Source organism: Polyodon spathula, chromosome 19 (assembly GCF_017654505.1).
Source record: "Polyodon spathula isolate WHYD16114869_AA chromosome 19, ASM1765450v1, whole genome shotgun sequence".
Taxonomy (NCBI): domain Eukaryota; kingdom Metazoa; phylum Chordata; class Actinopteri; order Acipenseriformes; family Polyodontidae; genus Polyodon; species Polyodon spathula.
In genome coordinates, this window is record NC_054552.1 from 16,107,153 (window position 1) to 16,251,331 (window position 144,179).

The 144,179-nt window shown below is 41.9% G+C and overlaps 1 protein-coding gene across 1 annotated transcript; it reads right to left on the reverse strand.

Moving 5' to 3' along the window:
• Positions 1-5,977: 5,977 nt before the first annotated feature.
• On the reverse strand, positions 5,978-108,961 carry LOC121294292 (synaptotagmin-9-like). Its single transcript, XM_041217866.1, has 5 exons — positions 108,838-108,961; positions 56,584-57,737; positions 54,961-55,129; positions 31,956-32,122; positions 5,978-7,966 (listed from the first exon to the last, which is right to left on the reverse strand). The coding sequence occupies exons 1-5, from the start codon at positions 108,857-108,859 to the stop codon at positions 7,817-7,819; spliced, it is 1,662 nt and encodes a 553-aa protein (XP_041073800.1). The 5' UTR covers positions 108,860-108,961; the 3' UTR covers positions 5,978-7,816.
• Between the last annotated feature and the right edge of the window lie 35,218 nt (positions 108,962-144,179).

Genomic DNA, 144,179 nt, shown 5'->3' on the forward strand with positions numbered 1-144,179 from the left:
GCATGTAGTGTCTGTGAGACCCTTCAGCCCCGACTTAAGGAGGCCTGGTTAGAGAGAGCCAGAAGGGCCAGCGCAGTGTCCTCCACGGCCAGACAATCAGCTGTTCAGGCCGCCCCAGGCAACCTGTCCCAGGGACTTCTGTCGGACATTCCCAATGTGCAAGCCACTGCAGTCACACCCCATCTCCGCAAGCGACACGGGTGAAGCGTTCTAAGCAGGCAAAGGACATTATGGACCTCAAGGCCCAGATGGCCAAGGTCCTGGAGCTCTTGACTAAACAGGTGCCACAGGCCCCTGTCCAGGTCCTGCAGCCCCAATAACCATACCCTCCCCTCACCCAAGGGAGTGCAGGAGGGTGGGCAGGGTCATCTCAGCTGGTATAGGAGGACACGTCCATAGCAGCCTCTGGTGATGGGGCTTCTTTCTCCTCAAAGATGCAAGTGTGTGAGACCCTTGTCAAAGAAGAGCCTGGTTCTGAGAGTGTCTCAGAAGCCAGTACCACCTGGCTGTCCAGCTCCATTTCTGAACTCATGGGACGTGCTGCAGCTTTCCTGCAGGTCCCTTGAATGCCAGCGGCAGAACCACACTGGTCTGTTTATCGGACACAGGTGCTGGCTCCCCGTCCCCAGAGGTTTCCCGGGATTTTTTGGACGAGGTACGTTCCTCCTGGGTCCACCTGGCCTCGGGACCCAGTGTGCTGAAGCAGGCCTTGCTCACCTCCTTGGAGGGCATGCATAAGCTTGACCTGGCGGGGTTTCCCCCGGTAGACTCCACCTTCGTGGCCCTGGTTAACGCCTCGCCGGTGGGTGGTCTTATTAAAGGCCCGGCATGCCCGAAACCTCAATGCAGGGTGATAGAGACACATTTGAAGCGATCCTAAGCAGCAGAAGTACAGGGAACTTGCTCGGCTAATACAGCGAGTGTGCTGACTGCGTATTTGGATGGTGTACTGAGCGAGGCCGCGCTCCCCAAGCCTGTGGCAACGGAACTGTGCCTCTTGTCCAGCACACTGCTGCAAGTCTCCGGTCTCCAAGGGCAAGCCCTTGACCGGAGCCTGGCTAGCTTGGTGGAGGCTCATAGGCAGTCGCAAGCCAGCCAAGCCTATGGCTGTCGAAAGCCAGGGTCCCTGATACAGATAAGGCCACTCTGCTTGACGCGCCCATATCCCCAGGTAATAATGTTGAGCCAGCTGTGGAGGAGATATTGCAAAGATCCCACTGGGAACGTGAGGCGTCCCGTCAGGTGGATGCATTGCTCCCTCCCAATGCCTCTGTATGGGGTAGGTTGAGCCGCTGGCAAGGACATCAGACTTCAGACTGCAATGAGAACAGTCCCAGTCCCCACAGCTGGTTGATCTGTTCCCAGTTGTGAGAGGAGCACTGGCCAACACAACGGTTGTGACGGCGCATCTGGTCAGGCTGGGCCTCACCATAAATGATGCAAAGAATCGGCTTACACCAGTGCAGTGCACCACGTACCTGGGGCTGCGGCTGGACTCCACTATGATGCATGCATGCCTGTCGAACAACAGGGTTTCAGATATAGAAGGGTGCCTCTCCCTGTTTCGATAGGGATCGCAGGTCACCCTCAGATTGTGCCAAAAACTACTGGGTCTGATGGCCACAGCTATCTCAGCCATTCAGCTGGGTCTGCTTCGCACGCGCCTGCTGCAAGCATGGCTCAATGCATTTCACCTCAATGCCAAACGTGACAGACACCGTCAGCTGACTGTGTCTTACGCGTGCTCAGCAGCCCTACGCTGGTGGAGGGTTCCCTCTCACCTGCGCAAAGGTGTGCAAATGGGAATAGTACTGAACCACCAAGTGGTGATGACAGACGCCTCCAATCTGGGTTGGGGAGAGGTCTGGGAAGACAATGGAGTCTGCAGATCCTGGTTGGACCGCTAGTCATCCCTGCACATAAACATGCTGTAGTTGCAAGCAGTGTTCCTTGCTCTCCATCACTTCCTCCCAGTGCCTAGCAGTACACATATGCTTATCTGGACGGACAGCACAACAGTGGTAGGGTATGTCAACCACCGGGGAGGCCTACATTCCTGGAGCGGTAAACTGGTCAGTGGACCTCCAGGAGTGGCCCGCAAATGTCGGAGTGGCGACTCCACCCTCAGATGGAGGAGTGAATTTGGGAAAGGTTCGGGAAGGCGCAGGTCGATCTCTTTGCTTCGGTAGAGACGTCACATTGGCTCTTGTGGTACTCCCTCCACCGCTTAGATGGTCCACTCAGCATAGATGCCCTGGCGCATGAATATCCCAAAGCATTTTTGTACCCTTTCCCGCCTATACCGCTGCTCCCGGCTTTTCTCGAGAAAGTCCGGTTAGAGAAAGAGTCATTTCTTCTAATGGCTCCCAAGTGACCCAGGAGAATATGGTTCTCGACCCTGTGCCAGCTGTTACACTGCCAGCCCTGGGAGATTCCACTTCGTTTGGATCTCCTCAATCAGGCGAAAGGCTCTCTTTGGCACCTGGCACCGGGCAGGTTCCAGCTATAGTTCTGGCCCCTGAAAGGGACCACTGGCTAGCCCTAGGGCTATCAGATGCGGTTGTGGGAACGATGCAGAGCGCTAGGGCAGACTCCACCAGCTCTTTGTATACCTATAAGTGGAAGTATTTTCAAGCTTGGTGTCTGGCTGGGAATCATGACCACATTACTTGCCCTATGCCAGTCATTTAGCAGTTTCTGCAAGAATTGCTCGATGCTGGAAGATCGCCTTCTGACCTGAAGGTGTATTTAGTGGCTATTTCTGCTTGCCATGCCCCCGTAGATTCTATCTCCGGGCACGCATTTTTTGGCTACCCATTTCCTTAAAGGCACATGGCGATTACACCCTCCTAGGAGGACTGTTCTCCCCGAATGGAGCCTTAATATTGTACTAAAGGCTCTCATGAAGGCCCCGTTTGAGCCCTTATGCTCCATAGAGCTGAAGTACTTGTCTATGAAGACAGCCTTCCTCTTGGCAATCACCTCCGCTAAGTGGATCAGTGAGCTGCAGGCACTGTCTGTGCACAGCTCCTGCATTTGTTTTTGGGAGGATAGCAGCAGGGTGTCTCTGCACACCATCCTCGCTTTCCTCCCCAAGGTGAGTACAGCCTTCCACATCAATCAATCTGCAGAACTGGAGTCTTTTCATCTGCCTCTGTTTGCTTCAGTGGAGGATGAGAGATTTAATTTCCTCTGCCCAGTGCAGGCATTGAGATGCTACATGCATAGGACAAGAGCTCTGCGTCAATCTGACCAGCTCTTTGTCTGTCACGGACACGGACCCTAGGACAGCCCCTCTCTAAGCAACGTCTGTCACACTGGATTGTGGACAGTCTCGACTGAGTATTTAGCAGCTATCCCCACCTGGTAGGGTAGCCACACACTCCACTAGAGGGTTTATTACATTTTGGGCCCTTTTCAAAGGTGCCTTGATGTCTGACATTTGTGCTGCGGCTGGCTGGACTACGTCGGATACTTTCTCCTGGTTCTACCATATTAATGTGGTAGACCCTGCCTTGCCTTCTGTACGCACAAAGGTCCTTGAGGGGTGTAAGTTTTCACCGCTAACCTCTGGGTTAGCGTCCTTCATATGCTGCCATTCCTTCTCCATGCGATGGCTTACCAATGTAAATGGTGGTCGTCTTCTCTTTTAGGGAACCAGGGTTACGGTAAGTAACCTCACGTTAACATCAATGAAAAGGAATGGATGGCTAAGGTAAGTAAACTGTCTGGGTTTGGTGGGCGATGGAGGGGAGTGCTATTTTTAGATTTGCAGCTCCATCTATCCAAATGCAGACAGTTTATGATGCAGAAGCTAGCCACACCTAGGACTCACGCACTTCCAATACAGTAAAATGGCTTATACTGTGATCAATACAAGCACCATGTTCAACGTGAATAGTTACAGAACCATCACTTGACAAGGAGAGCAACATGTTTTGCCAAGTTTGTTTTTCTGGAAAAAAAAATCAAAAACATTCACATCAGGTGTCAAAACTACAGGACATCTACCTTAGAACAAATGAAGCTGATACCAAACTGACATATTGAAAATGTATCTGTTTGTTAGACCAAAATGAAGTTGTGCCTGTCTGATTAGTTATGCCTTAACTGTCAAGTGGCGATCGATTAATTTTGAACTGGAGAGTGAGAGAAGAAGAAGAACAGGATAGAGACGGAGTGACAGAGCGAGAGAATGTGAGAAATGTGTACTGTATTTGTTGTTTAGTTTGAAGTGTATACTTACCATTAAAGTGCAGTAAAAGTCATGTGACAAAAGAAACAGCAGCCAGGACAGGAGCTGTGATCTATCCCCCTTCAGCCAGGATGGGACCTTCCTGGCTCGACAGGTGAGCATTCTGGACAGAGACAAGCTTAAGGCTTCTCCACACTCCTGGAGTACTCCAGTCAGCTCCCGTTCCCCAACCCCCCTCGATCTGGAGACCCCTCCCCAGTAGAGTAGCACCCACAGCCTCCTCAGCCCTGTTGCCAGGATGCTCCTTAGCAAGAAGACCCCTGAGCTCTCACCCTTGTCCCCTCTGAACTCTGCAGGGTCCCAGGAGTCCCTCCCTAAAAAACAACCAGCAGCTTCTCTCGACCTGTCGCTAAGGGTACCAGGCAGCAGCAAACACTTTCAAGTTTCCAGAACAACTATTGTGTTTTAGACCATTCGGTTACTTCATATACTGGGATTCTCTATACTGTACATTAAAGTACCTAGATGGAAAGACTAGTTCTGCTTGATTTAGCTTTAAGAGATTTGTGTGAATATTTGTTCTGGAGAATGATTTGTCTGAAGTGCCCTTGTCTATAATGTATTGTGTGTGTGCGTGTGTGTGGAAATATCAAAGTGTTTGGGGTGGAGTGATGAAATTGTGTATGTGTGAGTTCATATGACAATGTTGCTGCACAATCAGTATTTTCTATGGTATACCTAATTTGAATAATAATATACTATTTTAAATAAAAGTATTACTGTGATAAATCTGCTGCTAAACCTGTGTCTGTGTAATTTAGACAAACATTTTGAAAAGCTAGGGACTGCTCATCTAAATGTTTTTCTAATTTTAGGATGGAAATAACAATAAGCAGCTTCACTCAGTCCAGGTTTTATTACAAGCTTGATCAGCCACAGTGTACCAATAGGTAAAAAGCTCAGCTGTGTCTTACTAAACTCATAGTAAAACCAGGAATGGCTCTAACCCCAATGGAATGGGAGCCTTATTTCCATCCCTGAATTTATGTGACTTGTTCTGATGCCAGCTCTTCTAAGAGTGTCTTCTCGAGAACTCTTTGCAGTCTGCAGCCAAAGCAAGTCCCAGCATGGGCGATCTCCACTTGTCCTCTTCAGCCCCCTGGCCAGCACAGAGCTCAGGTTTCCTCCCTAACCGAGAGAGTGCAAAGGCAATGCAACACTCCTTGAGACCACCCAACCAAGATAGGCAACTCTGTGCTACTAAGATTGGAATCAGACAGCTCGTGAATTTCACATTGTAAGTCTGTGGGACCCTGCTCCTGTTATCATTGAGCAATTAAACAGTTAATTTCAAATACATATTCTTCATTAAAAGGCTCAGAAGAGACAGCAATTGTCTCACTCTATTCATGTCAAGAGCTCCCCCCCATAGATCCTTTGCCCCCCTATGTAGTCTTGTCTAGCGCTTGGACAAAAATGATTATGTTCCTCTCCATTCATGTCATTAATAACTGCATCAATAAAGTTTCTGCCTTTTCTTTAATAGGTCGTTTGATACTGGGTTTATGTTACGCTGGAGAGTTTTTTTTTTATTACTGTAACATTATATGAAGTATACTATTTTTTCCAGTTAATTCAAAGAATATTCGTTTACATTTTGAAAGAATTCTCGAATGTGAAAAGCTTTGTCCCTGAACTTTTTATCTGGAGAGACGGATTCCTAACAAGCTGCAGGTAGCTGGCTCCCAAATCAAACAGTGTGACGTCTGTTTTCAGCTTGGGAACAGCACAACATTGATCTTTATTAACAGGTGATACATTAAATCACACATCCACTCTTACAGCAATACAATATGCACACACACACAATAAGCAGTATAAGTTTGTGCAGAGATAAGCAGTAATAATAACACCAGTCATGTAAATCCACATTCCTTGTCCCTCTCAGTGCTGCAACTACAGAATAACCCCAAGTCTCTCACGTTGGGTTATAGGTACTTTTTAATCACATCTTCAAAGGTCTTTGCATAATATTTTGTATGTGTTTTAATGTACACCTTACAGTAACCTACAGGTTCATATATTCTATGAGTACAAGACACAGCACAGGTGCTTTCCTCAATGATTATTCAATAATGAAGGACTAAATAGATAAAAAGGTGTGCCTCAAAATGATACACTGCTGTCTTGAATGGAGGAAAAAAGATCTAGATGGTTGAGTTTAAATTATGACACTTTTTTTAGGACAGAATTTCAACATCAATTCAAGTTTATCTAGGATGTAATTCTTTGATATTTTAATTCTACAATTCATCTTGCTGAAATCAAGTCAGCTGCAATGCAACTACTATAACCAGTCTGGTCAACATTGATACTGCAGTGCAAAGTTCTACTATAGCCAGACTGGTCAGCATTGATACTGCAGTAAAAAACTCTATTATAACCAGCCTGGTTAGCATTGATACTGCAGTAAAAAGCTCTACTATAGCCAGCTTGGTCAACATTGATTCTGCAGTGCAAAGCTCTACTATAGCCAGCCTGGTCAACATTGATTCTGCAGTGCAAAGCTCTACTATAACCAGCCTGGTCAACATTGATACTGCAGTTCAAAGCTCTACTAAAACCAGCCTGATTAGCATTGATTCTCTTGTGTTGTTCGCAGTCTCTCTGAATGGTTTTCATTGCAATTACTGAGACTTGCTTTATTGGAGTATTCTTGTTTTGATATTAAACTGTTTAAGGTGCTTTATTGGATTATTCTGGTTTTAATATTAGACTGTTTAAGGTGCTTTATTGGAGTATTCTTGTTTTGATAGAAGACTGTGTTTACAGTGCTTTGCCTATGAGCTTTTCTCTTCAGTTCTAGTTGTCTGCCATTGCCCTAGCTGCTCTATCACCAGATGGTGCTGATCTAGCCTGTGTTACCTATAATAGATATATGCGGGCACATTTTCATTCCTCCAGGAGTGAGCTGCCACATACAGTACTGTCTGATTCACAAAATGCACCTTCAGTACATGACTTCACTGTGTCTGTTATTCACAGCAATACACAGTCATTGTATGTTGGGCGTCTCAGTATGCAGGCGTAATGGGTGAAACGGGTCAGCCATGCAGACAAACATGCCTATTTAGATATGCATACTGCATCATAAAGTAGGTGGACTCTGTTTAGCTTTTCAAGTTCAATACAGATGTAACAGGGGGATGAGATTGCAATTGCTTTTTAAACTCCAGATCTCCACCCTGCAATTTTTATTAAAGGACAATAAAACCATCCATGTTTGAAAACTGGTGGCAAACAAGCCGTGCATACTCCTTAGAATTAAGCCATGTAATGTTTTCTCTAAAAAATAACTAAATAAAATAACTAAATAAAATAATATTTAGCATATTACAAATTCCAACTTGCAGTACCTCCTCACATCAAATACTATGTACAACAAGGTCATTTCATAGCACTTCTTATCTCATTTCTATGGCCTGTCCACCTGTCTGCTGCTCTTCAGAAGATATCCACAGCCTTGAAATCCAGTGGAGAGTTGCAATGGGATTTTGGACGAGGTTTACAGTTGAGATTCTCGGGACTCCCTGATAGTTCGTTGCCCCTCTGGCCTGGACTCTACAATGAATCCGGTTGGATGGTGTGCCACCTGGCTGTCTCCACCTGCCCCCGGCTGCACATGTCCTTCCAGTGCGCTTGCCCCTCCTCCAGAGCATCACAGCCAATCAACACGTGGCCCAGGACCCTGGTCCTCGTGTAAATGTGCCCCTGCCAATCAAACACACAGTATTAAAAAAATAATAATTTGAAGCAATAACCAGCAAGGAGGAATCTTTGGTAAACCCAATAATACAGAGATGTCATCACACATAACTAAATAGCTTTATCTTTTCTCTATGTTTTTTCCAAATTGCTTTAATCTCTCTCTTTTTTTTCTTAAATATTTTCCTTTGGTGATCAGGGTTGGCGTCAGGGGGGGCGCAAGGGATGAGACTGTACCCGGGCCCAACCTCTGCTGAGGCCCTTACCAAAGATATTGTATAATATCTTTGCCCATACCAATTTTTTTTATTTTTTTCGAAGTCCATTATTGAAAAACAAAATAAAAAAACTGTTCTCCCAATGGTTCAAAAATAAAGTGTGGCAAAGTTGTACTGTCAGTCAAAACACACACTGAGTTTTTCGAGACTTACGATTATACTGTATTTACAGTATAAATGTAAATCTCGAAAAACTACTCACTTCTAAATCTGTTGTAGTCATTTTTGTATTACTTTAGTATAAATACATGTTAATTTGGATTCATATGTTGTTTTTTTCTGACTTTATGTGAACGAAAAGACACAAATTCGCCCGTTTTCTCATTGGAAATAGTGATATTTTGAAATTTACCTGTCCTGGTCACAAAAGCCAAGTTTGTGGGGAATAATAGCCATTTTCTATACTTTTGAGGCATAAGCAATTAGGAAATAACACTTACTACCAAGGAACAAAAATTGTGTTACATAGTGTTATCAATTCAGAGCTACGTAGGCGGGACTCAACGTGAATCTTCACAATAGGTCAGCGTCGATTAAAAAACAACAGACTGTTCCATTTACAGTGGGGGGGGGGGGGGGGGGGGGGGGGGTTGCATTTCTTTCACAGCTGATGTTTATAAAGATTACAACAGACAGTCAACTAACAAGGTATATAATCACAAATACTGAAAAAAAAAAAAAAAAAGAAAACATAGGCCTATCAGCCAACTTTAATTCTCTGTACCAACTACTACATCACACCTCAATTTTCCATAATAGACTTGCCCAGTAAAAAATAAAACATCCAAAAACGCTTGGTGAAAGTAAGAACAGTTGTGTTAATAAGTAATAACGTAAAAATGTATCAAGTATGCCATCAAAACACAAGTCGTGTTTTTCAAAGTGAAAAGAGCAGAAATGACAGCTAGAAATTTCCAAAAAAGCAGAAGAAAATGCTAAAAAAAAAAAAAAAAAAGTGTACAGTAAATGGTTTAAAAGTGGGCTGACAACAGCAGCTGGAATTATAGTGCGGCAGCGGAACTGCCAACCTCCTCGCATGAAAAATAAACAGTTGAGCCAGAGGAAAGACGTGAATCATCGGATTGGAAATGTACAACAACAACAAATACAAGATACTGAATCATGTATTGTAAACCCGGTACCCAGTCAGGCTACTTGGCCTGACATTTGTACCAAAAAGCTAAGAGTTGAAATCATGAAACATAAACCTATGCAGCTAAATAAATTGATGTTGAATTCCCCAGAAATCACACATGAATTTTGTAACAAAACTTCAATTAGATTAATTTTTTTTTTTTTTTTTTTTTTTTTTTTTTTTTAGGGGTCTACTTCACACTCTTGCACCAGGGCCCATTGAATCCTAGCACCGGCCCTGTTGGTGATGGAGTATAACAACATTGGCAACAGTGCTGCTTAAAACTGGTATCCTTTTAAATCTCTTATTGCAATTTTAGTTTGATAATTATTTGGATTTTGCTAGGGTGTTTGATAAACAACACATCATGTGTAACGTGTTATGAAAGGCTTTATGAGTTTTCCCGAAAATCTTGGGTTCATGTGCATGACCATGTTTACACTGCCACACGTTACAAGTGTGCATGTGTAGCAGGTGTATGATTTCGCCAGATTATCAATAGATGCACCCGATCTATTCTCAGTTAGTTATATAATGTAAAGGGAAGGGATCTCTGTTGTGTTCTCTTTGAGGTACTTAAAATAGGATTTTTGTGGGATAGGATAAATGTGGGTATTGTCACCATGGATCCACTGGCAAAATATTTAAATATGGGTAAAATGGTTTAGTCCAGGAGTAACACAAATATTGCGTCTGTCATTGCCCCTTCCCAGTCTGTAAACAGTGTGAATAAGGTAGGTCTCCTGCCCCTCACTGTCGACTTTTTATGTAAAAATTGTACTTTGAAAATATTGCTGATTAAAATAGTTTAATATTGGTAGATGACAAGCTATTGTATTGGTTGGAATGTCATAAAAAGTCAAGCACTCACCAGGTATCTGCTGTTAAGCTTATATATATTTATTATTATAACATCATTATGAAAAAACAATGAAGCGAATTCATGCAGATGCATGGCGGCCACTGGCCTTCGTCAGTGCAGTAACAAATTATATTATTGTTTGAGCCTATAGCACACCGTCAATACAAGAACATTGCTCTTTTAGCGTGCTCCAATTTTTCCTATTTGTATTGGTTGGGAAATGTTTATTTTAATTTCTGATAACTTCATTTAATGTAGCTCATATTACGAGATAGCAGAATAGCAATTCTGACAGGAAAAATTATAAATAATAAATTATATCAGTTCAAATATAGGGAAGAGCAATTGGGAATGTAATTGGGATATATGTTGGGCACTTGTGTGAATAATGCATTTTGTTTTTGTTTTCTGTGCGGCCCTGATAGTATGTGTAAGCCTGGCTAATGTAATTATATGCAGGGCTGTGCAGATTCGCTACACTGACTGCGTGGTGGTGCCTTTATTTATTTTTGTTCGTATATTTTAACTATAACAAAAACATTGTCAATGTAATAAAACAAGTTAAAAAAACAGCCATTTAAAGGGGTGATGTCAAACACAAAAGCCCAAGTTAGAAGAAGCAACTGGGGCAACCCCAATAAGGTAACCTCCTTGTTATAGAGATGTTAAGAACATAAGAACATAAGAAAGTTTACAAACGAGAGGAGGCTATTCGGCCCATCTTCGTCGTTTGGTTGTTAGTAGCTTATTGATCCCAGAATCTCATCAAGCAGCTTCTTGAAGGATCCCAGTGTGTCAGCTTCAACAACATTACTGGGGAGTTGATTCCAGACCCTCACAATTCTCTGTGTAAAAAAGTGCCTCCTATTTTCTGTTCTGAATGCCCCTTTGTCTAATCTCCATTTGTGACCCCTGGTCCTTGTTTCTTTTTTCAGGCTGAAAAAGTCCGTTGGGTCGACATTGTCAATACCTTTTAAAATTTTGAATGCTTGAATTAGGTCGCCGCGTAGTCTTTTTTGTTCAAGACTGAACAGATTCAATTCTTTTAGCCTGTCTGCATATGACATGCCTTTTAAGCCCGGAACAATTCTGGTCGCTCTTCTTTGCACCCTTTCTACAGCAGCAGTATCTTTTTTATAGCGAGGTGACCAGAACTGAACACAATATTCAAGTTGAGGTCTTACTAGTGCATTGTACAGTTTTAACATTACTTCCCTTGATTTAAATTCAACACTTTTCATAATGTATCCGAGCATCTTGTTAGTCTTTTTTATAGCTTCCCCACATTGTCTAGATGAAGACATTTCTGAGTCAACAAAAACTCCTAGGTCTTTTTCATAGATTCCTTCTCCAATTTCAATATCTCCCATATGATATTTATAATGTACATTTTTATTTCCTGCGTGCAGTACCTTACACTTTTCTCTATTAAATGTCATTTGCCATGTGTCTGCCAAGTTCTTAATCTTGTCTAGATCATTTTGAATGACCTTTGCTGCTGCAACAGTGTTTGCCACTCCTATTTTGTGTCATCTGCAAATTTAACAAGTTTGCTTACTATACCACAATCTAAATCATTAATGTAGATTAGGAATAGCAGAGGACCTAATACTGATCCCTGTGGTACACCACTGGTTACCACACTCCATTCTGAGGTTTTTCCTCTAATCAGTACTTTCTGTTTTCTACATGTTAACCGCTCCCTAATCCATGTACATGTGTTTCCTTGAATCCCAACTGCGTTCAGTTTGAGAATTAATCTTTTGTGCGGGACTTTGTCAAAAGCTTTCTGGAAATCTAAATAAACCATGTCATATGCTTTGCAATTATCCATTATCGATGTTGCATCCTCAAAAAATCAAGCAAGTTAGTGTTATGAACTTAGGCCAATGTAAGGCATTTATAACGCATTCAATCTCTTTATAAAATGCCATATCTATGTCCTTTCTTGGTCATGGTTTGACTTCAATGAGTGCATCATTTGCATGCATCCATTTTCCAGTAGCACCCACAGCAAGAAGAGACACACACACAAAGAACACGCTGTCCAGTGGCAACACCCCCCTGCTCATGCCACAGTTCTGACTGAGGTCTCAGCTGTCAGTCTCACGTGCAGGAACACCCAGAGTGTGAGCGGAGCAGAGCAAGCCAATTGTATAAGAAGCGGAGAAGTGGAGCGGTGTACTTCCTTGAGCGGATGTTTCCGGCCCGCTCCTTTACAGCACTGAGAAGAGCTAAGCACAATTTTATTTTTCATAAACATATGTATGGCCATGAATTTTGGACAAAAGAGTTATGCAAAAGGTGACAAATACAAATGCAGTCACTTTACAGTATTTTCCATCATGCTTGTGCATGGTAACCATTCATTTTCTAGTTTCAAACCACAACTGGGCACTTTTATGTTTTGCAGACTTGAAAATTGCATTTTTTTAAACAAAGCTTTTATTTTTCTTTTCTATTCAATGTGATTGACGTGGCACTTTATTATGATTATTATATATGATTGATGTATCTACTATAGATACTAATGAGAACAAAACAAATACAAAAGAAAAACAAGGAAACCGCAGATCTTTTCAAGAAAGCTGGGAGACTTTGTATAAATGGATTTTATATATTTAAACGCTGCAATAACAGTTCTGCTTGTGAAGCATCCACACTATAATTTGACAGAACAGGTGACTTATTTGCCTGTGCAGAACATTAGTTTATTACCATAACCCTGGTTCCCTGAAAAAGAATGACAACCATTACCGAATGGGAAGAGCCCTCTCTGACTGTCAATCACTGAGCATGTATAAAAAACGACGAAGACGAAGTCCCTCCCACCTCCTGCTGAAGAGGGTCATCCTCACAGTAGCATATCGCCATTTTCTTTCGAAATCGGAGGTCAGCTGGGGACATGACCTCAAAGGGTAATGGTTGTCATTCTTTTTCAGGGAACAAGAGTTATGGTAATAACCTAACGTTCCCTTTCAATGGAATGAAACCATTACCGAATGGGAAGCTGCACCAAAGCTGTTGTGGCTCCAGGTTACCGACAGTACAGCCTCACAGTGATAGCCTCAGAGCCCACATGACGCCTAAGGGCATGCCGCCTGCAACACCCTAGAGCCCAGAGAGGGTCTCACTCGGTTTGCAACATCAAGGTGGTAGAAACGTGTAAATGTCTGACTACCTGTCCATGTACAGCATTACAGAGTTCATCCAAGGCGGCGCCATTAAGGAAAGCCCACGAAGTTGCCTGGTCCCTGGTAGAATGGGCCGTAATGTCCCCTGGTAAGGGGGAGTCCGTCTGTCATACGACAAGCGAATAACATCTGCCACCCAGTGAGCTAGACATTGCTTCGATAGGGCCTGACCTCTAGAGCGGGACCCATAGCAGAGCTGGTTGGACTGTCTCCAGGAGGCCATCCTATCCAAATAACAGTGCATAGCCCGAACTGGGCAAAGTGTGTGCTGTCTACGGTCCTCCTCTTACTCGTGCAGGGGAGATCTGAAAGTTTACAAAACCACTGGTTGGTTAATATGGAATGAAGACACCACCTTTGTCAAAAGGCTGGATTTGTTCTTAATGTTACCCACGAGTCATTTCCAGTGCAAGCCATACATGTGTCATCGATGGACAGCGCATGAACCTCACTTACTCGTCTGGCAGACGTAATAGCTATTAAAAACGCCATCTTCAAGGAAACAGGGCGCAGTTCTGCTGACACCATGGGCTCAGATGGGGGACCTGTAATGATCAGCAGTACCAATTCTAGATCCAACTTGGGGACCATACTTTTCATGGGAGGACGAAGCCTCCGAGCCCCTTTAAGAAATTGCACTGCCAGGAAGTGTGCAGTCTCCCTCAGGGGTAGTCTCTCTTGGGCTTGGGAGGGGGCGGGTCTTTCTTAGGCCCCAGCCTCGGTCTCCAGCCAGAGAACCAGTTACCTCTTCCTCTGCCTGCTTGTCTGTTAAGGGGTGGAGGGTGTCATTCAGGCCCCGTTGCTCCTGCAAACTGTGAAGGCCACCTTGGGCGCTGGCCGTAAGCCGGAGGGCGCGAGAATTTGGAGACAAACTCCCTGGTCTTGTGGTACCTCTCAAGACTCACATCAAAGTTTGGCCTAATCGTCTGCCCTGGTGTAATCGGGGCATCAACTAATGCCACCTTCTTGGTCTCCACGACCTTGGTTTGCATCATCCACATGTGCCAGCAAGCGGCCACCATCGCCGCCAGCGATCTTCCTGATGTCTGACCCAACTCTCCCATTAGGTCAGTCATCAACTTTGCTACCGCCTGAAGCTCCCGTGTGTCCGCTTCTGTCACCCTTTCCTGCAGCCTGTCTGCTAACTGGGTCTGATAGAACACAAGTATAGCCATGGCGTTGTAATCGATATGCACGAGAATTAATTCAACTTCCCATTCAGAACGAAATCCAACATTCCAGTACCTAATTTAGCAAATAAGTTTTACCGTGTTAACTTAGTTTAGACGTGATGTACCAAACTAATAATATGTTATCAAACTCAGTTGATTATATATTCAAATTAACTCAGAAAGGGGGCAATGATGAAATTCTCTGCATTTACGAGGCAACTCCTTTTGAGTTGCACATTTCAAACAAACATAATACATTTCTTACACACTCTAAAACAGGAAGTTATATTCTATTCCTAGAACAGTTTATCCACTTAACTTGATAGCATTTGCTTCAGTTACTTTCTCGAGTCATAAAGTATTTAATATTAGATATGTTGAATACTTATCGATTTCCATATACAGAAGTCAATCTGTGTTGATGAATACTGCAGCTCTCCAGATCCACAGTTCCAATGTAGACGGCACTTTGCTGTACGCATTGTATTGCATAGGCTCGCAATAAACAAATAGTTCTTTTCAAATGGAGATCAGCTTGTTGATCTCCAAGTCTTGCAACATTATCTTTGTTGTTGGCAGTTTTCCCACTGGAAATAGTTCCGTTGATCAGACGTAACTCAGTTCAGCTAATGCGTTGCAATTGAAAAGTTATATAGTTTGTATAAGTGCTCTTATGGCGATTCTCTCAGAATCTGCTAAAAACATAACTGACGGTTACACTTCAATTCGTTTCATGCAGATACATGGAAACAAAGACCTACTTTCCGATTAATGCAGTATCCTGTTTACTGATCTAGTCTCTCATAAGACAGATGGCAGGGCCCTTCCTCAGAGGATGATTCTAGCCATTATTCAGAACATTGGTTCTTCCTTGCCTTCTGTGAATTCGAGTATGTGTGCTCCCATGACCAGAAACTTTCTTCAGAGCAGTGTAGCATCCATTTCATTCCTCCGAACTCCCAGCCACCTCTAACGGATGGATGCTCCTTGTGCACACCTGTTTACGACTCTTTTTAAAAGCATTCTTATTCAGTGGGGGAGTTGGAGACCAGAAACCAAGAAGACACAGAGAATGGTTTAATACCCCCCCTGTATATTCCAATTATGTTACGTTACTTTCATGCACAGGAATGATATGATGCCCCCCTCTCTGACGCTACACAGCTCTGCTGACACATAAGCCTTCTTCAGCTGGGTTGCTCCAGGAGGAGCGCATAAATTCCAGGAAATCCTGGCACAAGGGGAGGGTTGTAGCTGCAAGCTGCATGAGTCCCCAGAACTCTTCCCTTTGTGACACATGTGGTAGGGGCAGTAAGGAGCCCCCCCACTGTGGCTTGCCCGATGGATGAGGTTGGGTCAGACATGTCTGACATTGATGCTGTAAAGGGCTAGGAGGTCTAGGTGCTGGGGATGTGATCTGAGATCATGTGACAGATCATGTGACATTTAGATTGCACACAGGTGGACTTTATTTAACTAATTATGTGACTTCTGAAGGTAATTGGTTGCACCAGATCTTATTTAGAGGCTTAATAGCAAAGGGGGTGAATACATATGCATGCACCACTTTGCTGTTATTTATTTTTTAGAATTTTTTTAAACAAGTTATTCTTTTCATTTCACTTCAACAATTTGGACTATTTTGTGTATGTCCATTACATGAAATCCAAATAAAAATCCATTTTAATTCCAGGTTGTAAGGCAACAAAATAGGAAATATGCCAAGGGGCGTCAATACTTTCGCAAGCCACTGTATAGGCTCAAACAGGGCCTGCATGAGAGCCTCCAGTACAATCTCGAGGCTCCATTCGGGGAGAGTGGCTCTCCTAGGAGGGCACAATCGCCGAGTGCCTCGGAGAATCGGGTAGCCTAAAAATGCGTGCCCGGGGACACAGAGTCAACGGGGGTATGACAAGCAAAATTAGCCGCTAGGTAAACATTCAGTGTGGAAGGTGATCTACCAGCCTAAGCAGATCTTGCAGAAACTGCAAGATGGAGGGCATGGGACAGGAGATTGGATCATGATCGATAGAAAGGCACCAATCTTGAAACCATTTCCACTTACAGGCATACACTGACCTAGTGGAATGCGCCCTAGCATTCTGCAACGTACCTATGACCGCGTCAAAGCCCTAAGGCTGACCAGCTTTCAATTGGTGGCACAGGGATGAAAACCAGATTCTCCTGGGCCACCTGGGGGCCACGAGGAGAACTGACTCTTTCTCTGACCGGAGCTTCCCGAGAAAGGCCAGGAGCAATGGCAGAGGTGGGAACCTGTAAAGGAGTGCTCTGGGCCATACGTGGGCTAGGGCGTCGACGCCGAGTGGACCTCCACAGCGGTGGAGGGAATAACATAGGGGGCAGTGTGTCACCTCCGCCGATGTGAAGAGATCGACCTGCGCCTTCCCGAAATGTTCCCAAATGCGCTCCACCACCTGAAGGTGGAGCCGCCACTCCGAGGGGTGCGGGCCCTCCCTCGAGAGGAGGTCCGCAGCTCGATTCCCCACGCCTGGAACATGCATCGCCCGAAGGGACAGCAAGTTCTGTTGGGCCTAAATCAGTAGCCTGAAGGCTAGGCGGTGCATCCCCAGGGACCGAAGGCCACCCTGGTTGTTGACATATGCCACCACTGATGTATTGTCTGTGCAGATCAGCACATGTCTGTTCCGCTCCATGGGTAGGAAGTACTGGAGGGCAAGGAACACTGCTTGCAGCTCCAACATGTTGTTATGCAGGGACGTCCTGCGGCCTGACCAGGGTCCACTGACTCCTCTGCCTTCACAGACCACGTCCCAACCCGAGTTGGAGGCGTTCGTCGTCACTACCCTGCAGGTGTAAACTGCCCCCATTCAGACTCCTTGGTGCAGGTGAGAGGGAATTCTCCACCAGCGCAGGGCCACCGTACATGCAAAACACACTGTCAGCTGACGGTGCCTGTCACGTTTGGGATGCAACCTGAATGCATTGAGCCATGCCTGCAGCGGGCACATGTGCAGTAAACCCATCCTGATGCTGATATTCCTACGGCACGAGACAAGGGGCACCCTCGATCCATGTCGAAACAGGGAGGTGCTGGAGAGCTGCTACTTTGTCGTCCGACAGGTGAGCTTACTATTAATCGGCTCTAGCATCGTTAAGGGGAGACCCAGTCTCAACCAGATACTTCATCACAAATAGCTGGGTAGGCAACTGCTCCTTCCTGTGACTGGGCAATCCATCACCCTGATCACTTGTCGCCGCAAGGGAGGCACCCATGCAACACGTGGGGGTAAGGAGCCAATGGCCTGGAGAGCCACCATACGGCTCAGCCATGTATTGAAGCACTTAGGCCCCAAAGGTGCAGACACACCGAGGGCACTCAGTGAGGTAGAATACACTACTGGTGCACAGAGCATCGGGGAGACAGAGTGTTATCAACAAGCTGTAGCGCAAAGCACCGAGGCATATGAAGTCAACACAACCCGGGGTAGCGCATAGCCGACACCGGGGTGGATACATAGCTCGAGTGACTGCAGTATGCAATCAGGAGAGCAGTACAGGGGAGAGCATTTTGTTGCACCATGGTGCAAGGTGGCAATAACCTGGTCCTGGGCCATGTGCAATCACACCATGTGGCAAGGCATAGCATATGCCAGAGTGGAGCACAGGCTCAAGGAGCTGCGGCATGTTATGCAGGAACAAAGTCATGCATTCCCCATGCTAGCGGGTGACCAAGCATGCCAGTGGGCGGACTAGAATAAACCTGCTGATTCAACTCAACAGCGAGACCCTGCAGAGCTGGGTCTCGGTAGAGGAATCACGCTGCTATTACTTTTTCTTTTCAAACTGAAGGCAGTAAAGAAAAAGAAATACACACACATCCAATAGCAATTGTGAGGGTAAAATAAGTCACCACGGTAGTGCACCGAGTGGGCAGGCTTGAACAAGCTGGCGGATTCAACTCAACAACAGGAGGAGGTTGAACTCTACCCGGTAGAGGAGTCACACTGCTACTTTTCTTTTCAACTGCATGGCAGTAAAGAAAAACACATATACACAATAACAAATGTGGATATAAAATAACAGGTCATCATGGCAGTGCGTGTGACTGTTCTGTTTGTTCTGTAAACAGCTCTCCGAATGGCGGGCTGAAAAAGCTGGCGGATTCAACTTGATAGTGGGAACACAGCAGAGATGATCCCGGTAGAGAAGTCACGTCGCTACCTTTTTTTTTTAACTGCATGGCAGTAAGAAACAAATACACATACATACAGATGGGCTGACCAAGCAGCAGCACAACAATGGGTGCAGCAGAGCTGGATCCTGGTAGAAACCATACGACATTTTCTCTTTAAACTGCAAAGCAGTAACGAAAACACATATATACACACCCAATTAAAACGGTGCACTGAGTAGGCAGCTGAGGCAGTCCATCAGAGTCAACTCTACAACGGAGCACCGTCTACAGGTAGAGGCAACGAGGCACTGTTGTGCTTTGTCTGAAGGAGTGGCCAAGCACTGTGTGCACTGTGTGCAACATGTACCGTGCAGCATTGCATTACCATACTAGCGTCAGATACCATGAGCACCGCGTGCACCGAGCACCAGGTATAATACGCACTGCTTATACCGAGCACTGGGCTACCGCTTGCACCGAGTACTGCGTGCACAGAAGCACAGAGTACCGAGCGCACCGAGTAACACGTGCACCGCATACCATGCAGCACAAGTGCGCTAGCCTGTATCGGTACAACTAGACAATGGGCACCATGGTACTGAAGTAGCATGGGCAGAGTCTTATGCACCGCGGTATTAAAAAACACCTGGGCAGCTGTGCACGGTGCCTACCCTCACCGCATGGTCACATGCATGAGCAATGCATAGCGTACAACAGGGGGACAGTGCCGAAGCCGCAGCGGGTTCATAGTCAATAAGCACTGCGCACACCATGGTACTGAAGTAGCACGGGCAGAGTCTTACGCACAGCAGTATAAAAAAACACCAGGGCAGCTGTGCGCAGTGCCTTACCTGACCGCGTAGTCACACGCTTGAGCAGCGTGCAGCATACAATACGGGGACAGAGTCGAAGCCACAGCGGGCGATTGACTTACACACACAGTAATAAAAACAGTTTTTTTGTAAATACAGTATAATCGTAAATCTCGAAAAACTACTCACTTCTAAATCTTTTGTAGTCATTTTTGTATTACTTTAGTATAAATATGTTAATTTGTTTTTTTCTGACTTTATGTGAACGAAAAGACACACATTTGCCCGTTTTCCCATTGGAAATAGTGATATTTTGAAATATCACTGTCCTGGTCACAAAAGCAAAGTTTGTGGGGAATAATAGCCATTTTCTATACTTTTGAGGCATAAGCACTTAAGAAATAACATTTACTACCCAGAAACAAAACTTGTGTTACATAGTGTTATTCTTCCCCTGCATGATGGTTAAGTACCCTTGGGAGGCAGGACCGAGGACGTCACTGGGGCAGCTTTGACATATGAGCTCAATGACACCTACCAGTAGGCAGGAGTGTATCCCATAATTATGTTTGGTGGTCATCTTCGAATTGAAAGGGAACACCATTAAGTGGAGTTGGCATTGCAAGGGAGATGAAGGGAGGTTTCACAGTTCCGATCGAGTGACAGTTTTCTAAGCATTATTTGCGAATGCTTATTCACCATTGCTACACCCTATTAGAAAATTGACTTTGTTGCATTTTTAAAAAATTATTCATCATTTAATCATAAAATAACAATTTACAAGATAACATATGCTACTATACCTCCTGGGCGCTGCCAGTAGGGTCATACGACTGCAATACTGCACACCGATTGGCTCAGTGGATAATTCGGATTTTGCTAAATTAATAGCCTGCACATAGCACGTTATGGAAAGAAACAATCATTTGAGTTGTATTTAACATGGTGTATATCGTGTTTTGTGGACAAAGGACATTGAACATCAGAAAGTAGGCATTGTGAGATGGATGACCCTGCTTTTAGCTCAGTTTTGGTGTGAATGGCGTATATCGCGTTGCATCTCTTTATATATATATATATATATTCCTGAATGTGGAGCTGCATTTGTGCCATATAAGAATGTGAGAGACGTCATCTGTGTGTGTGTCCATCTGTCTGCGATTATTGTTATTATACAGTTCTAGGGTTATGTACCATACCGCGCTGTGAACACGGTTTATATTTTCTGCACTTTTAAGGATAGTTCATACACTAGTACAGCCAGGGTGGTCAGGTCCGTTAGCCCTATTGACTCATTCATATATGTTTGTGGGTTGCTTTGAGCTCCTTATGAGATATTTGGATACAAATATGCCCTGTATAAAGCTAATTTAATATGAATCATACGCAAAGTTTGAAATGTACGCATTTTTTCAGTACAAACAATAATAACGAGAAAACGTCTTTGAATTCAATTAGATAACTTCTGTGCAGAGATGTAGTCTCGAGGCCGATCTCAAGGCCACATTTTAAGATCTTGGTCTCGGCACGTCGGGTCTTGGTCTTGATAGCAGGCAGCACGCAGATTGGTCTCATTCATAAACATTCTCAAGATTATTTTATTTCCTTGATTATCATATATCCTTTTTTATCCTTCAAAATTCACTCACTTTCATATATTGACAGCTATTAAATACAAAATAATGTAGCCATTATACTCAAGTCTAGAGAGCAACATTCAAAATTACTAGATTTAACACATCAGACTTCATGCTTCACAGCATCTCTCAGCCTTTCCGATGAAGCAATCTTTCCTCGTGCCACCAAATAAATGTCCTGTAATATATTAGTTACTTTAACAAAATTGTGTCAGCAACACAATGCCTATAAATTATATTATCTGTACATATCTGTCCAGTCTTGATCAGGGCCCTCCCGTTTTCAAGACCAATCTCCCGTCTGGGACCCGTTTAATCTAGGAATTTCCTGGTTTGTATATTAGGCTATTATTTTTCTCTTTTTTAGTTAAAAACATATAACAACCAAAAACGCATCTTGATTTATTGGCATGCTTAGGTTTTATAATTTCGGAATGTGCCACTGTTTTTGTCGAACCAAAAAAAAAAATGTTTGTGTACCTGCATTTTACACTTTGCTACGTTTTTTGCTACCGTGTTTAAAACTGTACAGCGCTTTGAGATGCTTTGCATTTAGGAGCCATATAAAGTAACAGTTATTTATTATTATTATTATTATTATTATTATTATTATTATTATTATTATTATCACCCCCATCCCCCACTGGAATGATGTAAGAAGTTACAGGTATATTTTAAATGACTAAGCTGACCGCTGGTGCATTCACAGAATAGTGTACTTGCTTGGTCTTATTTCCATGTGATTTTGTGTGAGTGTATGCTTGGTATTGGTCTTGGTACGTTTGGTCTTGGTCTCGGTACGTTTGGTCTTGGTCTCTGGTCTCAGTACGTTTGGTCTCGGTCTTGGTCTCGGTACATTTGGTCTCGGTCTCAGTATGTTAGGTCTCGGTCTTGGTCTCGGTATGTTTGGTCTCGGTCTTGGTCTTGGTACATTTGGTCTTGACTACATCATTGCTTCTCTGAGCACTTTATGGCGGCAATTTTCTTTGCTGGTCATAGGTGTATGACGTGCCATGTATTAAAAAGGTGTTAATGGTCTTTTTTTCCAGATTTAGCTTGAATCTTGTATTTTTTTTCCAGATTTAACTTAAATCTTGTATTTTTTCTACAGATTTATAAATGTTGTGAAAATATATATATATTTTTTAAATGTGTACATTCAGAAATAATTTATAAATCTATTTGCAAGATTTAACATTTAGCTAAATATATAATTAAATCTTAAATCTCTTATCCAGATTTAACATTTAGCTAAATATTTAACTGGCTTGCTAAATCTGGAGTTTATATACAATTGCGCTCCAACTTTTTTGTGCTTTCACATGATTTAATTGAGTCTTGTAATGCTAATCTTGGAATATGTACAATATTTAAACTAAATCTGGATAAAAAGACGCTAAAAGAAAATATTAATGCTTTTTTATTAACCCCATATTGGTGGGATTTTTTATTTATTTATTTTAAGAACATAAGAACATAAGAAAGTTTACAAACGAGAGGAGGCCATTCGGCCCATCTTGTTAGTAGCTTATTGATCCCAGAATCTCATCAAGCAACTTCTTGAAGGATCCCAGGGTGTCAGCTTCAATAACATTACTGGGGAGTTGATTCCAGACCCTCACAATTCTCTGTGTAAAAAAGTGCCTCCTATTTTCTGTTCTGAATGCCCCTTTGTCTAATCTCCATTTGTGACCCCTGGTCCATGTTTCTTTTTTCAGGTCGAAAAAGTCCCTTGGGTCGACATTGTCAATACCTTTTAGAATTCTGAATGCTTGAATTAGGTCGCCACGTAGTCTTCTTTGTTCAAGACTGAACAGATTCAATTCTTTTTGTCTGTCTGCATATGACATGCCTTTTAAGCCCGGAATAATTCTGGTTGCTCTTCTTTGCACTCTTTCCAGAGCAGCAATATCTTTTTTATAGCGAAGTGACCAGAACTGAACACAATATTCAAGATGAGGTCTTACTAGTGCATTGTACAGTTTTAACATTACTTCCCTTGATTTAAATTCAACACTTTTCACAATGTATCCGAGCGTCTTGTTGGCCTTTTTTATAGCTGAGTCAACAAAAACTCCTAGGTCTTTTTCATAGATTCCTTCTCCAATTTCAGTATCTCCCATATGATATTTATAATGTACATTTTTATTTCCTGCGTGCAGTACCTTGAGTCAAGGTATGCAGTTTACTTATAGTTGTACAGCTAGTTATTTACTTATTTACTTATTTATATATATATATATATATATATATATATATATATATATATACCATTTTGTCTGGAGCAGGAGAGCGGAGTGGAATGAAAGAAAGAGCAGAGCGGAGGATATTTTGAGCGGTGAACGGAATTATCACCGCTTCGCTGCGCTCACATTCTCTGAACTCAACACAGGCGCTTGCCATGAGAATACATTAACACAGGATTTACACATCACAAGGGAGTAGAAGTGAATAAACTCTGTAGCCCTTATATGAGAAGTGGGTAAACAATATATTGCCCAAATTCAAAGTGGGTAAAAGTCATTTACCTCGACTACACCACTGAGTAAAACTCCAAAGAAAAGTTTGAAGTACCTGGTATTGCCAGGCAGTCTCCCATCTAAGTACCAACCAGCCCTGAAAATTATTATTGTATTTCGTAGCATACACCCTTATCCAGGCCAATTTACAATTGTGACATTGTTTGTTTGTGTTTTTTTTTTTTTTATCTTGCATATATCTCATTCATACAGTTTTGTACTGGACCAATCTAGGCAAATCAATAATGTGTCCCCTACCTGGGATGGAACTCATAACCTTCCAGTCAAAGGTATAGTGCTCTAACCACTACTCCACATATGCTGCAAGCAAAACATCATTAATGTCTTGTTGTATAGCAATTTTTCTTTTTTTTTTAATTAACGAAAAATGTACTTTTTGTATATAGGTACACAAATGTTAATTGCTGTGGATAAAAGCCAAATCAATTAATATTAAATCAGCCAAATCAATTAATATGACATATTTTTTCTGGATTACTATTTAATAATGTATTTATTTATTTATACATTTGTAATATAAACATTCATTTCTACATTTATTTATTTAAACATATTTATTTCTAAATATAATTATACCTTTATGCATTTTTTAAATGAAACAAGTTAGACAAGAAAGCTACATGCTACTCTGGTGTAAAATTCCATTCTATGGTATCCAAACAGGAAACTAGATATTTTCAAACAGGAAATACAGCATTTCTAGAATCGAGCAGAACCTTCAAGTTTTCAGCAAAAGCTGGTCAGGCATGGATGTAATCTTAAAAATTTAACACATCTCAACAACAGTGGCACAGCGGTCTAAGGCTGTGTGCTCTTCAAGGACATCATGTAGCAAGTTCAAACCACCATTTTTTTTTTTCTGCGATATGTTCTGTTTTAAAAGATATAAATGCTGTGGATATCAAACTGCTTGCGATCCCTTGTTTATTTTGATGTTGACCAACATGTGGAATCACATGATTGATAAATGTCCAGTCATTTAGCTTTTCTGTTTGAAAAGTTGCTACACACTATTAAAAAAAAAGTAAACAGAAGGAGAAGAACAATTTTACCTTGGTTTGACGAGTTATATCTTTTTGTGTATGAGAAGCATTTCTGTTTTTTTTTTCACATTTAATGTAAGAAAGTTTCAGACATTTTGTTCTGGTACAGATGGTAATTCTAAGTGATTTAGTTTTGTTGCAAAAACAACAAAACTCTTGGAGCTGTATAGAGACTCAGTTTCAAACACGTTTTTCTAACTTGTACGAGGAACTACCATTCCTCTCAATCTCAGCAGTTTCAAACAAGTTTTTATAACTTGTACAAGAAATTACCTTTCCTCTCAATTTGTATAGAAGGTGATCAGTTTTCTCTCTGGTTGTATAGGTGGCTGTACTGTGGGAGGCGACTGATTATTTATTTTCTTTGCACGTGTTTTTTTTTTTATCAAAGGTAAACTATTATTTTTATATGTTGTTGTCTTAAATATGTTTCATAATGTAATGTTTGTATAGTACCAGTCAAAAGTTTGAGTACTTTTGCTGGAAAGTAGGTTTTTTTCATAATGACAATGTTTTACGTCGTATACGTTTCTGTAAATACTTGGAAATGAAAGCACATGTTACAATATACAAAACAAAACATAAGGAGTATCAAAGCAATGTCAAAGAAAATTGAAAATTGTCTCTAAATCTTGGATTCCTCAAAATAGCCACCCTTTGCCTTAATAACAGCCTCATAAACACGAGGCATTCTGTTAACAAGTTTCAGCAGGAAATCACCCGAAATGTCTTCCCAGCTCTTCTGCAGCAATTCCCAGAGATGTAGGGCACTTGTGGGTAGCTTTGCTTTGACTCTTCTGTCCAGTTCCTCTCATACAAGTTCTATGGGTGTGAGGTCTGGAGACTGAGCAGGCCAGGTCATTAGACTGAGTTGTCCTTCACTTTCCTTCTTCGCCAGATAGTTCTTGCGGAGTGTGTTTCGGGTCATTATCTTGCTGAAGAATGAAGTACTGCCCAACTAGTCGTAATCCTGATGGAATGACATGCCTCTGAAGTATGCTATGATAGCCATGCTGGTTGAGCTCACCATGGACTTGGTAAAGATCACCAACTCTGTCACCAGCAAAGCAACCCCAGACCATGACACTGCCTCCTCCATGCTTGACAGTGAGAACGACACATGCAGAACTCATGCGCTCACCCTCTCTGCTTCTTACAAATACTCGGCGGTTGGACCCAAACATTTCAAATTTTGGCTCATTGGTCCATAAGACTGACTTCCACTCCTCAAACATCCAGTTTCTGTATTTTTTGGCCCAGGCAAATCTCTTCCTCTTATTCTACACTCTTAACAATGGGTTCTTTGCAGCAATTCTTCCAGTTAGGCCAGCTTCACGCAATCTCCTCTGAACAGTTGATGTATAAACATTTGTACTTCTAGTAGCATTTAGCTGAGCTTGTATTTCAGGGGCAGTTAATCGCCGGTTTCGCAGACTTGTGACTCGAATGAACTTGTTCTCTGATCCTGAAGTCACCCTTGGCCTGCCTGACCTTGTTTGGTCCTCAGGAGTGCCAGTTTCTTCAAATCGTTTGATGGTCTTGGCCACAGCAGTTACAGACAATTAATTTCATTTGATTAATTTCAAACACACTGGGATCATCAAATAGTAAAGAGATATGGTAATTTCAAACACACTGGGGTCCTCAAATACTATGAGATACAGTACGCTCATTTCAAACACACTGGGGTCCTCAAAGATTGTGAAATATGTTAATTTTAAATACACTGGGGTCCACAAGACTAAGAGATATGTTCATTTCAAACACACTGGTGTCCTCAAATAGTGAAGAGATACTGTAAGTTCATATCAAACACACAGGAGTCCTCAAAGACTATGAAATATGTTCATTTTCAACATACTGGGGTCCTCAAAGACAATGAGATATATTCATTTCAAACACATTGGGATCATCAAAGAGTGAAGAAATATGTTCAATTTAAACACACTGGGGTATTCAAAGACTATGAGATATGTTCAATTCAAATACTGGGGTCCTCAAAAACTATGAGATATATTCATTTTAAACACACTGGGGTCCTCAAAAAACAAAGAGTTATGTTCATTTCAAACACACTGGGGTCCTCACAGGCCATCAGTTATGTTCTTTTCAAATACACTGTGGTCCTCAAAGACTATGAGACATGTTCATTTCTAACACCTTGGGGCCCTCAAACAGTGAAGAGATATGTTCATTTTAAACAAACTGTTGTCCTCAAAGACTATGAGACATGTTCATTTCAAACACACTGGGGTACTCAAAGACTATGAGATATGTTCATTTCAAATACTGGAGTCCTCAAAACTATGATATATGTTCATTTTAAACACACTGGGGTCCTCAAAAAATAAAGAGTTATGTTCATTTCAAACACACTGGGGTCCTCAAAGGCCATGAGATATGCTATTTTCAAACACACTGTGGTCCTCAAAGACTATGAGACATGATCATTTCAAACTCATCTGGGTCCTCAAAGAGTGGAGAGATATGTTCATTCCAAACACACTGGGGTCCATTTATGGATGTATTCACTGCAGTTTTAAGCCAATGACTTGTTTGATATGTAATGATGACATCACCGCAATATGATGTATGCAATACCATGAAGCAATCCCAGCCTACAGGTTTTTAAGTTAACTACCGTATCAGAGTTCTGGATACACTGAAGTAAGACAAGGTAGACATTGCAGTAGGATACATTTCTTTGTGTGGGGTTGTGTTCTTAACAACTAATCTTCTCTCTTCCTTTTCTTTGTAGTCTTGGCTTTCCTATGTTTAAGCTCTCGTTTTCACTTGAATTTGATCTAGTTTTTTCCTTGTAAGGTAAAGAGGAAAATTTCTATTTGTTTAGCTCTGTGGAAACTGGGAAAATAGTTTTTAATCTCCATGTTTCCAGGCTGGTTCTTAGAAAGGATTTAGATTAGCGCTTTGTAAATGAAGACAGGTTTGCTTGTGGAATTCCATTGTAATCTAATCTCAATACCTGTTCCTTAAAGAATGGATTTCAAGTTTGGTACATTTTGTTTCATTACTCATGGTATTTATACTGAAAGTCCAAAACGGACCATTTCTTCAAGGCTATGTTGACAAGCACAGTCGGAAGCAACATTCAGCAATACAGGCTTAACTGGGGCAATCTTATGACACAATAATCATGTGAATGATTGATAAACATGTAATAATGCAGAAACATTAAATGAAATTCAAATAAAAAGATCAAGGACAAAGAAAGCTGTTTCAATAAATAAACTGATTTAGTTTAAAATAACTGACATTTTCTTAATTTGGTGTTTGCTTAATAAATGAAATGTGTTTGACCTCAGTTTTTGATAGCTGTGCATAATTATTCATTTGAAACTCTGTCTATAACCTTATCTACCCCTACAGCATCTCACACATTTGCCATTTAAAAGGCATTGTGTTGCTAATAAATCCAGTGATGTCCCCTTCAGCGTTAATCTCTGAAAACAAACCCACAGGTCTATTTTAATGTATGTTTAAAGGTAGTGATGTGCAGTTCGTGAATGGATCGTTCTTTTTGAACAACTCATTATAGGGAATCCTAGGAATCGGTTCAGAATTCTGTTTGAATCGATTCATTTAATTTATCGAATTAAACACAGCCCAACAACTCATGAAATGAATCAGAAATGACTCTCGAATCTACAGATCATTCGCAAATTTCCAACTCTAGATTACACAGAGCCCACATAAATAAATAGAACTTTCGTTATAATTATTATACACGAGTACCAATATACAGTGGCTCTCAAAAGTATTCACCCCCCTTGGACTTTTCCATATTTTATTGTGTTACAACATGGAATCAAAATTGATTTAATTAGAAGTTTTTGCCACTGATCAACACAAAAAAAGTCCATATTGTCAAAGTGAAAAATAAGATCTACAAATTGTTCTAAATTAATTACAAATATAAAAGTGAAAATAATTGATTGCATAAGTATTCAGCTCCTTTGCTATGACACATCTAAATAAGCTCTGGTGTAACCAATTGTCTTTAGAAGTCACATAATTAGTTGAATGGAGTCCACCTGTGTACAATTAAGGTATTTCACATGATTTCAGGTTAAATACACCTGTCTCTGGGAGGTCCCACAGTTGGTTAGTACATTTCCTAACAAAAACTACATTATGAAGACAAAGGAACATTCAAAGCACCGGAATAAGGTTCTTCAAAAGCACCAATCAGGGGTAGGATATAAAAACATTTCTGAGGAATTGAATATCCACCAGAGCACAGTAAAGTCCATTATTAAGAAATGGAGAGAATATGGCACAACCATGAAGCTGTCTGGAACAGGCTGTCCTTAAAAACTGAGTATCCGGGTGAGAAGGGCACTAGTCAGGGAGGCCACCAAGAGGCCTATGGCAACTCTAAAGGAGTTACAGTCTTCCACAGTTGACCTGGGAGACATTGTGCATACGGCAACAATAGGCTGGTGCTTCGCAAAACTGGCCTTTACGGGAGAGTGGCAAAAAGAAAGGCATTGTTGAAAAAAACTCAAATCAAATCACGACTAAAGTTTGCCACAAGTCACGTGGGAGACTCTGAGACGAAGTGGAAGAAGATTCTATGTTCTGATGAGACCAAAATGAAGCTTTTTGGTCTCAATGCTAAGCGATATGTTTGGCGCAAGCCAACACCGCACATCATCCTAAGAACACCATCCCTATCATGAAGCGTGGTGATGGCAGCATCATGTTATGGGGATGCTTCTCTGTGTCAGGGCCTGGAAAGATTGTGAAGATAGAGGGCAAAATGGATGCAGCAAAGTACAGAGAAATCCTGGAGGAAAACCTGCTGAAGTCTGCAAGAGACCTGGGACTTGGGAGAAGATTCACCTTCCGGCAGGACAATGACCCCAAACATACAACCAAAGCCACACTGGAGTGGCTTAAAAACAAAAAGATCAATGTCCTGCAGTGGCCCAGTCAAAGCCCGGACCTCAATCCAATTGAGAATATGAGGAAAAAGTTGAAAATTGCTGTTCATCAAAGGTCCCCATCCTACTTGACGGAGCTTGAGCAATTTTGCAAAGAAGAATGGCAAAAATTGCAGTGTCCAGATGTGCAAAGCTGGCAGAGACTTATCCAAATAGACTCATTGCTGTAATTGCTGCCAAAGGTGCCTCTAGCAAATATTAACTTAAGGGGGTGAATACTTATGCAATCAATTATTTTCTGTTTTGTATTAGTAATTAATTTAGAACAATTTGTAGATTTTAGTTTTCACACAGTAAAATGTGGAAAAGTCCAAGGGGGGTGAATACTTTTGAGAGCCACTGTACTTACCTCTTATCACCAGACAAATGTTTTGGTTTTCCCAGATTTAACGCACATGTCTAATATTGTACTTTGTGTTGTTCTGTATTTTTTAGTATTATAGAAGCTGAGGGCATTAGCTGCATTAATTCATGCATGTCATCTAGGTAACTAAAAATCCAAGCTGTATTTATTCAATGTACATGTTTACTGTTTGTCAGATTGTATTATTTTGAAGTGCGTGTAGTGTATGCTAAGTGCTGCTAATTTCATAGTCAGAGTTGCCTTTCCTTTTGCTGTTCTGGTCTCTGATTCATTGTAACCGGGCAACCAGGTGGGTTTAGATCATATTGCTGAGAAAGTTATTAAACTTAATCCTGAATCTGCCATGTTGACTCCAAATGCTTTATAGTTTAGTACATGTTGCAGACCCTATGTTGGAGTCACAATGGTGTCGGCTTCATAATCTCAACAACTAAAAAATAAAAGTTAGAAAGGAAGTTTAAAATGTATCGAAACCCCAGAGGTCTTGTTAGCTCTGTGAAAGACACATGAACTGTCAGAATAAATAACACACATTATTGCTACACTTATATGTTGGCCCACTCTGTACAATCCTGTATAAAAGAGAAGACATTGACTATTCTTCATTTAATTTACACTATATCTTTTACTTTTTCATTTTTTAAAAAAAAAATCATGTTATTAAATAGGTTGCAGTTCAAGCCAAATGACATACTTTAAAATAAACAGTTAATACTTAAGTTTAAGGATTTTTTTTTTTTTTGTACTAAAACATCCCTATTGTGAAGCGTGGTGATGGCAGCATCATGTTTGGGGGATGCTTCTCTGTGTCAGGGCCTTGAAAGATTGTGAAGATAGAGGGCAAAATGGATGCAGTAAATTACAGAGAAATCCTGGAGGAAAACTTTTTGATGTCTGCAAGAGACCTGGGACTTGGAGAAGATTCATCTTCCAGCAGGACAAATACCCAAAACATACAACCAAAGCCACACTGGAGTGGCTTAAAACAAAAAGGTCAATGTCCTGGAGTAGCCCAATCAAAATGCTGGACTTCAAACCAATTGAGAATATGTGGAAAGATTTGAAAATTGCTATTCACCAAAGGTCCACATCCAACTTGACTGAGCTTGGCAGTTTATACGTAAGAAGCCAGGGATTTTTTTTTGGAAAGATTTGAAAATTGCTGTTTTTTTGCCAAGAAGAATTGGCAAATATTGAACGATCCAGATGTGCAAACCTGGTAGAAACTTACTTCAAAAGACTCATCTGTAAGATTGCTGCCAAAGGTGCCTCTACCAAGTATTGATTCAAGGGGGTGAATACTTATGTTCAGTTATTTTCTGTTTTGTTTTTGTAAAATTTATAATACAATTTCATGTGTAAACACAACTACTCAGACAATCAAGGATCCTTTCTGGGCATTTTTCAGTTCAAATAACCCAGTGATTCAGCCAAGACGTAACTGTTTTGTGTCAGTGAATAAGTGAATCAAACAAACTAATCTTTTGAACTGACTTACCAAACTGAACTGACTCAAACAAATCGAGTCAGTAAAAAGAATCGAACTGCATATGTTCGGTGGCTACCTCTAATCACATGGCTACCATTAAATCTAAACCAAAAAAAACAACAAAAAGCTGATACTAATGCATAAAATCTGCTTGTGCAGATTCTGTTTTGGTTACATGTTTAGAATTATCAGCCATTGTCATTCTGTGTGAAAGATGCAAAGTGTAGTGGCTGCTAGCTTCCAACGGGACGTGACTTAAAAATGCCCTTAAATTTAGAAACCTTATTGTCCGCAAACCTTATTTCACAGTATTTGTATTTCCACTAAAGCCCCCTTGCAGTTTTCCTACCTGCATGATGATGAACTCCAGAGAGAGGGGCAGCTCGTGGATCTCCCCGGGGGGCATGTCGAAGAGGAAGGGGGCGTTCCACACCGCGTTGTAGCCACTGGCCGCCTTCGTCTCCTTGCTTACAATCACACTGCCCCCATGCCGCAGGGTAATCACCACGTAGTGATCTGGAACACAGACAGTGTATCACAATGACAAAGTGCCTTCAAACTCCAATCACACTGCCCCCTGCTGCAGGGTAATCACCACGTAGTGATCTGGTATCACAATGACAAAGTGCCTTCAAACTCAATTTATTTCTGAGTGGTCCTTATTGCACATACACAAATATTGTTTTAATTTTTAATTTTTTTTTTGGTATATTTTGAGTAGTGGTAAACTAGGAGAACAGAAGAGCAGCCCCTGGACTCATCAAAGCACCTTAACAAACAGGTTGAATTAAAATTATAAAAACCAATTTGACTGATTACAAAAATCATAAAATGGAGGGGGTAGTGACAATGCAATTTGAAGTTTTAACATAGCCTCCCTAAAATGTATAAAGCTACTGTTATTTAACAAACTATACAAACAGAGCTATTATAGATATTGTCTTAAATACAATTATAAACTAGCAAGCTTTTCTTGTAGACTGAACTGGATAGTGATTGCAGCCAGTGGTGTAGTGGTAAATAAAAAAAAAACGTAGTGTGTAAACGCCAGTTTGTTGGAGTTGAACAAATAGATTGAATCGATAAACATGACTAGATAAAGCAGAGCCCCATTATTCTGTGCAGATTGGAAACGATTTTGAGCCCGAATTAATGATAAACATGGATTAGCGGAAATTGGGTTTGCTGTTTGGGAAATCCAAACAGCATTAACTGAAAACTAGAAAAATGCAATAATACAGATAAAATACAACGTCCCAGCAATGGTCAAAATATATACTGTAACATTTCACAGGACGCAGAAAACAGAGAGATGCTGGTTCCTTTTTTAAATCCTTTCTCTTTATTTATTTCTCTGGATGCTCTCAGCACCCAGACCAGATCCCACAGTTCTGTCAGCAACACAGGATTCATACAGCACAGATGCAGGAACACATCAACCATGGCAACCAGAACCAGAACGCCACCAACAACAACACTGAACGGCATTGCAGCGTCTTCTTATAGGGTTAAGGGCCGTTCACACCGGACACGGTGCACATGCCACTTCCTTGCGTGTCACTCTGAAGTCGCTGCAGACCAACGTTCATACTGAACACGGCACGGGAAAGTCAGTGGGCGGGGGAAAGTCAGTGGTCGTCAGTGTTGTTATGTCACGGCTGCATGGTCAAGTTTACGGTCGCCCTTCCTTTTTTTTAAATACAAAAAATTTATGTATGAGCAAAACTATATATATATATATATATATATATATATATATATATATATATATATATTTTAACTCCCCACACACACACCATCAGAATCCCCCACAATTACCCAAAATATCAAGCAATTGTGTTGTTTAAAATAAAATAAAAACATGTTGCTTTTAAAAATTGAGATATTTTGTTTCTTGTCAGAACCAGCATTTTTTTTTAAATAAAAGTCTCTCCATTCTGTCACTCTCATATAAGGGTTGTAAGAGACAGTAAAAGCAGCAGCAAGAAGGTACATTAATAAATTGCTTGTCATTCATTATCCATTTAATGATTAGTATTCATTTTAATAATGTTATAATATATTAATATTACCAAGGTCTAACTACTTTATACCAGGTAATTATTTTGAAAAACTTTCTCCTGTAAACTTTATACTGTATAAATTACTGTAACCGATCAATGCAAAAACAAGACAATACATGATCATGGGTTATATTAACAAAGACCAGGACTTTCACTTCAACACCAGGTCAATTATTATTTATTCATTGATTTTGCTCTGTAGGAAGGAGATGAAGGAGAGGCTACTTCTGAAATAAGAATCATTGGGAATCACTGCCTTAAACAATGTAATAATATTCTTTTGTACAGTACAACTAATGTGCAATACAGCTCAAAGCGCTTTACAAGCAGAATACAGCAGAGTAAAATACAGAAAGAAAAAGTATAATTATTAATAGCAGCCCAAAGCACTTTGCAAGCAGATTACAGAATAAAATACAGAAATAGAAAAAAAGTACTATTATTAAATTATATATATATATATATATATATATATATATATATATATATATATATATATATATATATATATATATATATACACACATATAGCTCTGGAAATAATTAAGAGACCATTGCAAATTTTTCTTAATCAGCATCTCTACATGTATGGCAGCCATTCCATTCCAGTGCCTGTTGAATTCCAACACAGGCACACCTCATTCTACTGAATGATGCACTGATTAGGGGATCACCTGAACTAAATCTTACTTAACGAGGAAAAGTATAAAAACCACTCCTATGGTCATCACTATCCTCTTGCAATAGGAACAGCTGGATGGCAAAACAGTGCTAGTAGTACCTCAAAAGTAATTGGAATCAAAAAATAACTATTGACCATGCCCAAAGAGTTGAAAAGGAAAGTTTTGAGTGAGGAAAAGAAGGGTTCAATTCAGTTGGTTAGTACATTTCCTAACAAAAACTACATCATGAAGACGAAGGAACATTGAAAGCAAGTCCGGAATAAGGTCCTTCAAAAGCACTAATCGGGTAGGATGTAAGAACATTTCGGAGGCATTGAATATCCCCTGGAGCACAGCAAAGTCCATTATTAAGAAATGGAGAGAATAAAGCACAACTGTGAATCTGTCTAGAACAGGCTGTCCTCAAAAACTGAGTATCCGGGCGAGCAGGGCACTAGTCAGGGAGGCCACCAAGAGGCCTATGGCAACTCTAAAGGAGTTACAGTCTTCCACGGCTGAGCTGGGAGACACTGTGCATACAACAATAATAGTCCAGGTGCTTTCCAAAACTGGCCTTTATGGGAGAGTGGCAAAAAGAAAGCCATTGTTGAAAAAATCTCACCTCAAATCTCGGCTAGTTTGCCAGGAGGCATGTGGGAGATTCTGAGACCAAGTGGAAGAAGATTCTTTGGTCTGATGAGACCAAAATAGAGCTTTTTGGCCTCAATGCTAAGCGCTATATTTGGCACAAGCCTAACATCGCACATCATCCTGAGAACACCATCCCTACCGTGAAGCATGGTGGTGGCAGCATCATGCTATGAGGATGCTTCTCTGCGTCAGGGCCTGGAAAGCTTGTGAAGATAGAGGACAAAATGGATGCAGCAAAGTACAGAGAAATCCTGGAGGAAAACCTGCTGAAGTCTACAAAAGACCTGGAACTTGAAAGAAGATTCACCTTCCAGCAGGACAATGACCCAAAACATATAGCCAAAGCCACACTGGAGTGGCTTAAAAACAAAAAGGTCAATGTCCTGGAGTGGCCCAGTCAAAGCCTGGACCTCAATTCAGTTGAGAATGTGTGGAAAGAGTTAAAAATTGCTCTTGACCAAAGGTCCCCATCCTACTTGACGGAGCTTGAGCAATTTTGCAAAGAAGAATGCAAAAATTGCAGTGTCCAGATATGCAAAGCTGGTAGAGACTTATTCAAATAGGTAATTGTAATTGCTGCCAAAGGTGCCTCTACCAAATATTAACTCAAGGGGGTGAATGCTTATGCAATCAATTATTTTCTGTTTTGTATTAGTAATTAATTTAGAACATTTTGTAGATTTTATTTTTCACTTTGACATTATGGACTTTTTTGTGTTGATCAGTGGCACAAAGTCTTAATTAATGCATTTTGATTCCATGTTGTAACACAGTAAAAAGTGGAAAAGTCTAAGGGGGGTGAATTTAAGAGCCACTGTAGACAATGTGGAGAAGCTATAACAAAGGCCAACAGGATGCTCAGATAAAAGTGTTGAATTTAAATCAAGGGAGGTAATGTTAAAACTGTACAATGCATTAGTAATACCTCACCTTGAATATTTTGTTCAGTTCTGTTCACCTCGCTACAAAAAGGACATCAAGCATTCAAAATTCTAAAAGGTATTGACAATGTTGACCCAAGGGACTTTTTTGACCTGAAAAAGGAAAACAAGGACCAGGGGTCACAAATGGAGATTAGATAAAGGGGCATTCAAAATAGGAGGCACTTTTTTACACAGAGAATTGTGAGGGTCAGGAATCAACTCCCCAGTAATGTTGTTGAAGCTGACACCCTGGGATCCTTCAAGAAGCTGCTTGATGAGATTCTGGGATCAATAAGCTACTAACAACCAAACGAGCAAGATGGACTGAATGGCCTCCTCTCGTTTGTAAGCTTTCTTAGGTTCTAACTGTCCAAGCATATTATTTCATGTTGGGGTTAGCAAACTACCCCCTTAAGGCTGGTTCACACTGGACATACAATTCAGACTAAGGCTACGAACGGACGCAGGCTGAGCGATCTTTTCCCCGCATTAGTTCTTTTTGATTGATTTAAAAAGGACAATAAAAATAAAACTTTATTATTGTGTGATTGGCAGCAAATGCCACCATTCAGTTTCATGGTAAAATCTCTGACATTCTCTGAGACTTTGTTGAGCTGACCCGCTCAATTTAACCACCCCGCTTTCAGTAAACACTGGTTGCATTAAGTAACTGAGCTGCTCAGAGCGCTATTGAGCATTTTGTATCGGTGATCAGAGTGAGTGGACAAAGATGGCTACCTGCGGGAAACAAGTAGAGTTGACCGATGGACTTCAACAATGAAGAAATTGATCAACTTAATGAAGCTATGTATTAATAAAATATCGAAAATTTTGACATTTATGGTGTATTTTAAAAAAAAATAATGAAACCGTTTCAAACCGTTGGTTGCTATAATGCCCTTACTAAGATACAGAAAACACGTTCTAATTTGTTTTCTAAAGTCTAATTTAAGTATATTTTAGTGTGTATAAATGTAGCATTGATGTGTTATAGTTATTATTTTTATTCGTGTTAGTATCATTGTAATTTTTAATTTTCAGATCAACCTTATGTCGCAGTCAAAACCGAGCACCAGCAATGGACCTGTCAGCGAGGTGTCTGTACTGAGGGACAGTACCTTAACACAAGGCAAGTTACTTTTTATTTATCTGTTTATACATGTGGTTTTGGGTGATGTAAAATGTAGCACTTGCCTTGTTAAAATTTGTTGGTCAGGGAGCCAGCGAGAGGCCAAACGGCAGCATGCAGAATCGGAAACCGCCATCCCTCTTGGGCACCAGGAAGTACCTGGAGTAGAAGCCACTGAGGGCATCGCTTGGGTTTACCTAGCGCACAGCGTGCTTCTGTTGAATATTGGCAATCTCCTGTTGAAGGAGAATTGCGCACGCTGATTCGGCGGTGGTAAGGAGCACACCCTTGAATGGTGGCGGGCCTAAGCGAAATTGTAGAGCGTAACTGTCACTCTACAGTCAATTGCACCCAGGAGTCCTGGGTGCAGCCTCACCATAGGTCGTGACCAGTGGTCAGTCTGGTTTTGAGGGGGGAAGGTGGCAGCTGGAGCCCCTCAGGGACGGTCTCCCATGGGCTTGGGAGGGGGCACATCTTTCTTAGGCCCCGGCCTCAGTCTCCAGCCGGAGAACCAGTTACGCCTGGCCGGCATTGGTCCCTTACCGCTGGCTCTTCTTCTGCCTGCTTGCTTGGTCGGGTCTGGGGTGGGAGGGCCAGACCCCACCTCCCAGTTGCCCCTGTCAGGCTGGAAGGCCACTTAGGGCACTGGTGGTTCCCGTGAGGCATGAGAATTTTGAAGCGACAAAACTTGGCCTTGTGGGACCGGAACACACTGCGAGTTCGTGTAGTTACGTCGAGCCCCGGTGTTATACGGGCCACAACAGCCCAACCTTGTCGTTTGGAAGAGCCAAAGGTGCTGTTAGACAATCGGTTTCACAGTAACATTGAGTGGCCGGTTGTGCTACCAGCGCCGCTAGAGACCTGCCTGATGCCTGACCTAACTCCCCCATCAGGTCAGTCATCACCCCCGTCACCGCCTGAAGCTCCCCAGCGTCCATCTCTGTTGCCAGTTCCTGCAGCCTCGCCTCTAGCTGCGACTGGTAGAGCACCAGTATAGACATTGCGTTTGCCGCTCGTACTGACAACGCTGCTGATGCATATGCTTTTTTGAGCATGGTGTCAGTAGTCCTGCATGCTTGGACAGGCAAATAGGGTCATTGTCCCCCCTGGTGAAGGTGGATCCTTGCACCAGTACCATGACCGTGTCCCCGATAGGAGTGAACGTGCCTAGGCCAGCTTCTTGTGCTCCTGGGGTGTGTAGCAGGGACTCTGCTGTTCTGGAGCCTGAGGGAGCAGACGTCGAGTTGCCTCAAGATGAGCAAACCAGCTCTAAGAAGTCCTGGCACAGAGGGAGTGCTTGTTGTGGGTGCCCTTTCTGCTTTAGAAAGCGGTTCCCCTTCCCCTCCTGTTCTGCCAGACAGGGAACGTCTGTGGCAGCAGTTGCGCACTGCATCACGGCCCGGAACTCCTTCCTCTGAGACATATGCGGAAGGGGCGGTATGGAGTCCCTCAGTGTGGCCTGCCCAACTGAAGTGGCGGGGTCGGATACGTCCGACATCGATGCTGTATAAGTCTGGGTTTGGAGGTCTAGGTGGGGCCAGGGATGGAGAGCAGGAATGGGGAAGCTGGGACTGCCCGGTGGTAGGGGTCAGTCTACCCTGAGACTTTAGCAGGGTCGCCAGCATTGTTTGGTGAGCCCTCACCATCTGTGCAAGCTCTTTCTGGTGACTCAGAGGGAGACCGCCTGTGTCTTAATGGGGAAGGAGAGCGGTACCTCTTCGATGACCGCTGACTACTCCTGGTGAACGCCCTCTTGAGTGGTGCCGAGCAGTCAGTTCCGAGTCAATTGGCGCCGAGGTTGGTTCTGACCAGTACCGAGTTTAATATGCGTCTGGGTGCGCCAAAGATGTTCAACCAGTGCCGAGTCAATTGGAGTCGGGGTTGGCTGCAAGGAGAGTGTTTAAGCCGATGCTTAGTTAAGTCGGCGTTACGGTCGGCGCCGAGGAGAGCACAGTTGCAGTTGTTGCCGGGCTGATATAGCAGATTCAATCGTCTTTTTCATAGATTCCTTCTCCAATTTCAGTATCTCCCATATGATATTTATAATGTACATTTTTATTTCCTGCGTGCAGTACCTTACACTTTTCTCTACTAAGTTTCATTTGCCATGTGTCTGCCCAGTTTTGAATCTTGTCTAAATCATTTTGAATGACCTTTGCTGCTGCAACAGTGTTTGCCACTCCTTCTATTTTTGTGTCGTCTGCAAATTTAACAAGTTTGCTTACTATACCAGAATCTAAATCATTAATGTAGATTAGGAATAGCAGAGGACCTAATACTGATCACTGTGGTACACCACTGGTTACCACACTCCATTCTGAGGTTTTTCCTCTAATCAGTACTTTCTGTTTTCTACATGTTAACCACTCCCTAATCCATGTACATGCGTTTCCTTGAATCCCAATGACATGGTTTATTTTGATTTCCAGAAAGCTTTTGACAAAGTCCTGCATAAAAGATTAATTCTCAAACTGAACGCAGTTGAGATTCAAGGAAACACCAGTGCCCTGTTTCCCTCAAAGTGGCATTTTTATTAGCCAAAATCTGCCAGAAGTGTAAGTGAGCTTCATGCGCTGTCCAACGACGACACATATATGGCTTTCACTGGTAATGACTCGCAGGTAACATTAAGAACGAACCCAGCCTTTTTGCCAAAGGTGGTCTCTTCATCATTCCATATTAACCAACCAGTGGTTTTGGAAGCTTTCAGACCTCCCCCACATGAGTCAGAGGAGGACCATATACAGCACACGCTCTGAGCTGTTACCTGGATAGGACAGCATCCTGGAGACTGTCCAACCAGCTGTTTGTCTGCTATGGTTCCCGCTCTAGAGGTCAAGCCCTGTCGAAGCAATGTCTAGCGCACTGGGTGGCAAATGCCATATGCTTGGCTTATGAACAAATGGACTTCCCCATGCCAGGAGGCTTTATGGCTCATTCTACCAGGGGCCAAGTGACTTCGTGGGCTCTCTTTCATGGCGCCTCCTTGGATGAGCTTTGCAATGCTGCTACATGGACAGGTAGTCAGACATTTGCACGTTTTTTACTTCCTTGATGTTGCAAACCTCCCTGGGCACTAGGGTGTTGCAGGCGGAATGCCCTTAGGCATCATGAGGGCCCTGAGGCTATTGCCGTGGGGCTGTACTGTTGGTAATCTGGAGCCATGACAGCTTTGGTACAGCGTCCCATTCGGTAATGGTTGTCATTCCACTTGAAAGGGAACGTTAGGTTATTACCATAACCCTGGTTCCCTGAAAAGAATAACATTCATTACCCTTCGAGGTCATGTCCCCAGCTGATCTTTGATTTCGAAAATGGTGATATGTTACTGTGAGGACGTCCTTCTTCGGCAGGAGGTGGGAGGGACTTCTCCCTCACAGCTGGGCCCTGATAGGGCAGCTTTTTTTATATATATGTTCAGTGATTGATGGGTCAGAGATGCTCTTCCATTCGATAACAGTTGTCATTCTTTTTCATGGAACCAGGGTTATGGTAATAACCTAACGTTTTCAAGGACAAAGAAACATTCAACAACATTTTACAAAGAGCTAATTTTTTTAACCCTTTTGATCAAGTCAGTTTGTAAACTGGGGTTTATAATACTGTATTGTTTTGCAAACTTCAATTTTCAATACATGTTTCAAGGCTTACATGACAAAAAAGAGTCTGCAAATAGAGATTATAGAATCCATGTAAAAAAGGTTCTTAGAAGCACCTAAAAAGGTCTCCCCACAGTGCAAGGCAAGGTTCTAATGAGAGCCTTTACTTCTAGAGTGTAGGCATTATTATAAGAATGGTGGAGGAGATTAAGAAAAGATGGAACGATATTCCGAGGTTCACTAAAGAAAAAGTCTCATATGCAATGAGGGCTCATCATCCACCGTTATTTGAGTAATGCCTACAGAATTTATGTTTTGTAATATGGTGTTCTGGTATTTAACAATACTGGTTCAGGCAGTATTGTTAAATTCGAGTTTGAAAGAAAACGGTAAAAAAGACAGCGGGACAGCAGTACAGCTGTAATAATGTAGCTATATTAATATAGACCATACAGATCTGCTTTAAAATCATACAGAGTCAGAAATACAGACATACATAAGAAATAGGAGAGTTGCAACTGCATAAGAGTTTAAAAAGATATAAGTTGTAGTAAAACTGAAGACTGTTCGTATCAAGCTGTATAGAATTATTGCTGTTGAACATATTGCTGTATAATGGAAGAATTATCCAACCATTTGACTGCCATGGATGTAAGTAAATAAAACTTATTGTTTCCCAAGTTTTAAAAGTCTATACACCTGGAATTATTCTATACAAAATAGGAAGATGAACTAATATGCAAAGCAACCTAGACTACAAACTCTGAAGTGGAGCATTTGTTTATTAAGAAGCCACCACACATTCCATATTTTATTCCTTTGTCCTGGTGATGTATTTCAAGCTTATAACACATCTTCATGTGTTCCAAGTACTGCTTGTACCAAAATATCAACTTCCATACTGGTAAATTTCAGTTCCCTTTCAATTCGAAGATGGCCACCAAAACATTGTTATGGGATACACTCCTGCCTATTGGTAGCTGTCATTGAGCTCTTTCTAACAAAACTGCCGTTAGCCCCTCTATCCTCGGTGACCCCCTCAGTCCCATCTCCCAAGGATACTTAACTGTCACACAGGGGAGGTTCATTCTCTTTCGCTTCTGATGATTGGTACGGTAAGAACTCTTTGTGTTGCATTGAGCCCTTTTTTCTTCTAAAAATTGTTGCATAAGCTACTGCTAGGCCCTGCGCTGGTGGAGGATTCCCTCTCACCTGCGCCAAGGAGTCTGAATGGGAGTGGTTTACAACTGCAGAGTGGTGATGACGGACGCCTCCAACTCGGGTTGGGGCGCAGTCTGCAAAGGCAGGGGAGTCAGTGGACCCTGGTCGGGCCATTTGACATCCCTGCCTCTCAACATGCTGGAGCTGCAGGCAGTGTTCCTTGGCCTCCAGCAGTTCTTGCCCATGGTGCGGAACAGACATGTGTTGATCCACGCAGACAATACATCAGTGGTGGAGTATGTCAACCATCAGAGTAGCCTTCGGTCCCTGGGGTTGCATCGTCTAGCCTTCAGGCTTCTGATTTGGGCTCAATAGAACCTACTGTCCCTTCGGGCTATGCATGTTCCAGGCATGGAGAATTGGGCAGTGGATCTACTCTCGAGGGAGGGCCCATATCCATCAGAGTGGCAGCTCCACCCTCAGGTGGTGGAGCACATTTGGGAACGTTTCCGGAAGGCGCATGTCGATCTCTTCACCTCGGTGAAGACGACACACTGCCCCCTATGGTAATCCCTCCACCGCTGCGGCGGTCCACTCAGCGTTGACGCCCTAGCCCACGTATGGCCCAGTGTGATCCTTTACACGTTCCTGCCTCTGCCATTGCTCCCAGCCTCTCTTGAGAAGTCGTCAGTTCTCCAAGTTGCCCCCAGATGGCCTAGGAGAATCTGTTTTTCATCTCTGTGCCAGCTATTGAACGGCCTGCCCTGGGAAATCCCACTTCGCTGGGATCTTCTCAGTCAGACGAGAGGTGCACTTTGGCAGCTATGGGTCTGGCCCGTGAAAGGAACCGCTGGTCAGGGCTGTAAGATGCCATCATGGGTACGCTGTAGAATGCTAGGGCTCATTCCTCTAGGTCACTGTATGCCTATAAGTGGTGGAAATGTTTTCAAGATAATCTCCTGTCCCATGCCTGCCATCTTGCAGTTTCTGCAAGATCTGCTTGAGGCTGGTAGATCACCTTCCACACTGAAGGTTTACCTTGCGGCTATTTCTGCTTGCCATGCCCCCGCTGACTCAATGTCCTCGGGCGTGCATTTTTTGGCTACCCGGTTTCTCTGAGGTGCTCGGCGATTGCACCCTCCTAGGAGGGATACTCTCCCCGAACGGAGCCTTGAAATTGTGCTGGAGGCTCTCACGCAGGCCCCGTTTGAGCCTATATACTCCATCGAGTTGAAGCACCTGTCCATGAAGACAGCCTTCCTCTTGGCTATCATCTCCGCAAATGAGCTGCAGGCACTCTCTGTGCATAGCTCATGTATGTGTATTTGGGATGATGGTAGCAGAGTGTCACAGCTTGCAAAACCATGCTTTTCTCTCCAAGGTGGTTACAGCCTTCTAGGTGAGTCAGTCTGTGGAACTGGAGTCCTTTCATCCTCCAACGTTTGCTGCTGTTCTTTCCTCCCTCGCAACAGCTCTGGTACACTTTTCTCATAACGACGTTTTGAAAGGGAACATTAGTTGACCTACCGTAGACCTGGTTCCCTGAAAGAGAAGATGGCCACCAATGGCGAGGTCGCTTCGGTCGACATCATGGTTTCGTCCAAAAGAGAATGAATCTCCCCTGCGCGATGGTTAAGTACCCTCGGGAGGTGGGACCGAGGGGGTCACAGAGGGGAGAGGGCCTATTGGCAGCTCTGATAGAAAGAGCCCAGTGACACCTACCAATAGGCAGGAGTGTGTCCCTGTGACGAATTGCCTGCCCCTGTGTGTATTTTCTGTTATATGTTGCGTGTGGTGTGTTAAATGTTGGTGTATAGTCATTGGTACACAGGATATAAACGGGTCTGTGTAACACGAGTGTTTAAAATGTATATTTGTATTTAGGCACAAGGATTGCACAGCACTTCACGTGCAAGTAAAATGTAATAATATGTGAGCACGGGGAATTGCACTTTATTAATTCACGTGCAGTTGTACCGCGACTCCAGTTGAATTATTGATTAGATGTCGAGTCTCGGTACAGCTGCATAAAAGCAGCATGTTTTCACATACTCGGGGTTGTGTGTTCGGTGAGTGGAGAAAGGGATTGGAGACAGAGGTAAAGAGAATAATAATAATAATAAAATAATAATAATAATAATAATAATAATAATAATAATAATAATAATCGTTAAAAGAAGCTCACCGTGTTTTGTCTGTTTGGTCAGTTTTGTTTGTCTGTTTATTTTGGCTACCAGTGCCGTGTCCTGTGTTTTTTGTTTAATACAACCATTTATTTTCTGTCTGTTCTGTTCACTCATTAAATGCTGAGCGAAACCATTCGCTCAGCTCCACCAAACTCCACCTCTCTCTGTTTGTTTATTTTCCTGTTTCTGGTCGGACGTCCCCCACTCTTGCCTTCTTTGTGACACGTGGTGTCATCATGGGACTACCAGCGCCACCTAGACGCCGACCAGAGCAGGAACCGCAATTTGTTGTTTAAAAAAAAAACAACAAAAAAAAAAACAAACAACAACAACAACAAAAAAAAAAAACAGTGGTCTTGTGTGGTCTTGAGGACCAAGGCTGGTGCCTTGCCTGTGGGGAGTTTGGGCACCTGGTGGTGCGCTGCCCCTACCAAGAGGGAGAGGAGGAACTGGCCCAGGAGTGGAAGGTGAGGAGGAAGTGAGGGAGAGCCGCACCAGTCCCCTGCAAGTGAGGGAGAGCCGCACCAGTCCCCTGTAATAAGGGTAGACTACACGCCGCTCCCACCTCCGCCGCCAGGAGACTACATGCCTCCACCACCTCCATCAGCAGGAGCAGAGCAGCAGGAGCTGCCTCTGCCTCCGCCACCTGCACCGGCAGGAGACTACACGCCTCCGCCACCTCCACCGCCAGGAGCAGAGCAGTGGGAGCTGCCTCTGCCTCCTCCACCAGCAGAGGGTGAATGCCTGCTGGGTCCCTGTCCACCAGCAGAGGGTGAATGCCTGCTGGGTCCCTGTCCACCAGCAGAGGGTGAATGCCTGCTGGGTTCCCGTCCACCAGCAGAGGGTGAATGCCTGCTGGTATCACTTCCCCCACCAGCAGAGGATGAATGCCTGCTGGTATCACTTCCCCCACCATCATGAGGAGAGGAGCTGGAGCTGCCTCTCCCTTCACCAGAAGGACCAGGACTAGATGCTGGCGGTCCTCAGCAGCTCTTGCATAGGCTGCTGAGGGAAGCACGGGGAAGAACCGCCCGGCCGCAGTGGCCGAGAAGAGGGCCAACACCCGCACCCCAGCTTGTCCTGACTCCCTGCCTCGCTTTGCCCAAGGATGCCTTCCTCACTTTGCCCAAGGATGCCTGCCACGGTTCGCCCAAGGATGCCTGCCTGGCATCGCCTGGGGTTGCCTGTCGCTCCACATCGCCTGGGGTTGCTAGCCACTCCGCATCGCCTGGGGTCGCTGGAACTGCTTCTCCAGGAGTTGCAGTCAGCTCTGCTTGGCCGCAGGGGTCAGTGTGGCCGGAGCCCCACCAGAGGGAGCTGCCAGCTATGAAAAAGGGGGGAGAGGTCAGGAGACCACCCTTCCCCCGCAGCAATTTCGCTGCAGGAGTTCTGGGGGCTGGAGTCCCCCCCCAGAGGGAGCTGCCAGCTAATAAAGGGGGGGGGGAGACCACCAACCCCAGCAGCTTTTCCGCTGCTGGACTTTCCCCGGCTGAAGGAGTCAGTCTGGGAGCTGTCAGCACGTCTGCTGACAGCCGCACCATTGGCAGCATTTCCGCTGCCAGTGGTACAGCGGGAGGAGAGATTTGCCCCACTGTCAGCATGTCTGCTGACAGCATGGCCAGTAGCAGCCTGGCTACTGGCAACATTGCCGCCCATCAACCCCTTAAAGTCCCTGTTCTTGGCCTAGGACTTTGAACGAGACTTTTGGGATTTTAAGGGGAGAGGTGGCCATTGAGGCCATGTGTGCTTTGCACAAGGGGGGGTATATGTGACAAAGTGCCCGCCCCTGTGTGTATTTTCTGTTATATGTTGCGTGGGGTGTGTTAAATGTTGGTGTATAGTCATTGGTATAAACGGGTCTGTGTAACACGAGTGTTTAAAATGTATATTTGTATTTAGGCACAAGGATTGCACAGCACTTCAAGTGCAAGTAAAATGTAATAATATGTGAGCACGGGGAATTGCACTTTATTAATTCACTTGCAGTTGTACCGCGACTCCAATTGAATGATTGATTAGAGGTCGAGTCTCGGTACAGCTGCATAAAAGCAACATGTTTTCACATACTCGGGGTTGTGTGTTCAGTGAGTGGAGAATGGATTGGAAGATGGAGGTAAAGAGAATAATAATAATAATAATAATAATAATAATAATAATAATAAAGAATAATTATTATAATAATATATATATTAATAATACACCGTGTTACAACATTGTTAAACAACAAAAACAAGGTTCCATCATCATATGTATATAAATAGTAGTATAAATACAGGGGCCTTAAGCCCACCAGTTCAGTTTAGTTCCAGCTGCCTAAGTGGATACATATCTGCATTTTTCTGAGATGGCATCAAGAGGCTGCAATGGTGGCATTCCTGATGGGTCTCCAAGGCGGTTTTACCAAGTTTCCCTGCTATCTTTGCCTTTGGGACAGCAGGGACACCAAGGCGCACTACCACAGGTGGGACTGGCCACAGCGGACCGAGTTCTCTGTGGGGAGGAACAACGTCAAGTGGGAGCCACTGGTGGACCCCCGGAAGGTGCTGATGCCACCACTGCACATCAAATTGGGCCTTATGAAACAATTTGTCAGAGCTCTAGATAAGGAGTCGGCAGCCTTCAAGTACCTTCAAGACTTCTTCCCTAAGCTGTCTGAGGCAAAGGTCAAAGCCGGTGTCTTCATTGGACCACAGATAAAGAAGATCCTGGAGTGCAATGAATTCCCCAAGAAGCTCACTAGTAAGGAGAAAGCGGCTTGGAACAGCTTTGTCGCAGTGTTTGGGGCTTCCTGGGCAATCACAAGGCCGAAAACTATGTGGAGCTGGTTGAGACTCTGGTGAAGAACTACGGCACAATGGGCTGTAGGATGTCCCTCAAAGTCCATATCCTTGATGCTCATCTTGATAAATTCAAGGAGAACATGGGAGCGTACTCGGAGGAGCAAGGTGAGCGCTTCCACCAGGATATACTGGACTTTGAACGCCGCTACCAAGGACAGTATAACGAGAACATGATGGGAGACTACATTTGGGGGCTGATTCGTGAAAGTGATTTACAGTATAATCGTAAATCTCGAAAAACTACTCACTTCTAAATCTTTTGTAGTCATTTTTGTATTACTTTAGTATAAATACATGTTAATTTGGATTCATATTTTTTTTTTTTTCTGACTTTATGTGAACAAAAAGACACAAATTTGCCCGTTTTCTCATTGGAAATAGGTATATTTCAAAATATCACTGTTCTGGTCACAAAAGCAAAGTTTGTGTGGAATAATAGCCATTTTCTATACTTTTGAGGCATAAGCAATTAGGAAATAACACTTACTACCCAGGAACAAAAATTGTGTTACATAGTGCAATCGTTAAAAAGAAGTTCACCGTGTTCTGTCTGTTTTGGTCCGTTTTTTTTTCAAGTGGCACAAGACAGCAAACCAGGCAAAACAAACCTAAAATTTTTGATCACGGTACAGGACACAAAAACAAATTATGTTGGTAAATAAAAGACAGACAAGACAAGTGAGTCATTTACGACAAACTTCGGTACGCGAGTCGGTTTTATTTTCCTGTTTCTAGAAACAATGTCCCCCAAAGGACCGTCTTTGTGACAGGGGGAGGCCGGCAGAAACACTGTCAGGGTATTGCTACAAAACCACCGGTAGAAAGAGAAACCCTTTGTCCAAATGTCATCCATTTGATAACTAACTCCAAGAAAGGTCTTTGTGTAAACCATTCATTTTTCTTTTGGAATGTGTTCCTACACAAGCAGTGTTTGGCGATAAATAACACCCCCATTTTAAGAGTGACGGGGGTGTGTATCTCTCACTGCTCGTATTGCAGTGAGGAGCATTAATTTGTTTGATTGCGGAATCACCAGCTTCATGTAATTAGTCTTATAAAACAGGTTGTTGTTTTGACGATAAGTGTGATGCCGTACTGAAAAACACCTACATTACATGACTTTTTATTTGGATCGTTTTACTCCTTTATAAATTTGAGCCTGACTTTTTTAATTCTTGACTGTTCTTCTCTTCGACTTCAGACTGCCAGGCGAGCAAAGAGAGACTGAAGTCTGCTTTCTGCTCGTTTGTCGTCTGGTTTCAGTAACTATAATACAGTACTGTCCGTTGGCTTGCACACTGTACTCAGTTTAATTGAATTAAATTTAATGACTATTGTCCACTTCCACAGAGATACTCTGATTTCAGCTATACCCGCTTCCACATAGATAATTTCTGCACTAATACATTTTTGATAATGTAACTGTATTACACCACATGGATTATCAAAACACAAATTATTGAAACACGGATTAACGAAGGCCTACTGTACATCCTTATTGACTGTAACCAACCAGAGCTCCCACAGAGTTATTTCCCCACTCAGGTGTTGTTAAATGTGTGAACAGTCCACATCTGTACACACTTTTCAGTGTAGAACAGTTTTCAAAGTGCTTCCTTTCATGGGCGAGGAAGTGAAGCTCCTACTAGCATTGTTCGTAACACGTCCAGTGTGCACACGGATCCTTAAATTGAACATAAACAACCAACACAGAACACACACACACACAGAAACCGAACAAGCTTGTTCCAGTGGACACACCCCCCCTGCTCACACCACAGTGTCTGACTGAGTGCTCTCAGTGGACTGTCAGTCTCACGGCGAGTGTTGTGCAACACAACACAGAGTGCTCAATTTTTAAAACAAATTGCGTCCTACGTATAAGGATTTGCATATCACAGGAGAGAAAACTGAGATATAGGTAATATCCTCTATATCCCTTTATAGATAAGTGGGTTAAATGCTATTGCGTCCATTAAACGCAGGTAAAAATGTTTACCTGCGGAACCTGATGTGACTACTAACTGTTGCAGCAAAATTTAAAATCAACTATAACACTATGTAACACAATTTTTGTTCCTGGGTAGTAAGTGTTATTTCCTAATTGCTTATGCCTCAAAAGTATAGATGATGATGATGTTATCCGGTCAGTCGGATCCGACTCTCGGCGATTCTATAGGCCATCTCTCGCCACGCTTTCCGGTCTTGGACTTTCCCTTTCAGCTGTTCTATGCCTAAGCCAGTGTCCGTTTATGGCGTCGAGCCACCGCGTTCTTTGGCGGCCTCGTCTTCTTGTTCCACTGACCATTCCAAGCATCATTGCTTTCTCCAATGAATCTGATCGCATCATGTGACCAAAATAAGTGAGCCGGAGTCTGGTGATCTTTCCCTCAAGCGAAATTTCTGGCTTGATGCGCTCCAGAACCTCTTTATTGGTGACCCTTGCTGTCCATGGTATCCATAACAGTCTTCTCCAGCACCATAGCTCGAGAGCATCAATCCTCTTTCGGTCAGCTTTTTTCAGGGTCCAGCTTTCACACCCATACATTGATATGGGGAACACAATAGCATGGACCATTTTGCATTTGGTTGTGAGGCTGATGTCTTTGCTCTTCCAGATTTGGTGCATGCTCAGCATCGCACTACGGCCTAACGCAATTCGTCGCCTGATTTCAGGGCCGCAGTCTCCAGTTCGGTCGATCATGGATCCCAGGAAGCAGAAATCCTTGACGTATTCGATCTCTTCACTATTGATGGTTAGTTTTGACTGGAAAAGTCAGAGCAGTTTCGAAGCTGAAAGGAGAAATTGCATCTTGAATTGCTTTAATCAGAAAACAGAGGACATTGGGGAAACACAGCCGCGTGTGTTTTTCTGATAACAAACAAGCTGAAACTCGGAGCAGCTGATTCAAATTCAGCGCCGTTTTGAGACACGGGCGAGGGGAGGAGCCGACAGCACAGCAGAACAACGCAGTTAAACGAGGCAGTCTTCCCAGCGACAGCGAGTGGAAGCGACAGCGAGTGGGAGAAGTACAGCGTGGAAAAGTACAGAGCAGTTTCGAAGCAGTTTGAAAGCAGGTTGACGGCTGCAGAAGAAACTAAAAAAAAAAAAAAAAACCTCAACATGGTCTTCAAGCCAGTAATCTGTGACACCTGCTTGATGTGGGAAATCCGAGAAAACCCAGCGGAGCTAAACCAAGTGTGCGTAAAGTGCCGCGCGATCCAGGATTTGCATAAACTAGTAAGTCCCTAGTGCTAGAAATGGAGCTGGAAGAAGTGAGACAGCAACAAGATCTTGAGGAACTGGCACACCCACAATTCATGGAAGTCTGCATCACCCCTAACAGACTGAAAGCCACCAGGGAGATAGAAGGTCAGAACAGCTGGGTTCAGGTAGGCAGAAGCAGGGAAAAAAAGAAACTTCGTCAAACACAACCACCAGAAATCAAAACAACCAACAGATTTGAGTCACTTCAGAATTGTGATGAGCAGAACCAACAACAAGAGAATGAAAGGAACAACATCCAGGACCCCATTGACAGTGGTGACCAGACAGCAAAAAGAAGGGAGGTCATGATTGTTGGGGACTCCATATTGAGAAACACAGCAAGTTCAATTCGCAGTTTGGACCCCCTTACTACAACAGTGTGCTGCCTTCCGGGAGCCTCGGTCAAGCACATCACTGAAAACGTGGACAGGCTCCTAGAACGAACAGGAGACGACCCGGTAGTAGTCGTCCACATCGGTACAAACAACATTGGAAGAGACAGACCAAAATCCCTGCAAAACAAATTCAGAGAGCTAGGAAGGAAATTAAAAGAGAAAACCAAAACTGTGGTATTTTCTGGTATACTACCCGCACCTTGCAAAGGACCATATGGACAGCTGGAAATAATAAATCAAAACCAATGGTTGAAGACGTGGTGCACACGGGAAGGCTTCACCTATCTTGATCATTGGACCACATTCTACAACGAGGACTATCTGTATAGACGGGATGGACTGCATTTAAATAACAAGGGAACTAGTCTACTGGAGAAAAGATCCTCGAGCAGGTTCGGAAGCATTTAAACTAGAAAGGAAGGGGGGAGAAATCAACAAAAAAACAGAAGGGAGACCGCATCAAAACAAGAACAACAACTCAGGTAAGACAACCATTAAATGTGTTTATCTAAATGCTAGAAGTATCAGAAACAAAATTCTAGAACTTGAAGCTACTGCACTAACAGGTAACTATGATGTGATAGGTGTTACAGAAACGTGGTTATCTGAGAGTGATGGGGACGAATATAATATTTGTGGGTATACACTGTATAGGAAAGACAGGCAGGACAGAAGAGGAGGAGGGGTAGCGCTATACATAAGAAACAGTCTTGAAGCCCAGGTGTTAAACCTGGACAAAGAAAATAAAACCGAATCAATATGGGTCAGAATAACAGACAAAAATTCAAAAGGCATAATAATAGGAGCATGCTATAGACCGCCAGATTCAGACGGTGAGCACAATAATCTGTTATACAATGACATTAGAAATGTGTGTAGCAAAGGAGAAGCCATACTAATGGGGGATTTCAACTTCCCCCAAATAAAATGGGAAAACCCGGTGGGTAGCGCGAAGGATGAAATAGAAATGGTGGAAATGACAAATGACTGCTTCCTAACACAATTTGTGAAGGCACTGACTAGAGGGGAGGCATGCCTTGATTTAGTCTTTTCAAATAACGAAGATAGAATAACTAAAACAGAGGTCAGAGAACCACTGGCAAACTCAGACCACAACATGGTCTCATTTGAAGTGTTTTTTAAATCCTCAAAAGTAAAGACTAAAGCTAAGGTTTACAATTTTAGAAAAGCAAACTATGAAGGAAATGAAACAGAGACTAACAGAAGTAGATTGGAGTAAAATAGAGAAAACACCCACAGAAGAAGGATGGTTGTTCTTCAAAAATGTAGTACTAGAGGCGCAAAACAATTATATCCCTAAAGTAGACAAATCTAAATGTAAAACTAAATTGCCAAAATGGTTTAATAGATCAATTAAAAAAAATATTCAGCGAAAAAAGGCACTTTACAGAGCATTAAAAAAGGACCAAAAAGAAAGTACACAGAAAGAGTACACAGAACTGCAAATGCAAGTCAAAAAGGAAGTTAGAAAGGCCAAGAGAGAAATAGAAATGAACATTGCTAAGGGAGCTAAAACCAATTCCAAAATGTTTTTCCAATATTACAACAGCAAGAGAACATTCAAAGAGGAGATTAAATGTTTAAGAGATACAAATGGCAAAATCGTAGAGGAAGAAAAAAAAACAAGCAAATATATTTACAGTATAATTGTAAATCTCGAAAAACTACTCACTTCTAAATCTTTTGTAGTCATTTTTGTATTACTTTAGTATAAATACATGTTAATTTGGATTCATATGTTTTTTTTTTTCTGACTTTATGTGAATGAAAAGACACAAAAGCGCCCGTTTTCTCATTGGAAATAGTGATATTTTGAAATATCACTGTCCTGGTCACAAAAGCAAAGTTTGTGGGGAATAATAGCCATTTTCTATACTTTTGAGGCATAAGCAATTAGGAAATAACACTTACTACCCAGGAACAAAAAAAAAAAAAAATTGTTACACAGTGTAATTAAAGCATTTTCAGTAAAAGGGGAGAATGTGCCTCTCACGTTGAATCTGTACTCCAGTGTAGTTCCAGTATATAGGGGAGAATGTGCCATGTCAATTAAACCTGTACTCCGTCAGTGCAGTTCAAACCGATCAACTTAAGGTTTGGACTCTAATGTTGAATGATGACCACTTGAAATTTATTCTTTTTACTCCAAGTTTCTTTGCTTTTACAGAAAGTTTTCATTTGTTAGACGGATTTGTCTAACAGTATTTATGGTCAATGGTAATTACCTCATAAATACCATATACCATCTCCTCACATCGTAGCACAAGGCACTCTTAGATCTCATGTGTGAGCATTCTCACATTTAAAGGATGAAGTTGTGTGTGTGAATCAACATTGGGATTGTGAGCATGAGAGACTGAAATATGATCACGAGTTGAACGTGAAGCAATGATGGTCGTCACTGCATCGCCATCATCTAGTAGTAGTGGGGGTATAGTGCTCAGTATGTCACACAGCAGTGGGGGTATAGTGGAGCTCTGTATGTCACACAGCAGTGGGGGTATAGTGGAGCTCTATATGTCACAGCAGTGGGGATATAGTGGAGCTCTGTATGTCACAGCAGTGGGGGTATAGTGGAGCTCTATATGTCACAGCAGTGGGGATATAGTGGAGCTCTGTATGTCACACAGCAGTGGGGGTATAGTGGAGCTCTGTATGTCACACAGCAGTGGGGATATAGTGGAGCTCTGAATGTCACACAGCAGTGGGGGTATAGTGGAGCTCTGTATGTCACACAGCAGTGGGGGTATAGTGGAGCTCTGTATGTCACACAGCAGTGGGGGTATAGTGGAGCTCTGTATGTCACACAGCAGTGGGGGTATAGTGGAGCTCTGTATGTCACACAGCAGTGGGGGTATAGTGGAGCTCTGTATGTCACACAGCAGTGGGGGTATAGTGGAGCTCTGTATGTCACACAGCAGTGGGGGTATAGTGGAGCTCTATGTCACACAGCAGTGGGGATATAGTGGAGCTCTGTATGTCACACAGCAGTGGGGGTATAGTGGAGCTCTATATGTCACAGCAGTGGGGGTATAGTGGAGCTCTATATGTCACACAGCAGTGGGGGTATAGTGACGCTCTATGTCACACAGCAGTGGGGGTATAGTGCTCTGTATGTCACACAGCAGTAGGGGTATAGTGGAGCTCTGTATGTCACACAGCAGTGGGGGTATAGTGAAGCTCTATGTCACACAGCAGTGGGGGTATAGTGCTCTGTATGTCACACAGCAATAGGGGTATAGTGGAGCTCTGTATGTCACACAGCAGTGGGGGTATAGTGGAGCTCTGTATGTCACACAGCAGTGGGGGTATAGTGGAGCTCTGTATGTCACACAGCAGTGGGGGTATAGTGGAGCTCTGTATGTCACACAGCAGTGGGGGTATAGTGGAGCTCTGTATGTCACACAGCAGTGGGGGTATAGTGGAGCTCTGTATGTCACAGCAGTGGGGGTATAGTGCTCTGTATGTCACACAGCAGTGGGGGTATAGTGGAGCTCTGTATGTCAAACCAATGTATGGCACGCTCACACTTTTATATGTATCCACATAAACACTTATCTAATTCTAAGGAAACTTGGTAACATTCTTCCCTGTACTATATAAACAAATTTATATTCCATAGTGTTCCAAACTGCAACATCTCATTTAAATTGTGATGTTTATTATTTTAATTATACTTATCATTGAAATATTCTTCATGCATGATTTCAAAAACATTCCATTATTCAAACAAGGTGAAATAGAGAAACAATTTGGCTAGTATATCAATATCTAACCCTAACCCTCAGGTAAGATACTGATGAAGACACAAAACATTCATCTACTTTCTTAATAGTTTTACCTTAAAACGCAATCCCTTCCACACTGCAGCCGAGGATTCACAGCATATACACTGCATAGCAATGTTCCACATTTAAACCCAGTCAGGTAAGTCCTAGGCTAATCAACTGCTTAATTACAAGGGTGTTTCCAAGTGCTGTACAGTGAAAGGAGGGAGAGGAGAGAAAGAACAGGAGAAAGCAGAGAGCAGGGAGAAAAGAGAGGAGAGAGCAGGGAGAGGAGAGGGGAAAGCTGAGAGCAGGGAGGGAAGAGAGCAGGGAGAGGAGGGGAAAGTGGAGAGCAGGGAGAGGAGAGAGGCGAGAGCCGGGAAGGGAGAGAGAAGAGAGCAGGGAAGGGAGGGAGAGGAGAGAGCAGGGAGAGGAGGGAGAGGAGGAGAAAGAGAGCAGGAAGGGGAGAGTAGAGAGGGGAAAGAGCAGGGAGATGAGAGAGGAGAGAGCAGGGAAGGGAGAGACGAGAGGAGGAAGGGAGAGCAGAGAGAGGAGGGAGAGGAGAGGAGAAAGCAGAGAGCAGGGAGAGGAGAGAGGAGCAAGCAGGGAGAGGAGGAAGAGGAGAGGAGAAAGCGGAGAGCAGGGAGAGGAGAGAGAGGAGAAAAAGCAGAGGAGGGAGAGAACAGTACCTGGTGTCCCGGGTATGCGGTTCAGTTTGCCAAGGTTTTCTGCCTTTCGGACCATCACCTTAATCCTGTGGGCCAGTGTCTGGTATTGCAGGAGGATGAAGAGCTGGCCCAGGGCCTTGGGGATTGAAATGGAGCTGCTGTGGCTCTCCACATCCTGGGTGCTTTGACTCTGAAAAGGAGCAGGAGGTCGTCAGGAGACTGCAAGGGTGGGGAAGGTAAGCCTGGCCCGTGACCTACAAACACTGACCCATCACAAACAGCACTTTAAAACATTTCTCCTTCTGAACTTCTGGTAACGGGTTGTGTGTACTGGGATGGGGTAGGGTGTGTACTGGGATGGGTTGGAGTGTGTGTACTGGGATGGGGTAGGGTGTTTACTTGGATGGGTTGGAGTGTGTGTACTGGGATGGGGTGGGGTGTGTTTACTCTGATGGGTTGTGACGGGATGTGTTTACTGGGATGGGGTGGGGTGTGTACTCTGATGGGGTGTGACGGGGTGTGTGTACTGGGATTTGGTGGCATGTGTGTACTGGGATTGGGTGTGGCGGGGTGTGTACTGGGATGGGGTGGAGTGTGTACTGGGATGGGGTGTGGTGTGTATACTGGTATGGGGTGTGACGAGGTGTGTGTACTGGGATGGGGCAGGATGTGTACTGGGATGGGTTGGAGTGTGTGTACTGGGATTGGGTGTGGCGAAGTGTGTGTACTGGAATGGGGTGGGATGTGTACTCTGATGGGGTGTGACGGGGTGTGTGTACTGAGATGGGGTGGGGTGTGTCTACTCCGATGGGGTGTGACGGGGTGTGTTTACTGGCATGGGGTTGGGTGTAAGTACTCTGATGGGGTGTGACGGGGTGTGTGTACTGGGATGGGGTGGAGTGTGTGTACTGGGATTGGGTGTGGCGGGGTGTGTACTGGGATGGGGTGGAGTGTGTACTGGAACGGGGTGGAGTGTGCGCACTGGGATTGGGTGGGGTGGAGTGTGTGTACTGGGATGGGGTGGAGTGTGTACTGGAACGGGGTGGAGTGTGCGCACTGGGATTGGGTGGGGTGGAGTGTGTGTACTGGGATTGGGTGTGGCGGGGTGTGTACTGGGATGAGGTGGGGTGTGTACTGGGATAGGGTGGAGTGTGTACACTGGGATTGGATGTGGCGGGGTGTGTGTACTGGGATTGGATGTCGCTGGGTGTGTGTGCTGGGATGTGGTGGGGTGTGTGTACTCTGATGGGGTGTCACTGGGTGTGTGTACTGAGATGAGTGTGTGTACTGGGATTGAGTGTGGCAGGGTGTGTGTACTGCAATGGGGTGGGGTGTGTATTCTGTTGGGGTGGGACGTGTGTACCGGGATGGGGTGTGTACATTGGAATGGGGTGGGTGTGTGTACTGGGATGAGGTGTGGTGGGGTGTGTACTGGGTGGGGTGTATGTACTGGGATGGGGTGGGGTGTTTATTCCGGGATGGGTTGTGATGGGGTCTGTGTACAGATATGGGGTGTGATACGGTGTGTTCTGGGATGGGGTGTGTATACTGGGATGTGCAGTGTGTGCTGTGACAGGGTGTGTGTGCTGGGATATGGTGTGTGTACTGGGATGGGGTGTGTGTACTGGGATGGGGTGTATGTACCTTTTTGAGTTTGGTCTTGGTGGAGCTCAGCTCCCGACTGTAGCTGGTGGCTCGGCCAGTCCCCCACTCCACCTGCCCACAAGGGAGCAGCATCTTCCCCAGGCAGGATGCTCTCAGGCTTGGAAAGTCCTTGGAGAAGACGGCCATGCACAATGTGCAGACTCTCAGATACTCCACAGCCCCCACCTCGAAACGGAAATCCTCCCTGAACTCGGGGTTCAGACTCCGGGGCCGCACAGACGTCTGCAGGGTCTCCAGGCAGCAGGGCAGCAGACTCAGCTGCACATAGCACCCCCCGGACACCCCGATCTTTCGCGGCACATTGGCCAGGCTGAGCACAGACACGGTCAGAGACCCATCTTTGGGGGAGAAGAAGAGCCTGAACTGGATTCTTGGGGGAACTTTGTCACTGATTTCTGAGATCTCTCCCGGGAGAGTGTGGGATTGCCTCACTCTTGAGTTCAGCAGCCTGGTTTTTTTGCTGTGCTCACTGGCTCCCAGGCTGTTTATTTTGCTGTGCTTGCTGGCTCCCAAGCTGTTCAGTTTGCTGTGCTCACTGGCTCCCAGGCTGTTCAGTTTGTTGTGCTCACTGGCTCCCAGGCTGTTCGGTTTGCTGTGCTCACTGGCTCCCGGGCTGTTCAGTTTGCTGTGCTTGTAGATAAAGGTAGCTCCCGTTACGGTGAAGCGCCTCTCTAAGGCTTGCTTGGTTTTGGAGACAAGGTTGAGTTTGGGGATTGTGGGTAGGGATGCCCTGCCGTGGCAGCCTGGTTTGAAAGGAGGGCTTTTCTCGTAAGACGACAGGTTGCTCTGTCTCTGCAACTGGTAGCTGGTTTTGTAGTTGGCGTCAAGTTCCGAAGTGCTCCTCGGTCTGAATTTGTGTTCTGGAGATGGGTAGGAGCAGCTGCATGGGGGCTGGACCGGGTATTCTAGTACATCCCCTTCAAGCTCCTGGTACTGCTGTTTGATGGATATTGGGCTGGTTGGGCTGATCTTGGGGGAGAAGGCGGGGCCCAGGTCCAGCGCCACATGATCCGAGGACAAGGACTTGTCTTGGCAGGGCTGGGACCTCCTTCGACGCCAGCACAGGATGCAACCAAGGATCAGGCAGAAGCACAGCACAGCCAGGCCTACCCCAAGCAGGGTCTGCAAGTGCACTGCAAGAAAACACAGACATCTCAGCCATACCGCCATGCAACCACAGCTCTCTGCTTCAACCCTCCTCACACTCACAGCTGTATCTGACCACGGCATTTCACAAGGACAACAACACAGGCATCTTAATCAATACATCATCCACAGCTCTCTGCTTCAACCCCCCTCACTCACACAGCTGTATCTGACCAGAGCATTTCACATGGACAAAAACAGCCAAGTAATAGCAAAGTAATACAAGTGATACAGTGCTTTGCTCAGACAGGACTATTCTTTGTTGTTATTGTGAATATTTTGCATTGCAAGTTTTACTGTGCTTGATGTATTTGGTCAATTCTTGTCAGAAGCGGCATTTCAAATTTGGCCCTCATTACTCACTATTGATGTTATGGTTTAAGAATTTTTCGTTTCAGCTCTGTGCTCCACCCAGAAAGTTTATTTACAGCAGAAGACAATATCAGTTTCTGCTGAGTCACTGAACATGGCAAGACAATCTCGGTAAGTCTAAAAATGTTATGGTACACTGTAGAAATTTTTCATGGGGATTAATTAAATGTGTCTAAAACATGTCTAAGAATATAATATGATTTTTAAAAAAAAAAAAAAAATTATCAATTTATATTCTATTTCTATTATTCTATTATATTCACGCTAGGTTTAGGAAGGTTCAAAAACCATCGAATAGTTTTTTTTTTATGTTTGTACTGCTTATCTCCATTTCCACAACCTTCACGGTGCAGGAGGTCCTTGATCTTCTGGACACTGCAGAGGAGGATATATAAGAAATCCATATAAAACCTCCTGGGCCAGCAGTTCCATCTGATGAGGACGAGGGAGGCTTGGTTGACAACTTTAGTGGGAGGCAGCTGAGGTCAGGAGCACTTGTTGTCCTTGCTAGTGGGGAGCACCTGGGAGATCAGAGCCTCAAAGAAACACAGGAGCCAAAAAAGTCCAAGAAAAAGAATAGGAAGGTCATCTGGATTTAAGATGTTCTCAAAACCATAAACACATTCTTTGCTGCAGCAGATTACTCCGGTCTCCTTTTTAAACTGTGCAGATCCCAAGATCAGCAATTTTGAAATGAAAATTTTCATTGCAATCCTTATTCTTTGCGGCTATAACTAACTGCCTGGCAAGCGCCTTTGCTGGGAATGTGGCAGTGATATGTGAAATCAGCTTGTTTACACAGCCATGAGGATGGAGCTTTTTGTACAAATCATGAGGTTCATCCACTGTGCAGACAATACCAAGATGGACCCCAAGGGCAGGATGTGGAGCTGAGACCCCTTATGGAAATTATGGAGATTTCTTTCTCACAACAGCTGGACTTCGAAGTGGATTGTGGCCTACTATGGTCACCATGGTTGCAAACAGTTTCTGCTTTGGTTACAAAGTGTGGTGTCTCAATACAAGTTGGGGGATAATTGTTATACTTCGATGTATACCAAGGGAAGAATCCAAATGCAAACACAGAATATGAAGAGAAATTTGGAAAGGTTGTCTCACCACTGGCCGTAATGATCAAAGAAATACTGACTGAATTTAGACACGTTCCATTTAACTTTTGACTTTAACTTATTCACAGGATTCAACTTGCTCAGCCACCTCAAGGCGTCAAGCTATGCTGGAACAGGAACAATTCCTGAAAATCGCATCCCAAAAGGATGTCCTCTCACCTCCAGCAAGGAGATGAAGTGTACAGAGTAAAGAGGAAGGCATCATCACTGCATGCTGGGTTGACAATGCCGCTGTTACCACTGCCTCAAGGGGGCATGGTGTGTCTCCTCTCGACCTTGCCGCAATATTCTGAGTCAGCAAAGAAGAACATCCATGTGCAATGTCCCCTACTCTTTGGACAATACAACATGTATATGGGAGGAACTGACAGAATAGATGAGAACGTTGTGAAGTACAGGATTGGAATCAGAGGCAAGAAATGGTGGTGGCCCTTCTTCTCTTGGCTCATTGATGTTACCTTACATAATGTTTGGATCTTGGCCTGGACTGCAGGATTGGAAATACCACAGCTTGACTTCGGGAGGAAGATCATCAAAATCTACCTCACGAGGTACAAGATACTGCCCAGAGGAGCTGGGAGACCACTAATTGTACATGCAAGTACTACAAACAGTTGGCGCTGTGCTGGAGAAGGCTGCAAAGCTGTGGGGCACACAGAGTGCCAAAAGTGTAGAATTGGACTGTACTTAGACTGCTTTGGGACTTTCCACACCCAGTATGGTCACGCACTGATTTAACCCTTTGCGGTACTAAGTGGAACCAAGTCCGACATTACAATTTTCCCTTTCCAGTCATCAAAATCACGTAAAGCACTGGTCTCTAGTCATTTTTTTCTCCGGAAAAAGCCAAGAAAACCTTTTAATGACCGAGCGAGACCGACAGGAGCCGAATGAAACCGGAAAAAAAAAATGCCCAATGAACTACAGCGATAACACGGACATATCTTTCGGGTGAGATGTTGTTGTAAGTGACTGCAGCTGATGTATAATTCACACACACCTTAGTCTCGTATTTTGTAAAGCACTTTGTGATGGTGGTCCACTATGAAAGATTATTATTATTATTATTATTATTATAACAAAGGAGGTAGCTGCTTCTGCATCCAGCGCTCAAAGACATTTGCAGAGCTTTTTGAGATGTTATAGTAATAAAATAATGGCTTGGATCGTATTTGGTGATAAAACGAGTGATCAGGAGAGGATTTATCAGTATGCACGTCTATAAAGAGGTATGTGAAAAATACAGCGAACAAGGGCTGGGGCTTGGCTGTAGATACAGTACTGAGTGTCCTTTTGTGATTCAATGCATTTTAAACCTGTTTTACTCTGAAAAAAAAAAAAAAATTAAACAGCGCGTGTAAAATAAAAAGCGAGTGTGAAAATAAATTGGACCTGACACGTCTGACAAGCGCTGAATGAATGGACTGCAAAGAGTTAAGAATTCAATTTTTTTTTCAAAATTTGCCAAATTTGCAATGTGTTACAGTGTGTATATATGACCATTTGAAACAAAACAATAAAGACATTTTGATGAAAAATTTATTTGGGTTGATATGGGTTAAATAATTAATTAAGGCTCCAGCCACAGGTGTATAAATAATGTGCTCCTGGGTTTTAGCGTGTTTAGTGTGTCAGAGGTAATGTTGGTGTTAGAGGCATGTGATGAAGTATTTTTCGTATGTTGTGCCGTTCGTCCAGTGTTATTTACGTCTGTGAGTGTTTTGTATAGTCCTTTTGTTTTGGCTCTTGTGCCTTTTATTTTGACCAGTGTATTAGTGTTTGTAGCGTTTTTTTTTGTTAAATTTGATTGATTGAAAAGCGCAATAGTGCATTTAAACTTAATCTTCTCTGCCTCCAAGTATCTTCCTAATATTTAATAGCCTGGGCTGTGACTTCACCCTGTCACAACTACTGAATGCTTTTTTTTCCTTAAATCAGACACATGTTGTTAATTTGCCAGAATGGATATAAAACTTAAATAAATATTTGGCATGTGTATTATAATATTCTATTGGACATAGAGGACCTTATTTGGCAACGTTCGCAAACCCCTAAGGCAATCGCAAAACACTTTTGCGGACAGTTAGCGCAAGTGTGGGCAAACAAACTTTGTCCACCTATGTTCAGTGAAAAAAAACACTTTACAGAGCACTTAAAAGGGACCAAAAACAAAGTACACGGAAAGAGTACATGGAACTGCAAAAAGGAAGTTAGAAAGGCCAAGAGAGAGGTAGAAATGCAGTTTTTCCAATATTACAACAGCAAGAGAACATTCAAAGAGGAGGCGTGGCAATTATGCCCCGCCCCTGTGTATTTCTGTGTTGAATGTTGCGTGTGGTGTGTTAATGTTGGGGTATAGTCATTGGTACATGGGATATAATATGGGTTATGTGCACAAGTGTTTAAAATGTGTATTTGTATTTAGGCACGAGGATTGCACAGCACTTCACATGCAGGTATAATGTAATAATATGTGAGCACGGGGAATTTCACTTTATTAATTCACATGAGGTTTTACCGAGACTCCATTTGAATGATTGATTAGCAATCAAGTCTCAGTACAGCTGAGTACACTCCTGGTTGTTTGTTCGGTGAGTGGAGAATGGAATTGGAGAAGGAGGTAATAATAGTGATAGTAAATAATAATATCAGCTCACCGTGTTTGTCTGTGTAGTCCGTTTAGTTTGTCTCTTTATTTTGGCTAAAATGCCGTGTCCTGTGTTTTGTTTGTCTTACAACCTTTATTTTCTGTCTGTGCATTTATTAAATGCTGAGCAAAAACACTTGCTCAGCTTCACCAAACTCCACCTCTCTGTTAATTTGTTGCTTCCTGGTTCTGGTCTGACATCACCCACTACAGCCGTCTTTGTGACAGGAGGTTAAATGTCTAAGAGATACAAATGGCAAAATCATAGATGAAGAAAAAAATAGCAAACATAATAAATTATTACTTTTCCCAAGTTTTTACAAAGGAGGATACAAACAACATGCCCCACATGTCGACCTGTTCCTATCCTTTAGTATAACCGAAGCAGAAGTGTTAAAGGAACTAGGCGCTCTTAAAATAAACATATTCCCTGGGTTGAATTAAATCCTCACAATAGTACTCAAAGAAATGAAAGAAGTTATTTACAAACTGCTAACCAAGATCATGCAACAGTCTCTTGACACAGGAGTTGTATCGACAGACTGGAAAATTGCAAACGTAATACCGATCCACAAAAATGGAAACAAAACTGAACCAGGTAGCTACAGACCAATAAGCTTGACTTCTAATATATGCAAACTTATGGAAACTATAATAAGATCCAAAATGGAAAATGAACTATATGGTAACAGTATCCTGGGAGACAGTCAACATGGTTTTAGGAAAGGGAGTGTCTAACTAACCTGATTGATTTTTTTGAGGATGCAACATTGATAATGGATAATTGCAAAGCATATGATGTGGTTTATTTAAATTTCCAGAAAGCTTTTGACAAATTCCCGCATAAAAGATTAATTCTCAAACTGAACGCATTAGGGATTAGGGAGTGGTTAACATGCAGAAAATAGAAAGTAAGGATTAGAGGAGAAACCTCAGAATGGAGTGAGGTAACCAGTGGAGTACCACAGAGATCAGTATTAGGTCCTCTGCTATTCCTAATCTACATTAATGATTTAGATTCTGATATAGTAAGCAAACTTGTTAAATTTGCAGACGACACAAAAATAGGAGGAGTGGCAAACACTGTTGCAGCAGCAAAGGTCATTCAAAATGATCTAGACAAGATTCAGAATTGGGCAGACACATGGCAAATGACATTTAATAGAGAAAAGTGTACTGTACTGCATGCAGGCAATAACAATGTGCATTATAAATATCATATGGGAGACACTGAAATTGAAGAAGGAATCTATGAGTTGAAAAAGACCAAGGAGTTTTTGTTGACTCAGAAATGTCTTCATCTAGACAATGTGGGGAAGCTATAAAAAAGGCTAACAAGATGCACGGATACATTGTGAAAAGTGTTGAATTTAAATCAAGGGAAGTAATGTTAAAATTGTACAATGCACTAGTAAGACCTCATCTTGAATATTGTGTTTAGTTCTGGTCACTTCACTATAAAAAAGATATTGCTGTTCTAGAAAGAGTGCAAAGAAGAGCGATCAGAATTATTCCGGGCTTAAAAGGCATGTCATATGCAGACAGGCTAAAAGAATTGAATCTGTTCAGTCTTGAACAAAGAAGACTACGTGGCGACCTAATTTAAGCATGCAAAATTCTAAAAGGTATTGACAATGTCGACCCAAGGGACTTTTTCGACCTGAAAAAAGAAACGAGGACCAGGGGTCAGAAATGGAGATTAGACAAAGGGGCATTCAGAACAGAAAATAGGAGGCACTTTTTTACACAGAGAATCATGAGGGTCTGGAACCAACTCCCCAGTAATGTTGTTGAAGCTGACACCCTGGGACCCTTCAAGAAGCTGCTTGATGAGATTCGGGGATCAATAAGCTACTAACAACCAAACGAGCAAGATGGGCCGAATGGCCTCCTCTCGTTTGTAAACTTTCTTATGTTCTTACTTCTTAATACCTTTTAGAATTTTCAATGCTTGAATCATGTTGCAGCGTAGTCTTCTTTGTTCAAGACTGAATAGATTCAATTCTTTTAGCCTGTCTGCATATGACATGCCTTTCAAATTCTGGTCGCTCTTCTTTGCACTCTTTCTAGAGGAGCAATATCCTTTTTGTAAAGACGTGACCAGAACTGAACACAATATTCAGGATTAAGTCTTACTAATGCATTGTACAGTTTTAACATTACTTCCCTTAATTTAAATTCAACACTTTTCACAATGTATCCGAGCATCTGTTGACCTTTTTTATAGCTTCCCCACATTGTCTAGATGAAGACATTTCTGAGTCAACAAAAACTCCTAGGTCTTTTTCATAGATTCCTTCTCCAATTTCAATATCTCCCATATGATATTTATAATGTACATTTTTATTTCCTGCATGCAGTACCTTACACTTTTCTCTATTAAATGTCATTTGCCATGTGTCTGCCCAGTTCTGAATCTTGCCTAGATCATTTTGAATGACCTTTGCTGCTGCAAGCTGACACCCTGAGATCCTTCAAGAAGCTGCTTGATGACATTCTGGGATCAATAAGCTACTAATAACCAAACGAGTAAGATAGGCCGAATGACCTCCTCTTGTTTGTAAACTTTATGTTCTTATGCTTTTATGTGATTTAGCAACTGTGTTTTAGTGCCCACTCGGCAAGTCAGCATTAGAGCTGGACATGGGCTAAACTTTAGAGGAGTGTCCTCATTTACATACAGATGCAGCGATATAACAAACCATCAACGGTATTAGAGTTTGCGTTTCAATTGACATGTGAAAACCAGGTCTAAACTGTGCGCAAATTACATTGCCGACTATAAATACTGCTGAAACTACCAGGGAAGCAGGTACATAAAAGAGAGAAAAAGAGAAATAAAAGATACATGGAGTGCACACTGGATTTCTACATGGCCAGACAAAGAGCAAGGAGGAGGAGGAGACGTCCCCAAATATTTAGCAGTCATCTGTCTTTTCTGAGCCTCTAACAAACAATGGATGCCACAGTTTTGCCTCAACACACAAACAATCACTGACATCTGCCAACTGCTTCAGGCTGACCTGGAAGGGCACATGCAGAGAGCACAATGTTTTTCTGTAGCACTACGTGTACCTGCTTGTCACAGAGACAGTCGAAGTGTGCGGTGTCAGAACCAGGAAAAGGAAAGAACACAAAGACAGATGATGTGAAATGATGGGGACGCTTGCTTGCGCCAGTTTATTATAAATAAAAGGTTTAACAAATACGAAAACACAGGACATGGCACTGGTAGCCAAAATAAACAGACAAACACAATGGCCTAATGCTAAACAAAAAATACGGTGAGCAGATATATTTTACTATACGTTATTATTATTATACTTCTTATTTCCTCCGTCTCCAATCCCGTTCTCCACTCACCGAACACCCAACCACGAGTGGGTGAAAACATGTTGTTTTTATGAAGCTGTACCAAAACTCGATTGCTAATCAATCATTCAGTTGGAGTCTCGGTACAACTGCATGTGAATTAATAAAGTGCAATTCCCCGTGCTCACATATTATTACTTTTTACTTGCACGTGAAGTGCTGTGCAATCCTCGTGCCTAAATACACATATACATTTTAAACACTTGTGTTAAACAGACCCGCTTATATCCCGTGTACCAATGTCTATACACCAACATTTAAACACACCACACGCAACACATAACAAATAATATACACAGGGGCGGGCACTTTGTCACTCTGCTGCACTAACATTTTTGCCACTGGCTTGTTCCAACGTACTGTCGGTTACTATAAAGCCATAAATATTTTCGATCAAAATATTTGGCGATTCACACCTTTAAAAGCTATTTTGCTCCAGGATGTTGGCTATCTTTTGCAATATACAAGTATGCATTGTTAGTGGAATTTGATTTCGTGCCAAAAATATTTGTGTTTTTTTTTCATATATGAAAAACACATAATAAAAGGCTTGCAAATATTTATGTATTTACAGTATACTGCAAACATGAGCCAGTCGGCTGTGCAATGCGAGATGTATCTGCAGCTTTGGTAAACCGGACATGAGAATTAATCCATTTCCCTGTCTTTCATGAGCTGCAAAAAAATAAAAGCAGGGTTTTCTTGGGAGGTATGGGTTTGCACACATGTGGAGCTACATGCACCAACATAGAATAGGCACCTCTACATACATCGTAAGGGAACCTATTCTGTCAACCTGCAAGAAGTGTGTAATCTGTGATGCCAAAAACTACATCACAAAGGTGTATGCAAACCATCCTAGCTCCGCTCATGACTTGTTTATCCTTGCTAATTCACAGGTGACATCTGTGTTTCAGCGGGATGGCAGTCTGAGAGCCTGGTTGATAGGGGACAACGGGTATCTTTGCAAAACTGCTCAAGCTCCGTCAAGTTGGATGGGGACCTTTGGTGAACAGCAATTTTCAACTCTTTCCACATATTCTGAATTAAATTGAGGTCTGGGCTTTGACTGGGCCACTCCAGGAAATTGACCTTTTTGTTTTTAAGCCACTCCAGTGTGGCTTTGGCTGTATGTTTGGGGTCATTGTCCTGTTGGAAGATAAATCTTCTCCCAAGTCCCAGGTCTCTTGCAGACTTCAACAGGTTTTCATCCAGGATTTCTCTGTACTTTGCTACATCCATTTTGCCCTCTGTCTTCACAGGCTTTCCAGGCCCTGATGCAGAGAAGCATCCTCATAGCATGATGCTGCCACCACCATGTTTCACGGTAGGGATGGTGTTCTCAGGATGATGTGCGGTGTTAGGCTTGCACCAAACATAGCGCTTAGCATTGAGGCCATAAAGCTCTATTTTGGTCTCATCAGACCATGGAATCTTCTTCCACTCAGAGTGTCCGACATGCCTTCTGGCAAACTCTAGCCGAGATTTGATGTGAAATTTTTAAAGGCCAGTTTTGTGAAGCACCCGGGCTATTGTTGTCGTATGCACAGTGTCTCCCAGCTCAGCCGTGGAAGACTGTTACTCCTTTAGAGTTGCCATAGGCCTCTTGGTGGTCTCCCTGTCTAGTGCTCTTCTCGCCCGGATACTCAGTTTTTGAGGACGACCTGTTATAGACAGATTCACAATTGTGCCATATTCTCTCCATTTCTTAATAATGGACTTTACTGTGCTCCAGGGGATATTCAATGCCTCAGAAATGTTCTTATATCCTACCCCTGATTGGTGCTTTTGAAGAACCTTATTCCGGATTTGCTTTGAATGTTCCTTCATCTTCATGATGTAGTTTTTGTTAGGAAATGTACTAACCAACTGTGGGACCTCCCAGAGACAGGTGTATTTAACCTGAAATCATGTGAAACACCTGAATTGCACACAGATGGACTCCATTCAACTAATTATGTGACTTCTAAAGACAACTGGTTGCACCAGAGCTTATTTAGGTGTGTCATAGCAAAGGAGGTAAATACTTATGCAATCAATTATTTTCTGTTTTATATTTGTAATTAATTTAGAATAATGTATAGATTTTATTTTTCACTTTGACATTATGGACTTTTTTGTGTGTTGATCTGTGGCAAAAACTAATTATGAAAAAGTCCAAGGGGGGTGAATACTTTTGAGAGCCACTGTATAACCGTACCTTTAAATGTGCTTGTACTGTAATTGAGCAAACATTTGGAATCCTCAAAATGTGATTCTGATGTCTGGATGTCTCTGGGGGAACACTACAGTACACTCCTCAGAAGGTTGTGTTTTACATAACATAACTCTATGTAATGGATGTTGAACTTACAACGAAAAGCTTATAGGGTTTGAGAGAAGCAGATGCTGAACTTGAAGCCCCAGCGATGGAGGTTGCAGATGCTGCAAGTGCCAGGCAGGTCAGACAAAGCCTTATATATTCCTTTTTTTATTTTGTAAGTATTTACTCTCCACCTCCAGGCTGCTAAGGATAAAAAAAATGTGTAGTCTTGCTTGAGGGGCTTGGTCATCCTCCTCACTTGGGCTGCTGGATATTTTTAATTTTATTGCATTTTTGTCTCCTTTCTTTTTTTGGGAGATGCCATCCATTTGGTATCACATATGCACAGATGCTTTTAAAGTTAAGGTGACCAGATTTTTAGACTGGGACAGTATGGAAATATTGTGATTAACTTCCAATGTCCAAGCTACGGGGAAACTCTGTTGCCAGTAGCCAGGCTGCTACTGACCATGCTGTCAGCAGATGTGCTAACAGTGCGGTGAATCTCACCTCCCATTGTGCCGCTGGCAGCGGAAATGCTGCCAATGGTGCGGCTGTCAGCAGACGTGCTGACAGCTCCCAGACTGACTCCTTCAGCTGGGGCAAGTCCAGCAGTGGAAAAGCTGTTGGGTTTAGTGGTCTCCAGACCTCCCCCAAGATCTCCAGCAGCGAAACTGCTGTGGGGGAAGGTAGTCTCCTGACCTCTCCACCCTTTATTGCCAGCAGCTCCCTCTAAGGGGACTCCAGCCCCCGAACTCCTGAAGCAAAATTGCTGCAGGGAAAGGTGGTCTCCTGACCTCTCCCCCCTTTTTCATAGCCGGCAGCTCCCTCTGGTGGGGCTCCGGCCACACTGACCCCTGCGGCCAAACAGAGCCGACTGCGACCCTTGGCGAAGCAGTTCCAGCGACCCCGGGCGATGCGGAGCGGCTGGCAACCCCAGGCGATGCAGAGCGGCTGGCAACCCCGGGCGATGCGGAGCGGCTGGCAACCCCAGGCGATGCAGAGCGGCTGGCAACCCTGGACGATGCCAGGCAGGCATCCTTGGTCGAAGCTAAGCAGACATCCTTGGGCGGGGAGGCAGGACAAGCTGGGGTGCGGGTGGTGGCCCTCTTCGCGGCCACTGTGGCCAGGCAGTTCTTCCCCCTGCTTCCCTCAGCAGCCTATGCAAGGGCTGCTGAGGACCGCCAGCATCTAGTCTTGGTCCTTCTGGTGAATGGAGAGACAGCTCCTGCTCCTCTCCCCCTGATAGTGATGGAGGCAGAGGCAGCTCCAGCTCATCTCCTCGTGATGGTGCGGGGAAGTGATACCAGCAGGTATTCATCCTCTGCTGGTGGACGGGAACCCAGCAGGCATTCACCCTCTACTGGTGGAGGAGGCAGAGGCAGCTCCTGCTGCTCTGCTCCTGCCCGTGGAGGTGGCGGAGGCAGAGGCAGCTCCTGCTGCTCTGCTCCTGCCGGTGGAGGTAGCGGAGGCGTGTAGTCTCCTGCCGGTGAAGGTGGCGGAGGCAGAGGCAGCTCCTGCTGCTCTGCTCCTGCCAATGGAGGTGGTAGAGGAATGTAGTCTCCTGGCGGCGGAGGTGGGAGCGGCGTATAGACTCCTGGCGGCGGAGGTGGGAGCATTACAGGGGAGTGGTGCGGCTCTCTCTCACTTGCAGGGGACTGGTGTGGCTCTCCCTCACTTGCAAGGGAAGGTGATGGAGGCAGAGGAAGTACCTGCTCCTCTTCTCCAGGTAGTGACAGTAGGGGAAGTGATCCCAGCAGGTACTCACCCTCTGCTGGTGGAGATGGGATTTCCTTATTAAGTAGTTATTAAGTCCCCCCTCTCACGCCTCGGGATCACGGAGGAACCATACCGGCGCCGTTTTAAATCTCCTTCATGGCACTGAAGTTGTGCAGGACCACTTCACGTATCCGTCAGTGCACCCTTGGCTGAGGCCAGCTCCCTCTCGGGCTTTGGATCCCCGCAGTCCCCCCGCCTGGGCGCTGGAGACCCTGCTACCTGGGCTGCTGTTCTATTTATAGCTGCCTCCAGATAGCAGAGGACCAACTCCACACCTTCCTCCAGGGAGTTTGGGGTGTGTTCCCTCTCGTATGCCTCCCATCGTTCCCTGTCCATCAGCCACAGGACCCAGATGGCTATGGGCATGGACTGTGCCTCCAGCCCAGCATTGTCCCGGATCCAGTCCCTCAGTCTGACGGTGTCTTCTGACTTTTTTTTTGCTGTTCCTGCTCTGGTCTGCGTCTAGGGGGTGCTGGTAATCCCTGTTCTGACCCCACGTGTCACAAAGATGGCCGGAGTGGGTGACGTCAGTTTAAAGCCCCTAAAATCCGACCAAGGAAAACAGAGAGAGACCCGAGGGGTGGAACAGCTCGCCCAGTTCTGAGGGGAGCTGGTAGAAGCAGGAAATAAACAACAAGAGATGGAGTTTGGTGGAGATGAGCAAATCGTTTCATTCATCATTTAATGAGTGAACAGAACAGACAGAAAATAAACAGTTGTAACATACAAAAATACAGGACACGGCACTTGTTGCCAAAATAAAAAGACAAACAAAACGGACTATACAGACAAAACACGGTGAGCAGATATTTTAACAATTATGATTATTATTACAATTATTATCATTACCTCCATCTCCAATCCCGTTCTCCACTCACCAAACACACAACCCTGAGTGGGTGAATATATGTAGCTTTTATGCAGCCGTACCGTGACTCGATTGCTAATCAATCATTCAATTGGAGTCGCGGTACAACTGCACGTGAATTAATAAAGTGCTATTCCCCATGCTCACATATTATTACTTTTTACTTGCACGTGAAGTGCTGTGCAATCCTGTACAATCGCAGTGTTTGTTTACATCAAAGCGGGGAGCTTCCGCTCTGCAGGAACTGCTACCACAGGACCCTTTAAATTGAAAAACAGTGCCTGTTAAGGCTCTGTCCAGCCAGGACAGTCAGAAGAGCCCAGAGTTGTTGGGAGGCTGGGACTTCAGAAGCAACAGAACAGAAGTAGGTCAACTTAGGGGATGTGGATCCCAAAACAGTACAGAGAGGGTTATCGTAGAGTAGTAGGTAGATGTTCCTTGTAATGGGACTAGCGCTCGTCATTTTGTGTGACAACCTTTTATTTTTAGCTTTTGTTTTTGTATTTCTTTATTAAATGTGACACTAGGTCTACCATCGCTGGTACCCTAGTGTCAGTTTGGTGTTCAAATTAAATCTGCGTGCCTGTGTGGCATATCAACACCAATGCTCTGAGTCTGTATTTTCCAGTGACTACCCACGCATGTAACACATCACCCTGTTACAATTACACAGTAGCAATTTAATAATATCAAATTCAAGATTCCATTTTATTGCAGATTACTGCTGCAAATCTAGTGCCTTGTCTGCATCTTCTCTTTCTGATTTCTATTTCCCATCTCACTCTGTCTCTATGCTATCCTCCAGTGTCCAATCTGCAAGCCAGGCCCTTCCTGTATGGAAACATTGCATATCTCAATATTTCTATTTATTAAATGGATACTTCATATAATCTATTTCTTTCAAAAGAAAATCTTTACCACTTAATATGACATGGCATTTGTTCTATATATATTTTTCTATTGCATTTTCTGCTTGGATCATTAGTGTGCCCTGATTAATAGATACTAGGATTTTCTAGCCACTTTCTGCTATTAAACTATTACTATTAAGGTGAAATCTTTTGACTGTGCAATAAATGAAGCCCACTAATCAGCTTTTCAGAGTTTTGTTTAGAAGCTGCCCTGATTAAAGAAACAGGAATTTCCTTATGAAGTAGTTATTAAGTATGGTATATAGTAATAGTAACCCTTTATGTTTCTCTGAATAGTTATATTTTTAATTTCTCCCTTTAGTATGCTATAAGCTGACAGGCATCACGGAAATGAACCTATTGAAAAGGTGGTAATGTCATCATACAATTAATACATTTTTAACAGACTACTTTCCTTTTTAAATGATACCTGTCAGCTTAAAACATGTTAAAAAGGGAATATGGAAATAAAACTATTTGGAAAAACTTAAAGGGATCTCCAGTAATTCGATCCCTGACATTTGCCTCTTTTGCTGAAAGACAAACATATGTTTTTATCAATGTGTTGTTTTTAAACTAAAAGCTGTGATAAAGTAAAATACTAATAAAATACCTTACAGCTATCACACCTATGCAACAGATAGCACTAATCTTAAATATGAGTACTCCAGAAATACAGAAATAAAAAGAAGGGTCCCCAAATTAAAAAGAGATGGCTCTAGGCAACTTATTTTCATTTTTCTTTTTAAAGAAAGGTCAAATGAAATGAGGACATGGTTCTTTTTTTCTAATTGCTTTAAACTATTTGTGTCATAGTTCTCAACTATCAATATATTTTTTAAAGAAATTAAATTGGCACCAAGAGACCTGAAACTAATGTATTTCATTATTGCTAAAAACAACATAACATGTACACTTAAAAAAATAAAACATGTTCTCAAACTTGTAAAATATTTTTACAATATGAATTTCACAAATATGAAAATAACTAGTTCATAAATTATTTTGTATTATTCACACTGAACTGAATATAGACAGAATGTATAAATATATAACATACGTATTGATTTGAAAATGGGGCGCAAGAAGAAAACACTTAATGAATATTGTGCATAATACCCTGACTGATAGCTGAAGTCTCCACTGCACGACAAAGCAAGCCTGTCTGCCTTGCCTTCCAATGACTTGCCTGGAGAGGGCTGGAGCTCAGACTCTGATTAATAAGTGCAAGTTAGTTCTGTTCACTTATCTAATATTTTGTTCTGTGCATATTATTTTTACTTGTAAATTTATTTTATATGTTACATTTTCTACAGTTTATTTGAGACAATTTTTACATTTGAGTAGGATCTATATCTATACAAGGTATAACTTTCCTGTGACCAAATGTAATTTCAATTAGAATGTTAGTAACCATGGTTCCCTTTCCATTCGAAGATAGCCACCAAAACACTGTTATGGGACACACTCCTACCTATTGGTAGGTGTCACTGAGCTCTTTCTATCAAAGCTGCCGATAGGCCCTCTCCCCTCGGTGACAACTCTGTCCCGCCTTCCGAGGATACTTAACCGTCACGCAGGGGAGACTCGCTCTCTTTTCACTTCTCATGATTGGTACGGTAAGACCTCTCTGTGTTGCACTGAGCCTTTTTCTTCTAAAAAGTGCTGTGTAAGCTACAGCTAGTTCCCCTGCACTTCGTGCTGAAAGCTGGCCTTCACTGCTTTTCCCGTAATCAGCAGTTTTACCATTCATAGCCTTTTTATTCTGTTTCTAAATATCAGCACCTGCTTGCTCTGTGTGTCAGGCTGCTTCTCTCTATCTGTCCGTCTTAGTACGGTAAGTATTATTGTTAAGAATTGTGTGTCTTTTTCACCCTTTCTTGCTTCGGAGAGCGCTGTTTCTCCATGGGGCTGGGCTTTCCTCGTCCCCGTTGTCAAGTTAGCCCACCAGCCGCCTGCAGGCCGCAGGTTGGGCCTTGTTTTGATTTTAGCTACGCGTCCCCGTGCTTGCACAGAGGACTAGCCGTAGCGTGGTTGCTTCAGCCGGGCCAGCCGTATACTCCTCAGCGAGGCTACCCTCGTTGTTGGGTTGAGACGTACGCGAGCTGCGCGGGCCTTCACCTCTGTTGTAGGTCTCTCAATGAACAGACTGTGTGCTCGCCCCAGTCTGTCCTGTAATATTTTAACTGTTATTTGTATGTAAAACTGGTTTGTATTACTGTGTGTGAAAGTCAATCGCCCGCTGCGTCTTCGGCCCTGTCCCCCTGTTGTACGCTACGCTCTGTTCAGGTGTGTGACCACGCTGTCAGGGTAGGCACCGTGCCTAGCTGCCCAAGGGTTTTTTAATACTGCGGTGCGTAAGACTCTGCCTGTGCTACTTCAGTACCATGGTGCTCATTGACTCGCTGTACCGATACAGGCTAGCATGCCGGTGCTGCACGGTACTCTGTGTACGTGGTACTCGGTGCACTCGGTGCCTGGCACTGCATGGTGCACGTGGTGCGCATTAATCCCAGTGCTGCACAGTACACATGGTGCTCGGTGCAAGTGCTGCATATTACACTGGTGCTGCACGGTACACGGTGCTCTGTGCATGCAATGCGCACGGTATCTATTGTTGGGTACTGGGTGCTCTTTAGACCGGTGCTACATGACACTCGGTGCCCTAGACATGCTGAATCAGCTCTGAAAGGCTCTTGCGACATCTGCATGGCTTTTCAACACTGCATGCTCGCGAGTCACCTGAAGAGAGTCACATGGGGTGTTCCTTGTCCCCTGCAGTAGGCCCCTCCAAGCTACGCCTCCCGACACCGTCACAGAGCCCCTTCGGGGAGGTCCCCTGTGCACAGGCATCTGTGTCTATCCACAGCCGCTCCCCATCGCCTACGTCTAACGCACATTTTCGTAAGTTAGCGGACAGCCGGGCTGCCCTTAGAGACTGAAGGTTGGCTGTGATCACAGCTGCCGCATATTCACAATGTAGATGTAAAATCTGGTCCATCAGTTTATGAGATTGTCCTGGGCCAAACGACCGACCAAATCTAGGCGATCTCTAAAGTAGGAGCACATGCTGCACTGCATTTTTGTTTTTATTTGTTTTTTAAATTTAGGCGTCTTCAATTTTTTTACCCCGGTTTTCTCTCCAATTTAGTGTGCCCCAATTATTATCTGTATCCTTGGCTCACTGCTCACAACCCCCCCACCCCCACCCCCACCCCCCGCTGACTTGGGGAACGGAGGCTGGAGCATGCATTCTCCGAAACGTGCTCCTGCCAATCTGTCATTTTTCACACTGTGGGTCCACATACCCATAGTGCCGGAGGACAACACAGATCTGGAGGCTCCATTGCGGCGCCACAGATGTCCTATCGGCCACAGCAGTCACTGATGCGCGGTGGGCTGTGGATTCCCCTGCCGACCTAGGCCCTCCCTGCCTGGGCAGCGCTTGGCCAATTGTGCACCCCTCCCTAGGAACTCCCGGTCACGGTCAGCTGTAACATAGCTGGGACTCGAACCTGTGATCCACAGACTATAGGCCACATCCACGTGATGTGCCATTCAGGAGCCCCCGCACTACATTTCTGGATAAGTCTTTGTGCTCCTCCCACCCCTTTCTCAACAGATCGAGAATTCCGCGAGGCTGTCATCTGTACAACAGCTCAGAGGAGGACCCTGTCAAACTCTACGGCACCTCTCTCACTGCAAAAAGGCAGTAGGGGAGAAGTGATGCCCAGTGCTTTTGCTCTTGGTTCACAAATCATATCAGGATCTGCTTTAAGGTCTGATTCAATGTTTCACCAAACCATCCGTCTGTGGATGATAAACATATGTCCTGATGGGACTTATTTTTTGTATTTTGTAAACTTGCTATAACGTGCTAGACAGAAAGTTAGTTCCATGATCAGTCAGGATTTCCTTGGGGGGATCTCTACTCTAGCCATAATCTGGAATAATCCTTTGGCTATCACAGAGGCACTAGTGGACCTCAATGGAACTGCTTCCGGGTATCGCGTTGCATAATCTATCACCACTAATATATGTGTATACCCAGAATCAAAAGGTAGCAAAGGGCTGACTATGTCCATTGCAATGCGTTCAAAGGGGGTGGAAATAATCTGCAGTGGGACCAAAGGGGTTACTCGCTGGCTGTCTGGGCATGTGGCAACATATTATAAAATCGAGCCAATATTTGTTCCCTTGTTTTGTCAGCTCCAAAGTGATGTGGAATTTCCCGAAGGGGTCGAAGGGGTAAATGGTATTGCTTTTCTGCAAGAATGGCTACCTAAAATATTCTTGGCCTCGCTGAAGGTGACCCTTTAGAAATCGAAAGAGCACACCACACACTGCAGCAGAGGCCTGCAGAATATGAGAAGCCCCATGCTATAGTGATTAAACTGCTCCGCTTTAACAACAAAGTCAGTAATCTTGCGGCTGCTCAGAAGAAGGGAGATCTGTTGTATGGCAATTCGAAGATTATGATTTTCCCTGACATGTCCTCGATGTTACACAAGAAAATGATGGTGTTTAACCCCTTGAAGAAGCGACTGCAGTGAGCTGGGGTTACTTACAGTTTACGTCACCTTGCTGTGCTGCGGGTAGAGTTGGAGGGGACTCCGCGATCTCTTAATTCCATCCAGGCAGCTGAATCGTTCTTGAGAAAGGAAAACCCTAGAATTTTTTTGACATGAAGTTATTGCTTTGTGCTGACATTTTAAGAGACAAGTTCGGCATCCGATTCCACAACAACTCTCTGCTGTGTTCCTGATACCATTTTTTCTCTCTCTCTGCTGATAGTATTTTGGACAATGCTTGGCCTATACTTTGCACGTAAGTTTTCTAACTGTTTGAGACACCCCTTTTTTTCGAACTCTTTCTCCTCACTCAGAATACAAGGAACATTAATGGCTTAAGTCTATAATTTTATTTAACGTAACTAAACAGCCTATGTTGGAACCTAATCTTTATTAAATTATTATGATGACTCATGTACTGTATCCCCCCCCCCCCCCACCATTGTGTTTAATGGAAGAAAATAAGCTTGTACTCTTATATGTATCTGCCTATTCACTTGATATTTTACTTTTTATATAACGTTGCATTTGCAATGCCCGACTGATGTTTTACATTTTAAAAAGCCTATTTACTGCTACTGGTTTAATTGAAGTAGTTATGAAATGTGTTTGTATTTTAGACTATCTGAATATGCTAAATTTGGGCATAAGCATGGACTCTGGGAAGTGGTGGTATTGTTTATACAGGAGCGGTGGTCGGTAGAAAATTCTCGATTCGCAGGCTGATAAAAATTGGGTTTAACTTCAATTTTGTTCACACCGCTAACTGAAAGCATGTCTTGGGGAATTTATGGGTTGTTCATGGGTTTTTTAAAATTATTATTTATTTATTTTATCCTTTCCACCTCCTTGTCCCTCTGTAAAATAATATTGTGTATGAATACCTTTCTACACCGTGAAGTGTTGTATATTTGTATGGCCCCCTGATGGTTATTATGACTATTATTATTTTCTTATCTTATAGCACAAGATACTCACACACTGGCTTCAGTTAATTTAATTAAAATATGGAGTAGAAGGGAAATATGCATACATTTATGTTTCTAAATTGAACTCGACATTTGTATTCATATACTCTTAACATGATTTTTTGTGTTTTATTATTACCTGGGTGAGACCAAGTAATACTACTTTAAAATATTTGCAGTCTTTTCACTGTTTTTTTAGTTAAATTAGTTAAGGTTCGTCTTTTTTAGCACCCCCAAGGGTGCTAATTTGAATTTTTCCAGCTGTCTTTGGACAACTGGTGTAGTCCCGTCAAACAGACCTTAAATAGGACTACTTAAAATCTAAGTCTTTTCAAGTGAGATCTCTGTGTTTCAATTCAGAAATATTGATGATTTACTTATGCGTCCTTGGTAGCTTGGTGTGTGTTTTTATATGTATGTATGTTTGTATATATGTGTACCAGTCATATAGTACCTTTCAAAAGTTTGAGTACACTTGCTGGAAACTAGGTTTTTTTTATAATTGACAATGTTTTACATCGTATACATTTCTGTAAATACTTGGAAATGAAAACACCTGTTGCAATATACAAAACAAAACATCTTCCCAGATCTTCTGCAGCAATTCCCAGAGATGTAGGGCACTTGTGGGTAGCTTTGCTTTGACCCTTCTGTCCAGATCTATCCATACAAGTTAAATGGGATTGAGGTCTGGAGACTGGGCAGGCCAGGTTATTAGATTGAGTTGTCCTTCACTTTCCTTCTTTGCCAGATAGTTCTTGCACAACTTTGAGGTGTGTTTCCGGTCATTATCTTGCTGAAGAATGAAGGACTGCCAAACTAGCCGTAATCCTGATGGCATGGCATGCCTTTAAAGTATGCTATGATAGCCATGCTGGTTGAGCTTGCCATGGACTTGGTAAAGATCACCAACTCTGTCACCAGCAAAGCAACCCCAGAACATGACACTGCCTCCTCCATTCTGGACAGTGGGAACCACACATGCAGAACTCATGCGCTCACCCTCTCTGCTTCTTACAAATACTAGGCGGTTGGACCCAAACATTTCAAATTTTGACTCATTGGTCCGTAAGACCGACTTCCACTCCTCAAACGTCCAGTTTCTATGATTTTTGGCCCAGACAAGTCTCTTCCTCTTATTCTTCACTCTTAACAATGGATTCTTTGCAGCAATTCTTCCAGTTAGGCCAGCTTCACACAATCTCCTCTGAACAGTTGATGTTAAAACATCTATACTTCTAGTAGCATTTAGCTGAGCTTGCATTTCAGGGTCAGTTAATCGCCGGTTTCGCAGACTTGTGACTCAAATGAACTTGTTCTCTGTTTCTGAGGTCACCCTTGGCCTGCCTGACCTTGTTCGATACTCATGAGTGCCAGTTTCTTCAAATTGTTTGATGGTCTTGGCCACAGCAGTTACAGACACTTACAAAGTTCTTGCGATTTGTCTAAAGATTGACCTTCATTTCTTAAAGTAATTACAGACTTTTTTCTTTACTTAACTGAGCTTATTTTGCAATTTTCTGTTCCCTTACATTCAAGAATAATAAACTTGTGCCTATGCTACCTATATTTATAGTAATCATGGACCCTCACTTGTCAACAATAATTGGTGACAAAAGGTTAATTAAGTAACATGCTTGTTAACTCAGAGAACATCTAACAACGACACTTTTATACTTAGGCCAGTGTTCTAACATCGTGTTATACACGTTTCAGACTTTTAACTGACTTGGGCTTCAGACTGAAATCCCCTTGCTTTGGGTGACCATTTCATTGAAATTGACAAGATTTACATTTTCATTTAAATATTACATTTTTGAATGCAATTCACTTATGATTATCAGCTTATATAAGTGCACATATCATAAAACAAAATATTAAGTGTTTATAGACAAGTTTATACAGTTAAAAGCATAGACAATCACGAAAAACCTGGTTTCAAGCAGGTGTACTCAAACTTTTGGCTGGTACTGTATGTGTGTGTGTGTGTGTGTGTGTGTGTGTGTGTGTGTGTGTGTATATATAATATATATTATATATATATTATGATAGTGTGTATATAGTCTAATTATATATGTTATTATATATATATATAGATATCCTATATATATGTCAGTATTATTATGTTTTAAAAGCTGAAACAAACTATTTTGTCAAGGCATATGCTTGCGCAGAAGAACGTTATTAGGGGGCAGGTATACATATTAGTTCTTTTTGCGTGGATCAATACAAATATCGGTTTTGCTAAAGACCATTACAGTCTATGAAGGGTGTGGGCGGTCATGGGGGAAGCTGTAAATACACGTTGTACACATTAGGATGATTTTCTATGTATGTGGAGGGTTTCACCCATAGGCGCTATAGCGCTTGCACCACACTTTAAGTTAATTGATGCTATTGATGGCTAGCTTGTGACCTGTTCATCTCGTTTGTGCTACCAAACACAATCCATTATACTGATTATATATATATATATATATATATATATATATATATATATATATATATATATATATATATATATATATAGTACATTAAAATTATTGAATGTTTACAAATGTTTAGCAATGCTTTTCTAGTGACGTCCGAGGGAGCAAACCCTCCATATTTTCTGTTATAAACTCTGTTTCTGACTATAGATTTGTTCTGGGGACTGACGGAATGTAGTAGTGTTGTTTGGGTTGAGCAGCTATTTCACTCTACATTTAATAGAAAAGCAAGGGGTACAGCCATACTCATACATAAATCTGTTCCTTTTTTCTTCTCTAGTATTAACAGACTCCAATGGTCGCTATATTATTGTGAGTGGCAATCTATACAATACTCCCATTGTTTTAGCAAATGTATACGCTCCAAAGTCAGTTTTTTATAAAATTATTTTCCACTTTACCTAATCTTCACACCCACCTTTTAATTTTAGGTGGCGATATGAATTGTGTTTTACAACCTGCATTGGATCACTCCTCTCCTAATTTAACTCCCATCTCTAGATCTGCTGAGCCAATAGAGTCCTTTCTAGACATGTACAGGATATCAGACCCATGGCGCTTTTTATTCCCCAATTCTAGACAGTATTCCTTTTTTTCACACGTACATCACACATGCTCCCGTATTGACTGCTTCTTTATTGATAACAAATTACTTCCTGAGTTCTTGCTGTTATCAAGGCATTGTAATTTCTGATTATGCTCCTGCACTCTTGAAATTAGTATTTCCTGAGCAAACAATTGTCCCCTGTATTGAGCTCTGTCTTTTCTGAATGTTTTTCTTCAGGGTCTTTATCCCCCACATTCAATCAAACCTCCATATCACTACTACTTAAAAAAGATAAAGCGTGGCATTACCTAGTTTCCAATTTTACTTCTGGGCTACTAACATTAATAAAGTATTGTAAAGGCTACAACTATATCTACAACAAAAGCCCCCAATTGACTATATATGGAAGAGGTGTCCTGTAAATCCACATCTTTTTCAGCACTCCTGTGCTCCTCTAATATGTCACTCTCTTTGGATCTGGACAGTTTAGAAGATGTTGTGGTCTGCAACTCAATTTTCTCCCCAATTAAAGCAAACCACCTGTTTCCACCTTCTCTTTTAGACTCAGCCTTTGATATCTGGCATGGCCTAGGAGTTAGTGTAGTCAGGGACTTGTATATTAATGACACTTTTGTCCTTTGAACAGCTTTCTAGACATTTTAATTTACTTTGCTCTCATTTCTTTCGATATTTACAGATACATAGTTTTGTTCAAAAAAGTTTTGCAGGATTTCCCCAATTACTACTTAAATCTCCTGTTGATAAACTTCTTGAAATAACAGAGGCATTGTATCGGTCATTTACACTTCCATTCTTTCCATTCTTTCCCTTTATTGCCTCTCCCTTAATATACTGAAAACTATTTTGGAGCAAGATTTAGTTTTTAAATTCCTGGATAATATTTGGGATTCTATTCTTTATCATATACATTCCTCCTCAATATGTGCAAGGCGCGGTCTTATAAAATTCAAAATCCTCCATCGTTTACACATTTCCAAGACTAAACTAGCAAGAATATACCCTGTCGTGGATTCAACCTATGACAGATGCAAACAAGAACCAGCCTCTCTAATCCACATGTATTGGACCTGTCCAAGGTTGGTACCATTCTGGAAATCAATATTTTCAAGCCTAGCGCAGGTACTTGAAGTCATTCTTGATACTGACCCTCTTGTGGCTGTATTTGGCATTCCACCTGATAGTGTTGTTCTAACCAAGCCGCAGTCAGACATTCTAGCTTTTTTAACTTTATTGGCAAGACACTCTAATCTTATTAAGAACATAAGAACAAAAGAAAGTTTACAAACGAGAGGAGGCCATTCGGCCCATCTTGCTTGTTTGGTTGTTAGTAGCTTATTGATCCCAGAATCTCATCAAGCAGCTTCTTGAAGGATCCCAGGATGTCAGCTTCAACAACATTACTGGGGAGTTGATTCCAGACCCTCACAATTCTCTGTGTAAAAAAGTGCCTCCTATTTTTTGTTCTGAATGCCCCTTTGTCTAATCTCCATTTGTGACACCTGGTCCTTGTTTCTTTTTTCAGGTCGAAAAAGTCCCTTGGGTCGACACTGTCACTACCTTTTAGAATTTTGAATGCTTGAAATAGGTCGCCGCGTAGTCTTCTTTGTTCAAGACTGAACAGATTCAATTCTTTTAGCCTGTCTGCATATGACATGCCTTTTAAATCCAGAATAATTCTGGTGGCTCTTCTTTGCACTCTTTCTAGAGCAGCAATATCTTTTTTTATAGAGAGGTGACCAGAACTGAACACAATATTCAAGATGAGGTCTTACTAATGCATTGTACGGCTTTCACATTACTTCCCTTGATTTAAATTCAACACTTTTCACAATGTATCCGATCATCTTGTTGGCCTTTTTTATAGCTTCCCCACATTGTCTAGATGAAGACATTTCTGAGTCAACAAAAACTCCTTGGTCTTTTTCAACTCATAGATTCCTTCTTCAATTTCAGTGTCTCCCATATGATATTTATAATGCACATTGTTATTGCCTGCATGCAGTACACTTTTCTCTGTTAAATGTCATTTGCCATGTGTCTGCCCAATTCTGAATCTTGTCTAGATCATTTTGAATGACCTTTGCTGCTGCAACAGTGTTTGCCACTCCTCCTATTTTTGTGTCGTCTGCAAATTTAACAAGTTTGCTACTATACCAGAATCTATATCATTAATGTAGATTAGGAATAGCAGAGGACCTAATACTGATCTCTGTGGTACTCCACTGGTTACCACACTCCGTTCTGAGGTTTCTCCTCTAATCAGTACATTCTGTTTTCTACATGTTAACCACTCCCTAATCCATGTACATGTGTTTCCTTCAATCCCTACTACATTCAGTTTGAGAATTAATCTCTTATGCAGGACTTTGTCAAAAGCTTTCTGGAAATCTAAATAAACCATGTCATATGCTCTGCATTATTCATTATCGATGATGCATCCTCCACAAAATCAAGCAGGTTAGTTGGACACAATCTCCCTTTCCTAAAACCATGTTGACTGTCTCCCAGGACACTGTTACCATATAGGTTATTTTCCATTTTGGATCTTATTATAGTTTCCATAAGTTTGCATATAATAGAAGTCAGGCTTACTGGTCTGTAGTTACCTGGTTCAGTTTTGCTTCCCTTTTTGTGGATCGGTATTACGTTTGCAATTCTCCAGTCTGTCGGTACCACCCCTGTGTCAAGAGACTGTTGCATGATCTTGGTTAGCGGTTTGTAAATAACTTCTTTCATTTTTTTGAGTACTATTGGGAGAATCTCATCCGGCCCAGGGGATTTGTTTATTTTTAGAGCTCCTAGTCCCTTTAACACTTCTGCCTCGGTTATGCTAAACTTATTTAAAACTGGATAGGAACTGGATGACATGTGGGGCATGTTGACTGTATTCTCCTTTGAGTTGGAAGAAGGCTGCCCCACCCACCCTAATACAGTGGATTAATGATATGATGTATTTTCTTAAACTCAAAAAGATTAAGTTCATTCTTAGGGGAAATGCAGAAAAATTTCACAAAGTATGGCACCCTTTCCTTTCTTATGTCAATTATGTCAGACTGAATTCTACCCCATAGCCTTCTCATGGCTCAACCACCAACTCCTTTTTTTCCTTTTTTTCTCTTGAACCTCTTTTTTCTTTCTTTTTTCTTTTTCTGTGTTTTATTTTAATGATTCTGTGTTTTAATAATAATAATAATAATAATAATAATAATAATAATAATAATAATAATAATAATATATTAGGGCTGTCAGAGTTAACACGTTAACACGTGCAATTAATTTCAAATGCTTAACGCCGTTAATTTTTTTGTCGCAATTAAAGCATTCTTTCTGAGCCTCAGAACCATCCATAGTTAAAATACAACTCCACGCTCTCACGTTTGTTTGTCAATCGACTGCTTGAATTTATATATTGCTTTGCTGACGTAATAAGCTTGAATGACGGAGAAAGCTGCTAAAGGGCTTTTAAACGGACAGTTTTATTACAAAACCATTACAGATGGGTCTTTGGATAAAAGCAAAGTTATTTGCAGCTACTGTAAGGGTGAATTTGTCTATCACTGAAGTACATCGAGTCTGAAGTATCACTTACAAGCAAAACACAGAGTTGACGCCGGCAGCAGCAGTGAGAGGGCTAGCAATGCAGGACAGCAGCAGCCTACTCTTGTAGAGTTTGTGCGCAGGAGGCAAACGGACATGTCAACGAGAAGCAAGCTAACAAACGCAATAGCGAAGTGGATAGCTGCAGCTTGCAGGCCAATTAACGTTGTGGAAGATGACAGCCTGAGGGACATCATTCGGATTGCATCGAACGACTCAACATATGAATTACCACCGAGAGCCATCATCGTTACGAGGATACACGAGCTGTAGGAAAACGAGAGGGCTAAGAAAGTGGAGGAGTTGAAAAATACACAGGCTGTTGCTCACTGGAGACCACTGGACATCGATGAGTAACCGCAACTTCCTCGGGGTTACAGCGCACTACATCGATGACAATTGGAAACTGAATTCACACGCTTTGACCGTCATGAAAACAGAAGATAGACACTATGCTGAAACGTGTGCTGAGCATTTCATGGATCTAGCAAAGCAGTGGAACATTGAACAGAAAGTTACCACACTTGGAACAGACAGTGCAGGGAACATGATTGCAGCTGCGAGACACCTGCCTTTTGAACACCAGCCTTGCACCGCGCACAGTCTGCAAAGGTCAGTCACAGTGTATCTACTGAACAGTGGGTTTGACAATGCCCTGGCCAAATGCTGAAAAGTAGTTGGGAATTTCAAACACAGTCCACGTCCAAGTTGCAAATGGGCAAAAGAAGGAGTCACTTGCACAAGACGTCACAACAGAAGGAATTCCACTCTGGAAATGATCAAACGTGTGCAAAGAAACCAACAACCACTGAGGAATGCTCTGGCACAAAAAAACAAACATCGCCATGCCAACCACAGCTGAACTGGAGAAACTGCTGAAGCTGGAGGCACTACTGAAGCCCTGCAGGTAATAGCTTTTATCATACAGTTATACTAAGTGTGTGAGTGAGTGAGTGAGTGATGAGAGTCGCCAAAAGTTTGCATACCCCAGTGTGTGGAAATATACATATGTTGGGGATTTAAATTGTAGACGACAACAAGCACACATATGTTCTAACTTCATCGCCCAGGAAGTAGGCCTATTAACATTGGGGGCATGAAAAGCTGTAAATTACAGTGAACGTTGGTTCTAAAATAAATGCTTTAAATACAGATTATTTTGTGTTTCTTTCCCTTACAACAAAACACAGTATTCCTTTAACATAACACACTGCTTTTTAAATGGAAAATTGTTTATTTAGGGCCAAATTTGAGCACATTCAAAAATTGCGATTAATCGCTATTAACTACAGAAAATCATACGATTAATTGCAATTAATTATTTTAATCATTTGACAGCCCTAAATAATAATAATAATAATAAAATAATAATAATAATAATAATAATTTATTTTATATAGCACCTTTCATAAATAAATATCGCAAAGCACTTAAAAGTGGAAAAAGAAATAAATATATAAATAAAAGATAAAAAAAAATATATTCAAAAAACAGTTGGAATTAAAAATGCATTGACGGTAAAAGTCATAAGAATGCCAATTTAAACAAATGAGTTTTGAGGCGGGATTTAAAAATAGACAGAGATTCAGAATCATGGATCTCAGAAGGAAGTGTGTTCTACAGCTTAGGAGCATAGGAAGAAAAAGCCCTGTCACCCACTGTACGCAGTTTAGTCAGGGGAACAACCAAAAGGCCGTCATCGGAGGATCGCAAAACACGATTAGGAGAGAAGTGTAGGTGGTAACTAACTCAGAAATGTAAGAGGGAGAGGTACCTTTATTGGTTTTAAAAGTCAGCAGCAGTACTCTGTAGTCAATGCGGTATTTGACCGGTAACCAGTGTAATGATTTCAGTATGGGGGTTATGTGACCAAATGAGAGCGAGACCTCGTCAGCACCCTAGCAGCAGAATTCTGAACATACTGGAGCTTTTGAAGGGTATTCTTTGACACCTCAGTAAGTAAGGCATTACAATAGTCAAGCCTGGAGGATATATATGCATAGCTTTTCTGCAGTAGACAGCGACAAGACAGGACGCAGCTAAGCAATGTTTTTAGATGGAAAATGCACAATTTGGTAATATTCCTCAAAGGTTAAGCTAGGGTCAAAAATGACCCCCAAGTTTCTCTGTTAGAACCCCTTCAATGGTCATGTTTTGACAACTGGATATCCGCTGTTGATGCAGGGTTCCTAATAGCATCACTTCAGTCTTGTCACTGTTGAGCTGCAGAAAATTCTGTTTCATCCAGAGCTTAATGTCAGCAAAACAGTTGGTGAGAACAGAAACCCAGCCAAGTCAGTATCAGGAGTGGTTCGCAGATAAATCTGAGTATCATCAGCATAAATATGGAAATTTACACAGTGATTCTAAAAATTGTCCGATTGGAAGCATATATATGCTAAATAAAATTGGAACACAGGAAGAAACCAACCCAACAGTAGATTTAAAACCACCCAAAGAGACAAAATGCTTTCTCTCCAGGAGATACGAGTTAAACCAACCAAGGGCAGTACCAGATATGCCGAGCATATTCTCCAGCTGGGCAAGAAGGATATTATGGTTCACAGTATCAAAAGCAGCACTAAAATCCAATAACACCAAGATGGAGATGGCCCCCAAGTCAGAAGACAACAAGAAATAGTTAACAACCTTGACTGGAGCCGTTTCAGTGCTGTGCAATTGTCAGAAGTCTGACTAATGGTTCATAAACTTTATTTACCAGAAGATGATTATTTAATTATTGTGTTACAACACATTCCAGAACTTTAGATAGGAAAGGGAGGTTTGAAATAGGCCTATAGCTGCCCAGATTATCAGTGAGAAGATTAGATTTTTTACAATACTGGTATGATAGCAGCAGTTTTAAATGAAGAGGGTACAATTCCAGAACTCAAGGACTCGTTAATGATTATAGCCAAAAACGGACCCAGAGTCTGGAAACAGGAACGAATGAGGAAAGTAGGAATTGGGTCTAGCAAGCAGGTAGTCGGCTTCATTGTAAAAACCAATTTGGTAAGCCCAATGACAGTAATAGGAGTGAAACTAGACAGTGGGGTGCCGGTGTAACAGGAAATAAGTTAGCCATGAAATAAGTTAGTGTTTGTCTTTTTGAGCCTTTCTGAGCACGCGCAAATTTTGGAGTTTAAAGGCAAGGTTAATCCGTCAACTTTCTGTCTGTGTACTTTTATTCAGAACAGTCTTATTGCGATGCTTCTAATGTGTCTAGTAAATTATTTTACTCTTAATGTTGTCATGATCTTTCTTAAAAGCTACAGTATATGTAAACATCAGAAACACGTTGTAATATTATGTTATATATTTATGTCAGATTATTTAATAATAGGCTACGTTGTTTACATTTAATTGTTAGCTACTGTATATTATAGGTTTTCTTTGTACATGTATTTGCAATATATTTACAAGTATTAGCGATGGAGAAATAAATACAATAGATGCATTATTTTGTATAAGGGTTATGACATAAACAGAAATAATTTATCATTTGTCATGCGATTTATTTTTATGTGCAATTATATTTGTGTTAAATGTAATAACAGTTTCTAATACAACATATTATCTATAACTGGTTCGGACGGAGCGAGCGTAGATGGCTTTTTTTTTTTAGTTTTAGTTTTGTTTATGATTTATTTTTTTAATTCCCCTTCTTCCAGACCTGATATCCCAGTGATTCATGGAGGCAATGATTCAGGTAAATTGAAAAGTGTGGAATTAGTTAGAAAAATGAAAAAAGATTTAACAAATTTGCATGAGGTATTTCCAAATATATAAAAAAAATTCTTGTGCATCATCTTTGAAAAGATATAAAGGTATCGCCAAAAAAAAAAAAAAAAAAAAAAACATAACTGGGTGAACAACGTAATTTTGGATTTTGTAAGGGGGATTCAATAAGGCATCCTGAAATTAAATATGATTTTATTATATATATTGTTTTGTATTCGTTTTAATAAAAGTGCATTTTTAAAATAACTTTCTTATTGAGAAATGTATATACAGTAGACATAAGCATTACTGTATGGTATGCAATGAATGCTGTATATATCTACATTATATTCATGATATCTTTATTTGATTCAAGAGATCTGGTGTAAAACATAATAATTAAAGCAAATCACATAATGTTAAGAGCAAGTTCTCACACGGCGTTTCACATAATAATCTACAAGTAAAAAGTGTAACCTGTGATATGATGTTTTATCTTTCCAGAAATATAACGATTGATGAGTGTGGACTTATTGTAGAAGCGAGGATGAGAGATCAGATTCTGGGATCAATAAGCTACTAACAACCAAAAGAGCAAGATGGGCCGAATGGCCTCCTGTTGTTTGTAAACTTTCTTATGTTGTTCTTATGTTCTTATGAGATTTGCACAGGGTACTACATTAAATTGGAGAGCTATCCGAATTATTAGTACAGTATTTGGTGCTGTTCGAGTACATCCACGTCAACTCCTACTACACATGTTCATATAAATATATCTGCACTTTAGGACGGTATGTATAGAAAGCCAATCATTTTGTGCGTTTCTCAAATTATATATACACCTTAAAACACCATCTTCCACTAAAAACGTGTAGGTTTTCTATATTAACAGGTTTGATACCCCACGTAGACTTCACAACGTCAAAAACATTATTCTCTACATGAAGAAAAGTGTTTGTACCCACTTCTCAACTGAATTTATTTAAAAGTTTCAAAGTCACCGAGCAATTTACCATGAAAATAAAATAACTGTTAAAGTGAGCTTAAACATTTATTTGCTTACTCCACAGTGACATGTCCACAAATGACATTTTTGAAAGGAAATACACATTTGGCAAGTAATGATTTTAACTATGCATAGACATGAATTATACCGACAAAGTAATGTTTTTAAAATATTTATGTTAAAAAAAGTGCAGAACAACGCAGTTAAACGAGGCAGTCTTCCCAGCGACAGCGAGTGGAAGCGACAGCGAGTGGGAGAAGTACAGCGTGGAAAAGTACAGAGCAGTTTCGAAGCAGAAAGGAGAAATTGCATCTTGAATTGCTTTAATCAGAAAACAGAGGACATTGGGGAAACACAGCCGCGTGTGTTTTTCTGATAACAAACAAGCTGAAACTCGGAGCAGCTGATTCAAATTCAGCGCCGTTTTGAGACACGGGCGAGGGGAGGAGCCGACAGCACAGCAGAACAACGCAGTTAAACGAGGCAGTCTTCCCAGCGACAGCGAGTGGAAGCGACAGCGAGTGGGAGAAGTACAGCGTGGAAAAGTACAGAGCAGTTTCGAAGCAGTTTGAAAGCAGGTTGACGGCTGCAGAAGAAACTAAACTTCAAAAAAAAAAAAAAAACCCTCAACATGGTCTTCAAGCCAGTAATCTGTGACACCTGCTTGATGTGGGAAATCCGAGAAAACCCAGCGGAGCTAAACCAAGTGTGCGTAAAGTGCCGCGCGATCCAGGACTTGCATAAACTAGTAAGCATGCTAGAAATGGAGCTGGAAGAAGTGAGACAGCAACAAGATCTTGAGGAACTGGCACACCCACAATTCATGGAAGTCTGCATCACCCCTAACAGACTGAAAGCCACCAGGGAGATAGAAAGTCAGAACAGCTGGGTTCAGGTAGGCAGAAGCAGGGAAAAAAAGAAACTTCGTCAAACACAACCACCAGAAATCAAAACAACCAACAGATTTGAGTCACTTCAGAATTGTGATGAGCAGAACCAACAACAAGAGAATGAAAGGAACAACATCCAGGACCCTATTGACAGTGGTGACAAGACAGTAAAAAGAAGGGAGGTCATGATTGTTGGGGACTCCATATTGAGAAACACAGCAAGTTCAGTTCGCAGTTTGGACCCCCTTACTACAACAGTGTGCTGCCTTCCGGGAGCCTCGGTCAAGCACATCACTGAAAACGTGGACAGGCTCCTAGAACGAACAGGAGACGACCCGGTAGTAGTCGTCCACATCGGTACAAACAACATTGGAAGAGACAGACCAAAATCCCTGCAAAACAAATTCAGAGAGCTAGGAAGGAAATTAAAAGAGAAAACCAAAACTGTGGTATTTTCTGGTATACTACCCGCACCTTGCAAAGGACCATATGGACAGCTGGAAATAATTAATCAAAACCAATGGTTGAAGACGTGGTGCACACGGGAAGGCTTCACCTATCTTGATCATTGGACCACTTTCTACAACGAGGACTATCTGTATAGACGGGATGGACTGCATTTAAATAACAAGGGAACTAGTCTACTTGGAGAAAAGATCCTCGAGCAGGTTCGGAAGCATTTAAACTAGAAAGGAAGGGGGGAGAAATCAACAAAAAAACAGAAGGGAGACCGCATCAAAACAAGAACAACAACTCAGGTAAGACAACCATTAAATGTATTTATCTAAATGCTAGAAGTATCAGAAACAAAATTCTAGAACTTGAAGCTACTGCACTAACAGGTAACTATGATGTGATAGGTGTTACAGAAACGTGGTTATCTGAGAGTGATGGGGACGAATATAATATTTGTGGGTATACACTGTATAGGAAAGACAGGCAGGACAGAAGAGGAGGAGGGGTAGCGCTATACATAAGAAACAGTCTTGAAGCCCAGGTGTTAAACCTGGACAAAGAAAATAAAACCGAATCAATATGGGTCAGAATAACAGACAAAAATTCAAAAGGCATAATAATAGGAGCATGCTATAGACCGCCAGATTCAGACGGTGAGCACAATAATCTGTTATACAATGACATTAGAAATGTGTGTAGCAAAGGAGAAGCCATACTAATGGGGGATTTCAACTTCCCCCAAATAAAATGGGAAAACCCGGTGGGTAGCGCGAAGGATGAAATAGAAATGGTGGAAATGACAAATGACTGCTTCCTAACACAATTTGTGAAGGCACCCACTAGAGGGGAGGCATGCCTTGATTTAGTCTTTTCAAATAACGAAGATAGAATAACTAAAACAGAGGTCAGAGAACCACTGGCAAACTCAGACCACAACATGGTCTCATTTGAAGTGTTTTTTAAATCATCAAAAGTAAAGACTAAAGCTAAGGTTTACAATTTTAGAAAAGCAAACTATGAAGGTATGAAACAGAGACTAACAGAAGTAGATTGGAGTAAAATAGAGAAAACACCCACAGAAGAAGGATGGTTGTTCTTCAAAAACGTAGTACTAGAGGCGCAAAACAATTATATCCCTAAAGTAGACAAATCTAAATGTAAAACTAAATTGCCAAAATGGTTTAATAGATCAATTAAAAAAAATATTCAGCGAAAAAAGGCACTTTACAGAGCATTAAAAAAGGACCAAAAAGAAAGTACACAGAAAGAGTACACAGAACTGCAAATGCAAGTCAAAAAGGAAGTTAGAAAGGCCAAGAGAGAAATAGAAATGAACATTGCTAAGGGAGCTAAAACAAATTCCAAAATGTTTTTCCAATATTACAACAGCAAGAGAACATTCAAAGAGGAGATTAAATGTTTAAGAGATACAAATGGCAAAATCGTAGAGGAAGAAAAAAAAATAGCAAATATGTTAAATGATTACTTTTCACAAGTTTTTACAAAGGAAGATACTGACAACATGCCCCACATGTCATCCAGTTCCTATCCAGTTTTAAATAACTTTAGCATAACTGAGGCAGAAGTGTTAAAGGGACTAGGAGCTCTTAAAATAAACAAATCCCCTGGGCCGGATGAGATCCTCCCAGTAGTACTCAAAGAAATGAAAGAAGTAATTTACAAACCGCTAACCAAGATCATGCAACAGTCTCTTGACACAGGGGTTGTACCGACAGACTGGAAAATTGCAAACGTAATACCGATCCACAAAAAGGGAAACAAAACTGAACCAGGTAACTACAGACCAGTAAGCCTGACTTCTATTATATGCAAACTTATGGAAACTATAATAAGATCCAAAATGGAAAATTACCTATATGGTAACAGGGTACTGGGAGACAGTCAACATGGTTTTAGGAAAGGGAGATCGTGTCTAACTAACTTGCTTGATTTTTTTGAGGATGCAACATCCATAATGGATAATTGCAAAGCATATGACATGGTTTATTTAGATTTCCAGAAAGCTTTTGACAAAGTCCCGCACAAAAGATTAATTCTCAAACTGAACGCAGTTGGGATTCAAGGAAACACATGTACATGGATTAGGGAGTGGTTAACATGTAGAAAACAGAAAGTACTGATTAGAGGAAAAACCTCAGAATGGAGTGTGGTAACCAGCGGTGTACCACAGGGATCAGTATTAGGTCCTCTGCTATTCCTAATCTACATTAATGATTTAGATTCTGGTATAGTAAGCAAACTTGTTAAATTTGCAGACGACACAAAAGTAGGAGGAGTGGCAAACACTGTTGTAGCAGCAAAGGTCATTCAAAATGATCTAGACAAGATTCAGAACTGGGCAGACACATGGCAAATGACATTTAATAGAGAAAAGTGTAAGGTACTGCACGCAGGAAATAAAAATGTACATTATAAATATCATATGGGAGATATTGAAATTGGAGAAGGAATCTATGAAAAAGACCTAGGAGTTTTTGTTGACTCAGAAATGTCTTCATCTAGGCAATGTGGGGAAGCTATAAAAAAGGCTAACAAGATACTCGGATACATTGTGAAAAGTGTTGAATTTAAATCAAGGGAAGTAATGTTAAAACTGTACAATGCACTTGTAAGACCTCATCTTGAATATTGTGTGCAGTTCTGGTCACCTCGCTATAAAAAAGATATTGCTGCTCTAGAAAGAGTGCAAAGAAGAGCGACCAGAATTATTCCGGGCTTAAAAGGCATGTCATAAGCAGACAGGCTAAAAGAATTGAATCTATTCAGTCTTGAACAAAGAAGACTACGTGGCGACCTAATTCAAGCATTCAAAATTCTAAAAGGTATTGACAGTGTCGACCCAAGGGACTTTTTCAGCCTGAAAAAAGAAACAAGGACCAGGGGTCACAAATGGAGTTTAGAAAAAGGGGCATTCAGAACAGAAAATAGGAGACACTTTTTTACACAGAGAATTGTGAGGGTCTGGAATCAACTCCCCAGTAATGTTGTTGAAGCTGACACCCTGGGATCCTTCAAGAAGCTGCTTGATGAGATTTTTGGATCAATAAGCTACTAACAACCAAACGAGCAAGATGGGCCGAATGGCCTCCTCTCGTTTGTAAACTTTCTTATGTTCTTATGTTCTTAAGTAAAATACAGCAAGCAATTTCCTGAAGATAAAATTTATTTTAATACAAATGAAACGTAAATATACATCACGATAAATGCAACCTTTAAAAAAAAAAAAAAAATACTGTCTGCAATATACTTCGATAAATAAGATGACAATATAAACAAAAATTACTGTCTGCAATGCAAAACTTGTTTTCGTTTCTCATAAAAAATACAAACGGCGTCCTGTAATTTTCGATGAACACAGAGAACTTTGCCTTTAAATTCTATGCACAGAAAGGCAAACTTATTTCATGGCTAACCTATTTCCTGTGACACCGGTAAAGACACTTTGATGATAAAGTGAGGTAGGTGGCGCAAGGTCATGGAATTGGCGTCTAATATTGTCAATTTTGGTAGTAAAAAATTACAAGAAATTATTGCAAAGACCTTAAGAGGCAAATAATGCAGAGGAGCTACTTGGCGCTAGCATTCTGCTTATTGAAGAAAATAAAAGCCTAGGATTGTCATGGCCACTCTCAATAAGATTGGAGAAATAAGTAGATCTAGCAGAAGTGATAGCATCCCTATACTCCAACAGTTGTTATAATCTTCTGCTAGATTATTATTTTGTATAGTTTTGTATCTTTTTTTTTTAATTTTACCATATCTCTTTAATGGTTATTGTTATATTTAATAACTCTGAAAGGTACAGTTACCTGTACATTGTGTGTGTGTATTTTTCTTGCCTTTCAGGAGGGAAAAAGACAATAAACGGATTTATTAAAAAAAAAAAAAAAAAAAAAATGTGTAGTGTTGTTGATCCGGGTTTTAATGCTCGCCTTTGGCAACAGCTTCGGATCGTGTTAGCCATCCAAATAATTACAAACAAAACACTCTCGTTTCACAGCACAGGTTCATCTTCTGGTCATTTAATGTAACCATTCACAAAGGTACAGATCAGTCACTACGTCACCTTTTTATAATGTTGCCCATGACCCCTTGGTCAACGAGCGCATCCGCTCCTCCTATCCGCGGATGACGTCGTTTCCTGTCCGGGTCGTTGAGTTCCTATACCGTTGCTTTGCCCACTTTCTAGATGGCCGACTTCCACTAAACCCTGGGAATAAACTGTCGCGTCAGGGGGAGATCTAATATCAAGAATAATTTGATCTCTGTCACATTCATGTACACTGTAAAACCATGTTTGTAAATGAACACAGTGATATGTCACTTTAGCATATACACAGAAATTGATTTCCTTCACTGTAAATAATATGCATTAATTTTACAATTTTATAATTGATTTTCACAGCTATCACATTACATACACATAACATTTTTGACATGCAGTAGAATTTTAATGGCACGTGTCTGCAAAGTATATTTTTTGTAGCAAATGTACTGTACTGACGAAAAACAAGCATCAATGAACTCCCTTTTAATCAGCTTCTAGTGCATTCCTGTTTTATGTGTTATCTTTGCTGTAACTATTTTTTTATGAGTAATATGCACTGGGGGATTCACTTACTTAAACTAAAAGAACTGAAGAAACTGCAGAGGTCAGGGTGGCGATCTGAAAGACATTTCAATAAACTGGTGGTGTTTCCTCCCTTGTTTTTCACTTCTTTAAACACTTTCGACATTTTGGTTGTCCGTCTTCAACAGATTGCCGTTGTCATAGTTTCACACCAAGTGGCATTCGTCATTACAGCTGCAGTCATTTCATTTTCCCAGAACGCACAGGGTTGTTGGCGATTCCGCTAAGTGGACATGAGTAAGCTTAGTTCATATTGTTTTTAAAGTACACAATTAGAGTTTTGTTTTAAAAGGTAAAAAAAACCCCACAGTATTGAAAAACAGCGATACTTGGATATTTTTATACCCCAATATTAGTATGGTATGATTTTGGTACTGTGATATACAGTAGGTATCCATATACCGTTATACTGTATATTATAGTTATACTGTTAGTTGGTGTAACGGGGAAGAGATCTGTGCTGACTCTGCTGGCGTGTTCATAGTGCTGCAGGAGGAGGGCAGCAGTCATCCAATACCCGCCTGTGGGTCATGGCAGTGACAGGGAGAGGTGGGAAAGGGTGTGTGTGGCTTTTCCTCTCTCTGTGTGGCTGAGAGGTAGGTCTTGGGGGGATTGTTAGCCCCATAAAATAACGCTCTACTGTTTCCTCAGCTCTGCCGTTTTAAAGACATACCGGGAAGTACTGAAGCTAGGGACAAGAGCTGAGAAACCGGAGTTGACACCAAAAAAACCAGAGGAGTGTAGTAATAGTGGGGAAACAATGGGCAGACCCCCTGTGTATTATATAGACAGCTGAGGAATGGGCAAAGTAGGTCGGGGACCCCGGTCGTTGGGGTTATCGACAACCGAGGTAAAGCTGCCAAGTACAACATCTTTCATTTGTAGTTTTTGTTACTGTGTTTTATTTTCCCCTGCACTACTGCACTACTCTCTCTGGATCAAGAGAAGGCGTTCGACCGGGTGGATCACGAGTATCTCTTCAGAACCGTGCGAGCATTCAGATTCGGGCCACACTTCGTGGGCCTGTTCTGGATGCTGTACGTCTCTGCCGAGTGCCTGATCAAGGTCAACTGGTCCCTGACTGCGCCCCTCGCATTCAGGAGAGTACGTCAGGGCTGCCCTCTGTCCGGACAACTGTACACACTGTGCATCGAGCCCTTCCTCTGCCTCCTTCGCAGGAGGCTCACGGGGTTGGCGCTCGGCACACCGGACACGATCCAGGAGTGCAAAGCAGCGTTGCACCCAGACTCTGTCAGGTATCTCGAGGGGCTCCTCGGGATTGGAGAGCAAACCCCCCCCCCCCCTACCCCCGGCTGTCTGGTCCTGCTGATCGAACCCAAGGTGTTCTACATACGTGAGGTCTGTCATGAGTACACTGCAGCAAACCTGTTCTACATACGTGAGGTCTGTCATGAGTACACTGCAGCAAACCTGTTCTGCATATGTGAGGTCTGTCATGAGTACACTGCAGCAAAACTGTTCTGCTCAAACTATTATTTATCACTGTTCAGCCAAAATGATATATATATTTTTAAATGTATGGTAAGATTTTAATGCAGACAAAATCATAACATAGTTAACAAATATTGTCAGAACATCAAAGTGTTTTGAAAATATTACATTATTTACTTTTTTTAAAGTCCCGAGCCTGAGTCCCGTGATGGTGTCACTGGTTGACATGAAAATCATACCAGAGGAATCACTGGGAATTCCTTTAACTGCAGTCAATTCAAAACGGTTACATCACAATAGTCACTTAACAGTACTGTTTTCATCAACGTTTCCTTATTTCAATGAAAAGGCTGTTATTGCATCTAATTTATATTTGTTTTTCCATTTTGAAGTTGCTTAGGAACCTGAACTATTATCCATGTTTTTAGAAAGGGTGGCAATTCACAGTTAATCCATACCTGTTAATAACATGAAGCACCTGGTGTTAGGTAGCACATTGCTTATCTGTTCCATAGATTCATTGACCGAGGCACAGCTCCCTGGGAATGGTCATTGTTTTTTTTTTATATTGGCTGACAGTTCTCTGATTATTTATGACAAATTTGATTTGAACTATATCAAGGTTATTATTTATAAAATACTGGCAATGCAGCCCTCGAGGATACTTTGGTCAATACTTTCAAATATTTCCTTTATTAATTAACACTAGAACCACCACGACAGTCATTTTGAGAATTTGAGGTTTTCAAATTTAATTTACTCTGCGAGTCTGAAAGTTAAATATATATATATATATATATATATATATATATATATATATATATATATATATATATATATATATATATATGACACAAACCTGGATTCAGTGCTGCACAGAGTGACACACGCAAGAGAAACCTTTTACTTTTAAATTACTTTTGTTTTAAATTAAAAAATTATTTTGTTTTTACAGTTTTGTATGTACTGTACATATACCTGTTTACACATGTTTCTTTTAAAATGTTTATTGTAGTTTTTCACTTTTTGAAGTAGTGCTTTATATGTGGTAAGTTAAATAATAAACCCTTTTGTGTCTAATTGTTCATTTAAATATGATGTTCCGGCTGTGTATAACCGTGGCAGTTCTATTGTTAATTCACTCATTTTTTAAAGGAGTAATATTCACATTCATTTTTAATTATAAAAAGAAAAACATACACCTTGAGAGATGAAGAGAACTTTGACTGTATCACTTGAGAAAGATGAAGAGAACTTCGATTGTATCACATGAGAAATGAAGAGAACTTCAATGTTATTACTTGAGAGATGAAGAGAACTTCGATTTAGTTACTTGGTTTTGGTTTGTATAAATGAACAGATCTCTAACCTCTTTAAAAAATACAAGTTAAAGCCTGGAGTAACTGCTTTGAGAATAAGGCCGTTTGTGATTTACTATCACTAACAGAACGAGCTGAAGGTTTTGTATACTTGAGTTTCATAAGTTCTACCTTTAATTGAGAGAAACTATGAATGTTGGGAGCACTAACATGTATTCTGACTGGTCTCCTCTTTAAGACTCTCCCACTGGCTGAATGGACATTTGAAACCCAGTTTACAGTACAGTCTGAGAGTAGAGCTACTTGTTGAGTAGCTTTCATATCTATGATCCAAGGCATTATTAAAACAAACATGTAAAGAGTACTAGTTAAATGTTACAAGACAAAAACAGAACACTGTTGCCTGTAGGAGTGGGGGTACATGATAATGAGACGAGGGCCTAGAGAGCAGTCATCTCTAATCCATTAGTGCAGCTCCTGTGCACTCACATGGATTGTCAAGGCAATGTTGTCACTGTTATGCTGTGTTATCTCACAGAATGCTAATTGGACTTGGATGTCTGTGTGTTCAGAACGTACCCACGCACAATTCTGTATCAACACAAAAACAGGAATGGACAGCCGTTGTGTTCATCTCGGAATTCATTACAAAAATGAGTCACCACCATTTTCAGATACAGTATATGGTTAATATTAGATTGCACACTGCTGTTTCCCCAGGATGTAATAATATAGAAATAAATGTACATAAGGTTACAATTCAACTGAAGGTTTCTAGAAACCTGATCAACCATAATAGCGAAGTGTGAGACTGTGAAGGCAGAAAGTACATTTTTCTCCTCACCACATGTGTGTGTGTGTGTATACTGTATTTATACATATACACACACACACACACTCTCGATATATCGCGGGTGTCAGGGTCCAATATAAATCTGCTATATATTGAGGGCCACAATATAGTGAGAGACCCATAGAGAAACAAATAGGCTAACAAATAAATACTGTACAACCACTCCCTCGTCTTATTGGCGGCGTCAGGGTCCAGTATAAATCTTCTACATAACCAACTTTTTTCTAATTTTTAATTCGTACAGCGGAAGGTAATTGCTCCCCATCAACTTCAGTCTGCAATTAATTTCATGAGTCTTCCTCTCTTTTCTCAAATGCACAAACCCACTGCATTGAAGAGTCCACTCCCAACAGCATAGGAGGCTTGTTGTTAGGGAGCTGACGCCACTGCCCTGTGACTTTGCTAGTGTACTGCTGCCACACATGAACACCTCTTAGGCTAAAATAAAAACTGCTTAAGTGAGTAGATATTTAATTTGCTTTGTGTTATTGTGCAGTGCATGTGTATATGATAACAGTACAATATTAATGCTTTGTTTTTAATTGTTTTGTATATTGTTGTTTGATGTGCAGTATGAAATAAAATGAGCAATAATTCTAAGTGCCAATATATATATTGCAGCTAAGGCATACACAGTTAGACAGTAAAAATGGGGAGCCAACTCCTAGACTGCGATATATCCGAACCTGCGTATAATGAGGGGCGATATAACGAAATTACAAAATGATGCTGTGGCAGAGCAAAGCTCTGCCCTTTTAAATTGGCAGGGATGGGGTTAACTTCCCCTGCCTGCCTGGGTTTATTATGTTCAGGTGGCTGGGGTTGATTAGTTGATTAGGTTAATTAACGATCAATCAGCGCCCAGCCACCTGATATAAAAGGAGGCCTCTGCTTCTCATTTGGGGGAGAGGGAGCTGAGGAAGCAGGTTGGGGTTTTTTGGTTGCTTGGAAAGTTTGAATCCAGTGAAGGCATTGCCCAGCCTGGAAATTGTTATTTTTGTAAGTTTTGCTTTTTGTCTTTCTTTGTGTTGAAATTGCTTTGTTTTGGCCCTTGTGCCCTTTCATTTTTGTGTTTATAATAAAATAGTTATTTTTTTGAACTGCAGTCTGTCTCTGGGCCTCTTTCCACTCGCCAGCCTGCCACAGATGCATACACATTTTTTTAAACTTAGTATTTTATTCAAAACTTGAATGCTCAAACTGAAGACTTTTAAAGGTAAGATAAGTTACAGTAAATGTCAGCAAAAACTAATGTGAAAAACTGAAATGTGTTGATTGCATAAGTATTCAGACCTGTCAACTCAAAATTTGGTGGAAGCACTTATGCAGCAATTACAGCTACAAGTCTTACCAACTTTGCACATCGGCTTGGTGCAATTTGTGCCCATTTTTCTTGGCAGATTTGCTCTCTCAAGTTGCTTGGGGATCGCTTATGGACAGTAGTTTTCAAGTCTTTCCACAGATTCTCAATTGGATTCAAGTCAGGACTTTGACTGGGCCACTCAATATTCTTAAGCCACTCCAGTGTAGCTTTGGCCTTGTGGTTTGGATCATTGTCCTGCTGAAAGGTGAATTTTTGCGCCCGTTTTAAGTCTTTAGCAGACTGAAAGAGGTTTTCCTCTAGTATTTGCCTGTACTTTGCTCCATCCATTTTTCATTCAATCCTAACAAACTTTCCAGTCCCTGCTGAGGAGAAGCATCCCCGTAGTATGTTGCTGCCACCACAATGCTTGACTATAGGGATGGTGTTGACTGGAAGATGTGTTGGGTCTGTGCCAAATGTAACGCTTTAATGCTTTGTAAAAACTCCATGTGGGCTTTGAGATGGCTTATTTTTAGTAATGGCTTCCTTATTGCCACCCTGCCATACAGGCTACTTTTGTGACGTGTTCTGGATATTGGTGACTAATGCATATTTTCTCCTATCTCAGCCATTGAACTCTGTAGCACTTTCAAAGTTATCATTGGCATCACAGTGGCATCCCTCACCAGTTTCCTCCTTGCCCGGCTGCTCAGTTTGGAAGGATGGCCTGATCTAGGCAGTGTCTGGGTGGTACAATGCACCTTCCATTTCTTGATGATTGAGTAGACTGTGCTCACAGGGATATTCAGAGGCATCCATATTTGTATGTACCCTTCTCCTGATTTGTGCTTTTCAATGACTTTATCCCTGACTTGCTTTGAAAGCTCCTTGGTCTTCATAGCTGAGTCTTTGCTTGAAATTCACTACCTGACCAAGGAACCTCACAGAGACAGGTGTCTTTATTCTGAAATCATGAGAACCACTAATATTGCACACAGACAGAGGCCATTCAAATAATTGTGTGGCTTGTTAAGGTCATGTGTGGAGTAGGTTGTGTATATAACACATATTAATTCCTACTTCAAAGTGTTATGGTTGCAAGCTTAAAGCAACAAAATGTGAAAACTGTGAGAGGGTCTGAATACTTTTGCACGGCACTGTATATACCCACTTGACCATGCAACTTATTTTCTTGTTCATTAACACTGTGAAGATGTTTTCTTTAAGTATTCTACAGAGGGAGCGACGTACTGAGCCTGATTTTTAACGTGAGTTTGTTTACTTTATCAGTTTATAAGGTAAATATGTTTCTTTTCTTTCCCAACTTAAATGTAATGTTTTGTTTTATTATGATGACTGTATGATATTTACATAAATATGCACAACAGTTTTTTGTTTTTTTGTTCAGAAATGTTTTATCTTCAGAGTTTTCCTCCAGTTAACAATGTGTAGGAATGGGGCTGTGTGATTCTCGAACAAGATCATCATATACTTTGAAATGGGGCTCTGTGCTTCTAGAACAGGATCAGTATATACTTTGAAATGGGGCTCTATGCTTCTAGAACAGGATCAGTATATACTTTGAAATTGGGCTCTATGCTTCTAGAACAAGATCAGTATATACTTTGAAATGGGGCTCTATGCTTCTAGAACAGGATCAGTATATACTTTGAAATGGGGCTCTATGCTTCTAGAACAGGATCAGTATATACTTTGAAATGTGGCTCTGCTTCTAGAACAGAATCAGTATATACTTTGAAATGGGGCTCTGTGCTTTTAGAACAGGATCAGCATGCCTTGAACTAGTCTATTTTTGGAATGTTTATTATGGAGGTCTTATCGAAGGTAACATGTGATGTATGTTTACTTACTTAAACTGGGTTTTTCTGATTTGAGGGTTAAACCAATAAACCCAACCCTTTTAAATAAGTGTATTCAATTATTCATATTAATGTAAATGTTCTGAGGTTTTATTTAAAAGTGTCATAACATACAACACGTTTTCACCTGTTTCTGTGTGTATGTTTTGAAATATCCCTAGTAAAAGTTTCCCATAGTAAAGCATAGCAATATGAAAAAAAATCATAGGTACGCATTGCAAAGCCCAGAGAAGTGTGATAAAGTATATTAAAAACATAGAAAACAATGGTGAACTATGGAAATGTAGTAGTATAACCATGGAAAAGCATGGTGGAAACTACAAAATTACTGTGCACATTTACAGTGGTGAACTTTTATAAGGGATATGCTGTTTTTTTTTAAATTTGACATAGTTTAACCTAAACTGTAAAAAAACAAAACCTGTAAAATAAAATCTGATCCACTAATTTTAAAATGCTGAAGATGGCCATTTCCCTTCAAAAGCCATTCATAATGGACACTGTCCTATAGAGAGCACATTCTGAGTCACTGAAGCCTGTCCTGTATGAAGGACAGTCTGTCACTGAAGCCTGTCCTGTATGAAGCACAGTCTAACTGAAGCCTGTCCTGTGTGAAGCAGTCTGTCACTGAAGCCTGTCTTTTATGAAGCACAGTCTGACACTGAAGCCTGTCCTGTAGGGAGCACAGTCTGTCACTGAAGCTTGCCTGGTAGGGAGTACAGACTGTCAGTGAAGCCTGTCCTGCATGAAGCAGTCTGTCACTGAAGCCTGCCCTATGTGAAGCACAGTCTGTCACTGAAGCCTGCCCTGCAGGGAGCACACTATGAGTCACTGAAGCATAACCTGTATGAAGCACAGTCTGTCACGGAAGCCTGTCCTGTATGAAGCACAGTCTAACTGAAGCCTGTCCTGTGTGAAGCAGTCTGTCACTGAAGCCTGTCTTGTATGAAGCACAGTCTGACACTGAAGCCTGTCCTGTAGGGAGCACAGTCTGTCACTGAAGCTTGCCTGGTAGGGAGTACAGACTGTCAGTGAAGCCTGTCCTGCATGAAGCAGTCTGTCACTGAAGCCTGCCCTATGTGAAGCACAGTCTGTCACTGAAGCCTGCCCTGCAGGGAGCACACTATGAGTCACTGAAGCATAACCTGTATGAAGCACAGTCTGTCACGGAAGCCTGTCCTGTATGACGCACAGTCTAAGTCTCTGAACCCTGTCCTGTAGAGAGCACAGTCCCACTGAAGCCTGCCCTGTAGGAGCACAGTCTGTCATTGAAGCCTGTCCTGCAATCAGCACAGTCTGTCACTGAAGCCTGTCCTGTATGAAGCACAGTCTGTCACTGAAGCCTGTCCTGCATGACGCACAGTCTGTCCTGTCCTACATGAAGCGCAGTCTGTCACTAAAGCCTGTCCTGTGTGAAGCACAGTCTGTCACTGAAGCCTGTCCTGTGTGGAGCACAATATGTCATTGAACCCTGCCCTGTAGGGAGCACAGTCTGTCACTGAAGCCTGTCCTGTGTGAAGCACAGTCTATCACTGAAGCCTGTCATGTGAGGAACACAGTCTGTCACTGAAGCCTGTCCTGTAGGAGCAGAGTCTGTCACTGAAGCCTGTCCTGTAGGGTGCAAAGTCTGTCTAAAGCCTGTCCTGTATGAAGCACTGTCTGTCGCTGAAGCCTGTCCTGTAGGGAGCACCTTCTGTCACAGAAGCTGTTCCTGTAGGGAACACTGTCTGAGTCACCTTGTTTTGTCTCACTGAATGAATCTAAGCCCTGCAGTTATGATAATAGAGGACATGAGTACATTGTGTAGGCTTTATAATGTTGGCAAACCAAGCAGCAATTAGCTGATAACAGCCAGATAAGCCACGATTATTTTGTGCTCAAGCCAAAATAGCTTGCTTATATCAGGCATCATGTGAGATTCTTAAGTGCTCCAGTAAAAGTCAAACTTTCCATGTTCTGGTATTTACAAACTGAGTGACTTCAAACTGAGACCTCAAAAGACGTGGCGTTTTTATAGTTTCTAGCTTTAAAGAGTACAGTTGAATAGGTATGAAATATACTGTTACTTCAATAAATGTATTATTTTTAAATAATTTTGTATGCGATTTTCTGTTTCAGTCAAGTCTTGGCGACTGTTTAAAACACAGAAGTGTGAAGTCCCTGTGTGGCCTCAGAATCATGCCTTCTCAGGACCATGCCTTATCAGAATCATGCCTTCTCAGAATCATGCTTTCTCAGAACCATGCCTTCTCAGAATGATGCCACCTTGCTAAGTTCAGCAGGTAAGCAGAATGTAACCATTAGCCTGTCCCACTGCAATGCTCTGCCCCCATTTGAAGTGTGTTCTGTGTGAGAAAGCACAGGGGTGCTTAAAACATCCCCAGGGTCTGAAGCCTGAAACAAAAAATGATGTGCAAAATGATCCTAAACAAAAAGCAAAATATAGTAGTTAAGATAGTTCTGATATTCTGTTCCATATGATAGTTTGCTCTTTAAGATGCATTTTGACAGTTTTCATTTCTTTAATGAGAAGTTCATCAGGATTAATATGTCTTAATTTGTCCCCATTTTCAAAATATTTCATATTTCATTCTCCATAGTTTTGTTTAGATTGTCATTTGCTTAATTTAATAACTATTTTTGTTAAATTGTGATGAAGCGAGGTGGGGAAGCCTAGTAGTATTGCACTATGCACTGATACCCACATCATTGTGCCTGAAGCCTATGCAATGTTTCCCCACCCCACTTTTCATAAGCTGAAATAGACAATAATGATACAAGCAGAGACAACATTAAAGATGCATACAGAACACTCTTAATTCAACAGGGATAGAAAGCAAAATACTGGGTACTTCCAGCAATCATCCATGAAACACTGGGTACTTCCAACAATTATCCATGAAACACTGGGTACTTCCAGCAATCATCCATGAAACACTGGGTACTTCCAGCAATCATCTATGAAACACTGGGTACTTCCAGCAATCATCCATGAAACACTGGATACTTCCAACAATCATCCGTGAAACACTGGATACTTCCAACAATCATCCGTGAAACACTGGATACTTCCAACAATCATCCGTGAAACACTGGATACTTCCAACAATCATCCGTGAAACACTGGATACTTCCAACAATCATCCATGAAACACTGGATACTTCCAACAATCATCTGTGAAACACTGGATACTTCCAACAATCATCCATGAAACACTGGGTGCTTCCAACAATCATCCATGAAACACTGGATACTTCCAACAATCATCTGTGAAACACTGGATACTTCCAACAATTATCCATGAAACACTGGGTTATTCCAACAATTGTAAGCCAGTACTGGTTGCTATTAGATGCAGCCTATAACTCACTGGATACACTATTGTACTGGAAGCCAGTGCTGGGTGTTGGAGATACAGTCTCTGACTCCCTAGCTACACTATTGCACTTTTCACTCTGGACTCTTTGTTTTTCCTTTTTAATGTAATTTTGAAGAAATGTGTTTATTTCTTAGATTACAATTATCTTTGTTTACAATTAATATATCAATTAGTATATCACTACTGTATGGTTTCAAATAGTATCATTATATTAATACCATAATCATGTTTTAACTTATGTAGCTGCTCTACATTATGCGTGTGGCTATTTCTAATGAACTTTGTTTGCATACAGTGGCTTGCGAAAGTATTGACCCCCCTTGGCATTTTTCCTATTTTGTTGCCTTACAACCTGGAATTAAAATGGATTTTTGGGGGGTTTGTATCATTTGATTTACACAACATGCCTACCACTTTAAAGATGCAACACATAATTATTATTATTTTATTGTGAAACAAACAAGAAATAAGACAAAAAAACAGAAAACTTGAGCGTGCATAAGTATTCACCCCCCCAAAGTCTCTACTTTGTAGAGCCACCTTTTGCAGCAATTACAGCTGCAAGTCTCTTGGGGTATGTATCTATAAGCTTGGCACATCTAGCCACTGGCATTTTTGCCCATTCTTCAAGGCAAAACTGCTCCAGCTCCTTCAAGTTGGATGGGTTCCGCTGGTGTACAGCAATCTTTAAGTCATACCACAGACTCTTAATTGGATTGAGGTCTGGGCTTTGACTAGGCCATTCCAAGACATTTAAATGTTTCCCCTTAAACCACTCGAGTGTTGCTTTAGCAGTATGCTTAGGGTCTTTGTCCTGCTGGAAGGTGAACCTCCGTCCCAGTCTCAAATCTCTGGAAGACTGAAACAGGTTTCCCTCAAGAATTTCCCTGTATTTAGCGCCATCCATCATTCCTTCAATTCTGACTAGTTTCCCAGTCCCTGCCGATGAAAAACATCCCCACAGCATGATGCTGCCACCACCATGCTTCACTGTGGGGATGGTGTTCTCGGGGTGATGAGAGGTGTTGGGTTTGCGCCAGACATAGAATTTTCCTTGATGGCCAAAAAGCTAAATTTTAGTCTCATCTGACCAGAGTACCTTCTTCCATATGTTTGGGGAGTCTCCCACATGCCTTTTGGTGAACACCAAACGTGTTTGCTTATTTTTTTCTTTAAGCAATGGCTTTTTTCTGGTCACTCTTCCGTAAAGCCCAGCTCTGTGGAATGTACGGCTTAAAGTGGTCCTATGGACAGATACTCCAATCTCAGCTGTGGAGCTTTGCAGCTCCTTCAGGGTTATCTTTGGTCTCTTTGTTGCCTCTCTGATTAATGCCTTCCTTGCCTGGTCCGTGAGTTTTGGTGGGCGGCCCTCTCTTGCCAGGTTTGTTGTGGTGCCATATTCTTTCCATTTTTTAATAATGGCTTTAATGGTGCTCCGTGGGATGTTCAAAGTTTTGGATATTTTTTTATAACCCAACCCTGATCTGTACTTCTCCACAACTTTGTCCCTGACCTGTTTGTAGAGCTCCTTGGTCTTCATGGTGCTGCTTGCTTGGTGGTGCCCCTTGCTTAGTGGTGTTGGAGACTCTGGGGCCTTTCAGAACAGGTGTATATATACTGAGATCATGTGACAGATCATGTGACATTTAGATTGCACACAGGTGGACTTTATTTAACTAATTATGTGACTTCTGAAGGTAATTGGTTGCACCAGATCTTATTTAGAGGCTTAATAGCAAAGGGGGTGAATACATATGCATGCACCACTTTGCTGTTATTTATTTTTTAGAATTTTTTTAAACAAGTTATTCTTTTCATTTCACTTCACCAATTTGGACTATTTTGTGTATGTCCATTACATGAAATCCAAATAAAAATCCATTTTAATTCCAGGTTGTAAGGCAACAAAATAGGAAAAATGCCAAGGGGGGTCAATACTTTCGCAAGCCACCGTATTTTAGGATTTCACATATTCTTAGAAACATTAATAAGTAAATCTAATTCTCAAATACCTATGTTAGTAAAAACAATTACAAATGATATATGTAGAGATAGCGATTTCCAGTATGTAATTCATCTTATTGAGCACTGACTGCTGTTCACACACACACACGCACGCACGCACGCACGCACGAGCACACACACACACACACACACACACACACACACACACACATATTTCTTTCTTAACTGAAATAAATTGTGTTTGTGAGCATTGCCTAATTGAGATCTACCTAATCAATATGTGCGTAGGTGTGTGTTTGCAGAGATTGGGTTTCATGCTTTTACAGTGTAATGGAGTCTATACTTAGCGGAACTAAAATGTCATTGTGAGCTGCATCAACTGTTGAACACCTGCACAGGAATATGAAAGATCTTTGTGCTGCACATTATATGGTGTGTGTGTGTGTGTGTGTGTGTGTGTTGACAAAATATGCAGTCTTTCATTTTTAGCAATTCATTTTAGAGAGCATCGTTTTTATTCCACACACAGAGGCTGAATTTTTCCTGTGCTCCTTGTCATTGTTTCACTGCAGATGGCTAGCATTTTCTGTCATTATAATAAAGGAGTCTATGCTAAATACTAATACCTTCAGTATAGTGTGTTTGTAAATTCTGATCCCTTTAATACAGTGTGTTTGTAAATCCTGATCCCTTCAGTATAGTATGTTTCTATACCTTCATTAACCTTTAATCACACTAAACTGCTTCCTCGTAAATTAATTTATGTAAAAATGCATCATAATTGAGGATCACAGGTCACAATAGTTTTGACTATGAAACACTGGTCATTTAATGTTTTGTTTCTTTCAGTATTTAAAAGTGTCGCGTTATTGAGTTTTTAATAGTTGTGGATAAATTAGTCGAACGAAGTCAAAATATTTGTAATTGAATTTATTACTGAAAACCTATGTTATTCAGGGGACATGAACAAGGGCTCCCCCCTTCTTCCTTCCTACCAATAACATTTGCTAATCCCCTATTTAAACATCAAGCCTTCAGTTTGCTCTTTGTCTTGTGCTTTATTGTTTTTCACCATCCTCCCCTCCTCCCCCACTATGCTTTTTTCTTCTACTTGGCTCTCCTCCTCTGTAACTGTGCCCTTCTCTGCAACTGTGCCCTTCTCTGCAACTGTGCCCTCCTCTGCAACTGTGCCCTCCTTTGCAACTGTGCCCTGCTCAGTAACTGCGCCCTTCTCTGCAACTGCGCCCTCCTCTGTAACTGTGCCCTCCTCTGTAACTGCGGCCTCCACTGTAACTGTGCCCTGCTCTGTAACTGCACCCTCCACTGTAACTGTGCCCTTCTCTGTAACTGTGCCCTGCTCTGTAACTGCGCCCTTCTCTGCAACTGCGCCCTTCTCTGCAACTGCGCCCTCCTCTGCAACTGCGCCCTGCTCTGTAACTGTGCCCTCCTCTGTAACTGTGCCCTGCTCTGTAACTGTGCCCTCCCCTGTAACTGCGCCCTCCACTGCAACTGTGCCCTGCTCTGCAACTGTGCCCTCCTCTGTAACTGTGCCCTCCTCTGTAACTGTGCCCTCCCCTGTAACTGCACCCTCCACTGAACTGTGCCCTCCACTGTAACTGTGGCCTCCCCTGTAACTGCACCCTCCCCTGTAACTGTGCCCTCCCCTGTAACTGTGCCCTCCCCTGTAACTGCACCCTCCACTGTAACTGTGCCCTGCTCTGTAACTGTGCCCTTCTCTGCAGCAGTCTCCCTTCTAGGGGTAAGTGAAGCTCACTTCCCAACCTTAGAACACCACCCACCTCTAGATTTGTCCTCCAGGAGTCAAGGGGAATCCCCTCGATTAGTACTCGATCATGTCTAGTGAATGTTTCTTTAAGAATTTCTAGATGTAACACTATTGAGTTTTAATAGTTATGCATAAATGAAATCCCAAACCGTGTTTATATCACTCCTGTTAGAAATGGAATCTTAAAAACAGTCAATCAGCTTGCACACTGTAATTCTACTGCTGTGTGTGTCAGTTGCACCAGCACTAGCTGGCTGGCTGTCAGTACACTCTTGTTGTTTTGTGCCAGATGTACAGCAAGCTTTCCCTTTCTTTGAAATGCAGAGGGGCAGATCAGAGCATTCCCCCAACTAAAAGCTATCATACATTCTAGCTCTAATGAACACTTTCAAACTTTCAGGGAAAGAAACTTTGGGTTTGACTATGAAAAAAACAACAAGAAAGGCAGTGGGTGGGTCTTTAATAATTACAACTAAAACTCAGGCGAGACCAATGAATTCTAATGCATTGCATTGCTTAAAAGAGCCTTATAAAAACATAGCAAAGTATAATAAAGCATAGTGAAAGCATGATAAAGAATAAGTGAGCATGATTTGCAAAGCTGCCAAATCATGGTAAACTAGAGTTAATGCATAGAGAATACTGCAAAAAAATCTCAATGCAAACTTACCATGGTAAACATTTACATGGGTATCAGCAGCTAAACACCATGGCTGTATGTGTGAACCTTGTAAACAGAAAATGCATAATTCAAGCACAATTCCATTACACAAGTGCCTTTTACATTTTTTTTTATAGTCTATAGCCACTCTACCAAATTAAACAAAAAAAATAGATGTGCAGCTCTCCTACCTTCCAACCCCGACTCAGACATGATTCATTAAAGCCTCTAGCACAGCTTTCCAAAGGATTCTTCTTGCTCTAGGATATTCCACGAGAGGTCCCAGTCCACTCCCCTGCTCTGCATCCAGGGATCTGCTTGAGAACTGAGCAGCTGCTCTCCAGCCCACTGCCTCTTATAGCAGCCCAGCCAGTGAGTGACGGCAGGGTGGAGAGGAGGAGGAGAAGGCAGGCAAGCAGACAGGAGCCTGGGAGACACAGGGGGCAGATCTTTGAAACCACTTGATAAGACACGTTTCTCATGCAAACCATTCTGAACTGAAGTGTTTGTATTCACCTCTGGTGAGAGGAATGAGATTGCATGTCATACACAATTATATTGTACACTACTCTAGATTTAATATTTAAGATGTCCTGTCAAGCAGTTTATTCATGATAACAAAAAGCAAATGGTAATTATCAACTACTGTATTATACAACATTTAAATATCAGAAGCCTCTGGTTACATACAGGTTACAGCGGAATGGAATTCATATCGCCCAAAGCCAGGTGTTGTGCCAAATAGTGTCATTGACAAATAGTGTTGCACAATTGTAATAATAAAGTACTGTAATAATGTGCAATATATTGTATAACTGTATTGATTTGATAATTGTTTTACATTCTTCATTTCTGAAGATCAGAGATCAGCATTTTCTGCTGTAGAGGAGCACAATACTGTCTCCATTCACCCTTTAATGTGTGGAATCATGAGCTAAGGATGCAAACCTAGTCCTCACTGACACTTTTTTTAGCAACAGGTACTTATACAAGAATTAAAGATCTACTGAAGACTTTTGTAGCAAGACAAAATTTAAAAATGGTGGAAAAAATAAATTAGGCATGTGCAAATTAATTCACATGCTCTCTGACTACAAACGAGGCACTTTTCTTCCCATGACACTATATAGCATAAAACCAGGACGACGCGATTTGTCTAAGGGACAACAAGTTTTGTCGTAATACTCTGCCCGTTGGTTCTGTTGCTAGAAAAACACTCTGTGTAGATTTCTAGAGCCACGCAAGTTTCAGAAAACTGAATTGCGGAAGTCAAATTCACACAAATAATGATAAACCTCAAACCAAAATGATATACTCACATATACATATCCCTTTAATTCACATACCCTCAGTCTCACACACAGGAACAAATTCACATTGCTTTTGCCTACAACAGAAGCCCAGTAAAGTTTGACTGCCAGCTCTAGGAAGAATGTATAACTTAATAAGACCGGCAGAGAATATAGCGAAAAATAATCCATGTTTCAATGTTTTGCATTTTATGAATTAGACACTTTTTAAAAAAGGTTACTTCTTTACATATTGTTATTTTACTAACTTTTAAAAAACACCCCGTGTCTCAGTAATAAGAGTACATTTGTGCCATGTCTGCAAGATAATGCATTTACTGAAAATATTATGATAAACATTTAAATGCACTGAAATTATTCAAACAATGTACTTGTCAGTGCATTTTATCTCACATTCTTTAGGCAGAGGTGTGGAAAAAGCTAACCTAGGACTTAATCTGTTGTAGAAAGGTCCCATTTACTGACATCAATATACAGTAATACATGTGTCGTTTTAATTGAATCGCTCTTTCATTAAGAAAATGATTTTGTATTCCATTTTACAGTGAACAGTATTCTGGTCTTTTATCAGAAAATATATTTCTACTTCAAACTGGTGCTTCCATAGATATATAAATATAACTCGGAGGGGCTCTAATTCACACAGGATGTGTCCTTCAATCCAGCAAAGTATTGTATACCATGTCCTCTAAAAACTGCAGACTGCCAGTAATGCAAAATGGTTCCTATTCTCAGGAGTCTAAGGCTGTGTGATTAATTATTTAAGTAATACAGTACGTCATCATAACTTGACATTGTTCCTGAAACTAAGGTATCTGCATGATTTTTTTCTTCTGTGCCAAGTAAAAGTGTGCTGTAAAACAACAACTGATGTTTAAATCAATCATTAGGAAATTCCTGTAGTTTTAACCATGTCTCAGAGTCGTTTGAACTCTGGGTTCAGGAAGAAAAGCCAGGATAAAGAAAAGCACAATGAAAAAGAGCCTTGTAATCCTAGTGCCAGTGATAATGCTAACACTGCCACATTTTATCTTACATTTCATGAAGCAAAAATGGTTATAAGAACATAAGAACATAAGAACATAAGAAAGTTTACAAACGAGAGGAGGCCATTCGGCCCATCTTGCTCGTTTGGTTGTTAGTAGCTTATTGATCCCAAAATCTCATCAAGCAGCTTCTTGAAGGATCCCAGGGTGTCAGCTTCAACAACATTACTGGGGAGTTGATTCCAGACCCTCACAATTCTCTGTGTAAAAAAGTGTCTCCTATTTTCTGTTCTGAATGCCCCTTTTTCTAAACTCCATTTGTGACCCCTGGTCCTTGTTTCTTTTTTCAGGCTGAAAAAGTCCCTTGCGTCCACACTGTCAATACCTTTTAGAATTTTGAATGCTTGAATTAGGTCGCCACGTAGTCTTCTTTGTTCAAGACTGAACAGATTCAATTCTTTTAGCCTGTCTGCATATGACATGCCTTTTAAGCCCGGAATAATTCTGGTCGCTCTTCTTTGCACTCTTTCTAGAGCAGCAATATCTTTTTTATAGCGAGGTGACCAGAACTGCACACAATATTCAAGATGAGGTCTTACAAGTGCATTGTACAGTTTTAACATTACTTCCCTTGATTTAAATTCAACACAAATCAGTAATCAATTGATTGCGTTTGTCTTGCTGCATTCTCCACTGCATTTCTTTTTGAACTGTAAAGAAGCTTATCTCATTGCCAGATGGACATTAGTGTTACTGTATGCTATCAGTAAAACAAAGAACTTTATTTTGAGCAAAAAATGTGTAATCATTTCACATAGCTACCTTGTAATGTAATGAATAAAAAGCATGCAGAAGAGGTTTATTATCTGGGATTCTTGTGAAAGCTGCCGGCTATCGATTCAATATATATTTCTATGCACAAACACCCAGGGCCTAGTTTTGATGATGGGACAGACCTCTAGCGCTACAGAAAGACACGATAGGCACTGATTTTGCTGGAAAAATAGAAACAAGAGCAAAATGCCTTTGCCCTGTAATGCAATTTTGGTGACATGTTTTGCCCCGTTCTTTACCGTCTGCATTAGCGCCAGTGGTCAATATAACTTTCGGGGTTGGACGTCATTTGCATGTTAGCTTTGAGTGCGTTCAATGATGGTACAGATGGGGGTGACTGTGTTTCAGACTAACCAGGTGAGGGGAGGTTTATTTGAAATACAGGTTCTGTCAACCCGTCTGATTTGCTGGCAGCTTGTGACTCCCACGCTTTCTTTATTGGTCAGCGCTAACAGAATTCCCCCAATGCCAGCCTAGCTCAAACTCCATTCAAAATCACATCTTGAAAGGGAAGTGCAATCCAGCGCAAATGTAAAGCACTTTGCCCCTATGTTTGCCTTATAGCGGGTTTCCTCAAAAATGGATCCTCAATCATAAACTGTAATATTGAATTATAAAACTTTGATCCACTACACACAGTGGTAAGCCACTCTGATTTTATTAAAGCAATGTGCAGCACTGGGGATCCCCCTGGATTGAATCATTGATTTTTTAGAGCATGGTACAGCACTGGGGATCCCCCTAGATTGCATCATTGATTTTTTAGAGCATGGTACAGCACTGGGGATCCTCCTAGATTGCATCATTGATTTTATTAGGGCATGGTACAGCACTGGGGATCCCCCTGGATTGCATCATTGATTTTATTAGAGCATGGTACAGCACTGGGGATCTCCCCTGGATTGCATCATTGATTTTATTAGAGCATGGTGCAGCACTGGGGATTCCCTGAATCTCAAGGACTACACCTTTCCTTCCCCTACTTTTTGCACAATACAACCCTAACCCTAAAGTGTTACCCTTTCGATTTTGTTGTTCCTTTCTAGGTTTTTTTTTCCTTTCTAAGTTTGTTAGCAAATCAGAATACTGCAGAACACTGCCCAAGTATTTTTGTTTACAATCACTTGACACAAAACAGTATCAATCTGTTTCAGAAGCCAGTGTTTGAAATGAAAATCCCATAACAGCAACATGAACAAAACAAAAGAAATAAACACCTACAGCAAATTTCAATATAGTCAAATATAACACTTCAAAGGAATAGGGACAACAAGTGCTGTTGACTTTATTACTTCACTAGTAAGCAATATTGCAATTATGCTGTGTAACTGAAATATATTACTATTCAATACTGTTCATTATTAAAGTGTCTTCTCAACCCCTAGCCTGTTACACAGTACATGTGCAACATATTGTACTAATTAAAAACAAAAGAAAGCTTGTGCACTGCAGTGCTCTGTTTGCTATACTGTGCTTCTGTACATTTCAATCAGAGCATTGCAATACTTACTGCAACATGTAAATAAAATCAACTGCCCCCAGCCCCCCATAATAATCAATTGAAACATGGTGCTAAAGGCATTAAGGTGAGACAGCTCAGCTATTGCCCCCCAATGAAGTCAAATGTTTTTCCTGTGCACCTCCACCCTGCATGTTGATTGATGGATCCTGTCCAGGCTACTAAATGGCGCAACAAAGCACTATAACAAGCTTGGCTGCTGGTAAATTAGCAAGTCAAAATCCATCTGTACAATTACGTAATCATATTACCCTTTAAAACCATTTGACCAGCAGAGAGTAGGATAGCAGAGTGAAAGCAAAGGTAAGAATGTTAATGTACAAAAGTGTGACAGAAAATGGCGTTGCAGTGACGTCAGGCCATAAGGAGGAACTGAAAACACAGACAGGCAGGTAATGCAGTTAAAAAATACGTGGCGTGTACCGTTTTATTTTTACACAAAAATAAATAAAATATTTTAACAAGCAAAACACTGCTCACAGAGCAAAACAAATAATTAAACAACACATCTAAAACACAGAACAAAAGAATAAACTCCAGGTCAGGCTGGGCAAATCATCTCCACTGTTGCTGTACTTTTTTTAAAATTTCTTTTCTCTCTCCTTTCGCTCTCCCGTTCGCCACTTCTTGAACATCCACCCCGAACATGGAGAGCTGCAGGCTTTTTATACAGGTGACCATCTCCCGATTAGCAACAAATTAATCACTTATTTCGGGAGATGGCCACCTTCTAGAGGGGGTTTTAAATTAACAACTGGCAGAGGACGGGCTGCCAATTGCGCCTCTGCAAAATAAAAACAAAACAATAACAAAACAAATGCATGGCTATGCCGTCAAAATAATAACCAAACATTTGGTGCTCCACCGTCATATATATATATATATATATATATATATATATATATATATATATATATATATATTATATATATATATATATATATATAAACACAATACAATAAACAAATACAAAATAATACAGGCGGAGGGGGAGACCCCATTTTAACAATAAATACTGTACAGGGCTGCTCACCCTGTTACATATCCCCCTCCTTGTGCAACAGCCACCTCACCCCTCAGTCTCAAAGTCCCGGAAGAGGGGTCTGGAATAATCCATGGGGGAGGTCCTTCTCCCTCCATGTCTTCCTGGCTGGTAGCTCATCTTCAGGGGCTCCATCCAAACTTAGCAGGGGGAACAGGTCTCCTGACCTCCCTCCCCTTCTTCATGTGGAGCAGGTCCCCTTTGTGGGGCAAAGCAGAGCCCTCAGTGACCCCATGAGAAGCAGAGCCAGCAGCGACCCCAAGCGAAGCAGAGCCTGCAGCGTCCCCAGGCGAAGCAGAGCCCGCAATGACCCCAGGCGAAGCAGAGCCCGCAACGACCCCAGGCGAAGCAGAGCCCGCAATGACCCCAGGCGAAGCAGAGCCCGCAACGACCCCAGGCGAAGCAGAGCCCGCAACGACCCCAGGCGAAGCAGAGCCCACAGTGACCCCAAGCGAAGCAGACCCCGCAGTGACCCTGGGCGAAGCAGAGCCCTAAGCTACCCCAGGCAAAGCAGAGCCAGCAGCGACCCCAGGTGAAGCAGAGCAGGCAGCGACCCCAGGCTAAGCGGGACCCTCGGCAACCCTAGGGGATATAAGAGAGAAACAGGAAGCCCCAGGCAATGCGGAGCACAAGGCAGGCCCAGGCGATGCAGCGCACCAGGCAACCCCAGGCGATGTAGAACACCAGGCAGCCCCAGGCGATGCAGACGTGGCATTCTTGGGCGGTGCGAGGCAGGCATCCTTGGGCGGTGAGAGGCAGGTATCTTTGGGCGGTGCGAGAAAAGTATCCTTGGGAGGTGACGGCAAGAGGGGAGCCAGGACTAGCTGTGGTGCTGGGGTTGGTCCTCTTCGTAGCCACTGCAGCCAGCTCAACAACTTATGCAGGCGCTGCTGAGGCCCGGCAGCCTATTGTCCTGGACCATCCTGTCGTGAAGGGAGAGGTAGCTCCCTAGTTGGTAAGTACCTAGAGATTGCATTTTCTATTGTAGATTCTTACCAGTTAACTCTGCATTGTGCACATGGCAGTGTTTGTAACTTACACAGAATATTTTTGCAGACAAGCACCCTCCTCTGTATGTACTTCCTTACCTCTCTGTGCACCCACTCTAGTTTCTCTGAGGCAAGTCACTATTGCATTGCAGCGCCCTGCAATTAAGAGGTGAGGGTTATCCAGCTTGTTGGAGTATTTTTTAACACAATGGGGCTGGTACAATCTGTTTGCAGAGTGAGAAAGCAGATGACGCAGACTTGATAAAGTTCAGCTGAAGTTGTAATAATGTAGAGAGGGCAATGTACAAGTAAGAGCAACCAAATCCTAAATGATCATATGAATTGACTTTTCACAGATGGGGAATTTTTACGTGAATCACGAGCATTAAATGAATAAACATAAAAAAATAGTGATAGTAGCTGAAAAAATAATCGCATACATTTCCCACACCATGTACACCCATTTACAAATAGATCTCATATGTTTTAGCAAACACATCTTTTCATTGTAAATATCAGGCACTACACTAGGTTACAGAAATCTGTTTGCAGCAGTGGTGTAGTTGAGGGTATACACAGGTAAATGGTGCTTACCCACTTCTCATATAAGGGATACAGACTTTAATCACTTCTACTCTTCTGTGATGTGCAAATCCTGCGCGCAAGACTGACAGCTGAGAGCACTCTAGGAACAATTCAATAATTGATCATTTAATTTTTATCTGGGTTGAGCAGTTCTCAATATTTACTAACTAATATACTAATAATACTAACCAATAATAAGAATTGCATTCATGCTTGATTAGCAGGCAATTGAACTCCTCATACACAAGCAACAGCTTCAACAGCAAACAAACAAGCAGGTTGACATAGTAGCTTGCTCACACTCACACTCCCACATCCAAGCACACAGCCTCAACTGAAATGATGTAGACACTGTTAGAATATATCACATTAAGCTTATTAATGGGATATAGATTAAGTACATGGCAAGTTTACTTTTAAAGAAATTCTTCATACAACAATATGAGGTAGATTACTTATAGTTACTTCATCAAGTTTCACTAAAACTTATTTCACACGCAAAATGTGCAAACTAAATAATTAACAGTTCAATTCTATGTGAATGTGTTACAATTAATACATTTAGTTCCATGAAAGAAAAATGCAACTGGAATTATACTCAGCAGTTTCTTGAAGCTTAGACTTTTGGTCTGCTGGCTTAGAAACTCAATCTGTTGAAGTGTCCAGTACAAAAAACTCTCGTCTCAGCAACAAAGTCTTCAATCCCACGTTGGATCAAACTCGGCAACAAAGCTTTCAATTCTCGATAGAATCAACAAACAGCTCCAACAGAGTCTCCAGTCCTCGGTTTAGAATCCACAACAGCGCCCGTCCGCTCTGTCCTCTTTGCTGAATCTTTAGCTACACCGGTAGCAGGGCACAATTTCTTTTGGATATTGTGGTTTTAGGTGTACAGCAGACCCAGAATGGTTTTTCTAATAACAGTCGCTGCACGTTTTACAGCAGTCTTCTAGTTGAGCCTCAGTCTCATTGCTTGTGGTCATTGACTTGCTTGCAGCTTGCTTCTCGTCTTGGGTCTTGGAGTTTCAGCTTTGCTTAGCAAAGTGACAGCACCTTATTTAGCATTCGATGTGGAGCGCAAAATGTTAAATTTTGCTTTGATTTTTATAGTCTTTTTCCTCTGCTGAGTTGCCACTTTCATGAGATAATTTGTATATCTTGCCTTTTTATCTCACAAATCTTTGAGATTTGTCCTTTGTCTGCTTCCTTTCGTCCAGCAACTTGTTGTTGCAGTTGGGACTTGTTGACATCTTTACTTTATGTCTTCCTTGCACTACACCCCTTGAGTTTGCAGTTTTGCAATCTCTTCACTGTCCTTTCAGCCTCACCCAGTCCAGATACCCCACTCCTGCCCTGGTCATCTTCAGTTCAATATTCCTACAAGGAACAAAGAGGCCCTTTTCCTTAAGACACAGCAGTTTGCTCTTTTTCCTAAGACACAGCAGTTTGCTTTTTTCCTAAGACACAGCAGTTTCATTAATTAGTGCAGTTATATCATTAATACACATTCATGTATTATCATATTCAGGGAATATGTCCTACAGCACTCAGTCAGAACTGTGGTGCGAGCAGGGAGGCGTGGCCACTGGACTGCATGTTCTGTTTGTGTATGTGTGTGTGGGTGTGTGTTTGTTCTGTCATTGGTTGTTTATGTTCTGTTAATGTTCTTGGGCACACTGGACCTGCAGGACGGTGTTAGTAGCCTTCATCCTGGCCCATGAAAGGAAGCTCACAGAACTGTTCGCGTGAAACGCATCATCAGGTGTGACTGTTCACACATGAACAACAACTGAGAGGGGAAATAACTGTGTGGGGGGCTCTGGTTGGCTGACAGTCAATAACAATGTACAGTAGACCCCCGTTTCGATAATCCATGTGGTGTAATACAGTACATTATCAAGACGTATTAGTGCAGAAATTCCCTATGTGGAAGCGGATACTGCGGAAATCAATGTATGTGTGGAAGCGAGTGGACATCATTAAATTTAATTCAATTCAACTGAGTACAGTACAGTGCAAGCCAACGGACAGTATTGTATTATAGTCACTGAAACCAGTGACAAGCAAGCAGAAAGCAGACTTCAGCCTGTCTTAGAGCAGTTATAATAATAATAATTATCTTTATATATTGCCTTTCATAAAGGACCACCATCACAAAGTGCTTTAAAAGATACAAGACTAGGGTGTGTGAACTATCCATTTGTTGCAGTCACTTGCAACAACATCTCACCAAAAGACAGAGCACAAGGAGGTTAAGTGACTTACATAGTGTCACACAATGAATCAATGGTTGAGCTAGGATTTGAACAAGGGACCTCCAGGTTAAAAACCTGTTTCTTTAACCACTGGACCACATAGCCTCCTTATGATGAGTAAAGATTCAGAGCAAAATCAGTGACTTTTTTAAACCAGCCTCTGCCTGAGTGCTAATTACGTACTGTAGCAATCCATGCATTTGTATTTTAGTGCAGTATTTCCACTGTGTTTTTGAACTGTAATTTCTGCTCTGTATTTCCCACCACTTGTTTTGTTACCTCTGTCTGTGTCTGTGTGATCCAGGGACGTCGCTAGGCCTATTTTAGGGGTGGCTTTAGCCCGCCTAAAATATTCATTAGCCCCCCCTAAATAAATCAATATATCAGTCAATATATTTTCTCCATCGCATCTTAATCTTATTACCGGGCGGGCACTATAACCTGGGGGAGGCTGCTACTGCAGAGGCTGCCTCACGTGCTAGTGACTGCCTACTTGTAGCTAACATTTTGGTTAACGTTAGCTACTTCTGTGGCTTGAGACTGCTAGCTAACAGGAAAAGGCTCTGACAGGACGGATTCATGCAGATAGGCTACGATGTGAATTTGTGGTAAGTTAGAACAGAGAGAGAGAGTATTCGCTACTATAGACCTTGGTCATAATCAAAGCTTTGTTAACCAGTACGTTTTTATGTGAGGCTGCCTGTAAGTTACAGTGTAATAGACATTTCGAGCTAGCTAACGGTAATGTTAACGGTGTCTTTTAAATTCAACATAAGTTATGTGGCGATGATGTTGTATTTAATGTAGTTTTACTATCTGTGCCAGGCTATAAATGAGACAGATGACGTAACATAATGCACATATCTTTTCATACTCAACTGCTTTCATTCAGTAGGCCATTGCAAAACAATTATCAGTAGGTCATGTGTAGAAAAGGTGACATAGTGTTAATCACAATGTCATTGTATTATCCTCAATTTCTCAACTGTAGGCTAGCTAACGACTAACGTTAGATGGATATACAGAAATTCTTCAAGAGAGGCAGTGCCAGCAGCTCTGCCAAAGGCTAATCCGGTGAGAAATGAAGATTTTACCAGTTCAAACAAACAAATTAAAACTTAAACTGATTAATCACCTATTAAGCCTTGAGTTATTGTAAATATGAGTTTAATAACAATACATGTCAAAACACAGCAGACAAGAATGAGGGAAAGAAGCTGGAGGCTGACAGGGCTGAGGGAGCATGGCTGATGAAGATTAGTGATAAAAAAGCGAGTAGATGTTTAAGCTTTCAGTTAAATTTGTACAGCATATGACAGCATATGTCTTACTTTTGTTAGGCATAAATAAATGATGTTCATGATATCTTAAAGGGTCATGCAGAAAGAGAGGCTTCTGTGCAAGGCAGAGATCAGCATGCAAGCTGTATAAGTGAGAGAGAGCAAGCACGCCCAGAGAAAGAGGGACAAGAAACAAATCCAGAGAGGGAGGAACAGCGAACAGATCCAGAGAGGGAGGGACAACAAACAGATCCAGAGAAAGAAAGTAATCAAGCCGCTGCAGCAACTCCTTCCAGAAATGACAGCGATTTAGGTGACAAAGACACAGGGCCCAGACAAGTGAAGCTGAAAAGCTACCCACACGAAAGTTTTGGTACACAGAAAAGGGCATTTCAGCACTGCTGGTTTGAGAAATACAATTGGGTAGAGTACTCTGTCCACAAAAACGCAGCTTTCTGCTTTCCATGTAGAGTTTTTGGCAAAAACATTAAATTTGATTCTTTTGTCAATAATGGCTGCAAAAATTGGAAAAAAAGCTTTGTTTATCTTCGGTAAACATGAGATGGCACAAACACACAGAGACAGTGTTGTGGCATGGCAGAGCTACCAGGCAACTAGCAATCATGGGAACGTTGCTCAGATTTTAACATCTGCGCATGCTAGTGATATTGCAGAGAGAAGGGAGTATCTGAGGAGAATTGTTGCGGTCACCTCAATGTTAGGAAGACAGGGACTCTCTTTCCGTGCCAATGATGAATCTAGTGAAAGCACAAATAGAGGGAACTTTCTTGAATGTATGGAGCTTTTGAAGGAGTTTGACCCTTTTCTGCAAAGGTACAATACTCCATCAAATGCAACGTATCTCTCTCCAGAATCTCAGAATGACATGATCGAAAGCTGTGCGCAAGAGATTACGGACACCATAGTCTCTGAGATGTCAAAGTCTGGAATGTATGCCATTATGGCAGATGAGGCCAAGGATGGGCAGTCTGAACAGCTGGCTCTGTGTGTTAGATATGTGACAGAGGGGACAGATAAGGAGCGTTTACTAGCACTAGCAGAAATCAAGTCATTTGATGCCCAATCGATAGCAAATGAGTTGCAACAGCAGTTCCGTATGAGAGGAGTAGCAGGCCTAAAGTGCATTGCACAGACCTATGATGGTGCAGCTGTCATGAGTGGGTCCAAAGGAGGTGTGCAAGCACATTTCAGAGTGCTGCATCTGGAGGCAATTTATGTACATTGCTATGCTCATGAGCTTAATTTGGTGTTGTGTCATACTTGCAGGGCTATTCCAGAGGCTGCTGAGTTTTCAGTTTCTTGGAGAATGTGCATTCGTTTTTCAGTACATCCCTAGTTAACCACCACAAGTTCAAAGAAGCTCAGTCCAAACTTGGAATAGCATCAGCTGAACTTGTGCAGCTCTCAAACACTCACTGGGCCTGCCAGCTGCGGTCCATAAATGCAGTCCTGGACACTTTAACTGCTATTTTTGATTGTCTATCTGCCATTGGATCCCTCATGGCTGTTGGTGTGAGAACAAAGCTTCATAAGTTCTCCACCGTTTATTTGCTACTGATGTTTCAGTCCCTTCTTTCTATAACTGAGGGACTACACAAGTTCCTCCAGAAAGAGACTGTAGACCTGGCAGATGCTTGTATTGGCAAACAAGCTGTATGTGACACACTGATAGGCAAACACACAGATGCATTTGCCACAGAACTTTATGACAGAACCAAAGCACTCTGTGAAATTCACAATATTCCAGAGACAGATGCAGCAAGAAAGTGCAAACAAAGGAAAATGAGAGATTTTGTGGTGGAGACCTCCTTGGGTTTAGGCACAGAATTGTCATGTTCCCAAACAATGAAAACAGTGTTGCTCCCCTGCTTGGACAAGATGGTTTGCAAGCTTGACCAGCGATTCTCGACTGTAGATGCAGGTCTGCTCAAACACATACAGGCATGCAGCCCCAACTCAAAAAACTTCCTAGATACATCATGCTTAACTGAGTTTGCTAAGCACTACAGTATTGATGTTAAAACAGAAGAGATGTTGGTGGCCAGAAACTTTCTTGCCTCAGAAAAGAGAGGCTGGATGTCCTCACAAAGATATGCTTGCTGTGCATAACCTCCTGGATGATGATATGTTTCCTTCTCTGAAGGAAATCATTCAGGTTGCCCTCACATTTCCTGTGAGCAGCTGCTCCTGTGAAAGGTCCTTTAGTGCACTGCGCCGGCTGCACTCCTGGTTGCGTAAGACAATGGGTCAGACAAGGCTTGCAAGTCTTGCAGCCATGTCCATTGAGGGTGAAGTGCTTGGGCTTCTAAGCCACAATAGTGTCATTGACCACTTTGCCACCTTTAAAAATAGGAGGTACGCTTTGATGCGTCCACCCACAAAATAAGCATCAAAAGAGAGAAGCAGGATGAGCAGTTCTGTAATATAGGTTGTAATATTTGTTTGGGATCTTACTTTATCAGATTTTATTCCTAATTATTTTTCAGTTTTTTTATTTTATTTAGTTCATTATTTGAATTTAGTTTTGCCCCATTGCGGATGATACTGTTTAAAATGTTCCATGTGTCTGAATTAATGGGTTAGTTTTGAGCAACAATTAACAAAAGGGTGAAACTTAAATAAATATTTTTTCTAATGGTATAATATGACTGCATGTCTTCTCATTTCTCTCTCAAAATAAAATCCAAAAAGTATTTTGGCTACATAGTACAGCCATTTTTGTGCCTTTTGTTGGTGTTGGATGGATGGGGACAGAGTGGACTTTAATTTCTTTATTTGGATAGAATTTAACTAAGTCATATTAGATCAGTGTCTAACACAAACTATGAGACAGGTATACCTTGACCAAAAATAACCTTATTTTGATTTTACACCCATTGTTACTCTAAAAATACATGATGAAAAGACGTTTTGGGGGCTTTGAAAAAAATCCTGGGGGAGTGTGACAGGCTGGCGAGTGGATAGAGGCCCAGAGACAGACTGCAGTTCAAAATAATACTTTTATTATAAATAAACACAAAAATAAGTGCACAAGGGCAAAAATAACAGTATTTAAACACAAATAACAAAAGGCCAAGCAACAATTACAAAATAAAAATTTCTAGGCTGGGCAATGCCTTCCCTGGATTTAGAAAATTGAAAAATCTCAACCAACAAAACACCAACCTGCTTCCTCAGCTCCCTCCTCCTAATGAGAAGCAGAGGCCTCCTTTTATGTCAGGTGGCTGGGCGCTGATTGATCATTAATTAAGTTAATCAGTTAATCAATCACCCCAGCCACCTGAACATAATAAACCCAGGCAGGTAGGGAAATTTAACCCCATCCCTGCCAATTTCTAAAGGGCAGAGCTCTGCTCTGCCACACACCTCCCCCCATGTACAACATACACCGGCCGCAATTAGCCAACTCCCCCCTCCCCCCAAGAGTCCTATTATGTTCCTTGGTTGGGCCGTTTTGGTGGGCGGGGTTGATGTCTGAGCCCCCAAGCCTTCTTTGGTTGAGGGGGCCCCGGATCTCCAAGGTAATACGTCGGCGGCGGCCCGGCTCCCTCTGGTGTCGGCGGCGGCGACCCGGCTCCCTCTGGTGGCGGAGGCAGTGGCGGCAGCGGACCCTCGGCAACCCTAAAAAACAAAAAGGAGACACCAGCAGCCCTAGGCGATGCGGAGCAGCAGGCAACCCCAGGCGATCCAAATGTGTCATCCCTGAGCAGAGCGGGCGTGGCATCCCTGAACGGTACAAGGCAGGCATCCTTGGGCCATAGCTCCTCCCTCTCTGGCTCCCGGGAGCGGCGGCTCCTCCCTCTCTGGCTCCCGGGAGCGGCAGCTCACCCATCTCTGGCTCCCGGGAGCGGCGGCTCACCCCTCTCTGGCTCCCGGGAGAGGCGGCTCACCCCTCTCTGTTGGAGTGATTTGAGCTCCCATTCTAATTGGGTGGTACCCTCCCAGGTAATTACCACCATGATGGCCAACCCTGGGAAGGACGTCGGGTGGTGTATATATTACATAATGTTTGAAATAATAATATATTGAAATATATATTTTAAATATATGTATATTTATACTGTAAATATAATAAACTTATGTATACTTAAAATGTAAATATAATTGAAATATACTGATACATTGTTACATATTTATAAATGTATATTTATACTTCAAATATATTTCACATATACTGATGAATACATATTAAAAACATTTTATTTTGTGAAATACAATTATGTATAGCTAACTAACTAGAGTGGCAATGGAAATTATAGGTGCAACACATGACTTACAGAATGACTGGGGTGTCAAATTTACTGCCCATGTTTCCTCACTTGGACCCTTAATAAATGTAATGGGAAATGAGGAGTTCATCATTTATTTCTTTATTTTTTGTAAATAAAAATCAATAATGTATTAGTGAGCTGGTTATACTGATTTTCAAAATAAGAGAATATTTCCGGTTACTATTATATTTTGTATGTGGAGGGTCAGAGGAAAAATGGACAATAGAAACCCCAGTCCTTCTGTACATTTGTACCCATCATTTCTACCAGTAGTGTATATTCATTTACAGATAATTGTAGCAATATAATATATGTATGAAGAACAATATTTAACATATTCTGTAATATATTAAATGCTCTTTCTGTAACAATCAGTTTTTGTAGAAAAGTGAAATCCAAATTCATGGTGCACCCTGGTTAAGGAACTGCTTTGAAAACAATCTGAAGCTTAAAGTTGTTCATAGGTGATTTACCTCACCAATACATTTTACCAATACAATTACCAATACATTTTACCAATACAATTACCAGTACATTTTAACAATACAATTACCAATACATTTTACCAATACAATTACCAATACATTTTACCAATACAATTACCAATACATTTTACCAATACAATTACCAGTACATTTTAACAATACAATTACCAATATATTTTACCAATACAATTACCAGTACATTTTAACAATACAATTACCAATACATTTTACCAATACAATTACCAATACATTTTTTTATGTAACTAGTTAACAGAAAACTGATTAAAAAACATGTACAAAAGCATATTACTTTTATTATTTTAAAGTTCAGTTATCAAAAATGAACACCAGTTTCTAAAACAATAAACTGCCTCCTAAGAAGGTTACATTTGAGGGGTTTAGTTTTCAAGTATGAGTGCCAAACATGTAGAATGGTATTTACTAAGAAAACCAGAATCATCCAAAAGGAAGAAGGGAAAAAAAAGGTGCTATCTGCTGGTTATGGTTGGGTTACTTGGCGAGACTTGTATCGCAGTTCATTTATTATTCCATTCATTGCTCTTCCAATATCAGACCTTTTCGCTCCAGGGAACATTGTCTGAGTTGCACCTACAGAATAAAAAATCTAATAAATTTAACTCATTAGACAGATGCCTTAGTCCAGGGTGATTGGCTTGCTATAATTCCCACGTCAGTTTTCTGGCTAGAGCTGGTTTTGACCCCTCTTCATTGATTAAGGAGAGACCATTACTCTCTCACTACACGAGGCTTTGTGTAGTTGATACATCGTGTGAGAGCTGTTGTGGTGCTGTAAGGAGACCCCGCGGGCTCGCGGCGTCGTCCTCTACACCGATTTAATTGCTCACTGCGACCAAAAAAAACCCCCCAAAAAAATAGCTCGGGCCTGGCGCCTCCTTCAATCCTCAGGCTTTCCTCGCGTAGCTGAGCTTGCCCTCAGAGACCATGCCGATTGAATCGGCTGCATACCCTGGCATCGACTGCGGTTTTTCCCGCCAATCGTGAGGTTGAAGAAACAGCGCCTATCTCGGCACCAGTATAAATATCTTTGGCGCCGCCTACAGCTCGGCCCCGACTGTGCCTACCATCAGCACTGACCTTGGAACAGGTCCACTCTGCAGGCCAGGGGTAACCGGTTCTCCGGCTGGAGACAGAGACCAGGGACTAAGAAAGACCCACCCCCTCCTAAGCCCAAGGGAGAACGCCCCTGAGGGGCCCCGGCTGCCACCAAACCCCCCCACAACCGGACTGACCAACGGCAACGACCCATGGCAAGGCTGCACCCAGGACTCCTGGGTGCTATCGACTATGAGACAAGGATACACTCTTCAATTCCTCATAGGTCTGCCACCCTTCAAGGGTGTGCTCCTCACCACCATCGAATCAGCGAGGGCGATATTCCTTCATTAGGAGATTGCCAGTCTTCGAAGGAAGAACAATGTATGCTTGGTAAGTCCCATGGCCGGTGGAACAAGAGGGAAAGGGGAACCACTTCCTCCAGCAGAGAGGACACCCACAGCACATCCTCTCCTTATTCCAGGACTTGCTGGATTTGGTGCGCTCCTCCTGTTGCAACCCAGTGTCTGCAACTTCATCCTCCAGAACAGCAGAGTCTTTGCTGCACACTGTAGGAGCCCAAGAGGTGGGCCTAGGCGCATTCCCCACCATCGGGGAGATGGTCACGGTGCTGGTGCAAGGCTCCACCTTCACCAAGGGGGATAAGGACCCAACCTGCCCGTCAAAGCCTTGCAGAACAATGGAAGGCATACTTGTCAGCAGTGATGTCCATGCGAGCAACAAACGCCATGGCCATACTGGTACTCTACCAGAGCCAGTTGGTGGGCTGCAGGACAGAGCCATGGAGGCAGACCCAGGGGAGCTCCAGGCGATGGCTAAGGCAATGACTGATCTAATAGGGGACTTAGGTCAGACATCAGGGAGGTCGTTGGCGGCAATGGTGGCCACTCGCCGGCATTTGTGGCTGACACAAGCCAAGGTGGTAGAGACTGAGAAGGTGGTGTGCTGGATGCCCCCATTATACCGGGGCAATCTTTTGGGGCGGTCACACATGGCCAAGGAGGTCGCCTCAAAGTTCTCGCGCCTTCCGGCTTACAGTCAGTGCCCAAGGTAGTATGCACAGCCTGCTGGGTAAAAGGGTCTGAACACTGCCCTCCACCTCAGAGTAGACAAGCAGGCAGAGGCAGAGGCAGGGCCAGTGGCAGGGGACCACTGCAGGCTAAGGGTAACCGAGCCTCGGCTGGAGACCGAGGCTGGGGCCTAAGAAAGACCTGCCACAACAATTCATTGTGTCAGTGAATTACCCACCACCCTTCCACACGTGATGTCAGAGTGGGATTCACTGGCATTGCCCATAAAAGCAGTGCACCCACAGAAGGAGTACAAATAATTCTCCACTAAAAACCAAACCATGGATGCCACACAGTTTGTGCCATGATGGACCTCCTGCGCCAGACTCTCACTGCTGCGGTGAATGAAAAAGGAACAAAATGAAACCACAGAGAGACATAGTGGTAGCGGGGAAACCTTGGGCAGAACCCCAAAGTATTGTGGCTAGTAGGTGGAGGGAGCGGGGAGTGTAGGTCGGTGACCCAGGTCGTTCAGGTAGCGACGACCGGGGTAAAGCTGCCAAGTGCAGCACCTTTTATTTGTAGTTTTATTACCGTGTTTTATTTTCCCCTTTTCTTTCGCCTTTTGTTTTCATTATTACTTGAGCACCTGGGAGTGAGCCCGCAGTTGATTCCAGTACCAGTATAGGTATTTCCGTGGTCCTGTCTATCATTGATGATAGTCAGGCCATGGACAACAGTGCCCTCTGCAGGCTAAAACAAATCAAAGAGTCGGTAATATTATAACTGGGCACCTGTGTGGTGTTGTCAAGTATACCTGTCTGTCTCCTGTGTCAGTGAATTACCCACCATCCTTCCACATACACATATATAAGTATAAATATCCCAATCACAAAATATTGAATTATTAATATGGTACCTTTCTTGCCACATCCTCCAATTTAGAATTGTAGAGCTGTTTTGTAGGCTTAGCGATTATTTTCTTATTTAGGCCAATATCAATGTCATGTTTGGCAGCCAAGTCCTTCTCAAGTGCTATTAGGTCCATCTCTTTCTCTAAAATAATACAATAAATAGTTAGTTCACAAAATATGATCACCCCCCTCACCATTACTTCGCATTTCAATAAATGCTTTATACTACTAAAACATATATACTTCTTTTTATACGTAGTTTATTTCTCCAACGTGTTTAAAATTTACATACATGTAATATACTTATTACATACTATATATACTCTACCAACCAGTACATCTTCCCAGCGACAGCGTGTGGAAGCGACAGCGAGTGGGAGAAGTACAGGCGTGGAAAAGTACAGAGCAGTTTCGAAGCAGAAAGGAGAAATTGCATCTTGAATTGCTTTAATCAGAAAACAGAGGACATTGGGGAAACACAGCAGCAGCTCAAAGTCAAACAGCCGCGTGTGTTTTTCTGATAACAAACAAGCTGAAACTCGGAGCAGCTGATTCAAATTCAGCGCCGTTTTGAGACACAGGCGAGGGGAGGAGCCAACAGCACAGCAGAACAACGCAGTTAAACGAGGCAGTCTTTCCAGCGACAGCGTGTGGAAGCGACAGCGAGTGGGAGAAGTACAGGCGTGGAAAAGTACAGAGCAGTTTCGAAGCAGTCTGAAAGCAGATTGACGGCTGCAGAAGAAACTAAACTTCAAAAAAAAAAACCCTCAACATGGTCTTCAAGCCTGTAATCTGTGACACCTGCTTGATGTGGGAAATCCGAGAAAACCCAGCGGAGCTAAACCAAGTGTGCGTAAAGTGCCGCGCGATCCAGGATTTGCATAAACTAGTAAGTATGCTAGAAATGGAGCTGGAAGAAGTGAGACAGCAAAAGGATCTTGAGGAACATTAAAAAAGGACCAAAAAGAAAGTACGCAGAAAGAGTACACGGAACTGCAAACGCAAGTCGAAAAGGAAGTTAGAAAGGCCAAGAGAGAAATAGAAATGAACATTGCTAAGGGAGCTAAAACCAATTCCAAAATGTTTTTCCAATATTACAACAGCAAGAGAACATTCAAAGAGGAGATTAAATGTTTAAGAGATACAAATGGCAAAATCGTAGAGGAAGAAAAAAAAAATAGCAAATATATAAGTTTTTACAAAGGAAGATACTGACAACATGCCCCACATGTCATCCAGTTCCTATCCAGTTTTAAATAACTTTAGCATAACTGAGGCAGAAGTGTTAAAGGGACTAGGAGCTCTTAAAATAAACAAATCCCCTGGGCCGGATGAGATCCTCCCAGTAGTACTCAAAGAAATGAAAGAAGTAATTTACAAACCGCTAACCAAGATCATGCAGCAGTCTCTTGACACAGGGGTGGTACCGACAGACTGGAAAATTGCAAACGTAATACCGATCCACAAAAAGGGAAACAAAACTGAACCAGGTAACTACAGACCAGTAAGCCTGACTTCTATTATATGCAAACTTATGGAAACTATAATAAGATCCAAAATGGAAAATTACCTATATGGTAACAGGGTACTGGGAGACAGTCAACATGGTTTTAGGAAAGGGAGATCGTGCCTAACTAACTTGCTTGATTTTTTTGAGGATGCAACATCGATAATGGATAATTGCAAAGCATATGACATGGTTTATTTAGATTTCCAGAAAGCTTTTGACAAAGTCCCGCACAAAAGATTAATTCTCAAACTGAACGCAGTTGGGATTCAAGGAAACACATGTACATGGATTAGGGAGTGGTTAACATGTAGAAAACAGAAAGTACTGATTAGAGGAAAAACCTCAGAATGGAGTGTGGTAACCAGCAGTGTACCACAGGGATCAGTATTAGGTCCTCTGCTATTCCTAATCTACATTAATGATTTAGATTCTGGTATAGTAAGCAAACTTGTTAAATTTGCAGACGACACAAAAGTAGGAGGAGTGGCAAACACTGTTGCAGCAGCAAAGGTCATTCAAAATGATCTAGACAAGATTCAGAACTGGGCAGACACATGGCAAATGACATTTAATAGAGAAAAGTGTAAGGTACTGCACGCAGGAAATAAAAATGTACATTATAAATATCATATGGGAGATATTGAAATTGGAGAAGGAATCTATGAAAAAGACCTAGGAGTTTTTGTTGACTCAGAAATGTCTTCATCTAGACAATGTGGGGAAGCTATAAAAAAGGCTAACAAGATGCTCGGATACATTGTGAAAAGTGTTGAATTTAAATCAAGGGAAGTAATGTTAAAACTGTACAATGCACTTGTAAGACCTCATCTTGAATATTGTGTGCAGTTCTGGTCACCTCGCTATAAAAAAGATATTGCTGCTCTAGAAAGAGTGCAAAGAAGAGCGACCAGAATTATTCCGGGCTTAAAAGGCATGTCATATGCAGACAGGCTAAAAGAATTGAATCTGTTCAGTCTTGAACAAAGAAGACTACGTGGCGACCTAATTCAAGCATTCAAAATTCTAAAAGGTATTGACAGTGTCGACCCAAGGGACTTTTTCAGCCTGAAAAAAGAAACAAGGACCAGGGGTCACAAATGGAGTTTAGAAAAAGGGGCATTCAGAACAGAAAATAGGAGACACTTTTTTACACAGAGAATTGTGAGGGTCTGGAATCAACTCCCCAGTAATGTTGTTGAAGCTGACACCCTGGGATCCTTCAAGAAGCTGCTTGATGAGATTTTGGGATCAATAAGCTACTAACAACCAAACGAGCAAGATGGGCCGAATGGCCTCCTCTCGTTTGTAAACTTTCTTATGTTCTTATGTTCTTATCCTCGCTATCACTCACTTCATATAACGAATATGGCTGATATGAGCACACAGTGTCAACATCGCAGTTTGTATGCACAGGATGGCACCTCTGCAGTGAAAGCAACTCTTTTATCTCAATAGAAAGCACGAGCTGTGTAATGCCTCCCAAACAAAAATAATTTTATGCTGCAACAACTGGAACCTACATTAATTGTTTGAAAAAAGCAGTAACTCAGGCATATCTCTGGCATATGTTATGACTATAGCTTGTCAAAAAGCAATTTGTTCAGCAACCATACCGCAAAGCAAAATTGATGAAAAAAAAAACAAAACAAAAACAGCAAACCTTTCATATCAAACTTTTCATGTCGGGTTGGTTTTGAATAAAAAATCAGTTTGGGATTCTCGCATGTTGGATTAAGATTTGGTGCACTCTGAAACAATGCATGTCAGATTGATTTAAAATAAATGTTCAGCTTCAATTCGTAATTTTTGCTTTATGTACTACATTTTAATTATTCAACGAATAGGATAAAGCAAAGGCAAAATACCGCATACATGAGACGAACAGGCATGTGTAATTCTATTTTTGTTCACAATCTCATCTCATTAATTTACTCAGTTTATCGTTCATTGTGATTGTGCATTCGCTATAACAAAGCCCTCGATTTAAGGAAAAGGCTTGGACCCCAACAGGTTCATAAAAGCGAGGGTATACTGTACTGCAATTAAACTAATATTTTACACTGATCCTTACTACTTTACATTATTTTTTAAGAATCATATAACAATATCACTTACTCACCAGAGACTTGAAGAATTGTAACATCATAGACAGGCCACCCATCTGGCGGTTCTTTCTTCCCCTGTTCTGGCCATTCCAGGAGATATGTCTTTTTCAAATCCTATAGGTCCATTTTTTTCACTAGACTTGTGCTAACGGTTGAGTAGCGTCCTCTATCATCTTCTTCTGTTTACTCAATTACAGCGTATTTCGACATTTGCCAAGTATATTTGAAAAAACAAAACGTTAAACCTCAACTTGTTCAAAATCCAGTAATCGTTTACTTTTTAGTTGACCACATGACAGTGTTAGTGGTTTCTGATTGGACACTGATCCACTCTTTCCGGTTTTTGTCGGAGTGATGCCTTCTGTTAGGGAAGTGGGTGAAATATTCTTTGGTGTATATTGAAAAAGTGGTATGTTTTTACAGACATTAAATGTTCTTGTGTGTTATCAATAATACTTTAGGTTTGATCAAATATTTTAATGTGTCAGTAAAAGATGCAGAAAAAGTTGGGAGCAATCTTGCCATTGGCAGCTTTTTGTTTTTACATCAGGAAGAAGACCTAATTGCACTACAAAAAACACGAGTGTAGATGGAAAATACTATCACTCCAAAATGAGCAGCAGAGAAAAAAGCTCAACAGCTACACTATATTGCTTCAGCATAGAAGAGTGTTTGATTCTGTTGATTTCTTGTTGTGAAGGTCAAAATAATCCTTAAAGTGGAGAGAAAAACAACTGTTCCATTACTAGCCAGAGATGAAAGTCAACTATAATAGCAACAGAAAAGTAACCATATTCTCGTAAAACAGTAATAGAAGTTTAATTACTTAAGCAGAAATGTGTTGTTATTGATCTACCTATGCAAAAATGCATGTGTGTGTGGGTGCCAGCAAACTCCCATGTTGAAGAGTAAAATGTTCTGATCCTTTGATGAAATAGTTTGTGTGAAGAATGCTCCTCGTGATAGAATTGCATTTGTTTCCTGGACTGTTCAATACACTATTTGCTGCCACTTGAAAATATATTTAAGTATTTTCATACTAAGTACATTTTTGTTGTTTCAGTCCAGATTAATAAAGTGCTGTTAATGCAACTTTTTTGTTTTTACAGATGGCAAAAAGGGGAATGTAATACACTGGTTTTATGTTGTTACTGTGGTCCCTGTGAAATACTGATCCATTTCAAGATTAATCAGAAATGTTTTGCACCAGTGGTTATTAGATGCAATTAAATGAATTAACTACAATGAAGTAGAACAATGTTTCAAAAGAAAACCCCTAGTTCAAAAGCCATATACAGTAATGTCCAGATACCGTGAACTGGCTTAGCTTGAATTTTTGGATAACATGAAGTAATATCTTTGTCCTGACGACAAATATATTTGCTGGACTAAATTATAACTTTGTCTTCTATTACTAATTAAAAAATGTATTGCTTCTTTAATTTCCTCCAAGACTCCATTTAAATTTTGAATTACATTAATAGCTATCATATTTTTTAATTAAACATTGTGAAACTCTTAAATATTTTGTTGTAACAAGAACGGTAAACATTAATAATTAAAAGCTGTAAATAAATATTGTCGATATTAAACCAAAATGCATGCCTTTGTGTCACAAAGATGGCTGTAGTGGGTGACGTCAGACCAGAAACAGGAACCAGGAAATAAACAACAGAGCGGTGGAGTTTGGTGAAGTTGATTGATTGGTTTCACTCAGCGTTTAATAATGGAACAGAGGTTGTAAAGACAAAACATACAGGACATGGCACTTTTGCCAAAATAAAGAGACAAACAAAATGGACTACACAGACAAACACGGTGAGCTGATATTTAACTATTATTATTATTATTATTATTATTATTATTATTATTATTATTATTATTAATCTTCATCTCCAATCCCGTTCTCCACTCACCAAACACACAACCCCAAGTGAGTGAAAACATGATGCTTTTATGCAGCTGTACCGAGACTGCTGTATTGCTAATCAATCATTCAATCGGAGTCGCGGTACAACTGCACGTGAATAAATAAAATGCAATTCCCCATGCTCGCATATTATTACATTTTACCTGCACGTGAAGTTTGTGCAATCCTCATGCCTAAATACAAATATACATTTTAAACAACTCGTGTTCCACAAACCCATTTATATGTGTACCAGTGACTAAACCAACATTAACACAGAACGCGCAACATATAACATTGAAATACACACAGCTCCCAGACTGACTTCTTCAGCTAGGGCAATTCCAGCAGCGGAAAGGCTGCTGAGGAAGGTGGTTTCCTAACCTTTCCCCCCTTCTCAGCTAGCATCTCCCTCCTATGGGATTTCAGCCACAAGAACTCCTGCAACGAAATTGCTGTGGGGGTAGGAGGTCTCCTGAACCCTCCCCCTTCTTCATAGCTGGCAGCTCCCTCTGGTGGGGCTCCGACCACACTGACCCCTGCGGCCAAGCAGAGCTGACGGCGACCCCTGGCGAAGCAGTTCCAGTGATCCCAGGCAAAACAGAGCCAGCAGCCCCAGGCAATGCGGAGCAACAGGCAACCCCAGGTGATGCAGAGCGGCTGACAACCCCAGGCGATGCGGAGCAGCTGGCAAACCCAGTTGATGCGGCGCAACAGGCAACCCCAGGCGATGCGAGGCAGGCATCCTTGGGCAAAGCGAGGGATGCATCTCCGAGCGATGATGTGAAACCATCCTTGGGCGGTGTCATGCAGGCATCCCCGAGCAATGATGTGCGGGGAGACAGGACAAGCTGGGGTGCGGGTTTTTGCCGTCTTCTCGGCCACTGTGGCCGGGCGGTTCTTCCCCCTGCTTCCCTTAGCAGCCTATACAAGGGCTGATGAGGACTGCCAGCATCTAGTCCTGGTCCTTCTGGTGAAGGGAGATGCAGCTCCTGCTCCTCTCCCCCTGATAGTGATGGAGGCAGAGGCATCTCCAGCTCCTCTCCTCATGATGATAGGGGAAGTGATACAAGAAGGCATTCATCCTCTGCTGGTGGAAAGAGACCCAGCAGGCATTCACCCTCTGCTGGTGGACAGGGACCCAGCAGGCATTCACCCTCTGCTGGTGGAGGTGGCGGAGGCAGAGGCAGCTCCTGCTGCTTTGCTCCTGCCGGTGGAGGTGGCGGAGGCAGAGGCAGCTCCCGCTGCTCTGCTCCTGCCGGTGGAGGTGGCGGAGGCAGCTCCTGCTGCTTTGCTCCTGCCGGTGGAGGTGGCGGAGGCAGAGGCAGCTCCCGCTTCTCTGCTCCTGGTGGTGGAGTTGGTGGAGCAGAGGCAGCTCCTCCTGCTCTGCTCCTGGCGGTGGAGGTAATGGAGGCAGAGGCAGCTCCTGCTGCTCTGCTCCTGGTGGTGGAGTTGGTGGAGCAGAGACAGCTCCTGCTGCTCTGCTCCTGGCAGTGGAGGAGGTAAAGGCAGCTCCTGCTGCTCTGCCCCTGGCGGTGGAGGTGGCGGAGGCAGAGACAGCTCCTGCTGCTCTGCTTCTGGCGGTGTAGGTGATGGAGGCAGAGGCAGCGTGTAGCCTCCTGGTGATGAAGGTGGGAGTGGTGTGTAGTCTACCCTTGTTTTAGGGGACTGGTGCGGCTCACCCTCTCTTGCAGGGGACTGGTGCGGCTCTCCCTCTCGCTCTGAGGGCAAAACCAGCAGGCATTCTTCCCCTGCTGGTGGAGATGGGGCAGCAGGAATTTTTCCTCTGCTGGTGGAGGTGGATAAAGCTGTTCCTCGGGCTTTGGATTCCTGTGGTCCCCCCCGTCTTGGCGCTGGATGCTCATGGTCCCCCCGTCTGGGCGCTGGATGCTCACGGCCCCCCCCCCCATGTTTCTTTTGAAACTGCATTCAAGACCTACATAGTGAATGGTTTGCATGACAAGATACATTAAAATACTGTATTGGCTATGAAAGGTTTTAAAACTTGTATGACATTGTGTCAGGGAGCTCCGCCCTATGTTTACTGTATATTTGTGTGCTTTTATTATTTATTATTACTATTACTGTATCTATATGGCGAAAATCTCATAGTATTATTATTGTTATTGTTATAATGTGTTATGTATTATTTACAGGGCAGACGAAAAGCTGTCCACCATTATTTGTTATTGTTTAGTGTTTGTCTAGCCTGCTATTGATTATTGAATTAGCTGACAGTCACACATTTAGATTAAACACGTGCAAAGTGTGGTCAAGGTGTTAATAAGAGCTAGTTAAGCCCTTGAGCATTACTATAAGAACCTATCGTTTGCCAGTGCCCTTTTGTTTGTGTTTGTTAAATGTCTGTGTGTTTGTTTCTCCGTCCATTTATTCTTTAATAAATACTGCGCGCAACCATTGTGACTCAGCTTCACTCCATATTCACTCTGTTTGTTTGTGGCAAAATGGTGGTTTGCTCTGTGCAGGTGTAGAGGTGTAGAGGTGCTCAAGACAATGAGAAACAACAAAGTACTGGTGAAATAGTGGTTTATTTATAATCCAAAGTCTGATGACAACAGTAAAGAAATGGAGGGCTGGCAATACACAACAATTTGTTGCAGTCCCAAAATAATAGACACAGTTAAACACACGGAAAAAACACAGACACTGTCATAAGTCTAGAGTGAGTGCTATAGTGCTCATGGTGAAATACAATTTTAATCTGTGAACAATGGTGCAGTGCTGTCCGGGTTTATGCTGGCTTTAAGTGACAGCTCCGGATAGTGTTAGCGGTCTAATAAATAACAGGCAGTACAATTAGGCGATACCAACAAGCAAAACACTCATGGTTATATTTCACTTGTCCTTTAGTGTTCTCAACAATAAACAAAGGAATAGATTACCTAGCTATGTCTCCAATTTGTAACTTCAGTCACGCCCCATTGGTTAGTGAGTGCAGCTGTTTCTCCTCCAATCCGCAGTTGCTGCATCGCTTTCCCTCTGGGGCATTGACTTAATGTACTGCCGCTGTGCCTTCTTTCTAGATGGCCGACTTCCACCTAACCCTGGGAATAAACTGTCAGGCCATCCAGTCCAGGGTACTCTGTTCCCTTTACATTGCAACCTCACAGGTCGGCAGGGAGATTATCACCAAGAATCATGATGTCTCTGTCACAGTCTTTTATTTACTTCCTGGATTGACATCACCCCTGCAGTCAACTTCTACAGACATACAGCACAGTAAGTGATTAGTTACCAATAAACAGCAATGTTGCCCCTTAAAGCAGATAACACACAGGGCTTTTAGTTTAGCAGTGATTGAGGAAATTTTACGTATTCGTAATTTTAGACGTATTTGAGAGAGTATGTTGGGGTACTATGTAGAATTTGTGAGAGTGCATTGGGGTACTGTATATAATGTCTAGAGAGCAGAGAGACGATCAATATGACATGCCCCTTAACACCACATCCTCTTTCATCTCTTTGCACCTCTATTATAATTATCTAAAACTGAAGCAGGTCTTTATTCTGCCACCATCAAACTCTTTCTAATGTATCTGATTAAAAAAAACAAAAAACATTTTAAACAAAGAAAGTCCTTTAGTCAAAGTTTGGTGTAAAACTTGCATTGAAGTCTCATCTACAAACACAGCTGCCAATCAACTGAGCAGCACTCAGTAGAAATATTTAGATGGTCTGTCTTGCCCATCATAACTGAAAAAGACATTTTACAAAAGACCAGTTTGGGTTTTCTGTTGTACCGAGAATTAATTCCAGAATTAAAAAGGTAATGATCTAGGAATCCATGTGCACAAATATGAATAAGCTGTTACCTGCTCTGATTGATACTTGGTGTCTGGTTATTACCTTGGGTAGAAGGCTTGATTTGGGTGTTACTGTTCAGCAAATAGAAAAACCTATCTCTTGGTTTATTGAAGCTGCATGTATTGGCACTTCACTAGGCTGTCCAACAGTCCTATATAACAATTGTAGAAAGCAATACCAATATTGATCCTTTCACTGGTTATTCATTAATCAATGGTCTAGAGGTAAAACATTTATCAATTTATCAAATTCATTCGTTTGTATACTTTCCACCATATCAGTAAAAACAGTAATATGAAAGCAGAGTGCTATATCCCTGCACTACAGAGTGCTATTTCCCTGCACTACAGAGTGCTATTTTCCTGCTACAGTGATATTTCCCTGCATTAGAGTGCTATTTCCCAGCATTAGAGTGCTATTTCAGTGCACTATAGAGTGCTATTTTCCTTGCAGTAGAGTGCTATTTTCCTGCTCTAAAGGGCTATTCAACTGCACTAGAGTGCTATTTCCCTGCACTTGAGTGCTATTTTCCTGCACTAGAGTGATATTTCCCTGCACTAGAGTGATATTTCCCTGCACTACAGAGTGCTATTTCCCTGCAGTAAAGTACTATTTATTATATTATTTATAATGCACATTTTTATTGCCTGCATGCAGTACCTTACACTTTTCTATATCAAATGTCATTTGCCATGTGTCTGCCCAGTTCTGAATGCCGTCTAGATCATTTTGAATAATCTTTGCTCCTGCAACCTTGTTTGCCACTCCTCCTATTTTTGTGTTGTCTGCAAATTTAACAAGTTTGCTCACTATAGCAGAAATAAGTCATTAATGCAGATTAGGAAGAGCAGAGGACCTAATACTGATCCCTGTGGTACTCCACTGGTTACCACACTCCATTCTGAGGTTTCTCCTCTAATCAATACTTTCTGTTTTCTACATGTTAACCACTCCCTAATCCATGTACATGTGTTTCCTTGAATCCCTACTGCGTTCAGTTTGAGAATTAATCTTTTATGCAGGACTTTGTAAAAATCTTTCTGGAAATCTAAATAAACCATGTCCTATGCTTTGCAATTAACCATACTAAAAGCTCAATAGAAAATCTTGTTAAGGATTAATGAGGAGGAGGGTCCTCAAAAAAACACGATAACCTGCAATTTATTTTGGAGTTGTCACTTTTCTTAGTCATGACTTCTGCAAAACAAAAGCTTGAACAACAGCATTAAGGTTAGCCTCCGCTTTGCTAAGCAAGAGCTTGGATCCCGTGGCCACCAGTCTGAAAGCTGGCAGTCCTGGATTTGCTAAGCAAGAGCTTGGCCCCCGTGGCCACCAGTCTGCACGCTGGGAGTTCTGGGTTTGCTAAGCAAGAGCTTGGCCCCCGTGGCCGCCAATCTGAACTCTGGCAGTTCTGGGTTTCCTCACTCCCTAATTCTTTATTGAAAGGCACACACATTCCACTCACACAGCACCCATTACGACATGCCTGTCAGATCCCATTATCAGCAACATCTCACACACAGGCGCTGCTCCATGCAAAGAAGGCTCTTGTTACACTTTCAGAAGGCCAGCAGTTCAAAGTATATTTGCCTTTATTATAAGAGTAATTAACTAAACCATAGAGTCCTTGTGACCAGAGGGGGAACCTCATCACTCCAGCCAATTATATTCCCTGGTTCTGTTACATTTTGGTGTCCAAGGCTACCCAATATTAATCGTATCTTGATTGTACTGGATTGGTCAATCCTTCACCTCAGTTTTCCTCATTTGTTGTTGTCTGTCTTCATTGACATTGTATGTAGCAAAAACATTCCCCAAAATTTCCCCCTTACAATCCCCCTGATTGTTCTTTACAGCACCTTCTACTTACTATCACCACACTGAATTCCCACTCGTGATATAATGGGAGCCAATGGGAAATAATATCAAACTGCTTAATAGCCCTCATGTTTAACAACACTGCTGCTGATCGCCACAGTGCTTCATATTATTTTCGGAGATATAAGAATAAGATTAGAAGGTTTACATGGTATTAATTTGCTGTACAGTATACAGCCTAAATAACAGCAACAGGATATTTTTTGGATCTGTTTTTGACTGTGTTGTTAATGGGTTTGTTAGGGACCTGTGTGCGTATGTCAAATGTTATTAAGTAGCAAGCGATGACCAGAAAAGTTTTTGTTGCACCAAGCTGGCTTTCTTTTATTTATCCAAACTGGAGTAAGGAACACCGGAACAAAAATTGCACTTGGTACAAATTTGGCTACAAAGAGAAAAAAATAAAAAATAACTAAATAAATAGAAAAATCAGTAAACAGTTGACTGTCACTAGGAGGCTATACTTTGATAATCAGATTCCCCCTCAGCTCTTTACACAGTAGCAACCAGTTCTAACAAACCAAGTTTCTTCGCAATTGGACAAGCAGTTCATTAGATATATGCAAAACTGTCAAATGCCATACAGAATGACAGACATTCCATAACTTTTCATTCAATTCCATGACTTGTGCTTCAGAAGCTTCAGGATGAGTGGCGCTCTGATATCTGCACAACCTCAGAGTGTGTACATCCGTCTGCACTACAGCCTCCGGAGGGGATAACAAGACTCCTAATGACAAGCCTCTGTAGACTTAGTGGTGCCTGTTGCTTCAGATAATCAGCGATTTAGCTGTCAGTGTACAGCTATAAGTTAATTCAATTCTTATATTAAATACTTCCAATAATGTGACTGTCAATGCCTATTTCTTTTTTTCACATTTGACCAAAAAAAAAAAAAAAAATTGAATCTTTAAAGACTATCAGTATGTGTGGCGGAGCAAAGCTCTGCCTTTTTTTTAAATTGGCAGGGATGGGGTTAATTTCCCCTACCTGCCTTGGTTTATTGTGTTCAGGTGGCTGGGGTTGATTAGTTGATTAGGTTAATTAACGATCAATCAGCGCCCAGCCACCTGACATAAAAGGAGGCCTCTGCTTCTCATTTGAGAGGAGGGAGCTGAGGAAGCAGGTTGGTGTTGGTGTTGGTGTTGGTGTTGGTGTTGGTGTTGGTGTTGGTGTTGGTGTTGGTGTTGGTGTTGGTGTTGGTGTTGGTGTTGGTGTTGGTGTTGGTGTTGTTGTTGGTTGCCATTGTGCACTTTTATTTTGTGTTATTTATAATAAAATTAGTATTTTTTTTGAACTGCAGACTGTCTCTGGGCCTCTATCCACTTGCCAGCCTGCCACATTTGGTGTCAGAGTGGGATAGTGCCACCTAGAGGCTCAGAGCAGTATTTTTTTTTTTTTTTTTTTTAATTTTTGGGATAAATTTTTTGTAAAAAAAAAAAAAAAAAAATGGGAAAGAGCAGACAGCGGCAAAGGCAGGAAAAGCAACAGCTGAAGAAATGTAAGCTGCTGCAGCCACTGCTGGAGGATCCGGCCAGCCTCTTCTCCTGGTGTGGCAAGGAGGATCATCATTGGCGGTCCTGCCCAGATGTGCCACCGGCAAACTGATGTGGCTGGTGTGAGGAGGACAGCCACAACTGGGCGGGATGCCACTACAACCAGGCCCAGGAAGAGGTGCGGTATTCACCCCGGGTATCAGGGGCCACCCCACTACCTCCAGCACCACCACCTTCACCACAGTCCCAGGAGATCTGGGACTGGTTGATGCACCCTGAGGCAGACCTCGTCCACGATCTCCCCATAGTTAAACACGCTGTGGCGTCAAGATGGGGAGAGGTGGGAACAGTGGGAGGAACAACAACACCCGGTGTCCTTCCCAGAGGTTGCCATCATAAGAACATAAAGTTTACAAATGAGAGGAGGCCATTTGGCCCATCTTGCTCATTTGGTTGTTAGTAGCTTATTGATCCCAAAATCTCATCAAGCAGCTTCTTGAAGGATCCCAGGGTGTCAGCTTCAACAACATTACTGGGGAGTTGATTCCAGACCCTCACAATTCTCTGTGTTAAAAAGTGCCGCCTATTTTCTGTTCTGAATGCCCCTTTGTCTAATCTCCATTTGTGACCCCTGGTCCTTGTTTCTTTTTTCAGGCTGAAAAAGTCCCTTGGGTCGACACTGTCAATACCTTTTAGAATTTTGAATGCTTGAATTAGGTCGCCACGTAGTCTTCTTTGTTCAAGACTGAACAGATTCAATTCTTTTAGCCTGTCTACATATGACATGCCTTTTAAGCCCGGAATAATTCTGGTCGCTCTTCTTTGCACTCTTTCTAGAGCAGCAATATCATTTTTATAGCGAGGTGACCAGAACTGCACACAATATTCAAGATGAGGTCTTACTAGTGCATTGTACAATTTTAACATTACTTCCCTTGATTTAAATTCAACACTTTTCACAATGTATCCGAGCATCTTGTTAGCCTTTTTTATAGCTTCCCCACATTGCCTAGATGAAGACATTTCTGAGTCAACAAAAACTCCTAGGTCTTTTTCATAGATTCCTTCTCCAATTTCAGTATCTCCCATATGATATTTATAATGTACATTTTTATTTCCTGCGTGCAGTACCTTACACTTTTCTCTATTAAATGTCATTTGGCATGTGTCTGCCCAGTTCTGAATCTTGTCTAGATCATTTTGAATGACCTTTGCTGCTGCAACAGTGTTTGACACTCCTCCTACTTTTGTGTCGTCTGCAAATTTAACAAGTTTGCTTACTATACCAGAATCTAAATCATTAATGTAGATTAGGAATAGCAGAGGACCTAATACTGATCCCTGTGGTACACCGCTGGTTACCACACTCCATTCTGAGGTTTTTCCTCTAATCAGTACTTTCTGTTTTCTACATGTTAACCACTCCCTAATCCATGTACATGTGTTTCCTTGAATCCCAACTGCATTCAGTTTGAGAATTAATCTTTTATGCAGGACTTTGTCAAAAGCTTTCTGGAAATCTAAATAAACCATGTCATATGCTTTGCAATTATCCATTATCGATGTTGCATCCTCAAAAAAATCAAGCAAGTTAGTTAGACACGATCTCCCTTTCCTAAAACCATGTTGACTGTCTCCCAGGACCCTGTTACCATATAGGTAATTTTCCATTTTGGATCTTATTATAGTTTCCATAAGTTTGCATATAATAGAAGTCAGGCTTACTGGTCTGTAGTTACCTGGTTCAGTTTTGTTTCCCTTTTTGTGGATCGGTATTACGTTTGCAATTTTCCAGTCTGTCGGTACCACCCCTGTGTCAAGAGACTGCTGCATGATCTTGGTTAGCGGTTTGTAAATTACTTCTTTCATTTCTTGAGTACTACTGGGAGGATCTCATCCGGCCCAGGGGATTTTGTTTATTTTAAGAGCTCCTAGTCCCTTTAACACTTCTGCCTCAGTTATGCTAAAGTTATTTAAAACTGGATAGGAACAGGATGACATGTGGGGCATGTTGTCAGTATCTTCCTTTGTAAAAACTTGTGAAAAGTAATCATTTAATATATTTGCTTTTTTTTTTTTTCTTCACCTACGATTTTGCCATTTGTATCTCTTAAACATTTAATCTCCTCTTTGAATGTTCTCTTGCTGTTGTAATATTGGAAAAACATTTTGGAATTGGTTTTAGCTCCCTTAGCAATGTTCATTTCTATTTCTCTCTTGGCCTTTCTAACTTCCTTTTTGGCTTGCGTTTGCAGTTCTGTGTACTCTTTCTGCGTACTTTCTTTTTGGTCTTTTTTTAATGCTCTGTAAAGTGCCTTTTTTCGCTGAATATTTTTTTTAATTGATCTATTAAACCATTTTGGCAATTTAGTTTTACATTTAGATTTGTCTACTTTAGGGATGTAATTGTTTTGCGCCTCTAGTACTACATTTTTGAAGAACAACCGTCCTTCTTCTGTGGGTGTTTTCTCTATTTTACTCCAATCTACTTCTGTTAGTCTCTGTTTCATACCTTCGTAGTTTGCTTTTCTAAAATTGTAAACCTTAGCTTTAGTCATTACTTTTGGGGTTTTAAAAAACACTTCAAATGAGACCATGTTGTGGTCTGAGTTTGCCAGTGGTTCTCTGACCTCTGTTTTAGTTATTCTATCTTCGTTATTTGAAAAGACTAAATCAAGGCATGCCTCCCCTCTAGTTGGTGCCTTGACAAATTGTGTTAGGAAGCAGTCATTTGTCATTTCCACCATTTCAATTTCATCCTTTGTGCTACCCACCGGGTTTTCCCATTACTATGGCTTCTCCTTTGCTACACGCATTTCTAATGTCATTGTATAACAGATTATTGTGCTCACCGTCTGAATCTGGTGGTCTATAGCATGCTCCTATTATTATGCCCTTTGAATTTTTGTCTGTTATTCTGACCCCTATTGATTCGGTTTTATTTTCTTTGTCCAGGTTTAACACCTGGGCTTCAAGACTGTTTCTTATGTATAGCGCTACCCCTCCTCCTCTTCTGTCCTGCCTGTCTTTCCTATACAGTGTATACCCACAAATATTATATTCGTCCCCATCACTCTCAGACAACCATGTTTCTGTAACACCTATCACATCATAGTTACCTGTTAGTGCAGTAGCTTCAAATTCTAGAATTCTGTTTCTGATACTTCTAGCATTTAGATAAATACATTTAATGGTTGTCTTACCTGAGTTCTTGGTCTTGTTTTGATGCGGTCTCCCTTCTGTTTTTTTGTTGATTTCTCCCCCCTTCCTTTCTAGTTTAAATGCTTCTGAACCTGCTCGAGGATCTTTTCTCCAAGTAGACTGGTTCCCTTGTTATTTAAATGCAGTCCGTCCCGTCTATACAGATAGTCCTCATTGTAGAATGTGGTCCAATGATCAAGATAGGTGAAGCCTTCCCGTGTGCACCACGTCTTCAGCCATGCTTTCTTATTAATTATTTCCAGCTGTCCATGTGGTCCTTTGCAAGGTGCCGGTAGTATACCAGAAAATACCACAGTTTTGGTTTTCTCTTTTAATTTCCTTCCTAGTGCTCTGAATGTGTTTTGCAGGGAAAACCCATCAAATTTCTGAAGTGACTCAAATTTGTTGGTTGTTTTGATTTCTGGTGGTTGTGTTTGACGAAGTTTCTTTTTTTACCTGCTTCTGCCTACCTGAACCCAGCTGTTCTGACCTTCTATCTCGCTGGTGGCTTTCAGTATGTTAGGGGTGAATTGTGGGTGTGCCAGTTCCTCAAGATCCTGTTGCTGTCTCACTTCTTCCAGCTCCATTTCTAGCATACTTACTAGTTTATGCAAATCCTGGATCGCGCGACACTTTAGGCACACTTGGTTAAGCTCTGCTGGGTTTTCTCAGATTTCCCACATCAAGCAGGTGTCACAGATTACTGACTTGAAGACCATGTTGTTTTTTTTTTTTTTTTTTTTTTGTTGTTTAGTTTTCTTCTGCAGCTGTCAGCCTGCTTTCAAACTGCTTCTAAACTGCTCTGCACTTTTCCACGCCTGTACTTCTCCCACGCTGTCGCTTCCACTCGTTGTCGCTGGGAAGACTGCCTTGTTTAACTGTGTTGTTCTGCTGTGCTGTTGGCTCCTCCCCTCGCCCGTGTCTCAGAACGGCGCTGAATTTGAATCAGCTGCTCCGAGTTTCAGCTTGTTTGTTATCAGAAAAACATACGCGGCTGTTTGACTTTGAGCTGC

What these genes read in the sequence shown, in the direction of transcription:
- LOC121294292 (XM_041217866.1), bottom strand. Translation starts at nt 108,859, where the DNA reads ATGTCTGAGTCGGGGTTGGAAG. An exon ending in GTCTGAGTCGGGGTTGGAAG is followed by an intron (nt 57,738 to 108,837) that starts GTAGGAGAGCTG and finishes GTTTTCTTGCAG; the next exon opens with TGCACTTGCAGACCCTGCTT. An exon ending in CCGCATACCCGGGACACCAG is followed by an intron (nt 32,123 to 54,960) that starts GTACTGTTCTCT and finishes TCTGTGTTCCAG; the next exon opens with ATCACTACGTGGTGATTACC.